The 133,871-nt window shown below is 36.8% G+C and overlaps 7 protein-coding genes across 9 annotated transcripts; 5 read left to right on the forward strand and 2 right to left on the reverse strand.

Annotated features, from left to right (window-relative positions):
• Positions 1–1,993: 1,993 nt before the first annotated feature.
• Positions 1,994–30,264, forward strand: LOC122006877 (SAGA-associated factor 29 homolog A-like). Its single transcript, XM_042562554.1, has 9 exons — positions 1,994–2,269; positions 2,903–2,996; positions 5,659–5,735; positions 11,307–11,413; positions 21,587–21,672; positions 22,192–22,245; positions 28,511–28,664; positions 29,381–29,394; positions 30,035–30,264. Exons 1-9 carry the CDS (start codon positions 2,152–2,154, stop codon positions 30,135–30,137), a joined length of 807 nt encoding a protein of 268 aa, XP_042418488.1. The 5' UTR covers positions 1,994–2,151; the 3' UTR covers positions 30,138–30,264.
• Positions 30,265–35,772: 5,508 nt separating this feature from the next.
• LOC122006878 (leucine-rich repeat receptor-like serine/threonine/tyrosine-protein kinase SOBIR1) lies at positions 35,773–37,465 on the forward strand. Its single transcript, XM_042562555.1, has one exon. It carries the CDS (start codon positions 35,816–35,818, stop codon positions 37,244–37,246), a length of 1,431 nt encoding a protein of 476 aa, XP_042418489.1. The 5' UTR covers positions 35,773–35,815; the 3' UTR covers positions 37,247–37,465.
• A 1,541-nt stretch (positions 37,466–39,006) lies between these two features.
• LOC122006880 lies at positions 39,007–42,198 on the reverse strand. The gene is made up of 2 exons (XM_042562557.1): positions 41,963–42,198; positions 39,007–39,339 (listed from the first exon to the last, which is right to left on the reverse strand). Exons 1-2 carry the CDS (start codon positions 42,065–42,067, stop codon positions 39,253–39,255), a joined length of 192 nt encoding a protein of 63 aa, XP_042418491.1. The 5' UTR covers positions 42,068–42,198; the 3' UTR covers positions 39,007–39,252.
• Positions 42,199–42,331: 133 nt separating this feature from the next.
• On the forward strand, positions 42,332–70,886 carry LOC122006879 (actin-related protein 3-like). Its single transcript, XM_042562556.1, has 10 exons — positions 42,332–42,685; positions 44,026–44,260; positions 44,344–44,568; positions 46,229–46,375; positions 65,866–65,958; positions 66,997–67,116; positions 68,944–69,054; positions 69,148–69,273; positions 69,353–69,451; positions 70,512–70,886. Exons 1-10 carry the CDS (start codon positions 42,639–42,641, stop codon positions 70,590–70,592), a joined length of 1,284 nt encoding a protein of 427 aa, XP_042418490.1. The 5' UTR covers positions 42,332–42,638; the 3' UTR covers positions 70,593–70,886.
• Positions 70,887–75,951: 5,065 nt separating this feature from the next.
• Positions 75,952–86,411, reverse strand: LOC122006881 (centromere-associated protein E-like). Its single transcript, XM_042562558.1, has 8 exons — positions 86,052–86,411; positions 85,652–85,927; positions 82,603–85,566; positions 78,286–79,096; positions 77,549–78,201; positions 76,917–77,061; positions 76,752–76,833; positions 75,952–76,270 (listed from the first exon to the last, which is right to left on the reverse strand). The coding sequence occupies exons 1-8, from the start codon at positions 86,220–86,222 to the stop codon at positions 76,168–76,170; spliced, it is 5,205 nt and encodes a 1,734-aa protein (XP_042418492.1). The 5' UTR covers positions 86,223–86,411; the 3' UTR covers positions 75,952–76,167.
• Positions 86,412–98,456: 12,045 nt separating this feature from the next.
• Positions 98,457–111,232, forward strand: LOC122006882 (plant UBX domain-containing protein 1-like). The gene is made up of 7 exons (XM_042562559.1): positions 98,457–98,772; positions 99,110–99,212; positions 99,408–99,476; positions 99,773–99,846; positions 100,440–100,569; positions 101,771–101,875; positions 110,773–111,232. The coding sequence occupies exons 1-7, from the start codon at positions 98,752–98,754 to the stop codon at positions 110,964–110,966; spliced, it is 696 nt and encodes a 231-aa protein (XP_042418493.1). The 5' UTR covers positions 98,457–98,751; the 3' UTR covers positions 110,967–111,232.
• A 7,713-nt stretch (positions 111,233–118,945) lies between these two features.
• Positions 118,946–122,010, forward strand: LOC122006884 (ankyrin repeat, PH and SEC7 domain containing protein secG-like). 3 transcript variants are annotated; one of them, XM_042562560.1, is made up of 3 exons: positions 118,946–119,178; positions 119,263–120,119; positions 120,400–122,010. In XM_042562560.1, exons 2-3 carry the CDS (start codon positions 119,412–119,414, stop codon positions 121,729–121,731), a joined length of 2,040 nt encoding a protein of 679 aa, XP_042418494.1. In that variant the 5' UTR covers positions 118,946–119,178; positions 119,263–119,411; the 3' UTR covers positions 121,732–122,010. The 3 variants fall into 3 exon arrangements, with proteins under 3 accessions (XP_042418494.1, XP_042418496.1, XP_042418495.1); XM_042562562.1 differs by having other exon boundaries at positions 119,271–120,119; XM_042562561.1 differs by having other exon boundaries at positions 118,947–119,178; positions 119,408–120,119.
• The last annotated feature ends 11,861 nt before the right edge of the window (positions 122,011–133,871 follow it).

Below are 133,871 nucleotides of genomic sequence, written 5' to 3' on the forward strand. Positions count from 1 at the left end.
TTGAAACATTGTCAACCGCCTATGAGGTTAATCTTCTCGCCTTGGTCTATGTTAGGCTCATGTAGAGTCGGAACTCTTGTTGCTTCTACACCGGGCTTGACCCTCGCTAAGAGTTGGCATCAAGCTTAATTGTCGAAAGGTTAAAACTTATAATCTACCAATTAAATTATAAAGTAGGAAATTATCTATTGTTGCTCGAATTAATAATTAAACAAAACTAAAAATCTCTAATAAATTTAGATTTTATTATTTAAAAATAAATCAAACTAAAATGTGACAAGTTGATTTTAAATTTTAAAACTAAATGATTATAAATATACACATTTATTATATAACTTATCATTTAAGTTTTATTCAGTTTAATAATAAAATATGGCATACATGAATTAACTATCCAATGTATCAATATATTGTATGAATTAAAAGCTCAATTACCTAAAAATATGAGAGTGCTTATCTTCTATAGAAATATAAAGAATCAAAAATTAAATATCTTAGTTGATTTTATTTATGATTAATAAATGGATAGAGAAAATAATTATAAATGTGAAATAATTAAGACTTCCCTTATAGAAAGATGACAATATATATTAAATGAAATGGAAAAAGGAGATAATACTTTGATTGAATTCATTGGTTAAATGCCACCTAGATTAAAAACAAACTGGGCACAAAAATGAGGTAATGTACATTGCCTATATATATGTATTATAAATACTTTAGCCCAAATTTCTACATGTTTATTTTTTGAATTATTTGATCATTCTGAAAGCTCGAGTGGACTTTTATGATACCCTAAATTGCATTTATTTTTAAAAAAAAATTAAAAGAAATGATCAAAATTGATACATAATTTGTTTTTGAGCCTTTGGTTACTACAAAAGTAGAATTCACTATAAAAAGTATAAATAAACTCTAATGATATCTTAGAGCTGTTCAAATTTAATACTTAGAAGAAAATAATAATTTTAATTAAAACTAGCAATTGCTTAGATACTTTTAATCAAAATTATCATATGTTTAATTTTTATTTTATAAAAAATTATTTTATTTGGAAACTTATAAAATTCATATCACTTTTCTATCTATTATTTTTAATTTAAAATATAGATTAAAACAACTAAATAAACCTATTTTGATAAGTCCATAGCATTTAAGATTTTTTTTCACAATTTGGCTGCTAATTATGAATTAAAAAATTACCCCTTTCATGTTTTTTTTAAATTTATTTTTGAATAAGAATGTAATTATTAAGTAGCCTTTTAAAGAAATTGCATTTTATATGCCTAACAATTTGGATCCTCTTGCCGTTCAATTTGGATCCTTCTCCACGTTAACAAAAGTTCAAGCCTTTCCTTTTTAGTTTCCAAGCTTATTCGTTTATAAACACTTTCTAATTTATTTTATGATCAATAATAAATTTTTATAAGACTGAATTAATTATTTTAAAATTAATCAATATATGTTGAGATTAACTAAAAAAATAAATAAAATACTCATAGATGGAAAAAATCCACGAGTTTATTTTCACGAGCAAATTACTAATTCGGCATTAAATAATCCTATAGAGATGGTGAAGATCACGGGAACCACTATCGATGATTTACTATAGTATTTCTATGATTTATAGAAGGAACTGATGAAAAATTTACGTGAAATCCGAGTGATTGTCTCCAGGGTTAGTCGGATCAACTGGAAAAAAAAACCGCAAGACTTAACTAGCGATCTAAATGCCCTCGTGCAAAAGAAAAAAGTAACTAAGAATAGAAATCAGAGATCGACTGACTTTTGAAAACAGGATACACGTAGATCTACCAATAAGAGCTCGTTAAACTGAATGATGTCGAATGAGCGCTGAGAATTCAGATGGGATCCAGATGAAATCGGTGGAACGTGCGCCTCCACAAGACAGCTCTCGGGCTGTGCGGACAGCTGCATCTCTCTCTCTCTCTCTGGTTGAGTTGCGATCGCTATATAATTCTTTCCTGCGAGCGGTTTGTCACTCTGTGGAACGGGCCCAAATCGATCCCGAGCGTTTTGTCTTTTTGCGCTTTGGCGAATTCTGATTTCTCAGTCGCTCCCCCCTGGCGGTCGTCGCCTTTCCGAGACCTCGTCGCGGTGCCGACCCGGCCGGCCGGGGAGCGGAGGGCGATGTCGGGCGGTGACGTTAACGCGATGCTGGAGAAGTGCAAGGAGCTCGATCAGTTGCGCGATGAGCAGGAAAAGGTGTTCCAGGAGATAAATAAGATCCACAAGAAGCTGCAAACCAGTAAGTGCCCCTTCCTCGCCTCACTCTATTTCCCAAATGCAACAACGGAATAATTTTCTTCTTCCTAAACTGCTCGCTATGCTTCGTCTTTTTATCGTGTGCTATTGTGAAGGGGTTTCTGAATGGGAGAGAGTCTTCGATCTTGTGCGAGGGCGTTTCACAGATTGTTATTCACTTTCTTTTACCTTTCTTTTTGTTCCTGTGGGAAAAGAGTGCAAAGTGTTTAGGAATTGACGGAATAAACAAATCATTTTTTTTAGCAACTGCAAAAGATAGTAATCTTCATACGGATGCTTTTTAAAATTTCATTTTGGGGATATATCTCGCCAATTGCAACTGACAAGAATTAAGAAGTCATGACATTCACAATTATTCACTCTTTGCCTTTTAGTTTATTTTATTCGGAAGGATTTTTTTCTATTGAAAAATGTCAAAAGATGTCCCAATTTTATTGTTGAGATTGAAATGATGTTAAAAGGAGGAAAGATGATGGGATTTACGTAGAACCCACAAAATACCAACATTTTTTGTTTGGCTAAGAGCTCGATAAGTTGTTAGTTCCTTTATAATCATTCCCCCCATTATCTCAGATTATTACTAACGCTTTTCATGTTTCTTCTTTAATATATTTAGATCCTGAAATAGTTGAAAAATCTGGAGACGTCATTCTGGGCAGGCTTAAAAACTTGTACTGTCACGCTAAAGATTTATGTGAGAGTGAAGTCAGGTAATACAAAACATAATGAATTCTATTTCTGCGCGCATCTTGAATAGATGTTTTTTAACATTGTCAATATTAATGGTTGCCTCACGTAGTAACTTGTAAGCATAGTTCTTCAAATTTGCATAATTGGTGACAATTTTTGAATGATGAAAAGAAATAATGCTTCTGAAATGAACAATTTCATTTCCATGTAATCATTATGTCTTTTAGTGTTCAGTCCAATTGATTGGTCAAATGACATATGTGCTTTGCTGCCCACAATTTTGATTATGACTTCTTTCAAATGTATTTTAGGCGAATCTTTTCCTTGCAAGAAATGACCTTCATCCACTTTATGGATAAAGAACCATAAGAATTGACTTTCCAAATTTTCCTTATGCCCAATTTATCTTTATTAGACAATTTTTTTTAAAAGGATTTTCACATGTCTTGTAATGCGTTAGTCTAATGCAACCAGTGATAGAATAGTTGGGAGCATATACGATACATATAGAGAAAAGGAAGTTTATTTTTTTCCATTTTAATAACTACTACTCACTACAATTTATTTGTTTTTGGTCCCTTTAATGGAATTTGTGTCCTCAAATCATCCATCAAGTATCCCGATCAGAAGTTCAGAATTCTTGATGCAGAGAAAATCAGACATTTGAGTTTAAATCCAAATGATCTACTTTTTAATTGCTGAAGAACTCATGATACTGAATTGCTGATTGCAAAATTTTCTTTTCACTTTTTGATTGACGATACAAATGAAACAGCTGAATTATCAAACATTTACAAATTTGAAAAGATATTTTATGTGATACTAAGTAAAAGTTAGTTGTGTTGCCTGGTGTTTGAGGATTCTCCCTTTTGTGTGTCTCTGGTCGGTTGACTATCATTTGCTGATTGGTTGTTATTCTTCTTCTTCACTATTTGTGCACATATTTGGCTATTGTTGGAAAGTGATGGTCAAGATATCTAGGCTCTAGGCATGTTTCCTTTGTTTCTTTTATTTTTTATTATTTTGATATTTGTGACTGATCATCTAATTTCTAGATGCATATAGATTTGGAAAAAAATTGCTATTTCTTTTCTCAATAATAAATTACTTCTCAATCATACACATTCTTTTCTTGCTATGACTTTTCTCCTCTTTATTTCTTTATAAATTCTTCTTTTTCTACTGTTTAGACAACACTCCTTGATTTGTTTGGTTTCCTAAAATAATTGACATTAACTAAATAATTGACTTTTTTCTTGTTCGAGTCGTGGAAACATCCTCTTGCAATGTAGGGTAAGGCTTCAATGTGATTCTTCCCCGGGCCCCTGTATGGCAGGAGCTTCATGCTCCGAGCTGCCCTTTTTTATTGCAAGTCAGCTAACTTGTTGCAAATAGCGGAGGTCCATGCCATAACTTTGATTGTAGCAAACTATCTATTTGATCTTTAGTATTTTCTTGCTTTTGGCCTTTTTTTATAATTTTTTTTATTCCAAATCTAACTGTAGCATCTTAGCTATTAATTATTTTTGGAATTTTGCACAACAATGGTACAATAACAGCTTTTAGAAAGTAAATTTCACTGGGGTGTACATAATCTACATTTCAAAGTTTTGATTCAGAATATCTATCAAAATCTCAACGTACTTCAACATCCAAACCCTGAGTAGGAAAGCGATTATTTACTGAAATTCAGATATTAGTGAACTTGAATTTTCTGTTAAATAGAATGTTATGTAGATTATCAAGTCACTAGAACGTGCATGGCTATATCAATTAATTCTTTTATAAGGTAAGATAGAATAATTAATGGCTATTCATTGAATTACGTCTAGCATATTTATCTTTTCATAAAGACAGGAGGTATGAGTATGAATGCGCCATCAAAATTAGATGAACTAATTTCTGTATACCAAACAATTTTCTTTCCTTAAATTATAGATTGCTGACCTTTATTTGATATTATAATAATTGATACCTGTTCAAATTTCCAAAACAAAAATGTTGAATTTGGATCACAAATTATCTTTTATTTGTCTGTAACTGTTTTTTCATGGTCGCAGTTGTATTTCATCCCCTTATGAAAGTTGACATTTGTAATTTGTTTAGTAAATGGTAACAAATAGATCCTGCATGAAAGAAATTGTTTTGTGTGATGTTTCTTGGGTCCAAGATGCTTATTTGGTGGCTTTACCAGCTCTGTGTGCAAATGTTACTTTGAAGGTAGCCACTGCTTGTGCATATTCTATATTGGCCAACTTTTCTATTTGCATTGCTTTCTTATCCTTATGCTTGAATTTGAACAAAAATCTGCAACTTAACTCTGTTAAAATAAGGATGTTGTGACTTGTGACTAATTCCCGTCGACCAACTTGCCCTTTCCTACCAGTTTTAGTAATTTTATATTTGCTGTTAGTACTTTGTACGTCTTCTACATTGATTGACCAATAAATAAATGTGTGATTGCCCTTGTGAGTTGCTTTTCGGCCAATGGAGACATGAGTTCCTAGTTATAAGTGCTGATGAACTCTTCTACTTTCTATCCATTTCTAGCCGGTATATAGCAAGTTATAAATTTATGTAGCTTCACTGCTTTAGCGACTGATTTGAATATGTCAAGTTGAAACTAACTCATAATTGGTTTTATCATTTTTACATCTTTTGACTTGTGATTTCTGGTTTTAGTGCTTCAACTACGTTGATGAATCAGATCGATTGTTTAATACAATCTGGAGTTTCAGCCGCACAAAGGAAAAAGATTGGTAAGGGGTCATTCTTTGACTTTCTTGTTTAGTTATTTTTTCTTTTGATGCAGAACCATGCTGTGTGATATGCCACCTTCTTCTTTTGTTGTCTGCATTGCTAAGGGTGCAGGTATGAATGATGAAAATGTTAAATGTCACTGGTCATTTTTCTTGAAGCCTTGTTTGTACAACAAGAATATCCTAGGGTTTCTAGTTGGCCTTACTCCTTAGGATAACCAAGCTGTTGTATGACTGTTCAGTGCCTCACCAATCTACCAAAACGAGAATCTATTCCAAGTCCATGTGAATACAAGTCCTTGCAACCATTTTTGTTTATAGCAAGATAGAGACCTGCATAGCGCAATGCACAGAATTGGTGACTTTTGACCAATTCACTATGGCATGGCCAAAGCCTACTGATTGGTGTAGTTAGTGCACACTTCATGTCAGTACAAAATAATAAAAGTGGGTAATTGTTCTTATTTCTTGGTACTTTAAGTTCTTGGTGCAATCAAATCAATAACCATAATTATCCAAATTGGGCACTGATAGTTGGGATTTTCTTTAGTCCATCAAGTTGGCAAGCAAATGTGACTGTCCTTTCAAGATTTTTGACAGCTCATGTTAAATTGATGAAGACAGTTCATCTGCAGCTGAGCCTGAGGTAGTCTTTCCTAGTCTTGATTTTCTCATTTTGTGTGCCACATTTGCTGATCACTGTGGGATATAACTGAGTGATGCTTCAGGTTTATATGATCTATGCAGGTTAGATTAAGTCACAGGGTTGAGTCATATAGATGGCAGAGTTTAACGTGATAATTGCTACCTACTGAACTTCAGACTCTAGTTCTTCAATATCTTGTATTAGTAGTGCTTGCCTCTAGAGCCTGAGCCTATCAGAACAAATCCTTTGAGTGCAGTCCCTATCTTTTCTCATGCTAGGTTGTTGACTATACCCTAAGAATCTTTTACTTATAATGTTCTTTTTAGCTAGATTTGCATTTCCTTCTACAATATAGCGGGTGGATTCTTCACTAGTCATAGGGGCACTCAAAGGAGATGTTCTCAGTGTGTTATGATTATGGTATTTCTTGGAATACTCATACATGTTGGACCTTCATACACATGAGAGTTAACAGTCCTTTTCAGATTGATTCTATCATTCTCATATTATCAACCATTGGCCTTAGTGTATTCTACTCCACCAGTTTGGCTGACCATCTCAGCAGACATAAATCTAGGTTACTTCAGTTATAGGTGAATGAATAGGTCACACCACCAACAATACATAGTCCTACACAAACTTTTTCTTACTCCACTTCCTTGATTGGTCCTTGGCAGTAATAATCAGTGTTTATCATATCACGTGTTATCATCTCCTTATCTTTGTTAAATTAGCGAATGGATCCAATGCATCTACGAATGACATAGGAATTGCTTATCTGTTGCCTTCCCTCTTCCTTTTGTTACTTTGTTGTTTCCTAGTATTTTTTTCTCTGTCTTCTGACAGGTTGCCTTAACAAACATGTCATTTTTTTTTTGGCTTGTAATTCCATTCTTATTCAGGACCTGATGACGGAGAAGATTGACTTTGGGCATGTGCTGGGTTGTCTTCACCATCTTCTATTTCACTGACTTACTGCCTTTGAAAGTTTTGTCTCCAGTATAGAATTACATTTTCTGGTACATCCTTAGCAAGTGCAAAGAAAAAGATAGGCTGTTCGAGTAGTCACAGTAACCTCAAACAAGAAGTATGTCAATTGGTAGTATTTTTTATGGACGTTCCAGTGATAGGTAGATTACCTATTTCAGCTGATTAACTCTGATTAGAGTTTTGGCTAAGCCAAATTTTGGATATTTGTTTCTACTTTGGTGAACAGAAATTAAAACTCAGTTTGAAATTTTTGTTTTGCGTAGTGGCAATACTTTTGTATTTTTCTTTTGAGTTTTGAATGTGAATGAGTACTCATCATGTATATTCAATTTCTTGGTCCTATACTGATCCCTGGACTAATATAAACAGTACCAGTAAAGTACCATTATGACAGTTGGTCGATATCTTGTGTGTTGTTTCCATCTTCTTTGACCAAAATGCTAGTTTTACCTATAAATGTTGAAATAGTTGTCTAAATTTAGCAAATACTCTAAATTGAGGCACACATGTTTTGTTACTTGCACAGACCTGTTTCAACTAGTTTAGTGTCAGTCATTCTTGAGCTTGTTCCACTCTGTTCATTCTTTAAAGCTTGTCCTGTCCTATAAACAATAAAAGGGCTACAAAGTCCAAACAAATGTAAATTGAATACTAGATGAAATTAGATAGGATATGCTGGTAATTGGAGTTTTCTATCAATAACCTATTAATCTATATTACTTATATTATAGGAGTTCCTGTTAATAGAAAAATTGTCACTCATCATTAATCGAAGGATTAATTAGTCAGACTGAGGTCAATGTTGTAGGTTTGGAATGCCTATATTTGGTTGCTTCACAGCCATGTATGAAACAAATTATCTTGACTAGTGACTTTGTTTGCCATGATTGGCCAACGAGGAGAACCTTGTATAGGGAATGTGATGACCATGAAATAGTGGTAGACAACAACTGATGTAAATGGGCTTGTAGCTACACTGATGGCTCTGATCGTTATGTCTAATAAAGTGCTTGAATCCGACTTAACCTCTAATAACATAGTTTAAAATCTCGTATTGTGCTGGGCGACATGGTTGAAACGTATCTATTTTGATAAATTATCGGAAGTCGATACTATTGGATATAGACAATGTCTTCTACGTTGTGTCAATCATGTCGATGAAGATCGTGTCATATCAAACACTTAACAGTCTTTAATATACTGCAATACAAGTCAAGATGAACTAAGGTAATGCTATTTTTTTTTTTTTTGTAGCTTGTGTTTGTATAAAGATAATATCAAAATTGTACCATTCCAGATGGAACACAAAATCATTATCTTTAGTTTTTTTCTTCATCTCCTTCCACAATCAATCTCCAATTTTCCACCAACACTATACAGTGGAATGTTGACATGATATGAAACTATTCTTTCAATCAAACATCCGACTCTGACACACCTCAAGATTTTGAATCTTGCTAATGTCTCGTCATAGTTTTATGCTTTTATCATCCTTTCTTCTGCCCTTTTGAATGTGCATAGGATTGAAGCATTGCATTGTCATACTTAATGGGGAATGCTACATGAGTATATCACCTCACATGTTAGATCTTCACCACCACCACCACCACCACCATTGGCTTTGTATGACTTTGCTGGAATCATCCACATGTTAATCCACATGTTTTATTCATTAGCTGCTGCACTGTTGGAGGCCTATTGTTATATACGTCTCTTTTCCAAATCTTGCCTTCTCATTGGTTATGGTCCTCTACCAACAAACTCAAATCCAATGCCCCCATAGGAGAACCAATATTTGACGATGTGTGTGACTATCTTCTCTAGAGACAAGCTAGTGAGGTTCGTGTTAGTCATTATAGAAAGTATCATCATTTAGTCTCTCCACTTCAAGATGAGAAGGATGTAACCATCTAATGTGCATGGTGAAATTCTCTAACTCACAACACTATATCTAACTTCATGATAATGCAAAACTAATATCAAGATGCTTCTCCATTTCTTCTCCATCGCATCTACAATAGTTTGATGGATCCATACATAATATTTGCCTATATTTTAATGTTGGCTAAGAACCAAACGCAACCCTTCTCTTTTATTGGGCCTGAGACAGGATCATGACAGCTTATTTGCCATGGGTGGATTTCTTCTCCACTGTATCTGGTTCTTCTAATCATCTTTAACACCATCAATTGTCATAATTAGGGCAATTGTACATGAGCAACTTCAAGCTTCTCTTCAAAAAAAAGAGTTCTTCCTTCTAGCATGACTTCTATGGCAAATTCTAGAGCTTTCTTGACTTGATTTTGGTGAATTCTTCTATATGATAAGTAATCACTAGTTATTTTTGACTCTTATACTCTATCCTTATCATGTGTTTTTGATTGTTCACATATCTCTATCAACGGCCATTTAGTTCCTCACCCACATTCTATTATTCTTAGACTGTTCTTTATGTCTCACAATTATGTAAGAGCCTTTTATCTTCTAGTGCAATAACTACAATAAGAAGTTATGAGTCCCAAACATTTGGATCTATTTGTGCTTTAATTAAATCATTATTTTGTCATTTCTTATCCCACTTATTCTGTTTCTTAAAAAGCCTACGGATGAAGACAATGATTGGTATTGCTCTTGAGTCTTATAGAGTTTATATTCTGACTGATCAACCTACTCCATTCATATCTGTTCCCCTAAAACAGTTGCTCCTTGTCTAAGCATTTCCATCTTGTCCCATCCATGACTGACAATAGAAAAGCATATAAGCATTTCCTCTCAGTTATCAGGTTTCAGTGTGAGTAGTGGGAATTTGGCAAATCTTACTGCAATCATCATGCACGAGGTTGATTCCATTAGTTTTCAATGCATCCCACACCTATGTGATATTCTCTTTGGCAATGTGATAATGCTTGAAATGCACATGCTGGTCATTTACATACTACAAGAAACATTTTGTTTTTTTCCTGAAAAATGGATTTTGAAGGTTAATTCAAAAAACTAATAATTGCCAATCCCATATATGTTGCATGCCATTCCATTGATAAGGAAGACTGAATATTGGGAACAAAACCATATGTAAATAATTTTACACACCTCAAAATTGAAATAAAATAATAAAATGCAAATAATGAAGACCAAGTACATCCATACATATAGGAAGGAGAAATAACAATATAAAGTAAGTACAAATAGTCAAACTCAAAATATTGGATGTGTCCTCAGAACAGGCCTAGCACACCATAGAAAAATTTGGATTCAACATAGACTCCAAGCATGCTCCTCTCGTAGTTTGGACTTTCGATGTAAGAGAAAGAAAAAAAAAGGAACACAGCTGTGAATTTTATTCAAAATAATCAGATCAGATGAATGCTCCTTTGCCTAACATACAATTTAGTCACTAACCCAAAGTATCTAAATATAAATTGGTAACCATGTGATTATTAACATTCATATATGTAGTGCATTACAAAACAATATATGATTGTTTGACCTCATTCAATGATTGTGTGGTCTTCTAGTTAATCTTATGTTCTCAAAACATTGCTGAATGGTAGCATGTGTCTGTTACAATATGGGTGTGACTATTGAACACATGGCCTCCCTAAGCTGGGATTGTTGAAGAAAATCCTATAAAGAAAAATCCGACTCTTATACAAAGTAAGCAATAAGCAGAGATTTGTATTATTTGGATTGATTGAAATAGAAAGTAGATGGTGTTTATACATAATAAATTTGTTAGGTTAGCACAGAAAAATTAGGATGTTTGATCTGCTTAATACATGAAGATAAATTAGGAATCTTGATTTTTTTTCCTTTGAATGGACCCGGCTTGAAGTCTTCTACTGTTTACACTTATATTGGTTGCTCAGATGGTGCATCTGTTTAAGCTACTTCATTTTGTGTACTTTATTAGTCAAATTAATCTTGATTTATTGCAGACATAACTAAGAAACGGATGAAGCCAGATTCAGATAATTCAAGGTTCCCTCCTGCTCCTTCTATGAGAAGTCAACTTGAACTTGCTGCTAACCTGAAGGGTGAACAGGTAACACTGTAGATATCTCTGTATAATGCACATAGTTTATCATTGTTGCTGCATTCGTAAGGCATTATTTCACACATCTTGTTACTTGAGAAATTTAAACTAGTTGGCTGTGGAAGATGATATTTTGTTCAGTAAGGCAAAGTTTGCTTCAGTCCCACTGATGAAATTTCTATACTTGTCATCATTCATTCCATTTCAATATGCTTATGACACACATCTCATAGTAATTACAAATAGTTTCATTTTAATGGATGCCAATTTTATAGCAGGAAGGTCATAAATGTTATTTTCCTTCTATTTTACCCATCAGCCATAGATAGTACATTAATGACAGTTGTTTCAAATAAAGAAAACAATATTAGAACTGATGATCACCACTATCGAATTAAACATAACATCAATGGCAAAAGATTGATGGATTGGAATAAAATTTTGATTACAATAAAAATGAGGTAATATGGTCTGAGATGTTGTAAATGCCTTATAAGTTAATGTGTCAAATAAATTTCTACCATCTCACCTAATGCCAACAGAAAGCAATCCTTTGATCACAATTTAAATAACAAGTGATTATTCTCTCACTACCTACTCCACTTAAGGTGAATCTACAAATTGGAAAACATCAATTAGACATGCATAATCTTAACAAACAACTGCGATCTAGTGTCTAAAAGAACATAATATGATGATTAGTGTGCCTCTATATGGTAACCACAATAACCTAGAAAAATTAGTGAAACCAACTTGACATTCAGTATCGTAACTGAGACAAAACAAAATGTAAACATAAATATGCTAAGTAACGAATACAAGGAGATATGAGCAGTGTGAATAAGGCCCAACAACATGTGTGTATCAACAATTATTACAATTACACATCATTGTGAATTGACAACCAGACTAACAATAAATTTGTCAACACAACTAGTAACCTCAATTAACAACTGCGATGACAACACTAATAACTGTGAAACAACATCTGCATTTTTCATTAATAGCTTTACGGTCAATATACAATCGTACACATCTTAAAATAAAACCATGTCATTAGAATCATGAATTGTCATGATCAAAATTCAATCAGTTCTGTACAATTCATGGAATAGTGCCATGTGCTCGCCCAATCCTTCAATCATGTGATCGAAGTGGAGTATCACTTGTGATGATGATGTCATCGACATAAACAATAAAAAGGATACACCTTGATTGAGAAATGAAATGTCTATTGATATGTTATACTCCTGGTTATGCTAAACTCAACAAGGGAAGAACTAATTTTTCAAATCAAGCCCTTAGAGATTTGTTATGCTCTTTGTCATGTCAAACTGAAGAAGGGCTGATCCAGATTTTCAATCCAAATAATAACGATTACTTTATCCCTCACAATGATTTCTTCAACTTACACACTAAATCAGTTAAAACCCTGAGAAATAAACCCCAGAGGTTGCATTATATAGACCTCCTTAGTGAATTCATTGATATTTTGAGTTTTGACCAGATGAAGGGGCCAATGATAGACAACTGTTAAGGTGAGAAAGAGATGAATTGATATAATCTTTGCCATAGGAAAAAAATCGTAAGATAGTATAGACCATAAATTGAGTGTATTACTTAGCCATCATATGAGTAAAATCACTATAAAGGGAAGGAAGGCATTTTTAGTTGACCTATGAAGGATCAAAGATAGACAACTGCCAAGGTGAGAAAGTGAGAACTGAAGTAATCATTATTGCCGTAGGAGAACTGAAGATCTCATATTCAGTTTAATATTATTTTCTTCATCAGTTCTATTTTGGCGGCATGATTTGTTCATCCGTGTCATGTGGATCAGCCAGCCAGTAGCATTTGCAGTATGGCTGTCATAAGTTTGAGATTCTGGCTCCTTTGATATCTTGCTTGCATCCAAACTGATTTCAACATAGGTATCGTATCTAAATAGTGAAAACGGACTTCGCATTGGTTTCCCTTATGTACATTACAACCTTTATGACACAGTGACAAAACTGATTGCGACTTTTGAATAGAGGTTGTAGAGAAATCGTAGGAAGAAGGGGATTCGCCAATGAAGAGGAGCCGCCTCTAGGTTTAAATGAAAATAATTTTTTATTCAAATCAAAACCAAACTCAACATGCCTTTACAAGAATCCCAACCCTTGATTAAATAGTCTAAGAAATAAGAAAAAGTTGCTACAGAAAAAAGAAATAGTAAAAGAAAACCTATAAAAAAGGGATAAAATCTAAATTAATTTTTAGAAAAGAAAATTAATCCTAAAAATTTAAAAAAATAAAATAAAAAGTTAAAAGACCAAATCTAGAGTTTGTTAAAAGACAGAGCGTAACATGCCCATGCCAGGGGGCACCAGTTGGCTGTGTCGGCTATTAGAAAGACTATGCTGCCTCGTCCAGACTCCGAATAGAGTGCAACTGCGCCAAGAGGCCACGGGCTTGCCATCTTCCTTGTCGGTAGTCTCGATCGTCCTTCTTCAAGACTTAAAAGGGAGGCTAGTAGCCTCGTTTTCCTCTCGTCACAACTTGAAGGGGAATATGGCCATATCGAAGGACATAAATTGGTTGTGCCGTTGGATGCTCCTATATCAGACATCTCAGGTTGATTCTACATGGTATCAGAACATTAGCCTTCATTGCTAATCCTCTTTTCTACATTTCTTCATCATGGCCGATTCTCAAACAACTATTTGTAACAACCTTAGCCAATCTATTGTGGTTGATGACAGTAGTTTAGTCCAGAAAATTGATGATCTGCAGAATATTCGGGCTTCCAATCGACTCAATGAGAAGAACTACTTGAAATGGTCTCAGGTTGTTCGTACGTATCTCAAAGGCAAAGGGAAACTTAGCCATATCCTATCCTTGGGACATGACCTGCCACGACTGATCTAGTTTTTGAGGCATGGGATGAAGAAGATTCTATGATTAGTCTTGGTTATGGGATTCTATGAAACTGTCCATCAGTGATACATGTATGTTTCTCTCTACCGCTCATGAAATTGATTGCATTATTCGCACTTACTCAAAAGCTCGTAATGTTGCCCAAGTTTATGAACTTAGAGTCAAAGCAGGTGCTACTAAGCAGGGAGATAAATTAGTCTCTGAATATTCCACGGTTTTGCAAAATCTATGGCAAGAACTCGATTACTATCAAGTAATTGAGATGTAATGTGCTTCAGATGCTGCTGTTTTAAAGAATTTTATTGAAAAGGAGTGTGCATATGCTTAAATCTTGAATTTGATCAGGTTCGGATCTAAATCATTGGCAAAGACTGCATACCATTCCTAGCCGAGGTGATCTCTCTATTCCGGGATGAGGAAAGTCGACGAAATGTGATGCTTGAGCCCCAACCCATTACTGGATCAACTCTTTCTTGCAAAACTGACTCGCAGGAGAAAGATAAGTATGGTGTGACTTTGATTAAAGACAGTAAAGTCCATCTTTGGTGCAACAATGTAAGAAACCTCGCCACAGCAAGGAGACATGTTGGAAACTACATGGTAAACCACCAAGTCGAGAATAGGGAAGTCGTGGGGGGTAACACAAATCTCAAGCACACCTGATCGAGCAATCCCATATTGAAGACAACTCAATTCTTGGCAGATTCAACAGTGTAGAAATTGAGAAACTTCGAGGATTTTTGGGTTTTCTTAATAAACCGTCTGGCACATGCTCTTTGACTCTCTCTGGTATCCCCTCACTCTCTTCTTGTATGAATATCTTAAACATTTTATTTGATAACTTATGGATAATAGACTCGGGTGCCACAGACCACATGACTCTCAATTCTAAATTTTTTCACACATAACCCCAGCCCAAGTAACAAAAAAATTATAGTAGCCAATGGATCTTTAGCTACCGTTGCTGGTTTTGGAAATGTTCATCTTACTCCTAACCTTATCCTCAAAAACGTCCTCCATGTACCAAAATTGTCTGCTAACCTTGTTTCCGTTCAAAAATTAACTATTGAACTTCACTATTATGCCATTTTTTCCCGTTCTTATTGTGTTTTCCAGGATCAAGATTCAGGGAGGAGGATTGGACTTGCTAAGGAATATAGTGGTCTTTACTACCTTGAATCCACTAAGAAGAATAATTTGTCTTTGTCCTTTCATAGTTCTTCCAATAAGGACAATATTTGGTTGTATCACAAACGTCTTAGTCATCCCTCTTTTAGAGTTTTAAAGGTCATGTTTCCTCATCTTTTTCAAGGATTGGATGTTTCTGAATTCAGTGTGATGTTTGTGAATTGGCAAAATATTCTCGTGTACCCTTTTCTATTAGTAATAAAAGAAGTTCTACTCCCTTTCATTTAATTCATAGTGACATATGGGGCTCTTCTAATATTCCCAATATTTCTAGGGCTCGATGGTTTGTCTCCTTAATTGATGATTGCACTCGGGTTACATGGGTATTTCTCCTCAAACAGAAATATGATGTCAATATTATTATTCCTAATTTCCACTCAATGATTCAAAATCAATTTGGGGTGAAAATCAAAAGCGTTAGAACTGATAACACTAGAGATTACTTCAACCAAACTTTGTCCTCCTATTTCCAATCCCAGGGATTATTCATGATTCATCTTGTGTTTATACACCCCAATAAAATGGAATAGCAGAAAGGAAAAATGGACACTCACTCAACACTACTCGTGCTATTCTTTTCCACAACAATGCCCCTACATCCTATTGGGGAGAGGCTATCCTTAATGCCATATACATGATAAACATACTTCCTTCACATGTCCTAGATAACAAGAGTCGCATGAAACTCCTCAATGAGTTTTATCCTCTTTTCCGAACCACAAATGGACTTACTCCTAGGATTTTTGGGTGCACTGCTTTTGTTCAAATCCACAGTCCACTTCGACGTAAACTAGATCCTTGTGCCATCAAATGTGTCTTCTTTGGATATTCATCCACTTAAAAAGGGTATAAGTGTTACCACCCTTCATTTCAAAGGTTTTACATCTCGACTGATGTTACCTTCTTTGAACATTCCCCCTTCTTCTCCAAGTCCTATCCTTAGGGGGAGATTTCAATGACAAAAGATAACACTTATGAGTCATTTGAACCTATTAACGCTCTTGATCTTCCTCCTACTCAAGTTCGTATCGAATCACCGTCTATTCCATCTAGTGAGTCTCCTCCTAGTGATACTCTAAGTATCCGTCAAGTGTATTCAAGGAGAAAGACCGTTCCAGAAGCGATACAAATCCAAAAACCTCAACCACAAACCTCCGACCCTGTTGCTGGGATCATGGTAAGTTCAGACCTATTAACCTCTATCCACTGACCTAACAGATAGCCTTGACCTTCCCATTCTTGTTAAAAAAGGTACTAGAGAATGCACTAAGCACCCTCTCTATCCTCTATCTCACTCTCTTAAACACCTATCACTAGCTCACAAAAGATTCATTGTGTGTTTAAATACGATGACTATTCCCAATACTATTTTTGAGGCATTGTCCAAAAAGGGAATAGAGGGATGCCACGAGGGAGGAAATGGATGCATTTGAAAAGAATAAGACATGGGAGGTTGTTGAGAAGCTAAGGGGAAGAACGTTGTTGATTGTAAGTGGATTTTCACATCAAAATATAAAGCAGATGGATCTTTTAAGAGATATAAAGCTAGGTTACTGCAAAAGGTTATACTCAGACTTATGAGACCTTTGCTCGAGTTGCAAAAATGAATACTGTCAGAGTTCTACTATCTTTGGTTGCACACTTCAACTGGCAACTCCTACAGTATGATGTGAAGAATGCATTTCTTCATGGAGATTTAAATTATATGAACCTCCCATCAAGATTTGAAGGGGATACTAGTAATAGAGTATGTAAACTGAGGAAGACTCTTTATGGTCTAAAACAATCTCCTAGGGCATGGTTTGGAAGATTTACGAAAGTCATGAAGAAATCTGGGTATAACCAAAGCTAAGGGGACCATACTCTCTTTGTTAAACACTCAATAGCAAGGAAGGTGACCGCTCTTCTAGTCTATGTAGATGATATCATTGTGATTGGAAATGATGAAAAGGAAAAACATGATCTAAAGCAACAATTAATAAAGAAGTTTGAAATAAAGGAACTGGACAAACTGAAGTACTTCCTTGGTATTGAGGTAGCATACTCTACCAAAGGAATTTTTAGTTCTCGAAGTATGTGACTAATTTATTAGCTGAAATCGAGAAGCTTGGGTGTAAATCGATTTCTAATCCAATGGATCCAAATCACAAGATAGGAGAAGCTAAGGAAAAACCAACTGTTAACAAAAGAATGTATCAGAGGTTGGTTGGTAGGCTCATATACCTTGCTCACACTCGTCTAGACATTGCATATGCTGTGAGTGTAATCAACCAATTCATGCATGATCCAAAAGAATCTCACCTTCAAGCTACTTACGGAGTATTACATTACTTGAAAGACACTTCGAGAAAGGGAAGTTTGTTCAAATGAGACACTAGCTTTAGAAGCTTACACAAATGCAGACTATACAGGTTCTCTAGTAGATAGAAGATCAATTACAGGATATTATACTTTCCTTGGTGGTAATCTAGTGACATGGAGGAGCAAGAAACAAAATGTGGTGGCAAGATCATCTACAGAATCAGAATTTAGAGCCATTGCTCAAGGATTATGTGAATTACTCTGGTTAAAGATTATTTTGGATGATCTGAAAATCAAATTGGAATACCCTATGAAACTCTATTGTGACAATAAGTCAGCTATCAATATTGCTCATAATCCTATTCAATATGATAGGATTATGCATATTGAAATTGATAGATATTTCATTAAGGAAAAATTGGAAGAAGGATTAGTGTGTATGTCCTGTCAGAAGTACAATTGGCTGATGTGTTAACAAAGGGACTGAACACTTCTACATTTCACAATCTCACAGTCAAGCTGGGAATGAAAAACATCTATTCCTCAGCTTGAGGGGAGTGTCAAACAACTGTCACAGCTGTGAACATATTTGACAAGCTGTGAAAAGATTTCACAGCTTGTTTAGCTGTGTCTAACCGCTGTGAATAGATTTCACAACTTGTACAAAAATATAACAGCTCTGAGCACAAAGTAGGAAATCAAGGGATTTAGTTAGAAAGATATTAATTTTTTATATACAGAATAATTAGTTTCCTATTTTCTCTTCCATTGTAATGTTGTATATAATGGGTATTCCCATTCTGAATGTAAACAATTTTTTGAGTAATATCAATTCACATTTTTTCACATGAAGGACGTAAATTGGTCGTGTTGTTGGTTGCTCTTGCATCAGATGCCCCTAGTTTGAAAAGAGCTGGTCTTCGAATTTAGAGTACTGTTTTGGATTCCACAACTTAGGTGCTTCACAACTGATCTAAAAAGCGATACAATCTATATATCTCGCTAAGGAAAGACAACAGGACTACGCTGAGAAGGCCATGCTTTAAGAATGTCCATTGATAACATAATGAAGTGAGCCCTTTTCTGAACCAAGGACTGGCTTTCAGTTATGCAACTGTCATAAGAAACTCCATTGTCACTATAACCTGATCAAAAATATTCTGCACAGTTATAGTTATATCACTGTTGAAGACAAATTCGTTTTCAAGTTGATTCCCAACAACGATGGAAAATCGAACTGCACAAAGCACACTCTTTTCTCCTGCAACCATAGAAGTGTTGGGGGGCCTCATTGCTGTACCACGAGCATGACAAAGATCTGTAGAGAAATTTCTGAATCTGAAATACCAGCTCCTGAATTCTGTAATGATCTCTGAATAACTCAGTAGGCTTGCTAGTCACTCCAACTTTGTTTCAATACATGGATCAATACTCAAGTATAGAAAGGAACCTTGTTTAGAAGGATTGAAGCATAAGAGAGTTGTTCTCAATGAACTTAGAGCTTCCCTTCCAATCTGATCATCCATCCGTTTGCTCAAACTCAATCTGTCAAAAACGTTACTGACCTTGGTTGCATCCTCAGCAGTTTCAGCAGTAGTTTTATTTGGTCCTTGTCTTCCCAAGATTAATTCATCTACTCAATTATTTAAACTATTCTACATGGGCATACCATGCGGTAAAACATTGTGAGTGTTGAGCACCAACTCCAGCAAGACTTCCTAGTGGACAAAGAGGTGGCTGTTCTGAGGAACAAACGACAGCAGCTATGCATGCACTAAGAGAGTTCAAGTCCATCACATGCATGCATGCAGCAGTGGCTTTTGCTAGTTTGGTGGTGCTTTCCGCTGCACTTGTATCCAATGGCATGACACCAAACAGAAACCTCAGGTGGCGAAAAATGGCCATGCAGATGATACGGGCTACCTCACTTCCCTGGCTAGGAAGTTCAAGGTACCTGGAGAGTAGTTTACGGCCTTTTGGAAGAGAAAGTAGGCAAAAAAAACACTAGATCATCCTCTAGGTTTGCCCCAAATTGGCCGGAATGACTGAGAGGATCAACTAGATGAAAAGTTGTAGCAACTTCTTGCTGGAGCATCTCTCTTTTTCTCTTGAGTTGATAGCCACCCTCTTGTAGCTGACTGAATTGCAATATGCGATCAAGATCATCTACATCAAGTAAAAGGCAGAGACCATCCTCAATGGTGATCCTAGCAGCCAACATAGGCTCCTGGTCTAAGGGCTTTGCAGAAGATTTCTGGTCAGGAATATTATCTGCAGATGCTGATTTTGGTTCAACCTCAAGAACAAGATGAGGTCTACGGATTAGATCGATGAGGTTGGAAGCAGGGTAGACCCAAGAGCAAAGTAGGGGGCCGCGCCGTCACGGACAAGGTCGGAAGGGTCAACGAGAGAGTGCCTAGGCATGACGAGCATGTCGCGTGTAGGGGTGAGGTTGACGGCAAGAGGTCAGTGTGGGTAGGACTCAAGGAGCCAAATGACTACGAGAAGGTGGTACATGACACCCCGGAAGGAGATCGGCATGGAGGAGGTGTGCGGAGCGGCCGTTGTTGTGGGTGAATGAGGAGGCGCGTGGGCGGGAGGGAAGACAAACCCCATATGGCACCCAAATGCTGGCGGATGTGCCACTTCATGTCCTTGGCGTAGGACCACACCGACGGTCCCCATTGTGGCAGGGTATTTGTGAGGAACTACTGAACTTGCTGGATGCTAGGCTCCGAAGCCAATGGTGGAGGAGTTGCCTCTAGGTTTAAACGAAAATAATTTTTTATTCAAATCAAAACCAAACTCAACGTGCTTTTACAAGAGTCCTAACTCTTGATTAAATAGCCTAAGAAATAAGAAAAAGTCACAGTAAAAGAAAACTAACTTTTAGAAAAGAAACTAATCCTAAAAATTTAAAACAAATAAAAGAAAAAGTTAAAAAGACCAAATCTAGAGTTCGTTAAAAGATAGAGCGTAACATGCCCATGCCAGGGGGCACTAGCTGGCCGTGTCGGCCATTAAAAAGACGATTCTGCCTCCTCCGGACTCCAAATAGAGCGCAACCATGTCAAGAGGCCACTAGCTTGTCATCTTCCTTGTCAGTAGTCTCGATCATCCTTCAAGACCCAACAAGGAGGCTGGTAGTCTCGTTTTCTTCTCATCACAACTCGAATGGGAACATAGCCGTATCGGAGGACATAAATTGGTCGTGCTGCTGCATGCTCGTGCACCACTTTGCTAGATGTAGAAGTCTATGGTATCTATTTGCATGCCATAATTAGAAAATTTTATAGTTGTGAATTAGTAGAGAACTGTTTTGGCTTGTATACTTGATTGAGTGAATAGGAGGCGAGAAGGGAGCTGGTGCCACAAAGAATCAGATAGATTGATGATCTTTTTTGCTTTTATTTTTTATGGGCATTTTAATGCCTTTCCTCCCCCTCCCATTTTCGATACTATTCATCCTCTCAAATAAACAAGCCATTACTATAAAAGAAAATTATCTCTCTTACTCTCTCTCCCCTTCCTCCTCATGGTCTATGCTTCTTTTCGACGTTACCTGTTTCTATGCTTCTTTTCTTAAATTGTTCCTGTTCAATACTTATTTTGCATTAGCAAAAGTTGTTTTTGCAAGGTTTATCTTATGCTTTTAACAAATTACTTGATGCAGTTAGTGAAGAGTTTGAGTTTTTAGCCACACGATTTGTTCATACTGCAGCATTACTATTTATCTTTATTAACATTTCAATCGGAATATAATCTCTGTTTCAGGTTGCAGCTAGGGTCTCTGATGATAATGCCGAAAAAGATGAGTGGTTTGTTGTGAAAGTCACAAATTTTGACAAGGATACGAAGGAGTAAGCCTTTTGCACATTAACATTAATATTTTGACTTGATTTCATATGAACTTGCCAAATTAACTTTGTAGGTTTTGGATATTGTTTTTTTCCATAATTAATTATTCACTATTGTGTTTAAAAGATGGGAAAGAAAGAAGCTCAGTGTCAATGACTGTGAATTAAAAGTTAAGGTTGCACTAGCTTGAACTAGTACAATAACGAGAAATGAGATGGTGAGAAATGAGCTCGTACTATACATATAAAAGTATTTAGCTATTATTAGATGTTGGAAAGTCATGCAATCTCTTTATGTAATGAAGATTGAATTGTCATTTTGGGTTGCCCTAAAAGCATTTATATATAGGCATATATATGATAACTCTATATTACTACTCATAGATGGGCACATATGTCATTTTGCCTTTGAAAGGCTATCCATTATCCATTTTGGTTTACATTTGTGTATACTAATCCAAAATTGCAATTTTATGTGAAGAGTAGTATGAAGCCTTATTTACTATTTGTGAAAATATGCAGATTTGAAGTGCTTGATGAGGAACCTGGTGATGACGAAGAAAGTACACAACAAAGGTAACCTTGATTGTTCGAAAAGTTCTCATTTCATAATCACTAAAGTTAAAAATTAAAACTTAATTGGTTGCAAACTTTTTAAATTTTGAGGACTGAGGTGATCAAACTAATCAACAAATATAAACAAAAGAATAAACATATATTAGCAATGTAATTAATTATTAAGCAACAATTAATTTCAATAAAAAATTAATTACAAGATACAACTTATACTATGTAAAATTAATTATGTTATTAATAATAATTAATCAAATAAGTATCAAAACTGTACCAACACAAGACGATACAATACTGAAATTGTATTGATTCGATCAGAGAACGAAACTCTGGCACAACTCAAAATTTTAAGTTTGTTTAAAAGTATTTTTATAGTATGTAGTAAGCAAGCAAGATGGCGTTGATACTTTATGCCTTGGATTAGTTTACAAGATTGAGAACATATGTAATCACTTCTTTGAGGATATTATTCAGAAGAAGTTTGATGGAAACGTAAGTTCACTCATCAAGTTCCCATTCCCTCCATTTGCTCAGGGTGGGAATGAAAAAGATTAAAACATATGATTGGTGATAATATAAGTTCCTAAAAGAAAAGTTACTTTGTTTATTCTATTAGTCCAAGGTTGAATGATCATAATGACCAAATGGTTAATTTTTGTGATTACTGGTAGGGTGTTTATCAAAACTTGCTATGATTTAGCTTCTTTATTTAAAATGAAAACCTAGGTACTATGTTCCAAATTTAATTGAATAATCAAATGTTTGCTTTACATTCATAATCTATTTCCCCAATCAATTTTAAAAGGATTTTTTTTGTCTATTTTCTTTTTCACTTTTGTACTTACTACTTCTTAAAAGTGATGGGGTAGTCTCATTTGCTACTTATTTGAGTGTCAATAAGCTTGTGGGTTATGGAGGTATAGTCGCTAACTAATGGAATAAGATTTGAACTCTTTCTACTTAAGTGCCAATTAGTGATGGGCTATGCATACATGAGATATAATCACTAATTAATGGAACAACATAGGAACCCTTTCTACTTGTTATCAAAATCTTTCCTCCCCCTCTCTCTTCATTGTTGCCCCATTCTTCTGTATCACCCTTATTGACTATGCCACTATCACCCCTTCCCATCCATGCTTAAGATTCTCCTTTTTTTCCCTTTTGTTTGCTCATTGCAAACATCTCTCCTCCACAAGCCTCCCTATAAACCCCTTCTTTTGCCACTTTCGTCTTTCTAAGCATTCCCTCCCTTTGTTAAACCCTAGGATTCTAACCTCTGCGAGTTCCATGACCAAATTCTTCTTTGTTAAACTCTTTTTCTGTATGAATTCCATCACTAGATTCTCTAGTCACTTGGATCCCTTGGTGGCAAATAGACACTTGATTCCTAGCATTGCCAGCTCCCTCTTCTTCTTCTTCTTCTTCTTCCAATTGTCTTCTTCCTCCAACAATCCACAACATTGGATCCACCCTCAATCCCTCTGCTTCTGTTTACCAAAAACCATCTTCTACCCTCAGTAAATCTCCTCCTAGAACTTGTTTTCACCTCAGATTCACTTGATCACCTCCCTTAAGCCCCAAATATAATGGATAGATCTTATCTTTTCTCTCTTCCTAGGACAAGAAATAGTACATTATTCTGGTTGGTATGTAATTCTTTGACTGCATAAACTATTCTTTCTTTTCTCTTCCTAGGCTTACTGTTGATGAGGATGCCACTTAATCAGCATTTCAAAGTATAGATCTCAATTTTTTTTTTCCTTTTAAAAATGATTTCTCAAACATATGCAGTTGATTCTAACTGATTTAGTGATGCTCCTCTACACTTCTGAGATATTATAGGATATACTCCGGTGGTTGTAATCTCTCAAGCAAACTGTATTTTACATATAAGGATATTTTCAATTAGAAGGAATGATCCTCTTGTTAAAAGGCTAGTTTCTTATTACCTGAAGTTTCCCTCAAGATAGCTGATGTTCCAATGTGCGAGTTCTATTAGGTAAAGCTAATGATTAGAGGCATCAAGGGTGCAATGCCTTGGATCTATTCTCAAACTTTAAATAGGTAGGATAATGTAGTTGCTCCATTGAGCTGTGTTGAGTAATTGAGAGCTCCAATTGGGCTATGTTTTGGTAAGAATTGGCGAAGCAAGATGAACCAAAAGAGAGGAATATAGTGCCCAACTATGCACTAACGTATATATCATAAAGGATGTTGGTTGATTAAGACAACAAGATGGTAGCATAATTGTGGTCATGGAAGTTGAAATCCTCTAAGGAGCGTGTAAATAATTCACTTGCCAAATCAAATATCTCTGGAAATGGATGACACTTAAGTGTGTGACCCACATTCAATCATTGGGGTGAGCACAATGCCATGATGAGGAGGAGGAAATGGTGAGCATTGCAAAACTCAAGGTGTGAGCTTGGGTGGAGCGGTCTTGGTGTAGATCTTAGTGGTAGTAGCAAACCTTCATATGAGAACTTTGAAGACTTAAAGATGAGAACTTTGAAGACTGAAGATGGGAAGGGTTTCAGATGAACAACACTTGCACATGGCAAGTGGGATGAACTTGTCCTATATCATGTATTCATGTTATCTCCATGGATAAGTTCTAAAGCTCAACCATGAAGAGTTGCAGATGGCTAAATTTCAATCTGGTCTTGATGATTCTCATAGTGTCACATGGTCACATCCACTTATAGAAGCTAGTGTATCACATTCTGATGCTCTGCCATGCAGTCTTTGACTTTCACACTTGCCCTCCTTATACATCGACAATCTCATTCTTCATCTGAAGTTATTGCTCATATTGCGGTATGAATTGTAGGGGTTGTGTGGGTGTGGACATGTTCATGTATGAAGTGCATTTCCACCATATGTTCATTATGGTTGCACCAACCATTCAGCAAAGCTTTATCAGGAGAAACTTGTTGACCCTCTATTGCATGTGTCACTAGCACATTTTGCTCTAGCATCTTAAACTGTTACCATTAGTTCTGTGAAGCATAAGCAGTATAGTCTTTGTTCAGAATTGCATCTAATTTATCCAAATTTGTTACCTCCTCTAGTATTGCTTTTGTGGTAAATTCAAAGACTCCATTGTTGCTTCATTCTAGTGAATTTTCTTTTGTGACATGGAACCCTGAATTGTTCTCCACTCTTCACCTTGTCTTTGTGACATTTCTCTATTGCTAATTGATCAAACATTCCCTTTCACTGACAAGGTCTTTACACATTTCTCCATTATTCTTGTTTCACAATTTCCTTTAAATTTTTTATCCTTATCAAAATTTCAAATTGTTGTGTCTATTTTATTATACTAATGATAGGTGGTGGTTATGAGTCTGTTGGAGTTTACTACCTCATTGGTTATTTCTATATCTTGCTCTATCTACCACTAGCATCTGACATTGTTGTCTTGGCCCCTCATTCGTGTCCAAAATAAAAAGTTTGTTAGTCAATCTTCCAACCTTCCTAATCAAGTCGAATGCAAAGAAAGTGAACATGGTAGATACTATTGTCACTATAATCTCGGCAACTTGGACATTCTAGGTTCAAGCTCAATTTGAATAATGTTTTTTTTGTTATTTTATGATCTTTATTAATGATCATTCTTAATTAATCTATGTAGAACAACACCGTCTTAAGTCGTTGATGTACTTTAAGCATTAAATTTTAACTTTTAACTTTAATTAAAATTTTGTGCATTAATAATGTCCCTTGAATGTATGTAGTCCGCCTTTTACCTCATTGTTTAATTCTAAATCTTGCTCTATCTACCACTATCATCTGACATTGTTGTCTTGGCCCCTTGTTTGTGTCCAAAATAAAAAGTTTGTTAGTCAATCTTCCAACCTTCCTAATCAAGTCATATGCAAAGAAAGTGATCATGATAGACACTATTGCCACTATAATCTCGGCAACTTGGACATTCTAGGTTCAAGTTCAATTCGAATAATGTTTTGTTGTTGTTTTATTATCTTTATTAATGATCATTCTTAATTAATCTATGTAGAACAACACCCTCCTAAGTCCTTGATATACTTTAAGCATAAAATTTTAATTTTTAACTTTAATTAAACTTTTGTGCATTAATAATGTCCCTTGAATATATGTAGTCCGTCTTTGACCTCATTGATTATTTCTAAATCTTGCTCTATCTACCACTAGCATCTGACATTGTTGTCTTGGCCCCTTGTTTGTGCCCAAAATAAAAAGTTTGTTAGTCAATCTTCCAACCTTCCTAATCGAGTCCAATGCAAAGAAAGTGAACATGATAGACACTATTGTCACTGTAATCTCGACAACTTGGACATTAATTCAAATAATGTTTTTTTGTTATTTTGTTATCTTTATTGATGATCATTCTTAATTAATCTATGTAGAACACAACCCTTTTAAGTCCTTGATGTACTTTAAGCATAAAATTTTAATTTTTAACTTTAATTAAAATTTTGTGCATTAATAATGCCCCTTGAATATATGTAATCCACCTTTGCATATTGCTTTTCTTCATAAGGTGTCATTTACCAAATGACATGTACCATTGCTTCGTAGCAAATGGGTTGTTGAGCTCAAGAATCATCAGCTTCTCGAAAGTGCAGCAAAGCATATCATGCATGATTTATTTAGACATAGCACCAATGGGATGGTAGTTCTGGTAGTATATGTTGCTATTTTCTTTTGACAAGCAATGAAGAGCAAGGCATCACAAATGAGTTTGCTACAAAATTTTGGTAAATTCAAGATATCTTGGAGGGAATGTTACTTATAGTTCTAAAGGTGCATTCCTATCCTGAAAGAATTATGTTGATCTTATCATGTCTAACCTGGATGCAAACCTATAGATGCTCTGCTTGTCCTATATCATAATCTTTGGTCAAGGAATGATGATGATTTTTGAAGATTGTTTTTGTCATCTAATACTTAAAATAAAGCTCATTTATGTTGCATATCTTAATAGTCAGTGCTATTTGTTAGTAAACAGAGAAGCCTAAAAATTCTTGTCTAGTATTAAGAGTTTTACACTATATTAAAGAGGTTTAAAAGAAAGATTTACTCTATAAGAATGAACACCTGAAATTGAAGCATTCTACTAATGATAGAAGATCCAATTCAAGAATTGCAACTATGTTATAGCAACCTAGTAATGTAAAATATCAAGAGATAAGTGTTGTAGCTCCCTCTAGTGATGACCGAGTTTAACGTATGGGTCCAATCAAAGACCAAAACTTTGCCATAGCTCTTTGACACGGCTCAAGATTTTAAACTTCTATCGAACAAGTCTTAACCCTGAACATCTCATATTCAATGTATTGGATGGATGGGTATACATTATGATAAATGATTTTGTATTGCACGAAATTTAGTGATTTTTGAACACGCTAAATAATAAAGATGATTGCCACTACGCATAAGATGATGCTATGCCAAACAAGATCAATGCAACATGAAAAGGATAGACTTCTAAGCCACTTAGTGGGAATGAATTTATGTTCTTATGTGACGTGAGGCGTGATAGATGTTTATGCTCCAATTTGAGTGTTGTAAGTTATGAGTTTAGCCTTAATTGCTACTTTAGTGACATTAGCCTCAGGGATTATAACTTTTAAATACATGAGCTTTCTTCTCTAATATACTTTTGAAGATGATATTAATTTGATATTTTCTTTTTTCACACTCTGTAATAATTGCCAATAAACTGGTAATTGTTAGCAACTTTTCATCTTGTCAGGTAGTAAAAATCTCCTATATTGTCCTCAACATTCAGTTTGTTCCTTCACCTGTGCTCCTGAATGTTAGCTGTGGCTACTATCGTGTGTGTGCACTTTTCTTCATATGTTTTGAAATCCTTTTTGTTCCTTGAATTATTAGTGTCCTGTGCTCCTCATAAGTATGTGGATTTCTTATAGAATTACATTTTTTATTTTTCACGGAACTGAAATGTGACTGCAGATTGTTTATCCATGGGAAAATATTGGAATATTGATTTCACTTGTAAGGACCAAGTGGTAGTTCTTGAAGTTTTATATTTAAATATCAGTTCCATCTAGAAATCATGTATTTCACTTATGGCTTGGTCATCTGGTCTTGTTTAATTGTAGCCAGTCAGTGTTGTATTTGCATGGTTATCTGTTGATAAACACAGTATACACCTAATAGATATAGGATTGCCCTTTGTTAATTTTCATTTCTTATGTGAAATTAATGAACATTGACCCATGTGTCCCTGATGATAATTTTTTCTTAACAACAATTCCAGGAAGTACAAGTTACCTGCATCTCATATTATTCCTTTTCCAAAGAAAAATGACCCTTCTAGTGCACCAGAATTCCAGCCAGGCAGACATGTATTGGCTGTCTACCCTTGCACTACTGCTTTGTACAAGGCAACTGTGGTCAATTCTCATCGCAAGGTTATTTTTTTATATTTTAATTTGCCAAACTTTAGCATGGTTGGAAATATATGAAATGCTTACACAACATTCCCATGCATGTGGATCATTTTTGGCATATGTTGTTTGGCACTGGAGTGTGCTTGGTCGTGCAATTACGTAATGCCATATGACATGATACTATAATCAAGGTTTAAAATTTCGACCCATCTCGGAGTTTCAATATATGATCGGAATAATAGGGTTTTGGCATGTGTCGTGCTAATACAGATTCAGTATTTTTTGGAATATAAAATATAGTAATTAAAAATATTTTTATTAATATTTGATTGTTATAAATATATATTATTAAGTTATATTTGAGATGTTGAATATTGAGTTTAAGTTTTGATATTATCTTATGCCATGCTTGAATATTGAGTTTAAGTTTAAGTTATATTTTAACAATTTGTTACAGGTTAAAATAATTTATAAAAAATTTCAATTATAAAACAGGCATATCAGTCAGATTTTGTTTAGTAGTTTAACTTGCCCTTTTTGCATGGAATACATCTAGTACTTTGTAATAGCTCTGTAAGAAATGACAATTTTCTGTTATATGTGACATTACAGACTTGCCATATTTAATTTATGATGTTCTCTGAAAAATACATTTTCTTCTACATTCTTTTGAAGCACATAACAACATATTTATTTCTCTTTTCTCATGGTTCCCTGTTTTGGCTGGACACTTGCAGAGAAAAACCGACGAGTAAGCAATCTCTTTCCCTTCTCATTTAGACATTTATTGCTGCTATTTGCTCTAACCTTTTAGATTAGCTAGCTCTGTTATTTTTGCAAGATCCTATAGGGAAGGTACAGAATCATGGTTATGCACCTCATATGTAATACCACTTCACTGATACTTGCATTAAGAATCTTAAAATCAGTTTAGTTTTTTACTTGGAAAAAAAATCAGTTGAATAACACCATCTTGAATAGTCCTTTATCATCATTAGTTTGTAGATAAGAACCTCTTAGAGAAGAATTATGTTATTTCTTGAAAGAAACAAGGATCAAAAGTCCTGTGTCTTGCTAAATTAGAGGGATTATCATCGAAAATTCAACAGATTGTCCTAGTCAGACTCCAAATGTCATCAGAGGTCTTTTACATTTGGATCTTTGCATTGTCTTCCCAACGTGTTCGTACGTAGTTATTAGATCTTTCAGTCAGTGACTTCTTGTTTCGAATATAAACAACATCGTTCTAACAATAATCAAGGCAACTTGAAATTATTATATCACACGTTGCCTCAGCTCTACCATGATTTTTTGTTCTTAAGTTTTGCGTTTATTAACTTATCTGATATGGTCTGTTTTTTTTTTTTTTTGTTGTTGTTGTTGGTTTCAAGTTATCTTCTTGAGTTTGATGACGACGAAGAAGATGGATCGTTACCTCAAAGAAGTGTTCCATTCTACAAAGTTGTGCCACTTCCAGATGGACATCGGCAATGACCGTGCCATGTTGTATAATTGCAAAATCTGATACCAAGAATCAGAACTTCTCTAACAGGGCCTATCAATAGGGCATGTTGTACCCAAGATTTTAATTCTTATTGTAGTCTTTATGTTAATTCTCTAACAGGCCTTCTTGTAGTCTTTATGTTAATTCTTGAGAGCTTTCCCAAAACTTTAGAAGTTAGCTCTGTTTCCTATCCTCACTCGAGACTAAGCTAAACCAAGTGCTCCACCACCAGAACTAACATTGGCCAACCATAACTCATCTCCATTCAATAGATCAATGCATCGACTTAAGTGAGTAGAGCCCACCCCAGATGAAGCTCTATCTTATGTGATTTTTTACTTTACTCAGATGAACTCAACTAAGACTTGAGCCACTTTAGGTTGCTTCACAACTTTAGATCATCAGATTGCAAACTTGGCCCAAGCTGAATTAGATGACTGATGGTTAGAGAAGCCACCTTGGTTGCGTGTAGTCAAGGTGCACATGGCTAAACCCTAGAGTTGAACCACTAGAATCGACAAGAGAATTTGAGTTTGAGAAAGATTCAAATATGTCTAGGATATTCTTAACCTTTGCAATGAATTTAAGTAGATCTTTATTGCTAGAGCAATCATACTTTAAGCGACCTTGTTCATGCTTTTAGTGGTTCAGTGTAATTTTAAATTTTGATATTTGACTAAAGAGTTCAATTTAGAGTACAAGGACTTGCATGAATACACATGAAGACTATAGAAAAAAAAAATGATTAAAGAGGTCAGATAATAGTAAATATGAGTTGACTGGTTCAGTCTCACGGAAATTTTCTATTGGCTGATAGGGTTAATCTAGAAGCGTTTACGGCGGGTAGTCCAAAATCGTAACATCCTTTGGTTGTATATCCTATTTGAAGAAAAAAAAATCCTATAAATGCATCGTAGCTGAGAATCGAATTGTGGGTGTTGGAGTGATAACTAGGAGTCTTTCCATTGCATCATAGTCTTGGGACTACATGGAGTCTAAAGAAAAAAAATTGATAATCTCAATTATTTTCATTGACTATCTATAGGAGTGATCGGTTAGGTCCTATGAAAATTTTCTATCGGCTACTAGGGTAAATTAGGAAGTGCATGCGGTGGTCAGTTCAGAAGTCAATATCTTTTGGTTGTACCACTTATTTGGAGGAAAATTTTTATAATTATGTCATAGCTAGGGATCAAATCGTGGATATCTGGATGATAATTTAGATGTTTTACCATGATACCATAGTCACATGGAGCCTAAAGAGCTTGCGCTTAACCTAGTTGAGTAATGATATGGATAATAATTTGTGGCCAAGTGACACACTCAATGATTTAGAAGTTTATGGAGTCAGAAGAAAGATGGTATAAAATATCTAAGAGACTAGGATGTAAGCATTGAGGTGATGTCGGAGTAATTCCTTAGCAAAGACTTGGTGCACCTAAGTTGGAGGCTCGATGGTTGAAGGTGGGAAGAAATTAAAGAATGTTACACGAGGCAATTAAGGGACCACAGAAGAAGGATCATCTTGGAGCAATTAGGATGACAATCAGAGAATATGGACTATGTAAGCGAAACATGAAAGGTGATGCAAAGGAGCCGAGAGCTTAAATGCATCGGATGGTCGAAAAACTTAACATTAGAACCCAACTTAGACAGACTTGATCATTAGGACTATCAATATCATCCTAATGACTATTCAATGAGTAGACTAATGGTACATTAGTTGACTTAGAAATCTAAAACCTCAAAATCTATTCGGGTTTGTGGTTTTGATCAATCAACAAATGTGGTTTAGATTAGTCAACATTAGTTGACTAGGAGAGTTTGGATCCAAGGAAGAAACTATGGTTGCCCACTTAGAAAATGTTTGCCTTAATATTACATTTCAAGCACTTTAACATTGAATGAGAACAATGGAGCTTAATATTGATACAACCCGATTACATGACTTGACCCAATCAAAAATAAAATTAATAGTGATAAAATTTAAAAGTGACATGACTTGAATACATAAATTGGGCGACACATTTATCAAGATAATTTATTTTTACAAAATGATAACTTTTATTTTTATTAAATTTTACACCTTACAAAATTGTCTTTAAAAATAATTATTATTTTTTATATAGTTACATATACTTTATCAAATTACCTTTCAAAAAAAACTTTAAAGGTTGATTCACCTATTACTATACTCAGAAAGAAAGAGTAGTCATCATCCACCCTCATCTCTATTGTTGTTTCTCATAATAAGATGGATTTCATAACACAAGATGATAAGGAGGGCTATCTCAACTATTCTTGAGGCTATAGGCATAAATAACTTTATTTTATGTCAAACTTTACTTCTTTATTAGTAAAATTTTAAAAATAAAAAAATATTTTATGTTAACTAATTTGGTGATGATTAATAAATTATTGTAATACTATTAATATACATTTTAATTACTATTTTAAAAAAAATTATCAATCCATTTTAATTTTGATGAAGGAAAGTCTTGACGTAACGGTAAAAATTATTATTGTGTAACCTAGATGTAATAGTTCGAATAGTAGATATAGACACCGTGTACAATAGATCTTTCCCTAGGATCGCATATTGGCAAGACTTTGATAAATTAACCTATCTTTTTATCAATTTTAATTTCGATAAATTATAAATTTAATTTATAAATTATTTAAAAAAAGTGTGCATAATAACTTACACTAATAATGGTATAACAATGATAATAAAGGAGAAAAAGAATGAAAAATAAAATTTAGAGAAAAATAATAATAGTGAAATATTAAATATGCTTTTTGACTTTCTAAAGTATTTTTATAAATAAAATATCAACTAGGTAAAATCAATAAGTATTTTTAATTTATTAACTAAATTTAATTTTGATTATTAAATTAAATTTTTATCAGTAAAAAATAAAAAAATTATGATTTAAATGTTAATAAAAAATAAATAAATTATCAACCAAATCTAATACATGTAAACAAAATAAAAATGATCAAATTTAACTTTAATCTATAAAAAATCAAAAATTATTGGTTAAATCAAAAAAATTAAAAATTATTGACCAAATATAATTTGACTAGTAAAAAATTAAAATTATTGATGAAAATAAATCTTAATTAAAATTTATTTTAGCTATAATTTTAAATATTTAATATCTGAACTCATATATTTTAAAATTAATATTCGTGTATATATATATATATATATAATTTAATAGGCTCCAATATAATAGGGGTCCTAGGCATAAATTTTATGGTAAGCCAGTTAGAATCTGAATATAAAGTGTTTCATTATTACATATAATCTTAATTAATACTAGTGTGATCATGCACACGCGTTGCGTGTGTAATATAATAATATATAAATTATTTTGATCTTTAAAAATCCGAATTGTTTGGATTTCCTAGTGTCACCCTTATAAACCAAGAATTAATTATTTGGGTAAGATTCATCAAACTCATGCAATAGTGATGCTAGAGAATCCCAACAACAATCTACTATAAAAAATTATTTTAATTTAATATTATACTTGTCTTAGTAAAAAAAACTAAGAAAAGTATATTTTTTAATATCGTCGACCTAAAATATTTATAGAAGCTTCTTTGATCATAGTAAAATTCATAATAATACACTGTAGCTGAGTTTCGAACTCTAGAGCACTGATTGTTTCGCTTGTGAAATTACTAATAAACCTTGGAATTATTTTTAGTGCAAATATAAAAAAGGACATTAACGTAAATGTATCTTAGGCTTCACCAAAATTAGTTAGTAAAGGGGGGAGATTTTTAATAAAATAGTAAGATATGTCAATTAAAAAATAAATATAAAGAATTTCATTATGATTGATCATAGACTATTTAGCAATGTCCGAATGACCTATACTATAGTTCGACCCTCATGATAAGAACAAATAATTTCTAAGGTCTTGGTCATCCACGGTATCTATATCTAACGAGTTATGATCCTTAGCTAGCAATTATGTGGTTTGCCCCATGATAGATAAGTTTTTCCCCCCTCCCAAATTCCATCTTAATTAAGTTGCAAAAGTTTATGCCTTACTTTGACTTAGTAAGGCATAAAGTTTCTTTCACTTCATGCATACTAATCAAACTTGTTGCTTATGGAAGGGGTTTCAATTTATTGGCGGAGCTTTCAATGTCACGTCCAATTCCAATTCCAATTCCAAGTCCGAGTCATGATTTATCTCCAATTCCAATACCAAGTCCGAGTCATGATTTATCTCTTAAATAAATTATTAAATATTGCTAGAGACTTTTCACACCACTATGTTTTTTCCCACGACATAATAAGAATTTAAATGCAGATTAATGCTATGTTTACTCTAGAGTGTGGATGAGGAAAAGAAAAGAATCAATGATAGAAAGGGTGAAGAGATCTTTTCCTTTGCACACTTGTTTACCTTGATAGAGGAAGGTGAATATTTATGATGTAATTTTGTAAATAAAAAAGGGTGAATGTGTCATTTTTTTGGTACATAGTGTAATTTTGTGAGTTAAAAAGACTACATGCGTCATTTTTTTAGGTATATGGTGTAATTTTGTGAATGCAAAAGGGGTACATGTGTCATTTTTTTTCCATCCGCTGCTTTCCGTCCGATTTTGAGGTGATCGATTTTGGCTCCAAAATTATCCGCTGATGAATTGCGTAACTTTTCCTTCGGAAAATTTTAATGAAGTAAACGACGAAAACTTTTCCACCATGAAAATTTTTCTTTAATTTTATTTTCCACTCTCCCAAATAAACAGAGTCTAAGTCATACAAATATAATTAACTACTAATATAAACCACTAATAATATCTATAACTCGTAATATAATTATTAAATAGTATTAGTACAATTCTAATAATAAGACAAATAAGCAAACATCGCCCTCTTGAAAAAATAAGAGTGTTTAGTTTATACGTTTTCTATTTTTATTTTTTAAAAATACACATTTTTAAAAATTGATATTTGATTTGTATTTTTCATATTTTTTTTAAAAATAGAAAATATTAAAAAATTATTTTTTATTTTCTAGAAAATATGCGTTTCTCATAAAATGAAAATGAAAAATATGTAAACCAAACACACCCTAAATGATTCATGATTTTGACAAAGCAAAAAACAAAAAAAAAATATATCAAACTTGAGCTCGTGGCTAGTTTATGGTCACAAGTTGAGCTTGACCTGTCTTAGTTGTGAGATGCGGTCCCAAATTTGAGAGGTAGTCTCAGCCTCATGGCTTGCCCGCGACTACGAGCTTATTGATGGGCTCGTGAGATGAGATCGTAGACCATATTGATTCACGTACGTATTTGGAATCCTTTCTTTCCCTAATTTTAGATTATTTAAATTGAAGAGACTATGGTAATTAGGGTTTAAACAAGACATTAAAGTTGCCTGAGTGGAATTAACTTTAGTGCAAAACTTTTTAATTTTTAAAAATTATATATATTTAGTTTGACAGTCTTCTTCGTTGATTTCCTTGGCAACGGACCATCAAAGTCTTCCGTCCAATCAAATTTCCCATGTTTAATTACGTGGCCCACGTCGAACACGGTTCGTGGGCCCCAGTGGCCCCTATTTCCCGTCACTACCTCTGCATATATTTCCCCCAAATTTGAAGCTTTCCACCACCGCAACGACTCAGAGAGCGACCAAATGGCCACCGTCGCCGCAGCCCCTCTTCCATCGCTCCTCCTCCTCCTCCTCCCCTTGCTACTCTTCCTCGCTCCCATCTCTGCCCTGCACCTCCCCGCCCATTCCCTCTCCCACCGCCGCCTCGCCTCCTCTCGCCACTCCCTCCGCCCCTCTTTCCACTACGCCCACCGCCGGAGCTTCGTCCCCAAACGTTACATTCTGGCCGAAAACACCACCCGGGGCGTCCGTAACAACACAAACACCTCCATTGCGCTGCCGCCAGCTTCTTCTACTAACATCTCCACCCCCGAGGACCACCACCATCGGCACAGCCACAAGAACCGCAAGCGGAACTGGATCCTGGGTTTCTTCTCTGGCGCGATCGCCGGCGTCGTATCCGGGGTCGTGCTGTCGGTGCTGTTCCGGCTTTTAATGAACTGCATCCGCGGGCGGTACCGCAATCCCGGCGGCCCCTCCATCTACAGCCCGAAGCACATCAAGCGGGTAGAGGAGTTGGCGTTCCTGGAGAAGGATGACGGCCTGGCGGCGCTGGAGGTGATCGGGCGCGGCGGTTGCGGGGAGGTGTTTAAGGCGCATCTCCCGCCGGCGGATCCGGCCCACCCGGAGGCGCCGGGGATGGCGATCGCGATCAAGAAGATCATGAAGCGGACGACGGAGAGCGCGGAGCCGACGTCGGATGAAGAGAGCCGGATGCTGGACAGGTGGATGCGGCAGATTCGGTCGGAAATCCAGACGGTGGGCCACATCCGGCACCGGAATCTGCTGCCGCTTCTGGCCCACGTGGTGCGGCCGGATTCCCACCTGCTGATCTACGAGTTCATGAAGAACGGGAGCCTGGAGGCGGCGCTGCAGGGGGTGCGATCAGGGGAGCGGGAGATGGACTGGGCGGCGCGGTTCAAGGTGGCGCTGGGGGTGGCGGCGGGTCTGGAGTACCTGCACGTGAACCACCGGCCGGCGATCATCCACCGGGATCTGAAACCCGCCAACATCCTGCTGGACGACACCATGGAGGCGCGGATCTCCGACTTCGGGCTGGCGAAGGAGATGCCGGAGGCGAACACCCACGTGACGGAGTCGAAGGTGGCGGGGACCCTGGGCTACATAGCGCCGGAGTACGGGCAGACGTTGAGGTTCACGGCGAAGTGCGACGTGTACAGCTTCGGGGTTATACTGGCCGCGCTGGTGGTGGGCCGGATGCCGTCGGACAACTTCTTTCAGGAGACTGAGGAGATGAGCCTGGTGAAGTGGCTGAGGAACATGATCGGCGGGGAGAACCCGGCGGCGGCGATCGACCCAAAGCTGATCGGAAACGGGTACGAGGAGCAAATGCTGTTGGTGCTCAGGATCGCCGTCTTTTGCACGGCTGAAGACCCCAAGGAGCGGCCCAGCAGCAAGGACGTCCGGACCATGCTCGCCCAAATCAAAAACTAGCTTGGACCAGACCGGATCGAATTGCCGGTTCAGCCAGTTAAATAAGCTCGATTCGGTTTATAGATAAGATGCTTTCTTACTAGAAATAGGCAGTTGAAATCGGTTAAACAACCGGTCTAGTCGATAAATAAGAGAGTATGTATAACAGTCAGTATCGTCAATGGTGTGTTGTAACTAATATGAAATATATCATTGTATTGCGTCGAGTTTATCGTTTAACATCTCGTCATTGAGACTTGTTGGTAAAGAGAAATTTTTCCTCCAAATTATCATCTCGTCATATATTGTCATCCAAGTATCCACGATTCAAATTTTAATTATGACGAATTTACAAAAAATTTTCTTCTAAATAAAACATACAACTAAAGAATGTTAAATTTTTGGACTGTCCGTTCTCGATTTATTCTAATATTCTGATAATCAATGAAAAATTTCCGTGAGATCGAATCCATCATCCCAGGTTCAATGTTACTTAACCTGATTAATCATTTTTTTTGTTCTGATAAAGAGAAATTAAATTAGTGGTTCACAATAAAATAATTTATGTTTTAATTTCGAATTAAAAAGGAGCCTACGCGGATAGCAAGCAAATGCTTGACTTCCAAGTCGTCATTGACTCAAGTCGACAAAAGAGACAAGACAAATAAATAGATAAATAATCTGTTTTTAAAAGCACAAAAACAAAGACTCAGTCTAATTACAACCAATTCCTTCAATTTTTTTTGTAAAAAATAATTAAAATTGACTAAATTGTGCATTTAATCATTGAGATCGTGAATCATACCAGCATTATTTAAGTATTTTGACTTTTACGGTCCGTGGATCCACATCGAACCAATTTTCCATAACTGAACAGTACAGTTGGCCGGCAGATACTCCCATTTATATTTATTATTATTATTATTATTTTTATTATTATTATAATAGATATCCACTTATAACGATTAATCTTGCATCAAATGACTGACCCAACTTACAAAATTTTTTTAATGACCACCAAATAAATAGAAGACCGCTTATAGTAGATGGTCTATCAGTCTAATATTTTTGATCAATCATCCATTTAAAAAAAAATATTCAAAACTGAACTTAGTATAATCATGTATATTTTAGTCGAATATCATGAATTTTTTATTTTTCCTCTAAATTGTTGTTAGAAGCACTACTACCTAATGTTCAAGTCAACCATATAGTTTGATATTTGATTTGTGTAACTTAAGTATCAAAGTCAGATATGGCATCAAGCATGGAAAATTCAATGGCATGCCGTGAAGCAAGCTTCGCAAGAACACACGTTGAATCTACAAGCATTTGTTATAATAACAAAGGATTCCATGTCAGGCTACCTAATGTTTGATGTCAACCATGTAGCAAACATATTTGATTTGTGTATTATCATAAGTATCAAAGTCAGATATGGCATCAAGCATGGAAAATTCAATGGCATGTCGTGAAGAATGCTTCGCAAGAACACACATTGAATCTACAAGCATTTGTTATAATAACAAAGGATTCCGTAAGGATGATCCATGATGTTGCTTGAATTTATATTCCTTCCCGCTGTAGAATTGATTGATCCTTATATTTCATTGCGAATTACTCAAGCACTACTCTCATAATGCAATCTAATTGTAGTGTTCTTATCATTTTATCTATGCTTTGTAAGATGATTAATTGGTAAGTGAGGTAACTCAAGTGTATGCAAGAGATCATGATGTATCTAGAACCAGAAAAACTCACAAAAGATGCGAGCATGGTAATTAACAAGAGAAGTTGTCCGTATACTTCGAAACAATGTTTAACATGCTGCAATGTATTAACTTGCTTCAAACTAAACAGAAGGCACAATTATCCATGACAGTGTCTGTCTAAACACCGCCACTTAGTTCATTATTGGCAATTGGCATAAATAACATGATGTGTTTTTCAACAAATACCTCAGCCTTGAGGAATTGAAATTAGTAGATGATTGATACATCCAAATCCAATAATGTGGATAGCAAAGATTATGCATGTGAGTTTCTCTCTCTGACTTGAGCGAGGAACTCTTCTCTGAGTCGCTTGATCTCCATTTCCTTATCCAATCTTTCTTGCTGCCAAAATGAAGAAAGAATCATCTCAGCATCCACGCAGATATAAAACAGTCTAAGAAAAGAATACATGCAAATATATAAGAAAATTTCTTGATGTCCAAGAAAATTGCAAGACTTTCTAAACAATAGATTGTAGGCACTCATGGGTTGGATACACTAAGTCCAACTTTGATACATGAAGCCATAAGTTGACACTAGGGATGGCAGTAGGTCTCTAATAGACCCGTATCCACAGATACAAAATTTGTTTAAGCCATGTTCAAATATCAAATAATCAGGTTTGTATAGTAAAATATATATGCAAGATGGATTTGAATATGCTTATAGCGATGGATACCCTCGAGCTCACATTTTATCTTGAGTACTCATAGGTTTGGATACCCATTTACATACATAGGTAGGGGGTTCTAGTGAAGAATCTAATACTCAAGCAGGTATTTAACATGGTATTGATAATGGGCACTTGATCAGGTTTGGATAGTAACTAAAAATGCAGGGATCACCCTAATACCATCCCTAGCCATCACTCCATTCATCATTGGTAAGAACTTTTAGAAACAAGTGTGTCAAATACCTAGATCAATATTCGTGTTGGATACTCATGAGTCAAAAGTAATATGTTACATGGTCATGCAATTCTAATTTAGCATTTTCCATTTAACTATAGCTAGATCAACTTTCTAAGATTTCTCAACAGCAGCTTCACAGTTCTTATTTATGCAGAATTCACACTTGGAATAAATTAGTATGAATAAGATTGTCTACTAATGCCACAAGTAGGTTATGAATTTAACATATATACAAATTATTTCTAATTATACATATTAAAAACTCATAATATTTGCCTCCTGCCATCTAAGATTTATATTACAATTCAGGTAATAAAAAATAAATTTTTAATATGCCTTTACTTTCATAGACCTGTTTATGCATAATTAGTAGTAATCAGAATAATTGATCGAATAAATCAAAAAGAAATTGTTAATATGCCTTCAATTTCACAGACTTATCCATTGGTTACTATTAGTAATCAGAAAAAATTAATCCAGCAAGATTTGCATTAGTTCCCAGTCAAAATTAATGAAGGCATCTGAGAGACAAGATATGAACGTGTAACTCTTGACATAGGTCATGAACATTTCAATCACCTCTTCCACCCAACTTCAGTTCTTATCAGCAGTGAGAAACCACAAAGTGGGGCAATAGATGACCCCAGTAACAATAACCTCAGCAGACAGCACAATATCATGAAAAAAGTCTTATAGCAGATAGCATCACATATTAAGTTACTCTTGATTTTATTTTCTTCTTCATCAAAATATAATAAAGTCAAAACCCATCTTAGGACTAACAAATAACAACAAGAAAATTGACAATTTAACTGCACCCCATACAGAGGACCAAACCTGCAAACTGAGGCAGTATAGAAAATCAATGGGGTGAACCAATGATACTACAATTAAAACTTTAAAAGAGATACTATAATTGTCAGATACAATGAGTTTATTCCCACAATACTATCTATTATATATTGCTAGTCATGCGGATTATGAATACACGGATTGTGATTTCACTATTTATTAACACAATTAATCCAATGTCCTCTCCCTGTGCTATTTTTGCACCTCCCCACAACTATCTAAGAACTTGTTAAAATAGCCTGCTTGGCATTGGAGATATAATTTGATTTCCTAGTGCTCCTATGTGAAACCATAGCCTTGTGCTTCAAACTAGATAAATTTAACGAGAAAATATCCTCAGTTAAAGTTCTAAGCCTAACAAAAATATTTAATTAAATCAAGATCGCCAATGTCATCCAACCTACGATCAGCCATTCATCCAATTACCTACAATGTAAATGGATGAATCCAACACCCAATTATCAACACATGGTCGAAGATTAGACCCAAATATCTGCAGTAGCAACAAGAAAGCGAATATAGCTCATATCTGCGCTCATATCTGCCTATTGTTACGAACCATTGCACCGGTATATATCACTGTATATGAACTCAGACCTACAATAGACCAACATTAAGAGCCAAAGGACAAACGGATGTCTGTTTTAACCACAGGCAACAAATAGTTCTGCATAGACACGACCAATTCTTTCCAGTATATTGATGCGAGGACAATTGTTGGCGATTGTCTTTTCCCAACTCTGCTAGGACTACCATGTTCAAAGTTAACTTCTGGGTTAAAAAAAGATGTGAGAACACATTTCCTAGAACCAAACTGTTTTTCACCCTTAAAATAATCGGAAAAAAATTTAGAGATTCCAGAGATCCTAACAAACGAAAGATGCAACCCTAATTTTTTTTTATCCAAAGGCATGATAAAAAACAATCTTTTGACAATCTAAGAAACAAAAGATTGTAACCAAGAAGAAACGCGAGCATGAAGAAGCACGGCAAATGTTTTAGAGGATAATTGTGGAAAATGGAAGAATCTTCTTGTATATTCCCACTGGAGGCAGTCAAAACGATCTAGGGCAAACTCGTAAGCAGAAAAAAATCAAGACACCAAACAACGAAGGAAATGATGAATGGTCCAGATTGGCACAGAAACCACTACTGGACCTCAAATCAACTCAAAACGGGGAGAGGAAGGTGAAAGGAGAGACCTTCTCGTCTTGGCGGAGAGCGAACCAGACGTGAACTTTCTCCATGGATTGCCAGAAGACGAAAGCACCGAAGGACATAGCGAAGAAGGTCGCCACTCGAACCATCTTCTTCTTCTGCAGATCTCTTCGCCTTCGCTCCTGCCCGTCGCTTTAGGGCTCCCGGAGCCGGTGGTTTTATCGAACTCGAGATTCGCGAACCGGACTCGTTTGGTTCAGCGAGTTACGTGGGCACGATTCGGTCGGACTCGGAATGAGCCCTAGGCGGTATTTTGTACGCCCTTGGACGTAAATTAATAATATCGAAACCTTTAGGGGCAATGTAAAACAATCCCAAATATTAAATGTGTTTAAATGAAAAAAATCGAAAGCGAAGAGAGAGAGAGAAGCAGGTGAGCGCTTTTTGAAGCGGAAGACTTGAGCGAGCACAAATAAACCTGGCGAGCTCTGCTGCATGTCAAAGCCACGATGGATTCCCGCTGAGCCGCAGCTCTCGCTTCCCGTCCACGGCGCCACCTACTCCTCTCTACGCGTCTCGCCTCCAGATCTGCATTTGCCGTTTTCCACCCTTGTCCGCACTCTCAGCTCCGGATCTCCAGCGGCGACGCGGCTGACGGCGCCACTGCCATGAGCGGTTGACCCGGCGGCTTCCTGGCTCGGATCTAGACGGAAGATCAAAATGGACGCTGCCTCCCGTCCCGCTGTGGTCATCGACAATGGCACCGGGTACCATTGACTTCCGTGACTTCTTTCTTGGGTCTTAGAATGTTGTCGCTACCTGCGGTTGCGGGTTTGGCTGCTTTCTTTTTCAGCTGATTCTTGATTGAATAAAAGTAGAGAAATTGAGCCAAAAAGATGACGGATTAGTTAACTTCGCGAAACAAGCCTTAAATTTTGAGGTTTCTGATTGAAAATTTCAAATTTTTTTTATCGATTGGTGCGTGTTCTCTTGACTATTAATGCACTAGTTTGAAGTTAGGCGTACTTGAGAAAGGACAATAAAGGAAATGGTCAAATTATGTGACGTCGATGCTGTGAGATGTAGACTGAGTGAGGCATACGAGATGACTGTTAGAATTTCGTTGAATTAATAGGACGATCTATGGTTGTGTTCTGGATCAGGATGTACCAACTTGGTTTTTCGTCAATCTTTTGCTTGCTTTTTGCTCCTTCCGTTACCGACAATGCATATAGTAGCTCTTGGTTTTTGAAAGTTTAGCAAGTAATGTACCTTCCTGATACATTGATCCTACAAATTAAATTGATTATTATACACAAACACTGACTGCCTATAATTATAATTTCTGCACAACACTTTAAAAATAATATGAAGACCAAGTAAGAAGTGGATTGGAGTGAAGGCAAAAGCAAGAGATATCAGCATATGAACAGTGGAAAACCATGTGTTACTAAGTGTATAGTTTTGAAAGTGATATTTAGTTTGCAGTCAATTTATGTACTGTTGTCACCAGGATATAACATGAGTTTAAAAGAGATTTTGTGAATCCAAAGTAGTTATCAGCGGGGTATAATAACCAAAATTTTAAATCTCAACTAAATGATTGAATATTTAAGGTTAGTGTGCTTTTCTAGTCCCAAAGGTTACAGCACTTGGTGGAAAGATATCATGGTTATACTAATTGCATTTCTTCTAATCTTATTTCTTATTTTATTTTTCTATGCCAAGAGCTAGTTTGTTGGACTTAAAAAAATCCGTATATTTTGTTTCCAAAGGTTGAACAAGTGTTTAATATCTATTTTTTCTCTCTCTCTCGAAAATGTTAGTTCAAGAGTCAAGACCACTAACCAGAAAAGTTCATAACCAATGTCTTTGTTTTACCTTAGTTTGTTTGGGATCTCCATCCGTATCAAATGAATCCGTATACATGCTTCTTTTAGATTCTCACTAAGAATGTCTTCTGGAAACTAATGTATTTACTCTGTCATTTTGCTGAGATTAGCAGATAAGCTTTATCTCTAATCATCCCTCCATTTGATAGCAGTAAAGCTATCAAACTTCCATTTTTTTCTGCTTACATGATAAATTTGACTTCTTATATTCTTAGGTACTCAAAAATGGGATTTTCAGGCAATGTCGAACCTAGTTTCATCATCCCTACAGTTGTTGCTGTTAATGAGTCCTTTTCCAATCAACCTAAGAGTTCCACTAAGGGAAATTGGCTTGCACATCATAATGCAGGCGTAATGGCCGACCTTGATTTTTATATTGGGGAAGAAGCTTTATCATGCTCTCAATCTAGTAGTACATACAGTCTTAGTTACCCTATTCGTCATGGCCAGGTATGAAACTTGAAATATACTTCAACCTTTTTTTAAAAAAATGTTCCATGTGGACCCTTGAGCTTATTGTTTCTTATCTCCAGGTTGAAAATTGGGATACAATGGAAAGGTTTTGGCAGCAATGTATCTTCAATTATCTACGTTGTGACCCTGAAGAGCACTACTTTCTTCTTACTGAGAGCCCACTTACAGCTCCTGAAAACCGCGAATATACAGGAGAAATCATGTTTGAGACATTTAACATTCCTGGACTGTATATAGCAGTTCAGCCTGTCTTAGCCCTTGCAGCTGGTTACACTACTTCAAAGGTAATCAGCTGATTATTGGATCTTTAGAGAAACTTCAGTGAGTACTAGGATGACCACTTTAGCTTGGATCTGGTAGATACTAGTATTATGAATGATAACTAGGCATTTTGAATCACACAACTGTCAATCAGTTATTCCAAATTTGAGGAAACAATGATACTAGTGGGCATATGGATTTCGGTTGCTTTCCATACTAGAAAAAGGAATTTAGAAGGACAACAAAATTGAACATGTGCATAAGCTTGCATTGTAATCAAATTTTTGAAACTTTGCATTTGATAAAAAACTACATAGTGTGCTGGCATATTACTTGGTTTTTCTTATTTGCATAGCAATTAATATTATGCTCCTTGTCTGATGAGCTTACATTGTGGGTGGCATTTGATCTCTGTGCTTGGCCCGGTACAGACTGAAATAACATAGACATGAATTAGCATCTAGTGGTAGAATTCATATTTATAGCTTGTAGGTAAATTGAACAACCTGAGAATTGGTTCTGGACCATAATCCTTAGACATGGTATTATTACAAGATAAAATATGGACCAGAGAATAATGATCCTACGGCATGTTTCACAATATCTTAATAGTGAATGTTTAGTTACTGCATCACGAGGCATGTATGAGTAGCTTATACCAAGTGAGTGCTGACAAGCTAGTTGATTCGACAGGTCATACAATGCTATGCTTAGTATTCAGGCTCAGTTTCCCATGAGGGAAGGAAATAGACAGGGAAAGAAACAGCATTGGAGAAAAAATTATAGGGAAATATTTTGCTAGTTTTGGTTTCCTTGAAGGCAAGGGAAAAAAAGGAGAGTTTACTTCCAACCCTTTTCTTAGAGGGAAGGAAATGGGGAGGGAACTTAAATTTCAAAATTTTAATAAAAAAAATATATTTGAAAAAAATGGTTTTTAATTCTGTGTTGGATTTGAGTCCATGCATGAAAACAGTAGCTTTTCTGCTCAAATTAGGTCAAAGTAGATTTGTGCCAAATTGGGCAAAGATTTCTCCAAGTTGTTTTCTTCAGTTTCTCCATTTTCCAAAGGAACCTGAGGAAAAGGGTGGCTGGAAATCTTTCTGCCACTTTATTTCCATCTGCATTTTTTTGTTAGTGAGTCTTTGCACCAGTTAGCCGAAGTTCTGAAAATCATTCTGCCATAAAATTCCAGCAATTTTATTATTTTCACTCAGTGAAATTCTGAAGGAACACATTTTTGCCCCTTCTATTGTATCTGTTGAGTGGGAAAAGTTTATTACTATTACATATTTAGTTATTTAATGTTCTTATTATGCTATAACTATGAGGTAATACAATTGTGGAAAGGACACACACACACACAGTGTTAGGACAAAATTACATATTCATTTGGCCTTCAATCAAGTAAAGAGAATTCCATCTTTAACATGGCTAAGTTTCTTTTTGTATTTAAATCTCTCATACATGTAAAGTAAAAAGCTGGAAAGAAAAATAAAAAATTTGGCTACTCATCCATTTGATTTCTATAACCAATGGCTAGCTTTGAAATGCTATGCAAACTGAGATTGCAAACTTCATTAGGTGTAAAGATTTTTGGGTCATATAGTTTCCTTAATCTGTTGTCCTGTACTATCATTTCTCATAAAATTTCATGTTGGCTAATATTCAATTTCAATTTTCTAGTGTGAAATGACAGGTGTCGTTGTTGATGTTGGTGATGGTGCTACACATGTTGTGCCAGTTGCAGATGGTTATGTGATTGGCAGTAGTATTAGATCAATACCTATCGCAGGCAAGGATGTTACCCATTTCATCCAGCAACTTATGAAGGTAGAGAATCATGAATCAACAACTTTATGCCCATTAATCTAAGCTCAGTATACTCTCTCAATCATGCATTTACTTTAGCTGTTATTAAATTTCTGATATCTTCATGTTGTAGGTTGAAATAGATTGACCCTCAAAATTATATAATGTACAGTTTGTTTGAGGCTTGACTTATCATGACCTCATGGGCATGCATAGCATGGTTGTTCCACTTATGATTTGCTTGAATGGCAAAGAGAGGCACCACTTTATTAGTTGTAATCACAAATATGAAATCCTTGCTAGGTTATCTGACAAATAATGAATTCGTGGAATGGTTACAAGGATAGTATATGTTTAAAAGACTTCCAATTTTTTGCCAATTCTTCCTTTACTCCATCTTCTCACACTTAAACTTTTCTGATTATAGACATGAATCATTTGGTACTTCATGTTGGTGGTAGATGAATCTTAGTTTTTGCCTTCAGTTAGGCAGTAGTTCTGTAAGCATTCTATGCTTGATTGTTAGTAGTTTTTTATTATTCTTTCTAGAAGAAATTTATGCTAGAGAATAGGTGTATTTTTTCTTCAGAAAATGGTTTTCTAGCATAAACTATAGTTACAGAATTCAACAATGATTGACTAATTTCTCTTGCCTTTATTTCTCCCAATCACTCTCTTTGATATTTGATGACTTACTCATCTCTCTGCCAAGTAGACCCTACTAGGCTGCTCCATCAACATATTTTATGGCACCATAAAGGAAAAAAAAACCTCTCATCAAGGAACTGGATTGAGAATGCTATGTCCTTGTCATGCTCAGATATATGTGCCATATGCCAACTTTTCCACCTACCAAGATTTGAAATTTCATTCTAAGTCATTGTTAGTGTCCGCAGTTGGAATGAGATGTGTTAGTCCTGTGCCAACAGTGTTGACACATGGTACAATGATTGACTAACAAGGACAGAGGATTGAGGAGGAGAGAAGGAAGAATCTTGAAGGAGAAAGAAAAAAATTTGCCGAACCCTAGCCTTAGTTGTGTTGCTCTGCGAAAGCCCTACATGGTGTTACTTTCGACATGGAAGTTCCGTGTGCCTAAATGAAAATCTCTATCTGCATTGCACCATTGTGGAATTCCTCGCACTGGGGTTGTCATCTTAGAGAGTTCCGCATGCCATTCTATGGGTGGAACAAAATGTTTTGCCCATGCCAACCAATGTAGAATGAAACTTTGAACTATGTCATCCACTACGAAGTCCTAATGCACCATTCGACAATTTTGTAACCTCAGTTTTGATACCACTTATTGGGATCATCAATGTCTTCAATATCATTAGATGAGGTTGGAGACCACTTTAACAACAGCGTGAGAATCTGCACTTCAAACCATGCACTTATAGATCCAAATCTGATACAAATGCAAAATAGTCTCTAGATAATTCACATGGTACTTGGTTGAACAATACAAACACATAAAGAAGATGAGTAATTTAACATGGTTATGTATAAAACTACATCCATGTAGAAAATCAAGTTTATTTAATATCAGAGCAAAAAGTAGACAAATCAACATCTACGTCATATAAGAGACCTTTTAATTCTCCCTATACTACTCTCTCAACATTGATAGAGAAGAGTGGAAAATCTCACTTCTAAAACTCCCTATATATGTATAAAAAACTCACAACGAGAAGAAAGCTTTCTTCTTTACAAGTTTTTTTGGTTTCGTATAGCCTCCAAAATCACTCCGTTATGTTTCCCAAGCTCCTCTTTTCTCAGTGTTCATAATACTAAAACCATCAAATAGGGATTTATTTGGCATTTGATTTATAGCTGAGCCTACTAGGCTTAATATGGTGTCCAACCCAACAATTGAGACTCACTGACCATAATGTAAAATTGTGCAGAATAAGCATATGTCATTAACTATTTAACTTCTAATAAGATGGCTCTGTCAGTTGGCCGTGTTGGTATGTGCTATCAATGTTGAGTGCTAACATGAGTTATGATGCTGGTAGAAGAGATAAAGGGCAACATGCAAGAATCTCATCTTCCCTCTCACACAAAGTGGTGGCATACTTTTTGGGCCGCCACGTCAGTGAAGGGAGTCACATGTTAAAATCCCTTTATATAATTTCTTCTGTACATCTCCAAAAGGATCAGAAAAGTAAATGCAGAATATTTCAAAAGTTTAATTGGCACATTACTATGCCTGTCTGCATGGATTTGGTTCCAGATTCATATTAGTGGGCATTGTTGCACACAGGAAAGAGTTAAACAATAAAATAGAGTGGGTATTATTGTAGATAGTTCGTTTAAGAATGAAGTTGTAGGAGTAGTTAGAAAGGGGATAGAATTATAGCTCTTAAGATAGTAGTGACGAAAGAAACTAAGAGCGTAATTAGCATCTATGCACCTCAAGTAGGATTTGATGAAGATTTCAAATTAAGGTTTTGAGACGACCTATATGAAGTATTACAAAATATTTCACCAAATGAAATAATTTTAATAGGAGACAATCTAAATGAGCATGTTAGAGTGAAAAATGAGGAATATGAGAGGGTACATGAGGGTTATGAGTTTGGAACAAGAAATGAAGAAAGAAAAACTATATTAGATTTTATGATAACATATGACCTTATACTAGCTAATACGTTTTTTAAAAATGAAAAGAACACTTTGTCAAGTTCGAAAGTGGGATTAATAAATCACAAATTGACTTTCTTATGATTAGGAAGAGCGATAGAAAGATTTATAAAGATTGCAAGGTTATCCCTGAAGAAAGCTTAACTACCCAACATAAGTTAGTAGTGTTAAATATATGTTTCAATCATAATAACAATAGAAGGAAAATATACACGACTCCTATAATTAAGTGGTGGAAGTTAAAGGATCGGAAACAAAACATATTTAAAGAGAAGGTAGCAGTATAAGCATTAGGTGAAATATACAGTGACTCTAATACAACACGGGATAAGATGATATCAAAGTTGGAAATAATAGCTAAGAGTATACTCGGTGAGTCAAAGGGACATGCAACACCAAGTAAGGAATCTTGATGGTAGAATGAGAAAGTACAAGAGAAAGTGAAGAAAAAACGAATAGCCTATAAAGAATTATATATTTGTAAGAACGGGGAAAATTTTAAAAAATATACAATAGTCAAGCAAAAAATGAAACTTTTGAATGGTTATATCAAAAATTGAATACAAAAGAAGGGGAAAGAGATATTTATATAATAGCTAAAGTGAGAGAGGGGGGAAGACGAGATCTTATTCAAATAAGATGTATTAAAGATGAATGCAGTAGGGTAGCCGTGGAAGATGTATTTTCTTCAACTTTTTAATGAAGGTTTATGTGACCAACTTAACTTAGATAATTTAAGTAGGTCAAATGAGTATAGAAATTTAAATTTTTATCGTAGAATTCAAACTGTAGAAGTAGAACGAAAATGAAAAAATGCATGATTAATGGAGGGTAAATATTCTAGTTCCCTTATATAAGAACAAGGAAGACGTACAAAGTTGTGCAAACTATAGGGATATTAAATTAATGAGTCATATCATGAAACTTTGGAAAAGAGTACTCGAAAGAAGATTAAGGAGATCATGGTAATCGAAAATCAATTTGAGTTTATGCTTGGAAGTTTGACAATAGAAGTTATACATCTTCTCAAACAATTAATTCGGGATAAAAGCAAGATCTATGTATTATATTCATTGACTTAGAAAAAACTTATAATAGAGTCCCAAGAGAAATTATATGGAGAATTATAGAAAAGAGAGGTATTAGCGTAATATATATTGAACTAATTAAGGATAAGTATGAGGATGTAACGACTAGAGTGAAGACTTTAGGCAATTGACTGAAGTATTTCCAATAAAGATAGGGTTATATTAAGAACCAATTCTAAGTCCTTATCATTTTATACTAATCATGGACGAACTCACAGGACACATTCAAAACATAGTACCATAGTGCATGTTGTTTATAGATGATATTGTTTTGGTAGATGAGACATGTGAAGGAGTATATGCTAAACTAGAAACTTAGCGGGAAACACTAGAAGTGAAAAATTTTAGGCTTAGTAGAGTAAAGACATAATATATGAAATTTAAGTTTAGCAATATTAGATATAATGAGACAGTTGTTGAGATAAGAGATAACGAGTTGTTTGAACAGAGAGTTTTAAGTATTTAGGATTATTTTTGCAAAACGATGGAGGGATTGAGAGAGATGTTTTACCTAGAATACAAGCAGGATGGTTGAAATGGAGAAGAGCGTTGGGCGTTTTATGTGATCGTAAAATACCTCTAAAACTTAAAAGGAAGTTCTATTAAACGATGTTAGAACTACTATGTTATATGGCGCTAAATGGTAGGCTATGACTTGAGCATATGAGCAGAAGATAAGAATTACAGAGATGAGGATGTTAAGGTGGATGTATGGACATACGAGGATGGACAGAATAAGAAATGAGAGCACTAGTGATAAAGTCAGAGTTGCATCTATTGAGGAAAAACATCGAGAGACATTTAAGATGGTATAAACATGTACTTAGACGGTTGATAAATGTTCTAGTTAGACAATATGAAATTATAAAAAATATGCACATCAAACGAGGAAGAAGAAGATCAAAAAAGACTTGATTAATAACAAGATAAAATTTATTTAAGTATAAAAGATATTATAGCAGAGGGGACAGAGCCCAATGACATAGAAGGATCCATATATCTCTGATCCCACCTAGTGAGATAAGGCTTGGTTATTGTTGTATTCATAGTGTAGTGTCCATTAAAACAGATGAAATTGTAACTTGTATATTTTGTGGATGGTGGACTAGAACCTGAAATCATTAATGAGTGGTAATGTTTTTTTTAGTATACTTTGAGATAAATTGACAAGGAATAGTTTATATTGATTTAAAGTGATTATAATTCAAGGAAGAAAAAGTGAACTTTCTATAATTTCTGGAACTTATCATATGCTATCCTACGATTCAAACCAGACTCCTTTTAACTATGAATCTAACTGGTATCCTATGTTGCATTCTCAGTCAAGAATACTTGTGTATTTTATGTGCACTTGCCTCTATGTTACTTGACTCAGTTATTAGTATCCAATATGGGTGAGGATCTAAACATATAAATTTCTATTTCTAGAAATTTGTACATGCAATTCATAGGAATGTTAATTGTCTACTTAGAATATTGGTGTTGGAGTGTCGATGTCAAGCATGGGTATGGAGGAGAGATAAAGAGTTCAATATCAGAATCTGCAAGTTTATCATCATTAAGCTGTGTTTGTCCAAATTATTTAGGATCTACTACATGAACCTTATCCTCCATCAATCTTTGTGCCAATGGATATCACGAGCAATAGTCAAATTAGTTCTATTCATTGATTAACAATTTTTTGTTTTCTCTACCCTTTCGATTTCAACTCCAACTGATTAGCTCTTCTAAATATAAAATTGTTGGTCATCTATGAACATGAGCATGGCTATGTCAATTCAACCTATTTTCTCTCATTGTGTCCTCAATTAGAGTTACAGCTAATTTCTCTTGGATGCATATTTTAAGATAAGAATAAAAACAGAACATATGAAATTTAAATTTAGTAGCTATAGACGTAGTAAGACAATTGTTAAGATAGAAGATGACGAGTTACCTTTAACTTAGAGCTTTGAGTATCTAGGTTTGTTTTTGCAAAAGATTGAAGAGGTTGATAGAGATGTTTTACATAAGATACAAACAAGATGGTTGAAATGAAGGAGGACTTCTTTTTTATTGTAAGGTATCTCTAAAGCTTAAAGGAAGTTTTATAAAACCTGTTATGTTATGTTATACGTGTAGGACCGGTGGGAATCGATAGGGGAGGGGGAAGGGGAGGGAGTGGGGTGAATATCTATCTTCTCACCTTCTCGATTTCGTCGTTCGCTCTTTCTTTCTACAGAGTTAGTCACAGTGGAATACAAAATAATAATTAAGAGACAAAAGAGAAGAGACACACCGATTTACTTGGTTCCTACCCCCCTAGGGTTAGTACATCCAAGGTCTATATACGGGAGGCACCCGTCCATTAGTGTTCTCCTTTCTGGATGTTTTTCGGAGGCGGAGAAACCTTTCTTACAAGTTTATCAAGCACAATATAAATAGAATAATAATAAAGGTGCTATTAAATAAATACACAAACGTGTTGACCCGATCTAGAAGTCCTGCCACGCACCCCTCCTGAAGCTTCCTCGATCGCAGAGCTTCGAGCGTTGATTCGAGCATGGAGATGAAGAGTAGTAGAATAGATGTTCTGAACGTTGTGCTCAGGGTTTCTTTTATAGCACTTTTCGGTCTATTGATCACCCTTGATCGATATGTCGAACCGGCTCAAATCTGATCCCCATAACCAAGTTTATCGTGATCTGTGATTTGGTCCTTATCAGATTTATCGGTTGACCAAACCTACTTTTTGGTCTACCGAACCAGGCCACATCACCAACCCAAGTCCGGACTCGAACTCAGTCAACTAAACCCAATTGGTCTACCAATCCTTGGGATTGGTCTACTGAACCGGTCTGGTTCAACCCGAGTCAAGTCCGGTTCACCCTGGACTTGTTCCAGCTGTGTCCGATTGCGTTCGTTGGCTCTCTGTTTTGATTCCAGCTCTAGGTTCCTACAAAACCACCATACAAAACACAAGTAAACACTTAAGCCTAATTTGTAGTCTGACCTACTAGGCTTACCTCTTGCTTGAAGTTCACTTCTCCAAGACTTTACCACCTAAGGCTCATTCTCTTTGGATCAAGTCTAACCCTGTAAGTCTACCTGACCTACTAAACTTCTTGCTTGGAATTTCTCTAAGACTTTACCACCTAAGGGTTACTCCCTTAGGATCAAGCCTAACCCTGTGAGTCTACCTGACCTACTAGGCTTCTTGCTTGGAGTTCGCTTCTTAAGATTTCACCACCTAAGGTTCACTCCCTTAGGATCAAGCCAGCCAAGCATCCTGCTTGGACTTACCACTTGCCAGATATCCGGTTATCCTTGACCAGCTTGGACTTTCTCTTGCCTAACATCCGGCTCTCTTAACCTGCTAGAGCTTTCCCTCGCTAAGCATCCAGTCATCCTCGACCTACTTGGACTTTTCCTTGTTAGTTATCCAGTCAATCATTGACTTGACTAGACTTTACTTTTGCTAGTCATCCGGTCATCCTTTGACCTGACTAGACTTAGCTCACTTTTAAATATCTGGTCCTGTTTAGATCAATCCTCAGTTAAATTTGACCAGACAGTATATTGTCAAATATCAAAATTCTGGAGGTTGATTGCACCGACAATATGAAGCTGACTCTTGGGTTATAAATCGAGTACACGAATGAAAGATGAGAGTTGTAAAGATGAGGATGTTAAAGTGGATGTATGAACATATGAGAATTGACACAATAAGAAATAAACATATTAGAGAGAAAGTCAGGTTGCGTCAATTGAGGAAAAACTCCGAAAGACAAATTTAAAATGAATCCATTTCATGGACTGCATTTCTGGTACCTCAGGGCCTTTATGAATGGCTTGTGATGCCTTTTGGGCTCAAGAATGCACCTGCCATTTTTCAAAGGAAAATGGATAACTGTTTTCGAAACTGTGAAGAATTTCTAGCTATTTATATTGATGATATATTGGTATTCTCAGATTCAGAAAAAGATCATGTATTACATCTTACAAGAATGCTTGAAATCTGTGAAAAAGAAGGCTTAGTTTTATCTCCCTCAAAAATGAAGATTGCCCAACCTGAGATAGAATTTTTAGGGGCTACAGTTGGCAATAGGAAGATAAAATTACAGCAGCATATTATTAAAAAAATTCTTGACTTTGATGAGCAAAAATTACAGACACTTAAAGGGCTCAGGTCTTGGCTTGGCATTATTAATTATGCAAGACCATATATTAAAAATTTGAGTACATTACTTGGTCCTCTATACTCAAAGACAGCCCCAACAGGAGATAGAAAATTCAAAAATTCGGATTGGGAAATTGTTAAAAAAATTCGACAAGTTATCCAGGAACTTCCAGATTTAGAATTACCCCCCAATAATGCATACATAATCATTGAAACAGACGGGTGTATGGAAGGATGGGGAGGTATTTGTAAATGGAAAACAGGAAAATATAATGCAAAGAACTCAGAACGTATTTGTGCATATGCCAGTGGAAAATTTCCTACAGTTAAGTCTGCCATTGATGCAGAAATTCATGCGTGTATGGAATCTTTATCTGCTTTAAAGATTCATTATCTTGACAAAGAGGAAATTACACTCAGAACAGACTGTCATGCAATTATTAAATTTTTCAATAAAACTGTTCAAAACAAGCCATCAAGGGTGAGGTGGATTTCCTTCATCGACTACATAATTGGTACGGGAGTCAATATTAAATTTGAACATATTGAAGGCTCTAACAATCAACTTGCAGATGCTTTGTCAAGGTTAGTACATTATGTGGTCTTAAATCCTAATGATGATCAGAATGAGGTATTTCATATACTAGAGGCAGCCCTTGAAGAAATAAAAGATGCGCCAGCAATAATACAAGACAAAATGGCGAGCATGATAGACTCAATTATTGCAGCACCAGCAGATGCGCCAGCAATGATACAAGACAAAATGGCGAGCATGATAGACTCAATTATTGCAGCACCAGCAGATAAGGCGAATAATGAAGGAATCTACTTTTGCAACAATTATGCAGAATTATTGACGTGGAAAAGCAAAAGCGGTGATAATGCGATACAGATGGATGAAAATTAGGAACTGAGCCCCGGGGAGCCGTTCCTTTTATTATCCTCTTGTAAATATGTGTGGTGTGTTTTCATTACTTGCATGTTAAGTATTGTAAAGGATTATAGGCAGCTCAAAAGCTAGATATGATAAGATGCGATGGGGCCCAACCGTGTACCCGATCTTATCACAATAGCTCAAAAACTTGTCTATAAAATCCAAGTAAGCTTGCACTTTGCAAGACAGACGAGAGTACCTCGGAGTCTTACTTAGTTAGCCATCTTGAGTTCAAGAGCTTTAAGCGCCTATACTCAAGTGTTCTCTGTAATCCCTTGTAATATTTCCACTTTTAAAGTGAGTTATTAGTTTCTAGCTTCCGCAAAATCTTGTGCACTGGGAATAATTTGGTATCAGAGCGATGTCCGGCTAATTCTCTTATACAGGTATTCTAGTGAAGCATCATGAATAATGATCTATTTCTTTATAGAAGGATTTCCGTCCATAGTTATATTTGATTTTTGATTATTAAATGTTATTGTGATATGCTTTAGTAAGGTGAAATTAGGCCAGAACAGATGGCAGGAAAACACCTGGAACAAGGTATCATCAGTAACATTTATAGTTTAAAATCTTATATTAATTATGGCTGAAAGACTAGAAAAAGCTATAAAGGATTGGTATCAAAATTCAAGAGTAGCGGATTTAGAATACCTGGACTTAGCAACAGAAGTAAGACTTAGGGACATCTCTCATAATATAGACGTAGTCTATGACCGTTTGATATTACACTCCAGAATTTCTCGAAGTGAATATAGAACCTTACTTAAGGTCATCAATGAAAACCAAGCTGAGTTACTAAATTCTCTGGAAACAACATCTAAGGTACAGCAAAAGTTGCAAAAGGCGGTATTTGAACTTCAAAAAGAAATCCTATTCTATAAGCCGTTGACAGTCAAAGATGTTAGAGAATTAATTTTAGAAAAGCAACCGAAATTAATTGAAGAACAGACGGTGATTGTGTTGCAAAATCTGCAAACTCAAGTTAGACAACTACAGGAGGTAGTAAAGGAAATTAAAAAACAGTTTGCATGAATCTACCTCAATCAACTTCTACAAAGACATATTTAGAAGCTTTAGAAAATACAGAAACAGTTAGTAATCCGGCTATTGGATTTATATTTGCTAAGGAAGCCTCAGTAAAAGATATTAATAGACAAAATAATACAATTATTGAACTGTTATTGTCTATTAATACAAAGCTTGATCAATTACTGATAAAGCCTGTTGATACCTCTAATCAAGTTGTTGATATAGCAAAGCAGTTAGAAGGACTAAGCCTGGGAAAAACAAAATCAAAGAAGGAGGAACCTTTCTTTGTGTACAAAGATCCATTGAAAATTCTAAAGGAAGAAAGGGAAAAAGCAAAAAGCCATGACGAGCAGAACCAGGCCTAATATTACTGAAGTCATCACAACAACAGAAACTTCGCAACCTGCTGTATCAACGCAAGAAGATCAAATCCGAAGTTATAGGAGGATGGCTAGGCTGAGGTATGAAGCACAAAGAAGATTATCTCGAAGACAAGGAAGTAGCAGAACATTAGAAAGCCAGCTTAATCCAGAAGCAGAACTAGAATTGTCTCAACAACGAAGAGCATCTTTAGTACCAGCAGAAACACTTTACACAACACATTGGTCTGAACCCAGACATCGAGTATATCAACATTACTCAGAAACAAGAGTTTTGGTAACTGAAGGACAGCAGAATTTATCCCTTATAAATACAAAAAGCTATGGTATTCTCAGAAGAGAAGGTATGCAATTAATACATTTGGGATTAGTTATGATACGCATACATGCTCTCCATAGAAGAAATGCAGGAACAAATGCGCTAATAGTCTTAAGGGATACCAGATGGAATGATGATAGATCCATAATCGGAACTATGGAAGTTGACTTATCTGAAGGTACCCAACTTGTTTACATAGCACCAAATCTTTTAATCAGTATAGAAGATTTTTATCATCATATTGAAATTGCTATACAAACACATGGGTACGAGCAATGGAATTCTGCAGAAAGTAATCTTTTAATTACCAGGGGACTGATTGGTAGATTAACAAACACCAGTCATGCAGGATTCAGATATAATATACAAAATGTTGCAGATTATTTGGCAAGTACAGGTATTAATGCAGTACCAGCAACACCAAGAACAACTGCGGAACTTCAAGGAATGCGATGGATACTACAGCCACCAAATACACCCCAAATACGAAACCCGCAAGCGGTGAGAACAGCAACATTACTGGACGGATCAATTTCATTGGCATTTTGCGGAAGCTAGAAACTAATAACTCACTTTAAAAGTGGAAATATTCCAAGGGATTACAGAGAACACTTGAGTATAGGCGCTTAAAGCTCTTGAACTCAAGATGGCTAACTAAGTAAGACTCCGAGGTACTCTCGTCTGTCTTGCAAAGTGCAAGCTTACTTGGATTTTATAGACAAGTTTTTGAGCTATTGTGATAAAATCGGGTACACGGTTGGGCCCCATCGCATCTTATCATATCTAGCTTTTGAGCTGCCTATAATCCTTTACAATACTTAACATGCAAGTAATGAAAACACACCACACATATTTACAAGAGGATAATAAAAGGAACGGCTCCCCGGGGCTCAGTTCCTAATTTTCATCCATCTGTATCGCATTATCACCGCTTTTGCTTTTCCACGTCAATAATTCTGCATAATTGTTGCAAAAGTAGATTCCTTCATTATTCGCCTTTTCTGCTGGTGCTGCAATAATTGAGTCTATCATGCTCGCCATTTTGTCTTGTATCATTGCTGGCGCATCTGCTGGTGCTGCAATAATTGAGTCTATCATGCTCGCCATTTTGTCTTGTATTATTGCTGGCGCATCTTTTATTTCTTCAAGGGCTGCCTCTAGTATATGAAATACCTCATTCTGATCATCATTAGGATTTAAGACCACATAATGTACTAACCTTGACAAAGCATCTGCAAGTTGATTGTTAGAGCCTTCAATATGTTCAAATTTAATATTGACTCCCGTACCAATTATGTAGTCGATGAAGGAAATCCACCTCACCCTTGATGGCTTGTTTTGAACAGTTTTATTGAAAAATTTAATAATTGCATGACAGTCTGTTCTGAGTGTAATTTCCTCTTTGTCAAGATAATGAATCTTTAAAGCAGATAAAGATTCCATACACGCATGAATTTCTGCATCAATGGCAGACTTAACTTAGGAAATTTTCCACTGGCATATGCACAAATACGTTCTGAGTTCTTTGCATTATATTTTCCTGTTTTCCATTTACAAATACCTCCCCATCCTTCCATATACTCGTCTGTTTCAATGATTATGTATGCATTATTGGGGGGTAATTCTAAATCTGGAAGTTCCTGGATAACTTGTCGAATTTTTTTAACAATTTCCCAATCCGAATTTTTGAATTTTCTATCTCCTGTTGGGGCTGTCTTTGAGTATAGAGGACCAAGTAATGTACTCAAATTTTTAATATATGGTCTTGCATAATTAATAATGCCAAGCCAAGACCTGAGCCCTTTAAGTGTCTGTAATTTTTGCTCATCAAAGTCAAGAATTTTTTTAATAATATGCTGCTGTAATTTTATCTTCCTATTGCCAACTGTAGCCCCTAAAAATTCTATCTCAGGTTGGGCAATCTTCATTTTTGAGGGAGATAAAACTAAGCCTTCTTTTTCACAGATTTCAAGCATTCTTGTAAGATGTAATACATGATCTTTTTCTGAATCTGAGAATACCAATATATCATCAATATAAATAGCTAGAAATTCTTCACAGTTTCGAAAACAGTTATCCATTTTCCTTTGAAAAATGGTAGGTGCATTCTTGAGCCCAAAAGGCATCACAAGCCATTCATAAAGGCCCTGAGGTACCAGAAATGCAGTCCATGAAATAGATTCCGGATCCATCATTACTTGATGGAATCCTGACTTCAGATCAAATTTAGAAAAGATTCTGCTATTTCCGATTTTCTTCAATATTAGATTAATTCCTGGCAAAGAGTATTGATCCTTATAAGTGTTGTCATTCAGAGTTTTATAGTTGAAGACCAATCTTTCCTTTCCTTTCTTTTCCTGCCCCGTTATTGGATCTATAGTTGTACCAGATTGAACAACAAAGGTCATAGTTCAATGTCTAGAAGTACTGGGCCTAATAACCTTTAAAGCCAGAAGAGAGTCTATATGGACTTTAAAAGTTGCTTCCATTGCTGGTGTTATATGTTTCAGGGGTTTATCCTGTATAGTTAAATCAGGATATATGATGTCCAATTTACAGACTATTCTATTTTTTGACCAAAACAAAGTTGGATTTTCACCAATATATCCCATAGATTTTAGTCGCTGAATAGTTGGTGCAAATTGTAAATGAAAATTGGTTACTGTCCCCAGAAATTCCTTTCTTCCAACCTCAAGTTCATTATGCAGGGTAATAAACTCTTCTGCTTCCATTTCTAATTCAGGAATTGCATAAGCTGAAGTATTTACCTCTGGTGTTGTGTTGATAGTAGTAATACTTCTATAGAAAGTAATTTCTGAGCCTTCTATACGCAATCCTCCAGCAACGGTTCTGATAAAATTACATCCCAGCAACATTTGTATTCCATCTTTGAGGTTCATCTGCAACTGATAGGTAAATGGAATTCTGAATTTATGATTTGAAATTGTCATCATACCTTCCTTTACCTTCTTCTTTGTTTCCTGTTGAGAATTTATTCCAGAAAATACCACCTTATAGTTTATCTCTTCAAAGGCTTCCCTTGGTAATGCATCCTGGCAGATACAACATTTAGTAGCACCAGTATCAAGTATAGCTTGTACCTTAGCATCAGGAATTCCTGGAATATGAAAAGTAATGTCCATGTTGTATAATCTGTTTAGAAGAGATTTTGTTGGTGCCGAGAATGCCAATTCTTCTTCTGTGGAACCAAAGGCTCCTTCTCCTCTTTCAGTGTGGGTTAATGATTCCACTGCTTCTATTGGAGGGGTAATAATTTTCTCCAATATGAATTGAGCGATGCTATCTCCTGTTTGAAGTGAGATTATTTCATTAGAATTGTTAAGAACCAATAATTTAATCTCACCTCAATGACCCCAGCTCCAATATCAATTCTTCGTTTTGCCGCTGCTCCAGATCTAGATGTTATTCTTGCATAACAAGAATCAGGAAATTCCATACTTATGTCAGTTGAGACAATCATCCTGTCATGCGCAGGTATTGTAATATTTTGATCAAGAAATAGATCATATCCCGCTGCTCCCGTTGATCGCCTTTCAGGGATTCTTGCTGTTGGAGTTAGCCGCTTAATTTTTAAGAATTCAAAAGTAACGGTATTACTCTGCCTCTGCCTTTCACCCTTAGAAAAAGGTAAAATATCATTCTCAGAATCATCTGTATCTTCCAGTAAGATTGACTTACCCTTTTGTTTGTCAAGAATAGCTTGTAAGTGCTGCGTATAGTCTAGTAACTCTTGAATTATTTCATCCTGTTTCTGATATGGAGGTATGAATGATTTTTCCTTCATGTAAATTGTTTTGTGTAGATAATACTTGGAACATGATGGGCAAGTTGTCATTTTACAAATTAAGCAGTGTAACCTCATAGAATCTGTTGTAATCATTTTGCAAAATGTATAGTAAAGATACTTAGCTTCTGGTATAATGGAATTTTCCTCCCAATTGTGTGGACAGTTCTTCATAGTGTCGCCTACGAATACTTATGATCGCCATCCACATTGCTCATCTCCCATCATAAATGCTGTCTCCCATTGTAAGTCTTCCAAGGCATATTTTGCATAATTTATTGGTCCTACTTCTCCCTCAGATAAACTGCAAATTGCATCAAAGTCAGGTTCATTTAAATCGACTGAAAGAATATCATAATCAGATGGTAAATCTAATTGATCCATGATTGCGGCTCTTGCAATATTGCTAGTCTTTCTTTTACAATCTCAAGCAAAGTGACCAGGTTCTCCACAAATGAAACATTTGCACTTATGCTGTTGCTCAGCCTTTTTCTTCTTAAAAACCCGAACATGTGTGTCATGGAGTTTTCCTTTATAGGTTTTTGATTTTCTAAGACCAAACTTCTTTTGCTTGCCTTCATAATACCCTGGAATTGGTATTTTGTTGTAGAATGCCAAATCCTTGACACTACGTTGTATTGCTGCCTTTTTGCATAATTCAGCCAGATATTGATAAATAAAATGAATACGTGGCATAACACCAATTTGATTTCCTACATGTCTTAATTTATAGGCTGCTTCAATATCATTAGAAATCAATGGTGGTAATTTTCTGAATAACTTATCTGATAATTCTGAATTGATAAACATTCTACCAGATTTAGCAGCTAATACTTTGTAATCATTTAAAAAGCTTAAGACATCTTTCATACTGGAGCATGTTAATCGCTCTAGATCTATGTATGCTTGATCTTGTTCTACAGTCGTACCTTGGTATGGATCTTCCAGTAAAATAAATCGTCTGATGGCTGATAACACATTCTGGGTTTCTCCTGCCATCTGAATGAGTTCCTCATATTCCTGTGCATACATCATACGCCATTGTATCCACATTTTTTTTTCATTTTCTCCCAACAGATTTTCAATAAATTGTACTTTTTGTTTATTGTCTAACCATGTTCGGTCATTTACTAAGTTATTAGTAATAGACTCCCAACGTGAAATAACATCATGGTACTGACCTATATCCTCTGGCAATACTAGCATAGCACCAGTATTTTGTTGAGCAGATGGTAATACCCAAGTATTATGTTCCAATGCTTTGCCTTTAAATCTTCCTCTGAATTGCCCATTATCATTAAACTGAGGAGTCGTTCCTTGTGCTGGTGGATAATTGATTTGTCCCATAAGAGGCTCATTAGGTTGTTTGTAATTGGAAATTGCAGATTCAGAAGTTAAAGCCAGAGCTTTTTCCAATTGTCTAAGCATTGGATATTCCAAATGTTCCGTGTTGACATGTGCCACTTCATGCTCCTGATGCAAATTAAGAGATGAGACATTATTAGTTAATTGATCCACACTTATTACCTCATTATGAATTTCTTCAGGCACATTGTAAACTTCATATTCCGCTTGTTCTGGATTTTCATATATTTCATGCCAAACTCCTGGAGGTATTCCTTCAGGAATTCGATCAATAAAGTCTTCAAAAGAATAATCCAGTGGTATTGGGTTATGCCATCCGTTTTGCATAGGTAGTTGACCTTCAATTTGTTCCATATGTTGGACTACTTGCTGCCAATATTGCTCTGATTCTTCTCCTTGTGATACTTGGTCTTGTGAAAATATTGTTGTTTCTTCTTGAATAGTTGATAATACTGGATAGTCCAACTCCTGATTTTGGAGTCCTAAATAATAAGATTCTGGATCATCTTCTTCTTCTTGAGTTACTGCTAACTCATTTGGATCAAATTCTGGATCATCTTCCCAGGGAGTATCTTCCCAAATACTTGGACAGACTACTTCTTCTTTTATTTTCTCCTCATCATTATCATCATAATCATCCCAACAAGGTTTAGTAGGAGGAACAAAAGAAACAGGAGGAGGTGCAGCATAGTTTACATAGAAATTATACCTTCCTGTAGGTTCTCCCAGAGTATCCCATCGGTCATTTGTGTCAGGCATATCAAATTCTTGTAGAAATACTCCAGCAAATTCTTCTTCATGTATATCTTCCGTATCCCTTTCGTTATAGTTACTAGGCCTTGGATTTCCTGTTGATCGATATCCAGAGAAGGCCAATGAAATTGATCCGTCCAGTAATGTTGCTGTTCTCACCGCTTGCGGGTTTCGTATTTGGGGTGTATTTGGTGGCTGTAGTATCCATCGCATTTCTTGAAGTTCCGCAGTTGTTCTTGGTGTTGCTGGGACTGCATTAATACCTGTACTTGCCAAATAATCTGCAACATTTTGTATATTATATCTGAATCCTGCATGACTGGTGTTTGTTAATCTACCAATCAGTCCCCTGGTAATTAAAAGATTACTTTCTGCAGAATTCCATTGCTCGTACCCATGTGTTTGTATAGCAATTTCAATATGATGATAAAAATCTTCTATACTGATTAAAAGATTTGGTGCTATGTAAACAAGTTGGGTACCTTCAGATAAGTCAACTTCCATAGTTCCGATTATGGATCTATCATCATTCCATCTGGTATCCCTTAAGACTATTAGCGCATTTGTTCCTGCATTTCTTCTATGGAGAGCATGTATGCGTATCATAACTAATCCCAAATGTATTAATTGCATACCTTCTCTTCTGAGAATACCATAGCTTTCTGTATTTATAAGGGATAAATTCTGCTGTCCTTCAGTTACCAAAACTCTTGTTTCTGAGTAATGTTGATATACTCGATGTCTGGGTTCAGACCAATGTGTTGTGTAAAGTGTTTCTGCTGGTACTAAAGATGCTCTTCGTTGTTGAGACAATTCTAGTTCTGCTTCTGGATTAAGCTGGCTTTCTAATGTTCTGCTACTTCCTTGTCTTCGAGATAATCTTCTTTGTGCTTCATACCTCAGCCTAGCCATCCTCCTATAACTTCGGATTTGATCTTCTTGCATTGATACAGCAGGTTGCGAAGTTTCTGTTGTTGTAATGACTTCAGTAATATTAGGCCTGGTTCTGCTCGTCATGGCTTTTTGCTTTTTCCCTTTCTTCCTTTAGAATTTTCAATGGATCTTTGTACACAAAGAAAGGTTCCTCCTTCTTTGATTTTGTTTTTCCCAGGCTTAGTCCTTCTAACTGCTTTGCTATATCAACAACTTGATTAGAGGTATCAACAGGCTTTATCAGTAATTGATCAAGCTTTGTATTAATAGACAATAACAGTTCAATAATTGTATTATTTTGTCTATTAATATCTTTTACTGAGGCTTCCTTAGCAAATATAAATCCAATAGCCGGATTACTAACTGTTTCTGTATTTTCTAAAGCTTCTAAATATGTCTTTGTAGAAGTTGATTGAGGTAGATTCATGCAAACTGTTTTTTAATTTCCTTTACTACCTCCTGTAGTTGTCTAACTTGAGTTTGCAGATTTTGCAACACAATCACCGTCTGTTCTTCAATTAATTTCGGTTGCTTTTCTAAAATTAATTCTCTAACATCTTTGACTGTCAACGGCTTATAGAATAGGATTTCTTTTTGAAGTTCAAATACCGCCTTTTGCAACTTTTGCTGTACCTTAGATGTTGTTTCCAGAGAATTTAGTAACTCAGCTTGGTTTTCATTGATGACCTTAAGTAAGGTTCTATATTCACTTCGAGAAATTCTGGAGTGTAATATCAAACGGTCATAGACTACGTCTATATTATGAGAGATGTCCCTAAGTCTTACTTCTGTTGCTAAGTCCAGGTATTCTAAATCCGCTACTCTTGAATTTTGATACCAATCCTTTATAGCTTTTTCTAGTCTTTCAGCCATAATTAATATAAGATTTTAAACTATAAATGTTACTGATGATACCTTGTTCTAGGTGTTTTCCAGCCATCTGTTCTGGCCTAATTTCACCTTACTAAAGCATATCACAATAACATTTAATAATCAAAAATCAAATATAACTATGGACGGAAATCCTTCTATAAAGAAATAGATCATTATTTATGATGCTTCACTAGAATACCTGTATAAGAGAATTAGCCGGACATCGCTCTGATACCAAATTATTCCAAATTCTTCTATAAAGAAATAGATCATTATTCATGATGCTTCACTAGAATACCTGTATAAGAGATTAGGTGATCAATAAATGTCCCAGTCAAGCGATCTGAGACCATTACAAATAAACATATTAATTGAGGAAGAGGTAGACTAAAGAATATTTGATTATCAACTATAAAACATGATAAAATTCATTTAAATATAGATGACCCCACTTAGTAGGATAAACCCTTTTTGTTGTATATGCATAGTATTTTTTTTATCCTTTAGCATTTTTTTCGCCATTGTAGACTGTTTGCACGTTGCTTCCTAAGAGTTGAGTACTTTAATCCATAAAGTATAGCAAACCGCACTATAGTCCTATAAAAATTTTCTTTTACACTAAGGGGCAGACTGCAGTCATTCAGGACTTTGGATGTTCCTTTCCATTTCAACCACCCATCTCCTGTTCTACTGATCATTTCTTCACCAATATCTTCTTTTTATTTACAAAAAAAAACCTAAGATATCTAAATTTTTTGGTTAAATGATGTTCATATTTACTTAACTATTCTATCACTTCTTTTCTTCTTATTCAAATTGCATTTCATATATTCAAATTTTCTTTTAACTTGAACCTTTTAGTTTTGAATTTCTCTACAATTTAAATGCCAAATTTAATCTAATTACACTTGCATCAACTTGCACTGTATCGTCCACAAACAATATACACCGAGGCTTACCTTGAATATGATCAATTGATTCTCTAGTACTAATATAAAAAGGCAGGAACTTGGATCTAATTTTTTATGCAAACATGCAATCTCTTAGTTCCTTAAAAATTGAATATCAGTTCATATTGTCATGAAATTATTGCTTTTCACGATAACCACCAAGATTCCCAATTTTGATTTGTAAAAGAGTTTGACAAGAACATGGACGCTAATTTCATAGAAGCATTACCCATTGACATAAATTACTGATGAGTAAGTATATCTGCTCCTGTAGGAAAGGGGTGAACATATACCTCCAGAAGATTCTTTTGATGTAGCAAGGAAGATCAAAGAAAATTATTGCTACACTTGTTCAGACATTGTCAAGGTAATTTACATTTTCATTTGCTAGCTAAACTATGGCCAGGCCAATTAGGAAGGTCTTGACTCTGGACTTCAGTTATTCATGTATGGTCCGTTTGTTAATTCTGTGGATCAATTTTCTGCTTTCTCATGTAGCTTTTGCAACAAGAAGACTTGTTCTGAAAAGTAGTACTCATAAAATGTATGCAAGAATGTGGAACATTAAAAATGTAAATATCAAAGTGTTTATCTTTCATTCACACAAAAAAGACTTTTCAACTATATGCAATGGTTATGATGTATAGGGATTTCATAGTGTTCCCGTTGCCACAAGCAATTGACAAGACAGACCTAGTATTATTAAACCATGCTACTGACTACCGAATACTGATACCTACCTTTTAGTCTAGGGATCAAAAACTTAAATGAGCTCAAAATTTCAGGATCTTGACAATTATAGTCAATGAAAAGCTTAACATTTTTTTTTACTCAATGAACAAATAAGAAAGAGGAAGACCAAATAAGTTTTGGTTAACAACGATAAAATAAGATAAAATTCATTTATATATAGATGAGGATATAATAGGGGATTGAGGTCAATGGCATAGGAGAATCCATATAACAAAGCTCACTTGGTTGGATAAAGGCTTAGTTGTTGTTGTTATTGTAGTATTGAGTCAATTCTACAATAACAACAACCAAGTCTTTATCCCACTATGTGAGGTTGGCTACTAAATAAATGAACATCATAAAAAATAAAATGAAAATATTCTCTTTACTTCAACCTAATACTTGAAGGTCCAAATATATCTCAACATCCTTTACTTGTTAGGTTAGAAGGATTTACTGTTGCCAAGATGTTGGACTTTCTCTGTAACATAGTTATATTAATTTTGGTCAGTGCTAAAGTTTTAGAAGCAACACAAACATATCATATAGGAGTATTTTGTGATATGTGAAGTGTGACAAAAGATTATCCAACTATTGCAAGATCCTATTGAATCTTGAGTGTTAGTTCTCTCTTTGGCAACAACTGACAGTAATATTTATCATATGATATCAGGAGTTCAATAAACATGATAAAGATCCTGGTAAATATACCAAGCAATGGGTTGGCGCTAAACCAAAGACTGGAAACCGGTACTCATGTGATATTGGATATGAGCGCTTTCTTGGTCCAGAGGTGAACATTTCCATCTTGTCTTGTTTACTTGAATACATTTTGTTTCTCCAACTAGTTTTATCATGTATCATTATTTGTTCAGACTTGTTAAAATTAGATAATTATTGCCTTGAGATTTTTACCTTATCCATTGGTGTTGCATAGCCACCTGGAAAGCTTAACATTTATCTTCCATTTGGCTTATACCTTCATGCTGCTTCTACTGTCCACTATGATTGGAAAGATCAAATGTCAACTGATACTATAGAAAAGGTTGGCTTTATTATAACTTAGAGGAGAAAGTACTTAATGAGTTTCTACCTATTAGAGCCATTGCTCATCATACTTTTATAGTCTCATGATTACAGGAGACATAACAAAAGAAATACCATCGAATTTCACGTATAGTTAGTAGACTGCAATAACCAAATGGGGCTTCTTTTCTCTAGATTTGTAGACTGCTGTTTTTAAGGCCTAAAGTGCAAATGTGCCAACTGATATTTGGGTTTTTCATCTAACCCCTCTCCAATTTGTTTCAGACTTGACAGTCCAACACTGACTCTGTGTCCATCATGAGCATCCATATTAATCACAAGTAAAAAGATTACTGTAAACAACCATGTCAAACATCTAGATGCTACCCGTGTTGGGTATTCGAATGGGAGTCTGAGACAATTATGGAAAAGAATATTGTTATTCTTTCAATTAGATATCACATATACCTGGAAAAACTGTTTGAAAGTGAAAAATTGGATAAAAATAATAAAGTTGATATGAGTCATAATAAAGAAGAAATCAAGAAATCTCAAATTGAGGCATGGTTGGACTGGTTTTATTGTTAAGCTCAAGAGCCCTAGCCTCAGATTGCAGCCAGGAGCATAATCACTCTTGCTGATAGGTGAAGTACAAACACTTGACTTTGCAAGTAAGCAAGTAGCTGACTTACCTGGGCCCTCTTTTAAATTTTTTAATAGATTTGTAGTTTGTGTATGCTACTATATTTTAGATAGTTTCTTTTCCATTTATCCTTGTTGAACATTCTTTTGATATGTATGCTATATTTTATTTATTTACATACAATTTTATTCATTGTTTCTAAAAGCCAACCAATATACTCTTTTACATAAAACCCTTAAATTAGACCTCATTTTGAAAAGCTTTCTATTAAGACCACAATAAAATTTCTTTCACATTAGGAAGCCCTGTCAAACTGGGCAATGAAGGGGTTGCTGGCTTATTTATATGTATTATAGATGCAATCATGAAGTTTCATCAGTTGAAAATTTGAAATTCTGGTCACCAAAATGGAATTAGATTTTGTGTACTTTATTTGTTTGATTTCCTGATCATCTGAATTCCACGGACAGCTAAATCTGAAAGAGGGAATTGGATTATGGAGTTGAAAGTGAAAAGGATGGTGTGCTGGTTTTCCATTGCAGATTGACAGTAGGACCTAGAATCAAATAACTTGGCACCTAACTGCCTTATATACCATGTGATGGAAATATATAACGGGAGTGCTTTTTATTATTCTGTTAATGATGTCTCTAATTCTGATTTTCTATTTGTTGATTGTATCTTCAAGACATATTTGATATATTAGTTTCTTTTGCCTAATTGAATAGAACATGCATTTCTTGTTAAGTTTCAAGCTGTGGAATGTTACAATAGCAAATAACCTAATCAAACTCGCACATGTACTGCATCATCTCTATACTTCAAGTTAGGTAATTTTGCTCCATCATCATTGTCTCATCCAAGTAATAATATACTCTTTATATGATCACACTATTTCAAACTTTTCTGTTATTTGAGCATGTTTGTCTTTTTGGAATATAATGTGTGCAGATTTTCTTCCATCCTGAAATTTATAATAGTGATTTTACCGCTCCTCTACCTGCTGTTATTGATAAGTGCATTCAATTATCTCCTATTGATACAAGAAGGGCTCTATATAAGGTAAGCAATCAGAATACTTTGGCTACATAAATTCTATCCATCTTGGGTAGCTATTAATGTTTCTTTTTTGAAAAAAAAAAAAAACTTCTGCAGAATATAGTATTATCCGGGGGTTCAACTATGTTCAAGGACTTTAATAGGAGATTACAACGAGACCTAAAACGGATAGTGGATGCAAGAATTGTAGCATCTGACGGCCAACTCAAGGAAGATCTAAAAGTGATAAGTGAACTAATACTCTCCCTTCATCTAATACAAAGTTTTCATAATGATAATCTTTTGATTGTTTTGGCTGCAGTCTCAACCTATTGAAGTTAATGTTGTCAGCCACCCTGTTCAGAGATATGCAGTTTGGTTTGGTGGTTCCGTCCTTGCATCAACACCAGAGTTTTATGGGGTAATTCAAACTCTGCTGAAAGGATATACATGTTAATTAGTTAGAGTAGGAGAATCGATGCCTTCATTCCCTAAACCCTAGACTCTTTTGTCTTATCCAATGAATTAACCTTAGTGATGTCTACCTTACTTGACTTTCGTTGCAATAGATATTTAGCTATAAATGCACTATATTCACTAGTGGCCATTAGGACTAAATATTGTGTTTTATTATAAGTTTGTTTTTGAGATTTCATTTTCAAAGTTTAGATTAATCCCAAGGATCTTTTTTGACTGAAAGGGAATCTGTGAATTAATATCTTGGACTACTTTTATTAGGCCATAAATTCACCGTTTACAGATCCATGATAAAAGATCACTATTCGTGTTTGCACATACCTTCATACTGAAAGGAGTCTCGATGTCTGGAAGGTAGATGAGAACATGAGGGAGGAGAAAGGATGATGGGGTTAGACAATAATATATATAGTTGGAGTATGCTTAGTGAACAAATGGGCAGTGCTTGAGTTCCTACATACATAGAATTGAATTCAATAATTGCTAGAAAAAAAAAAAAGAACTCAACTGAAGGGAACACAGATCCAAGTTGCTGACCACCCAAAAAAAGTGCCAAAGTTATGCAGGGCAAAATAAAAATAAAAAAAGAAGGTGGTATTTTGCAAGTTTCTTTCATTTTGATTGCCCATGCTACAAACGTTTGCAGGCTTTGTTTGACTTACCATGTTCATTATAATGAAAAAAAAAACTCCAATAAAATCAACTTTTGAGCTTCTCTTATAGTCATCAGGATCTGCAACTAGAAAACACATTACCCTTTTTTATACAAAGCATCCACTTTCTCTGAGTCAATGTATGAAAATATAAAAATTGCAACCAACCTAACTTAAACATTTCTACCGAAACACAAAAGGAACAGCCTAACAGGTACAATCAAGGAACCGTATTACAGATATGTCACCAAGTTAATTATGACATTTGTGATTGGGAAATTTTGGAAACTTTTTTCCTCACTGAATGCTCCTTTTTATAATGTGGATGTTCTTTACATCCCAATTTTGCAGGCATGCCACACGAAAGCAGAATATGAGGAATATGGAGCCAGCATTTGCAGAACAAATCCTGTCTTCAAAGGCATGTATTGAAATGTTAAAAGATTCCCAATTCATGGGAGTTCTCAGATGCAGTGTCAAGCTTCAAGCAACCAGAAAGTTTCCTTTTTGCATCTGAGAGGTAATGGAAAGATTTTAAATTTGTATCTTAGATTCATGCTTCAGAAATGAACTATGTACATCACTTTTCGATGAGGTGGATGATTTGTTTGTGTTTTTCCATTACATATTACTGTAATATGGTTGGATTTGATTTATTTGCTAAAATTGTGCCTTGTAAAAGAAAATTGGGCTACATCAATGATTGTTGGGGCATGATTTTAGTGATGATTATGTAAAATGAAGTGAATAAGTAACAAAATATCAAAACTATAGAAGAGAATAAGAGATTAGAAATGGGAAAAAAATCAAAAGGGCATCATAAATTATACAGATCATAAAAGGGTGTGTTTTTTTTCGAAAAAAAAACAAAAGATTAGATATTTTATCCCCAAAATATGTTGTTGTAGCCGCTACCATAGCTATTACACACAATGTGTAGCAACTATCGAATAACAATTATAATATTGTTTCTTACTTCCAATATGAATATAGTAATTATGATTAGTTGCTGCAATGTATAAGAGGTACTAAGTAACTATTATAATTGTTTTAAAGTGATTTAGATGAAATTTAAATAATTTTGATTAAATTAGTTAAGAGTATTTTAATAAAATAGTTTTAGAATTTAAGATTTAGGATTTAAGGTCTTAAGATTTAGGTACAATTGTGTAGCAGCTATTGGTAGCTGCTATAACGTGTAAAAATTACTCAATAGCTGTTACAATGTGAAAAATTAATTATTTCACTTTAATAAAAAAGTTTATATACAAATCACTATTATATTAAAATATTCTTTATCTCTTTTGTGTTTAAATTTTATCAAAATTATTTTAAAACAATTGTAATTAAATTTTAAATCATAAATCTTAAACCCTTAAAATCTTAATCACTAAGTTATAAATTCTAACACTATTATATCAAAATGCTCTTTATCAACTTAGGCAAAATTATTTTAACTTCATCAAAATTATTTTAAATTGATTAAAATTATTTGAAAATAATTGTAGCAGCTATAAGTAGCTATTACAATACTACAATAGTATTATATTAAGTGTTACACTTTACAACAACTACCAAATAATTTCTTCACGTTATAGCAAATACGACTAGCCGCTATAATAGCATTGGAAGTAAAGATATTTTCAAAATAAAATATTTGATGGGACGCCCATTTAATTGTTTTATTCTTTATTTTTAAAAATAGCATCATTTTAATAATTTATATCATTTGAAATGCTATTTTGATTTTTGTCCATTAAAAATTGAGATTAATACAATGAGAACAAGAGTAAATATGTTTGAATTTGGTAGGATAAGTTGTTCCTATTAAGATTATGATTTTTTTAAACTAGATTTCTCACACACTCGCGTATGCGCACACACACATGCAACGAACTAGTACAAAGCACTGATATGCACACGCTCACACATATGTGTGCACACATGTACGCATACACATACATATATAACACTGTGGCTCACACCTACACATGTATACAACTAACAAAAACAAATAAGATCTCATCATCAATTTCCAAATGCTTGCAAACTATAACACGTTCCATCGAAGCATTTGAGCTCATAGCACAAAATGTAGATAAAGGAGGAGAAAACCACAAGCACCAACAGTATAGGAGTAGCATAGCAGTCTTTGTTAATGGCCATTGATTGTTCAATGTTCTTTAAAATGGCAAACCACAACAAAAGACTTTGTTCTTCCTATACACAAGTGTGGCCAACCTTGATACTTTTCTTATCTAATATATCTATCAACTAAGCACGTGATTTTATTCTTGAGCAACATCTCTATAAATAGTGGTGGAGCCAGGAATTCAAACATAGAAGGATTTTTACACAAAATAAGGGGAGGTATCCTCTATCTCCACCGGTGGAATAAAAATTTTTTGTTTAGAATATATCGAAGAATTTTCACATGGTATCCTTGGACTTCTAACAGATGAGAACTTGAGGGAGCTTCAAGAGGAGGCTCATCGGAAATCAAGACCTTTTCATGATCGGTATCATAGTTTCGACAAAGGAGAATATGTGGGTGAATGAGAAACTAATATATAAGATCTAGACACATCGTAAATTAACTTTTACTTTCGACAAAGGTCTAAATGCATCCTATCAAATATGGAATAGGTTGATGAACTCTTATTCCTCAAAACCGCATAGTGATTCGACCACCTCCTACATCCACCCAGCCACGTGAGAGTGTAGCCAGTGTCTAATTGTACTTTTCTAATCTAATTGGCTGTTATCCTCAACAATATTTACAAGTTTAGATATATATACCAAAACTTGTTGAACAAAATACAGTTAAATATGTACAGTGTATAAAAATGACAAAAATCTAAAAACACATTTCAGCATCATTGACGATGGTTAGAGTCGTCAATTTGGGTTAGGCCCGTTGAGTTGATCCATCCTGTCAAACAATTTAAACAGGTTGTGTTGGAATTTTATCAACCCATGTCAGCCGTGGGCCGACCCGCCTAGCCCCACGACCCGCGCGGGTCGGCCCGCGACAGGCTTAGGTTGGCCCGCGGGTTGAGAAACACATGCAAACTAAGTTTTATGTCATTTTATTATCTTTCTTTATTATAATTTTGAAATAAAAATAGTACTTGTCATCCAACATAAGTATTTGTTTGTGTCCATTTATATTTAAAATACATATTTGTGAATACATTTAATTGATGAAACCTTTCCGAAGTAAACATTGAAGATATAAAATATTTTAAATTTTTTTTTTTAAATTTGATGGGCCCGCGGGTTGACCTGTCAAACCTACAACCCGCCTTAGATTGGGTTGGGTTGGAAATTTCCCAACCCACCATGTTGACGGGTCGACCTGCCCCGCTCCGTCAAATGATTGACCCGTCATAGACTGACCCGTCCCGTCATGGATTAACTCGTCTGACAGCTCTAACGATGGTGTCCTCTACACGCTTGGCCCCTCCTCTCCCTTCCGGTCTTCCAATCCTCGAGCTATGGCTGTGTATGTTGTCCGATCGGTCGAACCCCGAAGTCTTGCGAGTCAACACGCGTAAGCACTGAGCTGGAGAGAAAGAGGTTTGTGGGTGGGTGCACACGAGCGAGAAGAAGAGTAAAAGATGTAGAGAGAAGAGTGATCTATGCGAGAGAAGAAAATCATACTTCCACGTACCTTCACCCACCCTTATATAGCTAGAAGGGAAGGAGATCCATGTGGGCTGCCACGTGAGCCAGGAATTGGCTGAGTCAACCGAAAGGGTTGATCACCAGAGGGAACAACGATAGAGTCGTATCCTTGGTTAGATGTCATATATATCAGTGCAAATTGCCTCGTCAAGGGCAGTTATGGATTGCAGGGTATGACAGTTACAGTTGTCAGGAGTGGTTGGAGGTTATTAAGGTTGAAGAGTAGGGTTGTAAATGAATTGAACGTTCGTGAATAAATTTGATGTGTTCAGTTTGATAGGAGTTTATTTATATTCGTTCAATCCACGTAAACATTAATTAAATGAACAAATTTGAATAACTCGTTAAACTAAACAAGCAATCTTAAACACATGTATTCAACTAATTAATGTTTGTGGACCATATTCATCAATAAAACTTTTATCAATATACTGAATAAATAAAGAACATTTTAAAATAAAATTAATTTTATGAATCATATTCTTAGTGCATTCAGCTTGGTAAGAATTTATTTATGTTCGTTTAATCTACATAAAAATTAATTAAATGAACAAACTTGAATAACTCGTTAAACTAAACAAATAAATTTAAACATATGTATTCAACTAGTTAATTTTATGAATCATATTCATCAATAAAACTCTTATCAATATACTAAATAAATAAAGAACATTTTAAAATGAATAAATAAATTTATATTATCAAACTCAATAACCAACAAAATAAACTTAACATGTAAAAATTTTAAATAATCAAACAAATTTAAATTGAAAACTTGATAACATCTAAAGTTTGAACCAAGCTCAAGTTCATAAAAATAAAATTAAATTAAACTTGAACAATCACTTCAACATCTTAATTTATTTTAGGCTCGACTTGGTTAACTTATTAAACAAGTTTGAATACTACAAAACTTGACTTATTTATATTGAAGAGCACAGCTCAGCAAGAATACTACTGCCAGGGTGGACACCTTTGTGTAAGGTGTTGGGTCGAGAGAGCTCATCCGAATGGGGTCCGGGAGCAGGCTAACTGACCGAGTAGATTCCCTTGAGTACATCAGCTACTATGCAACAATTGCAACTATGATTCTAAATATTTAGGTGTTCAATTGACCACTTCCATTGAATCTAGGAAAATGCTATCGTATATCGCTGGCTATTGAATCTAGGAAAATGCTATATGCTGGCTAAAGTCTCATTGGATCTATGTAGATAGTTGTGCCTTCAAAGGTCTTTTTTAACTTTGTTGTGTATTCATTTTTTTTTACTATTTATATTTACTAAATATGATTTAAAAAATAATACAAATTTAGAGATTATTTAAAATAAATAAAAATAAGTATTATAAATGTATATAAGACGATGTCAATTTTTGTTTAAAAAAAATCTATTCGTAGTTAATGCATAATACATATATATAATTGATCACGACATGTTTTGTCAATATTTGATATGATATTGCTCATCCAAACAGTTCAGTATTTTTGATTTAGAAACATTTTATCATAGCTCAGCAACCTTTTACATGAAAAAAAAATCAAAAATCCAATGAGACATTTTACATCAGTTGAGAATAAACTTCAAGATCTATTGGAACAAATATGATCTATTGGAACAAATATCCAGATACCAACTACACCAATCCATGGGATAATATTTGATCAATAAAGAACATTGCATATGAAAATTTTGAGACAAAACTATAACGAAATGTGCATGATCAAATGTTATAATAAAACAATTAGACAATGAAGTTGGAAATAACTAAAACTAAGTCATTTAAAAAAAAAAATAGCTTATTGAATGAGCAAGAACAGAGTTATGAGGAATTTGAATAAAGTATAAACTTTATAGGGGAATTATCCTATATTAAACAATTGCAAAATGCAAAACAATATACTCTAGGAAGGCAGGCAGTATAGCAATAAGATAAAAGGAAACAGGAAAAACTCTATCAAACTATATAGAAAATTTTGAATCCCCCAAATGAGAAAAATATGACCTTTTTGTTAGAAAACAAAATACATTTTATTCCCTAATGCCGAAGGAAGCTAATGCAGATCTCTCCATATAATGAAATTACCTACTACTCATGGATACTATAATTCATGCGATCCAACATTCAAACCATTACTCCGTGAAGCATTGGTGTTTAAGGAATTTTTATCACTTTACATCTTTGGATCTGTTTATGAATTGTTGAATTCATGTTCCAGTTTATTGAAGGGAAAAAGAATATAAACTAGATGTAAAAAGAATAATGAAAAGATATATTACATTCTAATCTTATAATTTGTAACCTAAATTTATTGGCCGTATCATAATATGACTCCTAGCAACCATAGATGCATGAAGAACATATACGCCATGAGGCCTAGCCTTGCTCCAGGCCGGCGCATGAGAAGCTGCCCTCCGGAAACCCTGCAAAAATCATGTGTCAAATTGAATGGTATTTCCGTAATAACAAAAATAGTTTGCTAGTATGAAATGAGAATCTCGCAGGCAGAGTTGCATATTATTTAGTTATTTCTTGATAAGTTTGCTGGTGCTAGGTACCATATCATGAGAAGAAAAATGTCTTGAAAACGAATTTGTTTGCTTTCTCAGGGAAACTAAAATCTCTTCAAATTTGAAGATCAATTTCTAAGCACTGCTTAGATCATTAGTTTGCAAACTTTATTTGAACCGCCATTAAAGAAAAGTTCAAATAAATAAGATAATTTGAAGTTTTAATGATGCTCTACTTAAAATGTATACTACTAGAGGATTTGATGACCATGGTTTTATTTCAAATAGATATATGACTTTGCATCTAAAAGATTTACAAGATCGTTGGAGGAAAATATCAAGAAAGCAAATACCAAAACAGCATCAAACTTTAAGATACTGATTTAGAACTCACCAAATACTATCAAGTCTATCTGCAATCAGTTTCCCTTGTCTTGGGATCAGACCAGAAGTATTCAAAGATTTGAAAACATGACCTGTTTGAGACAGTGGTATTTAGTAATATATTTGTACCACTAATGATGAATTCCTTTACTGATCAGAAGGTTGATGTACAAACCTTTAGCATCAGACTCTGCAGCAACAACTGAATCATCAGACCCAGAATCGATGTTTAGAACAAGATGGTCGTCAGACCCCTTTCGCATTGTTCTCAATTGAGCTGCAGTTGAAATGGGTAATTTGGTGTTTTTTCCTAGTGGTCCCTACAAAAATGCAGCAACAATTAAAATAATATCTTGAAATAATCCTCAAAAGGTAAAGCGCCATTTATGTTACTAACATGTAATTTTCAGAAAATACAAGTCATCTGTTATCAAGTTGCCAACAGACCCTTTTTCGATATTGATTTGCTTGTAATGTCATATTGTCTAAACAAGAAATTCAAGATGACACAGCAGATAAATCTAATAATATCTTATGGCAAAATGTCTTAACATGGTTTCCAGGTTATTTGAATTGTAACAATGTCAGGCTATGCTTAGCCTGCCACCATATGGTTCTTTGACTTACTATCTCCACCTTGTATGCAAGTATTCATTAACTACAGATGGGATACCTCGTAAATACCAGGACCAGTAAGTTCCAGCATCATAAATTGTATTTGTATTTTGAAGAACTAGAAGGAAATATATAGAATGTTTTTTGATAAGTAAATAATCGGAAATGAGTGAAAAGATAGGAATGTCTCACTGCATCTTCAATTTCAGATATCTCTGGACCCATTTTTGAGGGAGTTGCTTCAAAAACAGTCCTTTCTTTTGTGATTTCGAGCTGCAAACTTCGAGCATGAATTGAATCTTCAAGTGTTTTTACCTTATTTGACAATTCATGAATGAGATCATCTTTCGCTTGCAATTTAGCCTCAAATTCTTGTGCTCTAGATCTTAATTTTTCAGACTCCAACAGTGAGGCAGTTATCAATCTATCCAACATTGTTATGAGAAGTTTGCCGCTTAAAGATTTCTGATCCTGTAGTGCATCATATCCCCCTAACTTCTTTATAATTCTCTCCAAATCCACACTTATCTCCAATAAATCATTCTTCTTTAATTCCAATTCCTGAAAGCGGGAATTATTTTCTTCAATTGCCTTCTTTAGAAGTTGGATTTCACGGACATGGGAAGCAAGTATTAAATGCATATCTTCCTTCTCATTACTCAAGACTTCTGTCTTTTGCTGCATCTCATTGACTTTATCAACTATAAAAAAGAGTTTCTCAACAAAATCTGAGAAATGGACCCCAACATCAAGTGTTCCTGACTCAACATAAGGAATTTTTAATTTATTTACTTTATCCATCAGCGCACTTATTTGACTCTCTGATAATACTTGGGCATTGATTCCTGATAATGACACAAAAAGAATGAGGGTCGATAGGAAGTTAATAGTAGGATTCAACAGAAAAGTCCACACAAATGAATAATTACCTCTGTCTAAAGCATGCTGCTGTTTTGTCAAAAGTTCTTCTTTGTCCCTCAACAAATCCTCTTTGGCCTGATCATTCTCAATTTTAGTCTTCAAATCATTGCATAACCCATTCAATGCTTCAACATCTCTCTCTAATATGGAAACTCTTTCTTGGCTGATCATCCTCTCTTCAACTGAAGTTTTAGCAATAAGTTCAGCTTCTTTAAATTTGTTTTTTGCATCATCTACCGATGTTAACCAGACTTTCTCTGCATTCAGTAATTGCTGAACCTTACTCTTAATTTTATTAACTGAAAATAATAAACTATCAACCACTTTTGGATAACAATCAACATCCTCTTCAGTCCCACCTGAAAAGGATTCTTTATGTGAGGCAGAGACAGTGCCACTTGAAGAGTCCCCTGAATCACTCAATTCAGCAAGTTCTCGTGTAGCATCATTGCAAGCAGAGAATAGCATTGTCAACCCTTTCTGTAAAGAAACAAGTTTTTCTGCCTGAGCGTTATTATGAGCTTCTAGTTTATATGTATCCAACTTCAAGGAGTCACTAAGCTCAAGAACATGAACAAATTCATCTCTGGTAACTTGCAAACCTTGCAATATACTTGCAATGTGTTTTTCCAGTTCTTTGAAGAAAGTGCGAAAATAATTTCCAAGAAGCTCAACTTGAGCATGCAGCCCTGCTACAAGCCTAGTCAAATCAGGAACATCTTCTCTGTCAATTGCACACATTTCCTCAAACACTGCATTGCAGTTATTTGTGAAGCTATCAGTTTCTGGTAAAGGAATCTCTTCAAATGCAGCTGCATCCTGGTGAGAATTATATCATGCAGAAAGATCAAGGTTGTCACAATTTCCATAAAGAAGAAACAAGAAAATGACTGATATAAAGTCAAGCTAGAGAAGGTTATATGATAAATCAAGAGTAAAAATAGTATTCAACAGATCTGCATATTCAACTTGAAAATATAAAGAAGAGAGAATTAACAATATCAGTTCTCATTTGTGGAATATGAAGGTGGAAGGAACTGCACCCATGGCTTACTTTCTCCTTTTGTGCAAAAGTTCCTATCTACTACAACATAGTGGATTTGTGCAACTTTGCATGTAACACTATATCTGAACTGAAATGCATTCTCATTCATATCTCACTGCAGTAAATTTCACTTCATGGCTTCAGAAAAAAAAAATTGAGGGATTAATTTCTGATAGTCACATAGTATTAGTCAACAAGTCAGTTGTGTCAAAAGAAAAAAAAAGTGTTTTAGTCCACAGTTTACTATGAGTGTTTCACTAGATCCGATGGAAGAATTATATCACTTGTGACAAGGTGGGTAACTGGATATATAATATGACATTGTAGTACAATTACATCTAGCAGACGCAATTTAATCTATTTCTGCAATTCTTCTTTATATCATATTCATAATAAATTCACAATTTGACAGTAAATGAAAATATAACTACTTGCAATAAAACTATCAGTATGCAATAATTACTTTATGAAGTATAAAGATGGTTACAAGTGGAAGCTATAAGCCAAAGATATCATGATCCATAAATTTTTAATATATTCTAGAGATACCTAACAAGTTCAGGCAAAGAGAAAACCTGACAGAAGAAATCAAGGAGGTCAGGCCCATGTGTGTTTCATATCAAAAAGAAACACAAGCACAAAAATCATGCAATTAATATCTGTTTATAGTACAAGCATAACTGACAAAAATCATTTCTATGGTTTTCTTATTAATAATCAATAATAGCATGCTAGGAGTTGGCATGAGATCCCCCTTGGACCAATAATTCAGGTTTTAGATATCTAATGATAAGGTGTTTTAACTACAATTGCTTTAGTATGACAGGAATACGCAAAAACAACAATTTGGTCTTAAATTTGGGCTATTGTGTAGTCTATGAATATTCAGTTTAGGGTTTAATTAAGGATGACACTCAAATCAGAATGGCTATGTTAAACAAAAGCTTGAAATAATACCTTGAATTCCAAAATATCTACGCAACTCAAATAATTGGCCTAAAATTGCTTACGTAATAAAATAGTAGTTGACTAAAGTCACAATGAATCAATTGAAGTAGCCATTAGTTGGCCAAGACAAGTAGTTCACTAATGTCTAGTGAAGTCAACTCAAAGATATGTTGGCACGGTAAAGGTTGGGGCAATCGCAAAAATAGTCGACTGGAAAGGTAGTCAATTGACTAATCTGAGACATAACAAGAAAACTGTTGAAGATAACTTGGAGGCCATAAAAGAGAACTGATGCGGATATTGATTAAGGGTAGAGGAGTAATTAGGGGAAGGGGGAGGGGCATTTTGGCCATTTTACTATAGCAGTCCTTCTTAGGGCATTGTAGACAGCGAAAAGAGGGGGGCTTCGTTTTTGAAGGGGCGCCGCCGGTTCCTCACAGGAGCTCTCCTCTTCCTTCTTCTCTCCGCAACCATGACGAACCGAGGGGGAGAGAGTTTCTCCTTCGTATCTCGCCACCACCGTCGCCCACCTGCGCCTGCACGCCCATGCAGGCGAACGCCCCCGACGCCACCTTCGTTGCCTTCCTTCCTCTTCTCCTCTCACGTTCCTTGCCGACGTCGTCGCCACCAGGAAGAGAGGAGGGGGGGAGCTCCTTCTTCATCCCTTGACACCACCAGTAAGGGACGACCGCCTCTGAGACCACGTTTCCTTCTCCGCCGCCACTGCCACCTCTTCCGGACAACCCACAACAGCGACCAAGGAGCGAGGTCGTCGGACTCTCCTTCCTCTTCTCCCTCCACGCCATTAGCCCCCTCTTCCCTCACTTGAGACGCGTAGCAGCCCAGGTGTCGCGCCTTTACTGCCTCAGCTGCCATTGCAACCTCACCGACCAGTAGCTTAGCCGGTCGTCAACCCTTTCCCACCACGCGCACTGCCTTTCCCTATACCAGATAGTGTCGGTGCCAGCCAAGGAGGCATCGCCTCCCCTTACACCGACAGCCTGGACCTACACCCTCACCGCCGGCTTCGCTGGCATCCCTTCTCTTGTCGCAACCCCCCTCGCTAGCAGCCGCTACATGTCGGCAATCCACGTGCTGATTCCAACCCTGATTTAGCTTTGTATGGTTGTTGTATTTCGTCCTGTGTGTCGTTGTCACTATCCGGCTCAGTACCGTTGTGTTTCGGCCATTGAACCGTCGTGGTGTTCCAGCGTCGTGCCAATGCGGTGTTCTAGCCTTCACGCTGTCATTCATATCTCGGCTTGTGTGCTGATCTCATATCACGGCCTGCGTGCCGATCTCTTATCCCGGCCTGCGTGCCGATGTCTTATCTCGACCTGCGTGCTGATGTCTTATCTCGACTTGCGTGCTGAGGTCGCATCCGGTTTCGTGCCATCGCGCCTAGCTCCGCGTCGTCAGATCCAGCTCCTCGTCCGGTGCATTCATTTACTCTTCCGGGTCACAACAACTCGAGCAGCGTCTCATCCTAGGGCGCCCCTGGGCCAGGGTACATTTTCCGTACTCGCCCCTCATTTATCTCATTATTATATTATTAGCCTGTTACTCATATATTCGTTGGATCTGTCTCGAGCCTCGGGGTACCAGGGACCGGGGCAACCCAGTCGCTGGCTGCAGGTAGCGTTGATTAGAGAACTTTTGACGACTTGATCAACACAGAAGTCATCTCAGCACACCCCCTTCGGGACATCGCGACTCGGTCAACATTCCATCCACCTCATCCGGCGGTCCATCTGACTCAGATTCCAGATAGAATCAAGAACCAAGAAGAGCTTGCAAGTGTTGGCATTTTACTTTTATTTTTTTGTCTCTTGAGATCTTTCTTGTCATATTCATAAGCTTAGCCAACTTTCACTTGTTTTCATTCTTGTAAAAAGACTCCGGTAAGAGGTTTCTCCCCCTACCGAAAGATTCAAGAAGAAGAAAGCTAATTGGGGGGGGTGACTCATCGAAGAGTCATAGAACATGGAGCAAGACTCAAGGTATCTGCACCACGTAAATTGGTTTATTAGATTAACATTGTTTGATTTACCTTGCTTAGTTTTAGCAAGAGTAAAAATCGTAATTTGCCAATCAAGTATTATTCATCCACTCTAGCTAATACAGCCATCATCCTACCGGTCCTAACATACAAGAGGAATGATACAAGTTGACTTGAATTCATATTCATTTTAGGTTTGTTTTCTTCACTACCACTATTGACAAAACAGAAATTTGATTAGCAGTGATTAAAAGAAAGTAGGAAGAGTGAAATCCGTAATTGCTCATAAGAGTTAAAAGTGTTATTTTTGAACAAAAAACAAATAAAGCATACCTCCAAGTCTGTCAGAGTTTGCATTCCCTTTGACGCAAAGTAGGTATGCATATCCTTAATAACACTTTTCATTTTTCTGAAACCATCAATGCTTTTGCTAGATTCTTCAGCTATTATAGATAACAGAGTCTTGTCCTTTATAAACATTATCAGATGTCCAACTATACTATTCGTCTCTGCCAAATATTTCTCCATGTTTCCATGACTCTCAAGCAACTTTTCCCTGCATTCAGTTAACTTGACATTTAACTCAAAAATCTCTCGTTCACTTTTAGCTTCCAAATTACTTCTGTCTGTTTGGAATTGAGAAATATGCTTTTCTGCTTTTGCCAAGTCATCTTCAAGTAATTTGATGGTAGCATAAGCCTCAGATAATTTGCTAGAACTAAAATCAACCTCCTCTTTAAGCTTCTTCAATTCCTGCTCGACTGAAACTTTGCTAAGTTGAATTGCATTCTTTTCTTCAAAAATCAAAGAAATGTTATTGTCTGTTTTAGACTTTTCTTCTTCTAATTCCTTAATAGTTTCAATGGCATCAGATAGCCTCCTAGCCTGCAGACTAGCTTCCTCGTTTAGTTTGTCAAGCTCCTCCAATGCATGACTTTTTGACACTTCTGATTGTTGAATGTACTCAGAAATCCAGTTCACCTTTTCCAAAGGCCCTTCAAAACCAGTTTCTGTAGGAACAATAATTTTCTCTATACAAGTAGCTAAGGTATCTAATTTGGTGCTACTCTCATGCAAGCTCTGTTGGCTCTGGTCTCTTTCACTCTTCAGTGAAGCAATACTTGCCTCAAGTTTCTGAATATGCATAATATTAGTTGACAACTTATTGATCTGCTCTTGACACTCATTAATAGTCCCATCTTTCAGCTGCAGGTCAAGCTTTAGCTTCTCAATTTCAAATGTTTTTTCCTCTAAAGCTGTTTTGAGCCCTTCACGTTCTTGCACTAGACCCTTCCCTTTCTTCACAGCCATGGATAGTTTTTCTCTTAGCAGAGAATTCTTTTCCTCAACTCGCTCTATTTCTTTCTTCATCGACTCTTTCTCATGTTTCAATATAGCTGCCTCATTTGACAACCTTGTCAACTCATTTGATAGCCTTGTAGAGGCAGATCTTTCAAGCATTTCATCGTCCAGAATCTGCTCATATAATTTTGATTCCTGATCTATTAAATACAAAATGCATTGCATCCTTTCAATTTGTTCTATTCCTGTGAGAGATGATGCCATCTTTTCACTGATCTTAATCACACATCTATCTACTGTTGAACTTATATCAACAGGAAGTTGGCAATCTAATGTATTTTCAGCTAATTCTAATAATGCTTTGAGCAATAGATCTCTATCAGAAGAAAGCACAGATAATCTCTGAACCATGTCATCATATTCGCACTGTAGTTCTTTGAGTTCATTATGAATAATCTCTTTTTCTAGCTTTTCTTCTATAAGATACAACTCAAGGCTGTCGATTCCCTTGTGTGCCACTAACATTTCTGATTGTTGTGATGCAGTGACTATCCGGGCAGAACTAATTTCATCTTGCAACTGACCATTATCATCTTGTGCACGGGTGAATTCTCTCACGAGCCAATTAATTTGGTAATCTAATTCACTAGATGAAACGTCTTCTGGTAGTTCAATTGACAACAAAGCATCCCTAACTTTCCTATTTTCCAAAACAATGATATCTGTAGTAGCCTTTTGGTTGATGAACCACCTTACTCTATCAATAATTTCCATGGATAGAACCTCCTGTGGAAGATCTGTAAGTGACATAGTATCTTCAATGTCCAGAAGACACTTGTTCCTTTGTGAAAGGGACTCCTGAAGAGAACTTACTGTGATATACTTTGCGTTCAAATCCTCAATGCTTACCTTTGCAGTTTCTAGTTTAATAGTTTTATTTTGTAACTCTTCCAAACATTTCTCAAGGTCATTTGTCCTTTGGTACAATAATTGCTTCAGCTCGTCAAGACTAGCTTCAGTAGCATGCAGGACTTCAGACTTCTGTTGCAATTCCTCTATGCATTTTTCTAGCTCACTTGTTTTTTCTGCCAAGGATTGCTTCAATGCATCACGATGTTGGACCAGTGATTTCCCCTTTGTGACAGCCATACTTAGCTTTTCTTTGGTTATCATGTACTTGTTTTCTGCCTGTTCAAGTTCTGCCTTTGTTTTGTTTGTCTCCAAGTGAGCTGTCTCCAAATTCTCTTTTATTTTTTCGACCTGTTCAAAAAGTCTCTCTTTCTCTTCCTCATGTTTTTTAATGCTATCCAGTAGATTTGCTTCATTTCTCTTGCTTTCTAACAATTCCTCACGAGCCAAACTGAAAGCATTACCCAAATTTTCATCTTGTATAGCTGCAAATGCAGGCTTGCATTCTGCTAAGCACTGCTTCAATTGATGGATCTCTGACAAGAACTTAGAATGCTTTTCTATAAGAAGAAGTGTGTTCTTCTCAACAAGAGAGAGACTATCAATTGAAGAATCTTCAGCAGATACATCTTGGCCAACTACTGGTCCCAGAGAATCAAGCAACCTTTTGGTGACAAGGTTGGTTGACTCTTCGACAGTCTTTAACCGCGTTTCCTCGAATGAATTCAAATAAGAAATAATGATATCACGAGAAACAGAAGATTCTGAAATTTGGACATTGAGATCCTCAATTTCTTGGTCTTTTGCATTCAGAGCAGCATGGAGCTCCCTTATTTTACTCTCAGAGTCTATCCTCTCGCCTAGAATGGTTTTCAAATCAGCCAACAACTTGGAACAACCATCCAACATAAAGTGTAAAGGTGTGGGCGATGCCAATGCTCTATCATCGCTTTCAATTGCTTCGATATGAGGGAGACCGACTGAGTCATTATTCTTGCCAGCGGCAAGCAAAGCATGTTGGTCAACGATATCCTGAAGATTTTGCAGAACGGTACTAATCTCCTTGCCAAAAGTTTCCCTTTCCTCCTGAGTAAAAAAAAAAAATAGCTTTTTAGTTTCCTCTTCTTGAGAGCTCAACAAAATTACGCAGGCACAAAGGCAAACTCCCTACCTTATATTTTCGGCACTCAGCAATGGTTTCCTCCAGCCGAGCCTGAACCCTAGCAAGCTCCTCATCCACCAATCTATTACCAGAGCGCTCCCCAATCTCGATCACAGCCATGGATTCCTCCAGCCCAACACTCCGGGAAGACGCCGTGCTGCTAAGGTTATCCGACGCATCCTCGAACGCCTCCTCCCTCCCGGATTCATCGGTGGACTCCTGCATCGATCCATCTATATTTACCAGGATGCCAGTGTCGGGATCCCTTCGCACACTCCTGGAATCCTGCGTCGCAACCCCGTCAGCATCCACAACCAATCCTAATCGTTCAAAGGCACCACATCTAACCGCAAAAAGGAAAGGGGAGAGAAGGAACAAAAGAAAAAACAGAAAGATCCAAAGCGGGCACCTGATCTGTTTGCCCCGGGAGATCCACAAGCACTCCGTCGCTGCTGCCGCTCTCGTCGGAGGACTGCTGGGCGTTGCTGGGCGACCCTGGATCGGGGAGCGGCCTCACCTCCTCGCCACTGGAGCTCGACTGCGACTTGGGGGAGGAGTCGTAATCCGAGCGGTCCGGCATTACCACCAAGAGATCTCGCCGAGCTCAAACAGGAGTGGACCTTCGTCGATGGATTGAGGCGGGGAGGAATCACCGACGAGATCTAGGAGCAAGAATCGGAGGAGATCGGACATCAAATCGGAGAGGAGACGAAGGGAGATCGAGTTTCGCAGTGGAAACCAGGTTCATTGCTTTCTGTTTAGCACGAAATCACGAAACGACAGGTGGCGACCTGATGATCACTTGCAGTGAAGACAAAATGGATGATAACGGATCCATAAAAACCCGAATCGAATTCTTTTGAATCCGAACTTAAAATTTAAAATCATAAAAAAAATTTAAAAAAAAATACACTCTTTATACATCTGAATGGTAAATTTGATGCCAAAATTAATATATTATCATAATTTTTTTTAAAAAAATGATGGTCTGGATTTTTCTTTTAAAAGTTATATGGTATTAATCAATTAAAATATTCAATTTGTTTGCCTTGATGATAAAAATATAATGGCAGTATTCTTGAATCGATAAGCGGATGAATTAGCCAGCTAGACCAATAATTTAAAAAATAAAATAGAATAAAATAAATAAATCTCTGTCTTCTTTTTATCATCTTTTATATAAATAAATATAAATCAAATTCTATGTTATATTTTGCTATTTCTATTTTTCTACGTTTAAATTCTATACAACTCATACACAACGTTTAAATTGTTTAAATCTCCAAAGATGGTAACGATGTTTAATTAAGAATCCAGCGGGTCATATGTGTAATTTTATTATGATACATTACAAAATCAAGCCTACGAGCTCAACTTTATTGTCATTATTCATTATCAAAATATGTCTACAAGTAATTATGCTTCAAAGTAGTCTAGATCTAGAGATCATATCCTCTGTCTCCAGATTTTTATATCCTCATATCTCTTTATTAATCGGATGAATTAAATCATATTTCAACGATACAGTGCAAATGACGAGGATGTCATGACTATCCGATCAACAAAGGAATATGAGAATACAAGAATTTAGAAATAGAGGATCTGATCTCCTAGATCCACAGGCAAAGCTAACGCCTGTGATTTATCAAGTTTTCGACGGACACATATTCTATTTAGAAAACTTCTTTCATCCCTTAGTTAATTTTTGACCATAAATTATAAGTTGATCCTGTGAATTTAGACAACTATGAGAAATGTTTAAGATGCTACAACAGCCGGAGCTAACGCAGCCAACGTGAAAAGTTACCCTCACTCCTCACTTAGTCACAAAATTTTATATATAATGTGTAAACTATTCATCTTCTTTCGCTCACCGTAACAAGCAATCCAACTTCATCTCCTTCCGACCTTTCCCTCTCCATAGATATGAGATACGACAAATTAAATAAAAAGTATTATGGAGGGGATAATCTTATTGAAACTTTTAAAAATATTTAGATATTTTTCCGGAATTAATCGAAAACCGTATGATACAATTTAAGGGGATAGATTGATTAGGGTAAAATCTATTTGGAAATAACTATTAAGATCTAGGGAGTTGATTGAGAGATTAAGTTAATTAAATCCTAGCTTTAAAAAGGTTTGCTACAGTATCCTACTCTTAAAAACACCGTCTCTCTTTGCCACACTCTCGATTTTGCCAATCGCCTGCCTCGACGCATGCCTCAACACCAGTTCGCGTCGACGCTGCTCGTCCCGGCGTCGGTCGAGCATTCCACCTCCTCTACCTCTCATATGAAGCACCATTAGTGTTCTTCTTTCTGAATTGCCACACCGAGCTGGCTCATCTTCGGCTAATAGGGGGGATTCGAGCTCTGGTTTCGTTGGAGGAGAATCGCGGGTTCCAACGCTGGATTTTTGGTTATAGAAGACGTTCCATATGGTTATCTCTTCCTTCCATGCCCTAATTCCGAGTTTCTCCTGTCGATTCCTTCTTCGCTAGTCTCTACAGCCGGTTGTTGAGGTTTCTGTCAGAGAGGAAAACTGCCAGCACTAAGATATGGTAAGTGTAGGAGATCGGTGGTCGGCTTGAAGGGGGGTTGAATAGACGACACCCCCAAATCGATAGCTTCCTACAATGTTAGTTTGCGTAGCGGAATACATATTGGTTAGTCCTAGGAAAACGTACCGATTCCACTGTACAAAAATTTTGTACAAGTGTCGAACCTTTCCTTAAATAACCTATTGTGTTCTTTAGAAGTTAAATTAGGAATCGCAGACGGAACTTAACATCATTGATTCCAAATTTAACTTATTTGTTCTTAATGGTTTAGATTTGAATCGTAAGCGGAACTTAACACTATTGATTCAAATCCACCTATGTTATTAATTCCATTAAATATTAATTTCCAAAATTGACTTCTAGGACTGCATGGCGAGGCACATGACTTTCTTGGATATGGGAGCAACCACCACCGCCTAAACAAAGCATTTTAAGGAAAGCTAATATTTAATTTCCTTAAATAACTCTAGGTTAATCAAAAAGAACAATCGAATCACAAATTCGAAAACAAATAAAACACAAACTCAAAAAATTAATTCGAAAAACTAGATCTAATGCCTCTTGTGTTTGGAATTCTTATAAAAAGAAATAACTAGCATGATGCGGAAAACAATTGTTAATTATACTTTCTTTTTGTATGCTAATGACCTCGAGATCTTCTGTCGTATTCCTCGCCTCGCCTTGGACGTCGTGTGGGCGACGATCCTCCAAGATGAACACCACCCAAAAACTTTCTTCCTCTTCCTCTTCCTCTTCCTCTAAAATCAGGCCACCACCACCACCAAGGAGCAGAGAGCAAAGGGAAAGGGAGAAGAGAGAAGGTCGGCCACCAAAAGATCCTCCAAGCAAGAGAATAAGAGTTGTGTCTCATGAAGCCTCCTCACCCCTTCTTTTAAATTAGTTGCCCAAGGTAAATAAGGGAAGAAGTTTTACAAAAATTAAAATCTTCCTCTAATTTTCCTTTTCCCTTTTAATTTTTCCTTTTCTTTCCTCTTGATTGAATCAATCACCAAAAATTAATTGATGATTTTATTTTTTTCAATATGGCCAGCCACCTTGCTTGGGCACCAAGCAAGGGTGGCCGGCCCCCATAAGAGGAAAGGAATATTATTTTTTATAAAATTTTACAAGAAAAAAAACTCTTATAAAATTTTACAAGCTCTCTTTCCTAAAGTAGGAGTTAAAAAAGGAAAGTTCTAAAAATTAAAACCATGTTTTAAAATTTAAAACTTCTCTTATAAAATTTCCTTTTTTAACAAGGTGATAGAAAATTTAAATTTTAAAACTTATCTTCCTTTTTTTCTTAAACCATGAGGATGGTTAAAAAAGCAAAGTTTTAAAACTTTTAAAACTCTCTATTAAAACATGTGGCCTAATTCAAATAAGGAAAGTTTTAAAAAATTAAAAACTCTCTTTTAAAACTTATAGTTTCTACAAAGAGAAGATTTTAAAAATTTAAAACAACCCTCCTTGTTTGAATTATTGTGGTCGGCCCCTACTAGCTTGATCACCAAGCAATAGGGCCAGCCCCTATAGAAGAGGATGTGGCCGGCTCTTGCTTGGTCACTAAGCATTGGGCCGGCCCCCTTCTTGGACACACCAAGATGGACTTATATTTGGATGAACTTGAGACTATAATGAGGCTACGACATGGACCTAGAGGAGAAATTGGTTTTGGTCTTCCGATGAGCTTGAGTATCCCGTGTTCGCCCCAAACACACAACTCAAGTTCATCGATAATAACTCATTCCACTAGAGAGTTATTATCGCACTACCGCACCAATCCCAAATTACATTATGGGCTCCTTCTTATCATGAGTATGTCAGTCTCCCTGTGTTTAAGATAACAAATGTCTACTAATTAAGTAAGTTACTGACAACTCATTTAATTAATATCTAGCTCCAAGAATAGTACCACTCAACTTCATTGTCATGTCGGACTAAGTCCACCTGCAGGGTTTAACATGACAATCCTTATGAGCTCCTCTTGGGAACATTCTCAACCTAGATAACTAGGACACAGATTCCTTCTATAATCAACAACACACACTATAAGTAATATCATTTCCCAACTTATCGGGCGTATTGATTTATCGAGCTAAACCTCACCCTTTGATAAATCAAAGAAATAAATATTAAATATATGTGCTTGTTATTATATTAGGATTAAGAACGCACACTTCCATAATAACTAAAGTCTAGTTCTTTTACTAAGTCAGTACAAAAAGAACTTACCTAAAATGGTCCTACTCAATACACTTAGAGTGGACCAGTGTAATTTATTAATCAAGATAAACTAACACTTAATTACACTACGACTATTCCGATAGTTTGTTCCTTTCCATCTTAGTCGTGAGCAACTGTTTATAATTTATAAAGAACTGACAACATGATCTTCTGTGTGTGACACCACACACCATGTTGTCTACTATATAGATTAATTGAACAATTATATTTAACAAATAAATGTAGATATTGACCAATGTGATTCTTTTATTTAAAAAAAAAATGTTTACAAAAGCTAGGCTTTTAGTATACACTCTAACAATACAAACAAAACAAACAAGCTAAAGACTAAAACTAAGAAAGGAAATGTAAACCGCCAACATGTTCGTTTAACGTGGTTCGGAGATTAGGGCTCCTATTCCACGGCTGCCCGTAAAGTGGGTGATCCCTATCCGTCAATGGATTAGCCCCCGACAAACTCTGGCTATCTCAAGTCACTCCTTGTGGGTGGAGAAATCTCACCACAACACCAACCAAGACTTTTGAGACTAGTAGACTACTAATTAGGATTTACCACCACTAATTCCGTCAATTATAACCAAGTTCCCAAGCCTTGGTTATATAAGCCACGGGTTGGAAAACCCCGCCCACCAGTTGATTGCTAAAACCATCAATCGACCGCCCTCTATGGAAATTCGACCGTTACATCCCAACGACTCGATACCGGTCGGCTGCTAAAACTAGCAGTCGACTGCTCCACACTGGTCGGGCGAACAGAAGTATTCTGTTCACTCCAGTCGACTGCCCAGTCGACTACATCAATCGACTATTGTTTTCACCAGTCGACTGCTACAGTGCTGCTATAGTAATTGTTGCAGTACTGCTACAGTAAACCCCTAAACCTAGGATTTTACCCTGAGTACAATCTCTCATGCACTCGTACCCCTCACGACTCACTTGACCCTTCATTGCAGCTTTGACCTTTAGCCTTCAAGCATATTTCCTTTAGCTCTCGTCCCTCGGATGCATCCAAGCCCGCGGCTCGTCCCCAATGTCATCATTCGCATATGCCTCGAAGTCGCTTCCTTCGACTCTTGTCCTTGCTACCTTGTCCACGGTCCCTCTGATGCTCCATCCTTCACCGGACCCAAAGCCATCAAGCTGAGTCATATGTGTATTCTGTAAACCTGCACACTCATATACACATATCAAATACAAGGGTGAACTTAACTTAAACCCTTTGCCCAAACACCAAAACACATGGTCGCACGGACCATTGGGATTGCTCCAACAGTAAGTCCATTGGATTTGGGTTTCAGGTTTGGTATGAGATGTTGTACTAACTGGGGGTGGATGTCTCTGTTGTAGTTTCATTGTAACTTCTGTTAGGACCTTCGGATGCGGCTAGAGAGGGAGGTGTGAATAGCCGACCCCAAATTCGCGTTTCTTTCTACAAATCAAGTTAGCGCAACGGAAAAATAACAACAGAAACGTAAATGGAGAAATCAAACCTCAAGCACAGCGATGTAACGAGGTTCGGAGATGATACTCCTACTCCTCGGCGTGTTCGTAAGGTGGACGAAGCCTATCAATCCGTCGGTGGATGAAACCCCGGATAACCGCTTAATATGAACTCCTTCTGGGTGGAGAAACCTCACCACAAAGTCTTTGCAACAGCAAAACAGAGGAGTACAACAATAGAGGAAACAAACAAGAACAATAGAAATTGTAAACACACTTGCTTGCCTTCTCGTCGGAGTCCGTTGATGAAGCAGCAGCTTCACGGCTCCAACAGCTAGAAAACCAGCACGAAGCTCACGCGAAGCTTCAGCAAAACCGAGAGCTCAGCAAATCTCAAGAGGAAGAAGAAGAATTAGCAGAAGTAGTTCTTTCAGTATTGTCTTTCGTTCTTCACTGTAGAGGCCTTATATCATCTGGTATCTCCCTGCAACCTGCGAAGAAGAATAGACGAAAACAGACGAAACAGAGATAGCCGTTGTGTCGCAACGGCTAGGCTTGGACCGATCAGGCTCCATCCTGATCGGTCTGTGGACCGATCAGGCTATAGGTGGATCGGTCCACAGACCGATCCCCCTACCTTCTCTGCCTCCTGATCGTTTCCTGATCGGTCTGGTGACCGATCAGATTACTTACAGTGAGCTACTGTTTGGTTACTGATCGGTCACCAGACCGATCAGAAAACCCATAGTATCACTGGATCGGTTTGCTGACCGATCCAATGCCCATGTGGATTTAGAGCTTCCCATCCCTAAATCCTAAGGCCTTCCTGGTCTTGAGAACGAGCTACCGAGCCCTCTCTGACCTAGTCTGGAGAGCGAGCTACCGAGCCCTCTCCGACTTCCATGTCCGATCCAGAGAACGAGCTCCCGAGCTCTCTCTGACCTAGTCCGGAGAACGAGCTCCCGAGCCCTCTCCGACTTCGTCCAGTCTAGAGAACGAGCTCCCGAGCCCTCTCCGACTTCGTCCGGTCCAGAGAACGAGCTCCCGAGCCCTCTCTGACCTGGTCCGGAGAACGAGCTACCGAGTCCTCTCCGACTTTGTCTGGTCCAGAGAACGAGCTCCCGAGCCCTCTCTGACCTAGTCCGGAGAACGAGCTGTCGAGCCCTCTCAAACTTCCCATGCCAAGTCTCCATACTTGGACTTTTCCCGTGCCAAGTCTCCATACTTGGACTTTTCCGTGCCAAGTCTCCATACTTGGACTTTTCCCGTGCCAAGTCTCCATACTTGGACTTTTCCACACCAAGTCTCCATACTTGGACTTTTCCCGTGCCAAGCTCCCTGCTTGGACTTTTCCACGCCAAGTTCCCTGCTTGGACTTTTCCCGAATCAGGTCAATTCAAGTCGGGTCAACCAGGTCAACCTTGACCAAAGATTGCACCCATAATCTCCCAAGTTTGTATCCTTGTCAAACATCAAGATACAACTTCAACTTTTCTATTCTCGTCAAACATCAGAATAGAACTTTTCTATTCTCGTCAAAATCAGAATAGAACTTTTCTATTCTCGTCAAACCTCAAAATACAACTCGAGTCAGGTCAACTCGAGTCAGGTCAACCAGGTCAACCTTGACCTAAGGTTGCACCAACAGCTTCGACCAAGAATCTGCGACAACGAGTACTTTCCACTAGCATTTTCTGGCAGTTGCACTTCCTGGCCGTGGGTCAACAGGGGTGACTTTGTATTAGGGTAAGGTCTTGGGAATTTGATTCTTGCTGTAGCTTAAACCTGAAATTGAAGCTTGAAAGATTAGGGATAATTGGTCTAAGTGGTTATTCGAAACGATGGAGATTAAATGTTGAATTTAATCTAGGTTTCAAGTTAGATCCGATTTATCGAGCTAACCGAGATTAATAAATGAATTAGGGTTTCCTAGTTTAATAGGAATTTTGATTAAGCTATTGGATACTTGTGAGAGTGGCTTAATTATATGCATGTTGTTAAAGGACCTTGATTTACGACGAGCCACTTGACGTGGGGATAACATTGGACAAACATATATTTGAGGCGAGTACTTTTGCTTTGTTTATCTTTAGTACTTTGACTTTCGTGCATGAATAATATTCAGATAGTTGCTGTATTTATCTTGACTCCACTCATGTTTTTTTCTATGCTTGATACTTAACCACTCGATCTTTTGGATAATCAAATTCGTATTTATACAGTCTCTCGTTGTTATCCATATATATATATATCAGATACTAGATACCATGTTTACCTGTTGTGATTGTTGTTTACTCATGTATCTTATTGAGCATGCCAACTTTATGTAGCATACCTAATTTTTGTTTATATATGTTATGACTGTTGCATCTTGTACATCATGTCATTGCATGCATATAGGCGACCACGTCTCTCTTGTGGGTGAGTGAGTTGTTGGGCCGCGCCACACACTCAGTTATTCATGGGTAGTAGTAGCTGGAGGAGATGTCGCTTTTCCTGTCGTGTCGCACTAGACCACTCATGAGTAGTGGTAGCTGGAGTTGCAAGCAGCAGGGACCTCCTTCGCTTTGTAGCTAGATAACTACTCAGTACCTGTCTACTCGGTCACTTGAGAGGAGTGGCGACCTTTGAGTGGTACAGTTATCTTCGATCTGACCTCTCGATCATACAGGGGTCATGGTGCAGAGAGGTGGACGGGGTGACCATCTGTGCATACCCTGTTGTTATTATACTTATGTTGTTGTTGCTTACTTATGATGTGGTTTTAGTATATCCATATGATAGATATGCAACATATGCTTACATATGTCAAGTTATATACATGTGGTATGTGTTTAGACACTAGTTTACTTATTGGTAATATGTATATACCTTATATATTATCCTTGTAGTTATGAGCAGTACTGTAGCAGATCCTTACTACTCTTGACCTTCTATTATTAGCCTAGGATATGTTTTCAGGTATGGACATTTATTATGATAACATGGTAGTATCTGTTATTTTTTGTACGAGACTGTATACCTTTGCATCTCTATTTATTGATTATGTTCATGCACTATCTGTCTATTACCCGTTAAGTCCCAGTACTCACCGCCCATAAATTGGTTTTTTATTCGTTAGGTAGCAGGTAGATGATACAAGGACACTTGGAGGATCCTGACGGTCGGTCCCATGTCACATTCGAGGACAGATTTTCTGGTTTTGTTGATGCTTTGTTTGTGTTGGAATTTGTGAACTTGGTTTAATAATAATTTGATGTTGACTTGGAGTTTAGTCTTGTGGTTGTGTGTATTTTGATTTGTTGTTGTTGGGTCAAGCCGGGTTGACTCGTATTTAGTTGTTTTGTTGGTTTATGTTCGGTATTTTGTGACTTCCGTTGTGTTTTGTTTCAGCCGTGTGGGTTGCTTATAAACTACGTGGTTGTGTTTATATTCAGCCGTGTGGGCTGTTGTTTGCTTGTGAGTAGCTATGTGGCAATGTATATATGCTTTATATTGTCACAGTTACATGGGAGATGTTGTCTGTTTACCGGGCAGGGACTCCTCTGTGGTGTGACAATAATAAGCCAGCAAGCAAAGCCCTTGATCCTGTCTAGAAAACATGAAAATGGCAAGCTGGGGATGTGGCTACTACATTGACTGGATGTAGACTCCACTCCGCTTTGCAACACAAGAAACGTCAGTGCCGAGCCAAGGAAGGAGTCCTCGGCATTGACCCTTCAACGCTTAAGTCAACCACCGGAAAGAGGAAAAAGACGGAGCAACAATAGACACATGTGTGAATAGTGAATAACACGTACCTCGACTGGTGTATAAACCCCTCCTTTATATAGTGTCCTGGTAGGTGACGTGCATGCTATTGGGGTTGCAAGGTTGTAAACATAGTCCCACATTAAAAACACATAGGAAAGATCATGAGTTTATAAAGAGAAAGATATCTCCATTAGTATGAAGCCTTTTGGGGAGAGCCCAAGAGCAAAGTCATAAGGGTCTAGGCCCAAAGTAGACGATATCATGTTATTGTAGAGATATCTAAATTATTTTCAATCCTACAATTGGTATCAGAGTCCGGACTGCCAGAAGGTTTAACCGCTAACTGTGCACAAAAGCTATGGTATGATTAGGTCATGTGGGTATAATATTGATCTCGAACAAAGAAAGTGGAGCTCCTATGTTCGGATCAAGATGACTAGACACTAGGTAGAAAGTCCTAGTTGCGGCTAGGTAAGGAAGTTCTAGTAGGTCGGGTGGACCGAGGGGCAGGAAGACTTGGTGGGTCGAGGATCGAACGTGGGAAACCTGTGATTTTTTGTTTAAAAGGGGAATTATTGGGGTTGCAAGGTTGCAAACATAGTCCCACATTGAAAACACATGAGAAAGATCATGAGTTTATAAAGAGAAAGATATCTCCATTGGTATGAGGCCTTTTGGAGAGAGCCCAAGAGCAAAGCCATGAGAGCCTAAACCCAAAGTGGATAATATCATGTCATTGTGGAGATATCTAAATTCTTTTCAATCCTACACACTCTTCTCGAGACGTAGGCATGTTCTCCAATTGGCCATGGGCACATTCTCCAATTTGTCTTATGAAAGGATATGTCAGGAAAGTGCCTCTAACACTATACCTTAACAAGACATACATATCCCTTACAAAAACGGCTATTGTTCATGCCTTGTGTCAGTAGCACTATCTCCTAAAAAGATATCCCGAGATATGTCAGTGATCTTGCTGATCGGCCGAGCGAGGCAGTCGCTCGACTAGGGACACGAGAGAAGATCTCCTGATCCCTTTTTTTGTGGGCCAGGGGATGGACCACTCATAATTGCGACCGGATCGTGGCTGCTATTAGGCCGCAATTGGTTGCGATCCCTTCTTGGGTTTACTATTCCCTCCGGATTATAGTTTGGTTTAGAGCAGGCGGCCGGAGGCCGCCCAGAGACCACCAGTGGTGGACAAGTGGCCAAGTTGCTTGACGCCGAGCGGGGGGTAGTCTCCGGGTGGCTTCCGACTACCCGCTTCGAATCAAACTATAACCTGGAGGGGACGGTGAACCCAAATAGGGATTGCAACCAATTGCGGCCACGATCTGACCGCAATTATGAGTGATCCATCCCTTAGTCCACAAAAAAAGGGACCAAGAGATCTGCTCTCCTAGGGACACCTCCGCTAGGTCAGACTTGGATGCTCTTCCCGCGACGATTCGACTTGATAGCTTGTTTCTGCTCGACTGGACTAACACTCCGGTCGTCCCATCGCTCCTTTGCTCTATGATGAGTGCCTGATGATCTTGGCTGCACGGGCATTCTGCTTGGACCACCCTTTGTCAATCGGGCGGTTCATGCCTGATCGACCACTGCAAGAGAGCTCCGCTCGGGCTCCTTCGATGAGCCCGTTGGTTCTCTGGTGTTGACCTCCTTGACTTTGACCTCTACGTCGGATGCTCTCTCCATCCTTTGACCCACACTTAGTGGGCCACGTTTATCATGACATCAAACACCTTCCACATCCTTTCTTCTCCTAAACAAGCAACATCCTCTACACAACAAATAAGGAATTCTACTCAAAATTAATCGTAATTGGTTTCCTATTCAGCAAAAACGATGCGAGACGGTGACGCACCTGCTTGCATTGCCTGGTGAGGTAGCGACATGGCAACCTCTCAAGCTGTCGCTGCCCCACCAAGCAATAACATGACTTCTGCCTTGCCAAATAGTGATGCGACCGCTCGTGACGTTGTCGCTTACGAACTATTGTTTATAATTTAAATTTTATTTTTATTCAATTTTATTGAGATTCTTGTTTTTTAAGTCTTAAAAATAATTAAGACAATCCTATGTAATGATTACAATACGGATTTATCATGTTAAATAATATTTATAATAGTTATGATTTTTATAACTACTACACTATAGATTTATTTTATTCGTAACTATTATAATATATTTTTATAAGACCAAATTCTATGTTAAATAATATTTATAATAGTTATGATTTTTATAACTACTACACTATAGATTTATTTTATTCGTAACTATTATAATATATTTTTATAAGACCAAATTCTTTGATCCGTAATATGTAGTCCCTTTCGTAATTTGTATATCATATCATGATCAGAATTTTGTTAAAATTGACTGTAATTTTTCTTGGATTCATTTTCTCATTTAAATTATAATTTCATATTGAGTAAGATTAGAGAGGGTAGATCCTCTGGACCATTTTTTGTGATATAGGGGATGATTCCTAAGTATTTATTGGTGAAATATATAATCCCTACTTATAAAATAGATGAAGATCATTTATCTTCATCAACACATATCTAAAGATCATTCTTTGAATTGTAAAAAGTGATCCAGAGGATCTAGGTGACAACCGGTGGCTGACAGACTATATGATGCCGAACGGATCTATTACCAGGGACCTCTGGTCGCCTAGCTCAGAAGATTATAGAAAGGACTAGAAAAAGATCAATGGCGGATAAGAGAATCTGAATATTCAGTTGATTTCGCAGGTGATAAATTCACAAATACAGGGGCTATTTATAACAAAGGAAAAAGGAGCTGCACTTCGTCCGTCGTAAATAGAGGGGCTTTTTTATTTTTGCCCAAAATAATGACTTAGCCCTCCGTCGTAAATCAGGAGCTGCACTTCGTCCTCGACCGTGAGTTCCCCTCAGCTCCCAGTTGTTAATCGGAAGACCACTCCTCCGCCCTCTGCTGTCACTCGCAAAGCCCCCTTTATCCTTCGCCGTACGACCGCGGGCTTCAACTACACCGTTCGCCCTTGATCGCGAGGTTCCTGACCCACCCACCCTTTGCCGTCAACTGGGTCGCATCTCAGTTAGGAGCACCGATCTCGATGGATGCAGAGCAGGCCAAGGTCGTCTTCTCCTCCTCTCTCTGGATCTCTTATCGCCGCTCTTTCCTTGTGTGATTTCAAGTCTCATTTCTAGGGTTGATTTCTTTCTTTCTTTTTGCTTTTCCTTCGTTTTGCTGGATGGTGTTTATTTAGGCAAATTGACGCCGTAAACGGATAAATCCTCTAATAGCTTTGTCTGGGAGGAGGAAACTGCCTTTCAGTGTTCTTTGTAATGAAAACATCTTGATGCTTATTGGACGAGTCTCCTTGATGTGTCTGTGTGGCTAATTGCTACTGCATTTGATGTCGATTAACTTTACTTTGAATCTATTGCATAATTTATATAAAATATTTTCAGGCTAAGCTTTTAGCTGTGGAGAAGGAGCTTGGTCATGCAATTCGTGTTTTTACAAACGCTGCCAGTTCAGCAAAACCTGACGAAGTTTCCCCTTCATCTACAGGTCTATCGTGCATTAGTTTGTTACCATGGGTTTCTTTACGTACATGAATGCAACAAGAGCCCATTAAAGATTCTTCCTTAACAATCTGAAAATCTCTGTTAATGTTTTATAGTCTCTTTCATTAATTATAATCTTTGACCAAGCGGATTGCAATTTTTCACATCGCATTTTAACTGGTAATCAATCTATGTGCAGAGGAACCTGATGAATTTTATGAATTTACACCCGATGATTATTACCGGATCATGTCCGATAGAATTGGAGGTAGTGTTCATTGTTGTTCATGTAATATGCATTTGGAACTTAACATAGTTTAAATTCTTAGTTTTCATGGAACCATTATATGCTATCCATTTTTCCTCTGTAGAAAATTCTTAGTTTGACCCATTTGGAACTTAACACAGTTTAAATTCTTAGTTTAAATCATAGGACAGAATAGTGGGACAGGATCAAGTTAACAAGCTGTAGAAAATTCTTTTGTTTCCAACCTCGTATTTTTACTCAGTTGATAGTTTTTGTGTTATCTTCTTTTAATAAATATTCCTCTGCTAATTTAACAGCACAATCACAAATTCTTAAGACCCGCAAAATGAGAGAGGCAGATGCAGCAGCCCTTAAAGCAAAAATAACCAAGGTACGAGGGCTAACTGTATTTACTCTTCTTTTAAGGTTCTTTAATTTTGTTTTTTTATTGATATTTCCTATTACCTAGTAATTATGGCTATCATGTACCATACTATTTCACTTATCTTCTTAGAGAGAAATCAACCTTTTTTTCTGCTGTCCTTGGTCTTTTATATAATATCTTGCTGAAATTCACTTCTAAATAACTTGTCTCAACCAAGATGAACTTAAATATATCAGAAAGAAAGTTGTTGAAGAAGGAAGTTAAAAGTAGTTTTTAGCAATGCCTAAATATACTTATTCGTCAAGTAAATAAAAGTGTGCTTGCTGATCTTCTTGTAAATGTCAATGGATAAACAATAACAAATATTGTATTATTTATATGTTTATATTATTCAAAAAATGCCTTCAGGTTGTTGATGTGTATTTGTTAATAAGTAATTGAAAATTATCTCATTAATTATATTATGTATATAAATCATAGGCTCAAGGCGGATTGCCTACTATCTAGTGCCTAACATAATACTAAAATATGGAAGAGATGCAAATTAAATTTAAGAATGACTATATATAATTAAGAATATCTTTGAATTTTTCTCCTAGGCTGTTATCAGGGTTCATTTCCCAGATAACTATATTCTTGAGGCAAAGTTCCAACCAACGGAGACTCTCCAGAGCTTGATGGATCTCTTGAAGAAAGCAGTTGCTCATCCTGATCTACCATTCTATATATGTAAGTGATCTTTTTGAAGCATAAATAAGGTGTTGTATAAAATATGAGTGATAGATGTCTTAGCAATTCCTTTGTGTCATGTTATTCACTGTGATCCATCCAAATTTAGTTATTCCATATGATTGATTTTGAGAGAGATTTTTTCTGATAAAAAACAGAGTATTTTCCACTTGACCAGCTAGGCATGCACACATTGTAGATGATTGTACATAGGCTACAAATAATATCTTGTAGACCCTGATTCATTGGCCATTCCTATTATGGTTGGAGAGTTAAAATTAGCTAGCTAACCACTTATAACAAAAGCTTGAGATGCTTAGGGAAGAGATTAATTGGTATATTTGTACTTTTAACACCTCATGTTTGAGAGTGCAGATCGGATTTGATCCTAGCCTAACATGTTGGCTAACTCAAATTGACTAGGAAAGTATATGCTATATTGCAACTGACAGGATTTGAACATTCAAAACCTCATGTTCTGATATGCATTTGAAAATTTTAAAAGTAAAGATTATTCTAATTAGCTATATAACTGAACAATTGCAGTGCTACATGAAAAGATTAAGTGTTTCCTCATGCACATCATGTTATTATTGTTAGATCAAATTGCTTAATATTCTGACACAACAAAGTTTCATCATATTTATTTTTAGATGAGATATCGACTGGACATATGTACAAAACTGAACATGCCTGTTTTCTGAAGGTTGTTGAACACACAGACCTAAAAGGTTTTGGCTTTTGCAAGCCAGAACATGCCATTTGGCTTTTCTTGAGTCATGAACATCACTCATCCTCAAATTTCTCCCTAGGTTTGTTAGTAGGGCAATTGTTCATTCCCCCCTAGCCTTCATTCCATTTAGAATTTAGTCCTTTTTACATAAAACAATTATTAGGCTTTGTCGATTGGATGAGAATGAGATTTTAGTCTCACTAAGATCACTTTAACACAATTGAGGGAATCTTGTCCAAACATCTCTTTTGCTTCCTCTTTGGACAAGCATGTGATTCTCCTGCATGCCATTATTGTTTCATAGTTGTCTGTACTTTGTAATTTGATTTCTAATTTAATTTATTAAATTGAAATGTTCAACGAAAACAGTTTTTGAGTGAATGCCATCTTGGATTATGATTTTTTGCACAAATGATTTAATATTTGTCCATAGAAGAGGAAAGAATCTTAATGATTATTTTGCTTCAGATACCACTCCTCCAAAGGAACATGTTAAAGATACATCAAAGGATTTCTACACGGCTGGCTTCGCTCCAGGAGCTATTGTCTATTTTTCTTATGATCTTCCAAAAGGTTTGTCTTTGTTACTTAAGCGAATTAGCTAATTGATAGATACTTATGATGAACAACAAAAGACAAGAAAATATATGGCTCTTATATAAGCTGCCTTTTTTGCATAGAAGCTAAAGTTTACTGACCAATATTTTGTTCACTAGAAGGCTAATAAGTGGTAGTTGTTTCAGTATGTACAATTCAAGGTGCTAAGTACGGATAGGCGTAGGTTTCTTTGTAAGTGTTGTCTGTTGTTTAAGGATGTATAAGCAAAATTGAAAAAATAAGAATAATATTCTTCTCTTCATACTTCTGACTCTCTCTTCTCTATGCTCTGACTATGCAATATAAGTCTTCACAACTATCGTTTTCTTATAAAAAGGTTCAAATGTCAAATTAGGCATGGATGACATCAATACCAACAAGGTTTAAAATCTCAAACTGTGGTTTTAGTCAAGGTTTCAGACTATACAGCCAACTTGAGATGTGCTACTCGTGCCAAGTGTTAGCACTAGAAGCTTCCTAAATGTTTACACCAGAAGAGGAGATGAGGAAAGGAGTAGAGGGAAACCCACGAATATATCACAAAGAGGGCCCAGAGGGTTGCCTTGGGTGACAATAACGTCAAAGAGGGTGGTGACCTTTGCATTGGAGAAGGGTGATGCCAAGAAGGTTAGAGGTATTGGATCGCATGCATGTTGCGAGCTCCCAGAAGTTCCACTGAAGGCCATGAGAAAGTTGTGTGGAGGAGAAATCTTAATCCTTGGTATGTGGCGAGACTTCAAAGCTTGTCCAAGAAGCTTTCATGGACCACAAGAAGTTGTAGCTATTGCTGGTTGTTGTGTGAAAGTCTCAAGAGCTTGTGATATCTTTGCCGATCTCAAACAAAAATGCCCTTCATCTCAAGCTAAGCTGTCACTGATTTTGGAAGTTATGTGGAAAGCCCTTGTCGTGATGCAGAACCTTGGCCAACCATGAGCAAAATTGCTTCTGTCTCAGGACTCTTGGAAAGTTGCTGCCATCATCACAAGGTGTTGTTGGGTGTTTTGCTATCTTGAGGTTGTTCCGTGTATCGATCGGTGCCGGAATGAGAAATTTTGCCTATGCTAACTGGCACAAAACAAACTTCAATATAATAATCCATTCATACAACATAGCATGAACATCATAACTCAAGTTGAGAAAAAAGCAACAAGTCAGCAATATCCTTTAGAAAATATTTTAGAAACATGATCAACAAATCAATAACAGTGTTGTTGACCTCTGCTTCCCGCATTCCTATAACCACTCGCACTCATCATCTTTCTGGCATAGAACAAGAAAATGACATTTTTATTATATAGATTTGGAAGAATCAAGAATGTGCCTTAAGAATAAGCCACTAAGGTGACACCAAAAATTGAAAGAACCATATGATCCTGTCCGAATCAGAAGTCAACGGACGCTGGGGACGTGGCGCTCCCTGCTGGACCCTCGAGTGCTCCGGCGAACCTGCAACAAACCGAGCCGGGAGGGGTGTCCCGGCGACGGCCCTCCGACGCTCAAGTCAGGCGAGGAATAACAAAGAGGTGGCTTCAGAGATTAAGACCCGCGTACCTCCGATGAAGAAATGGAGGCCTTATATAGACCTCTCGAAGGAGCCTGGGCGCGCCAATCAAAGCAATCACCTGCTTTCGACCATGCTCAGGTATGGGTTTGTCAGAAGAGCATCCATAAGGCCATACCGCTACTGTATCAACCTCTCCATGATGTGACGGCGAGATCCTCCATCGTGCACTCTTGTGTACGGCATAATCATCAGACATGCCTTTGCTGACATCCCATATCCTGAGCCGAACGAATAGGCCGCTCGGCTAATCTTTGTATCCTCGCCCTTATCCTGGCCGAGCGAACCACCCGCTTGGCCCTTCGGTCCCAGCCGGGCGGACACCCGCTCGGCCATTCAGTCTTCCCGCCTTGGCGTCGGAAACCCAAGCCCATGGCTGGGCTATCTTTGGCTCCGCTCGGACCTACTCAACTGCTCGGCGCGGCCATTAACCGCTTAGTCAGCCCTCCATCTGTCCTCAAGCTGGGACCCTTCAGGAAGTGGGTCCCCCATTCTTACCGCCGGATCACTTGCCTTCCCTTTAAGTCTAGTCGAAGGAGGCAGTGAGTCCGACTGACTGGACTATGTGTCCGAGCGGGCGGTCGTCGCCTTACCGTCGCTTATAATATCCCTTGAGCCGTTCGGCCCTTATGCCAAATTCAGCCGCTCGGCTCTTCGTTTTGGTTGTCTTGTCGCTCAACGTGGATGTTTGCTTGTCTAAATCTTTTCGAAAATCACGCAAATCCTCTTCATTAAGTCGAAGCATGCGAGGTATGGGCGCATTAATTGCGCCTGGTGACAGAGCGCCACGTGGCTCTTCTTGCGTGGCGGTGATGATCCGTACGATGGGACGCCGATTACTTTGAAATGGACGGTTAGATGATGACCTCGCCTCTCGTGACCTGCATCCGACGGACGAGGCCGACCAGCCTCGTTCGCATAAAGCCTTCGTCTTCGCCTTTACGCTGCATTCTCTATTTCATTCCGCGTCTTCCGTCGAAGGTGCCCGAGGCTGCCTCATTCCGGCTGTCCTAGTTCTTGCCTCTTGGTGGTTTTCTGCTTTCTGGTGATCTTCTCCGCTCATCTTCCCTCAGTAAGCTTCTCCCTTCCTTTCGTTCGGCCTTTCCCTTTCGCGTGGGACTTCTTTCGTTCCCTTGCTTGCGAACCTTTATCTGCCCTCCGTTTCCGAGTTTCTTTCGGCTTCCTTCTTTCTTTTTCTTGGTACTTTAGTCATGGCAAGCACTTCCGTACCCACTGTTGATGTTCATGGCCCTTGGTATCTGACCATAGAGAGTCGATTTGATGAAGAGGGCGCTCGGCGCCTTGTTCGGACGTACGGGATCCCTGATGATCATGAAATAGTTATAGCCGACCCGACCGACCGGCCGTTTGTTTTTTCTAGACCAATTCCAGGGCGGCCTTAGATTTCCTACCCATCCCTTTATTTTGGAGGTTTGTAATTATTTCCGCATCCCGCTCGGCCAACTTGTGCCGAATTCCTTTAGGCTGCTGAGCGGGGTGGTCGTCCTCTTTAGGCTGCACAGTATCCCACTCGACCCCAAGATATTCCACCCCAAACAATCCGAGTTGGGCACTTTTATTTTCCAAAGTAGAATAGGCTTGAAATTTTTTGATAATATGCCGACCTCCAACAAGCACTGGAAGGAGTTCTTCTTCTATATCGACTTCCCGAGCGGCCGATTCCGAACCAAATGGCAGACCCAGCAAGTTCAGAAGCAATCCAGCCTACCTTCATGCGGCAAATTGGTTGTCCGGTCAGTGATAAAAGATCGGTTGCTTCTCGAGGGGTGTTGTACATTTTGGATTATCTCCGTTCGGGCGAATCTCCCTACCGCGTGAGTAAGGACTCTTTACTCCTTCGCCTTTTTATCTAAGCGATTTTAATTTTTCCACTGCGGTGAAGTCGTGCGCTCAAGGCTACGATCATTCAAGGCCGTGGAAATTGGGCTACTAAAAGAACTCGCCGAGCGGGGTCTCATCCCCAGCCGCCCGGCAGATGCAGGAGAGGGGGGGGCGCAGTCCGCCCCTGAAACAGAGGTTGCCCCGTCCGCTTCAACGGAGGTTGAGGCGGATCCTGTTTCCTCCGCTCCAGCCGAGATGGGAGTCCCCCGGGCCGGGGATTCACCACTGGAAGTTCGGCGGAAACGTCAAAGAGGCTCCAGCCTTCCGCCGACCCAAGAGGGCGATCCACAGGCGCCGATCGGGGTCGCTTCGTCAGATCGCACGCCATCGCAGATCGGGACCCAGTGGCCTCGCCCACCGAATCTGGGCGTCCTCGAAAAGCTTGGCGAGCGGACCCGTCAAGGTTATTTCATGAACGGGGCTTGATGGCCGATCGGCGGACAATAAATATTCCTTCGAGGGGAATCGAAGGGTAGTCTTGATGGTAGGGTCCCTCTGGCTCTCCTCCACGGACTCGTCGTCGCTTACGACGGTTGGGCGAAACTTCAACCATAGGGGAGTCCTCGGGCCCGGCGACTGCGTCTGAGGAAGTGCCGGCCGGCCACCCTACCATCAAGACTACCCTTCGATTCCCCTCGGAGGAATATTTATTGTCCGCCGATCGGCCATCAAGCCCCGTTCATGAAATAACCTTGACGGGTCTGCTCGCCAAGCTTTGTGGCCCTCATGACGCCTAAGCAGCTAGGCGATAACAACATGCAGCAGGCCACTCAGGTAGGTTCATTTTTCTTCTTGTGCCCTGCTACTGTTCAGTTCCTGATTTTATTATTTTCCTTACAGCATTGGGCCGAGCAAATCGCCACTAGCCATCGGCTAGCTGAGCTGGAGGATCTCATTGAAAAACTCCAAGTCTCGGGGGGTCCATCAGCCGAGCGGGAGAAACAAGCCCTCGAGGCCGAACAGAAGAAGTCCGCCGACCTGGCTACAGAGGTGGCTCGACTCGAAGACTTGGTGAAGAAGCGCGACGGAGACGTGAAGCGCGCCAGTAGCCGGAAGAGGCGGGCGATTGCTGATCTGGACAAGATGAAAGTTGAAGTCCGAGCCCTAGATCAGCAATCTAAGAAACTGGAAGCCCAACTAACTGCTGAACGGGAGGGGCGCTCGGCTGAACGTACTAAAGCGGAGGTCGACCAGAAAGTTCTCCAAGATTCACTTATTGCCTCCCGGGCGGCTCTCAGAAAATATAAGGAGGGAGAGCCGAGTCGCCTAGCAGCAGCGCGCCAAGAATACCTCTGCTCGGAGCGGTTCGGCACAAAATTCGGTGGCAACGTCTCCTCGACTTTCGCCGAGGCGGTCAAGGTCACCATGGCGTACTTGAAGAAGGGTGGCCACCTTCCTGCGGGAATGCACATTCCTGCCTCCGACCTGGCGGCCATGATAGATGATATCCCGGACGCCTTTTTTAATTTTGAGGACCCGGAGTGAGGCGAGTTCTTCTAAGTACTTCTTGTATTTCATCCGCTCTGCTGATGTAAATTTTTGCATGTGCCGATCGGCCAAATTGTGTTCCTTTGCCTGTATTTTTGTTTGCCCTTCATTGCCATTTTTTAGTCTGTTTGGTGCTTATTCGTAGAATCAGTTAAGCTCCACGTGTTTCCCACTGGACGACCGATCAGGTTAATCAATTGGCTTGTTTTCCTCGAAATCGTTTAGCGATTAGCTGCACTATTTGTATTCAGTGAATGCGAAGTATTGGCAAACCGATGGCCGATCGGACTTAATCAATTTAGTACTTGCGAACGCTCGTTATTTGGCGTCCTTAGTTCCGTCCAGTAAGTTCACAGTCGGGGGCCTTCGCTCTCGAGCTCGTCGGCGCGGATATTTATAGCCGATCGGCGTGACTCTCGATCTTTAACGACGGAGCTCGTCGGCGCGGATATTTATAGCCGATCGGCGCGGCTCTCGATCTTTAACGACGGAGCTCGTCGGCGCGGATATTTATAGCCGATCGGCGCGACTCTCGATCTTTAACGACGGAGCTCGTCGGCGCGGATATTTATAGCCGATCGGCGCGGCTCTCGATCTTTAACGACGGAGCTCGTCGGCGCGGATATTTATAGTCGATCTATAGCCGATCGGCGCGGCTCTCGATCTTTAACGACGGAGCTCGTCGGCGCGGATATTTATAGCCGATCGGCGCGGCTCTCGATCTTTAACGACGGAGCTCGTCGGCGCGGATATTTATAGCCGATCGGCGCGGCTCTCGATCTTTAACGACGGAGCTCGTCGGCGCGGATATTTATAGCCGGTCGGCGCGGCTCTCGATCTTTAACGACGGAGCTCGTCGGCGCGGCTCTCGATCTTTAACGACGGAGCTCGTCGGCGCGGATATTTATAGCCGATCGGCGCGGCTCTCGATCTTTAACGACGGAGCTCGTCGGCGCGGATATTTATAGCCGGTCGGCGCGGCTCTCGATCTTTAACGACGGAGCTCGTCGGCGCGGATATTTATAGCCGATCGGCGCGGCTCTCGATCTTTAACGACGGAGCTCGTCGGCGCGGATGTTTATAGCCGATCGGCGCGGCTCTCGATCTTTAACGACGGAGCCCGTCGGCGCGGATATTTATAGCCGATCGGCGCGGCTCTACGGTTTAACGTCTGGGCTAGACGACCTTTCAGGCTAATTTTGATTCTTCCGTTCGGCGAAGCTTTTTGCCCTCTTTTTTATCACTTTTGCTTCCGACGTTATGAGGCTATAGGCTAACCGAAAATATACAAAGAATTAGCGCCATATTACACCACTTTGCTTCCCGCACGTGGCCTTCGATTTTTGTGTCAATGCTTGGGTATCGTACGCCCGGCCGAACGGCACGGGGTCTTCAGCATTGAGCATTTTGGCTCGGATAATTTACCTCCGTCCGAGCGGCACGGGGCCTTCAGATACTATACCTCCGGCTGAGCAGCTCGGGCTTCCCATCGAGCCTTTGGCTCGGCTAATACACTCCCGGCCGAGCGGCACGGGGTCTTCCCATCGAGCTCGGGGCTCGGTTTATTTACTCCCGGCCGAGCGGCGCGGGAGTTTTTACTCAAGAAACTACAAATTTATGAGCAACAGAAATAATTGAAGAACTGACCTGCCGACCAGCAGGGGATCTGACCCAATTTCTTGACTCCCGAATACCCGTGGAGTGAGAAGAATATATATACATGTCGAAACTCATCAAGGCTTCCTCGTCGGACCGATATCGGGGTAGGCGTTGCTCCCACTTGAATTCCGGTCGGACCCCCACTTTGCCCCCATTTCGCCTGTTGCTCCGGTCGGTCCGCTCAGCTGTGCTATCCGCTCAGCTTGAGCCTTCTGTTTCTGCTGCTCTTGCCTCAATTAGAGCGTCGGGCCTCTCCTGGGAGAGCATCACGGTGTGTAGTCTTCCAACCTCGTCCATTGCCTCTGCTCGGATGCAGGTGCGTTCCCACAGACGGCGCCAAATTGATCCTGTCCGAATCAGAAGTCAACGGACGCTGGGGACGTGGCGCTCCCTGCTGGACCCTCGAGTGCTCCGGCGAACCTGCAACAAACCGAGCCAGGAGGGGTGTCCCGGCGACGCTCAAGTCAGGCGAGGAATAACAAAGAGGTGGCTTCAGAGATTAAGACCCGCGTACCTCCGATGAAGAAATGGAGGCCTTATATAGACCTCTCGAAGGAGCCTGGGCGCGCCAATCAAAGCAATCACCTGCTTTCGACCATGCTTAGGTATGGGTTTGTCAGAAGGGCATCCATAAGGCCATACCGCTACTGTATCAACCTCTCCATGATGTGACGACGAGATCCTCCATCGTGCACTCTTGTGTACGGCATAATCATCAGACATGCCTTTGCTGACATCCCATATCCTGAGCCGAACGAATAGGCCGCTCGGCTAATCTTTGTATCCTCGCCCTTATCCTGGCCGAGCGAACCACCCGCTCGGCCCTTCGGTCCCAGCCGGGCGGACACCCGCTCGGCCATTCAGTCTTCCCGCCTTGGCGTCGGAAACCCAAGCCCATGGCTGGGTTATCTTTGGCTCCGCTCGGACCTACTCAACTGCTCGGCGCGGCCATTAACCGCTTAGTCAGCCCTCCATCTGTCCTCAAGCTGGGACCCTTCAGGAAGTGGGTCCCCCATTCTTACCGCCGGATCACCATATAATTTAGACAAGAGGATAATAATAGCACAGTATACCCTATTAATAGTTTTTTTTAATAAGAAAACAACAGCAGAAAATTGTGGAAGAATTGGACCATTAGAGAGAGGATAGAAATTTGATAAGAGGGAAGAGATCCTATACGAGGCAAAAACTCTAGCTTTCTGCATAGGAAATATAATGTTGGGAGTTTTCTGAGGAAAGAAGTGTAGCTGTGCTGGATATGTGAAAAAGCTCATGAGAAATGAGAGGGTTACGAGATAAAATAAGCTGTGCTGGATATGTGAAAGATCATGAGAAGTAACAGGGTTATGAGATAAAATAAAAAGGTCACAAGAAGTTATTATTCATCTGTTGTTTCCTCAGTCAGCCTGATTTTGGTAGACCAAATACAAGAATTAGATCAAAATCTTTTTTCTTGGTTTATCCTTACTAAGTTATCCATCCTTCCAACCAATCCACCAAAAGGATGAACACATGGGTCTATTTATCTAATCATTTCATACTCGAAATATGATATGGTCTTGTTGCTTGCTTTTTATTGGTCAATTAAGTCTCATTGTTCATATGGTTGTATTGTATGCAGTGGTGGTACTTGTGCTAAGGCTGCATTCTGTTTAGACAATATGTTTGATTCATGTGGTGCCTAATAAAATTTGTATTTAATCCAGTTAGGAATGGTGGAAATTATCTTTACCTGCCTTTCTTTTTGATTGTGTAGCATTTTGCCAGGTTTAGCTAGGGAAACTCACCAAATTTCCATTGATTGAGAAACTGAAATCTTGCTGCAATCCAAAATATAGTGTAGTCGTTTTTGATAACTCTAGAATATTGTGTACATTGCCGATATTCAAATCTGTTGTTCTTGAGATATAATGGATGTTTTATTTTTTCTTAGTAGTTCCATTACCTCGTTTCCAATCCAAACCTCACATTTTCCTAATTTGAAGAAGAATATGATAATGAAGTTAGCCATTGGAAATGTTTTAAAAAAAATCCACTTCTTTACTAAAATATTCATGCATGCATAAAAAGGACATTATTTTGATTCAATTTTTTTGAATAACATTATTTTAGTTATATCAAAGATCAATATATCTAGTAGTCATTTTTGTTGTCTTCTAAATTTATTTGCTTAAATAATATAGAACTTGTGGGCACTAATGCACCAATTATGCACCCAGACAATTGTATTTTTAGAAAATGATACCTTGCATTTTGTTTACAGATTTGGACTCTGATAATTCAAAAGGACCATATCTTCGTGATGACATCATTTCATTGAATGGTTTGGATCTGACTACTGAACAAGCAGATCCTGTCCATCCTGAAGAGCCAAAAGTAGTGCAGATTCCATCTCCTGTTCTTGATTCTAGGCCACCTGCAAAGAAACCAACCAAGCCTAAATGGCTTAAGCTGTGAATGTGGTCCTCAGATAATTCTGTACTTATCCGTCCAGTTCGTTACATGAATGAAGAATCAAACTTACATGTGATTTATTTGCCTCTAATCATATTAGACAATGACCAATCAACCATGTTCTGTTTCCAACCAAACCTGAAGGCGGTTGTGCACTGTCAACACCCTGAGAAATTAGGGGAATGCCTAAAGAATCATTATAACTTGTACATATGATATCATATGAGAATCATTGTTGTTTCTGGTAATAATTGTTGATTACCGGTTTACCCTTTTTGTGCTTAGTTAAAGCCTTTCTAGTTTGCTTTGCCATCTCCATATAGTGCGAACAATGGCCATTAGCTAAGTAATTGTTGAATGATAAAGCTATCTAAAATTTTTCATGTTTAGGTTGTGACAGGAGAAGATACTAGTCTGTATCGGCTGTAATCCAGTTGCCATGTTCGATTTAGATTCGTTAACATTGAGACTCTACAGGCCCAAAACACTATTGCTATGCAGAGTCTGTTAAACAATCTGATGCAACTCTATGCTAAACCTTTAGTTAGTAAAATGGGTCAGTTAGTGTCGGACCTCAACACGCTTTAAGCCTAATCAAATCGACCCAATCAAGCCGACAACAAATAATTATAATCGAGATAAGCTACAATGCGACATCTGACTGGTTCAATCGTCACTCGTGGCATCTGGTGAAACATCATGCTCTCTGGTGAGTGATATCTCCTCTTTCCATTTTGTGGTTTGATAGATACTCCAAACATCTCCTTTCCTCTTTATCTCTTTCTCTTGTCCCCCATTTTTGTCGTTTCGATCTTTTGTCTATTCTCCCGGACGATAGGTAGGAGTTTATTAGTGATCTACTATTCAGTTTTTGCATCTCAGCCATCTATCAGAGCTAAAAAGTTGGGAGACAAAGATAAGAAGAAGATGATAAAGGGGTCTTGGCATCCAAAAGAAAAAGATTACTCATTGAGTTGTGGCAGGCCATGCCATGTGCTCCCAATTTAAAGTTTGGATCAGGACCATGAATTAGCTCACCTTCTATTCTTGCAAAGTGCACCTCATACCGACATCATTTTCTCTAGAGCTAAATGGAAAGCTATGTTCATTCTCTAAAAGAAAATTGACTATTGAGCCAAACTGGGACAGACCTTGTTGCTCGAGCAGCCCAAATGTAGCAGTACTCATCTGACTCGGTGGGGATGTGGTTGGGGGCATGACCCAGACGACTGGTGAAAAAGGTGGAAGTGCATTTAGCACATATCCTACCCGAAACGACCTAGTTTCAATACGACAATGTGTTAAGGGTTAACTATAGGGGTGTGTTTAGTTCAAGTTATCATATATAACTTTGGTTATGTGATTATCAGGTAATCACATAACCAAGGTTATGGGGAATAAAAATTCCGGGGTTTTCTTGATTCCGGGGTTAACAAATTTTTTATACCAAAAATACCCTCCGATAAGAAAAAACATGGAAAAAAGAGAAAAAATGTAAAAAAATATAAAAAAATGTAAAAAAAATATTTAAAAATTTTTAAAAATAAATAATTTTAAAAAATAATTTTTTAAAAAATATATATAAATTTTAAAAATAAAAAATTTTAAAAAATTTTAAAAATAAAAAAATTATAAAAATTTAAAAATTTTAACAATAAAAAATTAAAAATTAAAATAAATAAATTAAAATTTAAATTTAAAATATGTAAAAAAAATATAAATATGAATAATATAAAAATATATAAAAACATTAAAAAAATATATAAAAAAGTAAAAAAATATATACAAGAAAAAGAAAAGTAAAAAAAACATAAATAATAATAATAATAATATGTATAGTTGATTTTGTAACTGAGGGTAATACGGTAAAATATTAAACTAAGGTATTCATTAAAACCTTCAAACAAACAAGTTTTTGTTGCATTACCTAAGTTGAACCAAACAACATTTAAGGTGCGTTTGGAAGCCATTGTTGTAATAGAAATTATACTTTTACTCTCAAATTTATAAATTGTATATAAGACAATAGATTCAAGCGAAAATCTTATTAATAGTGATCTTATAGGTGATTTTTCTCTATTCCGACTAACTTTACTAGAGCAACTTCAATTTGAACAACAAATACAAATGTAGATTTCTCTTACTTTGATGGCGTAAGTTGGAGTACTAAACTAATTTCATAAGGAACTTAGTTATTGCTCCAAATATCATGGCACGTGAAAGTCACTTTTTGGTGTTCACTTTAGGAGCATGTGCATTTGATTCCTCCTTTTGTATGCTCTTAACCATGATTCAAATCTCAATTACTACATGTTTATTCTCAAATCGAACTAAACCTTTCCTCTAAATACTTTATTCGAATAAATGGATTCTTTTGATAGTAGGACTAGTCAATTTGTTCTTCGCATACCGTCTATATTTAGAAAAATGACAAAGACATGAATTATATCAGTTGTCATTCTCTTGAATTGGTGTTGCACCATCTCGATGCCCTAAAACGAGCATATCCACCTATTGAGAATCCAAGCGCATTGATGGATACATGTAGAGGAATGAATTGAAATGGAAAATTCCTTCAAAGACATATTGTTTTTTTCAAAAAAATAATTATAATTTTAGTCAGTCTTATTGACTATCGCTGGATGACCGATTTAGTTTCACGAAAGTTTTCCACCGACTATCAGGATAAATCAGGAAGCGCACACGACGGTCAACCCATATGTTCAGCAACCTTTGACATATTTTTTTACTAACACCCTGTTTAGAAACAACTTAAGTGAAGGAATTGAATTGAATTCTATTAGGAATTGAATTCAATTCCTATGTTTGGAATGGATTAGTGAATAATAGAATTGAATTGAATTCCTTAATTTGGAATATATGTGAATTGAATTTCATTCTTATACATTTACCATTTTATCCTCATAATTAACCATTTAATAATCAAGTTAAGTATTAGAGAATAGGAAGAAGGGATCGTACAGTTAAGACAACACTGAAAAAACTCAAAACTTGAAATTCTTAACAAACACAAAGATTTGACAAGTTATCTACGAAGTCTTACTTCGCTCACTAAATTGTCATTAAAATGTTTACGAGGCAACTTCCATTCTGGAACATCTCACTACACTTGGAAGCTTGGATATCTATAATTGTCAAGACTTAATTTCACCTGGAAGCTTATATATTATAAAATCTCTTAAACATCTAGATATTGATGATTGTCCGAAATTCCTTTCTGCTAAGGTTGAGCCACAAGATTTTTTAAAAGACAAGGAAGCCTGCGACATCATCTTCCTCAGTTTTTGATCATAGTAATAAAGCTGTTAGCATCCTTCCATCCTCACTTGAATCCCTAGAATTTTCAATGTCAGAGATTTGCAGGCATTTGATCAGCAACAGCAGGACTTGGTTGATGTTGCATCAAAAACTATTTCTAATGGACAAGAAATTATAGAGGAAAATATCCGTTTGATATAATAGGTTTGCAACTCATGATAATCAAATAGTCAAATAATCCGAGAAAACATATAGTCAAATAATCACATATTGCAGCTCATAATCAAGAAGCAAATACAAAAGAAAGTAGCAACCTGAGTATTTTCCTACACAAACATACCGTAGCAAACCTAACCATTGCAAGCGTAGCTCTTCTGAGAAACTAAAAAAAACTCCAATAAGATTAGGATGCTCATTTAGTAATTCAACAGCTTCAAAAAGTTTGTCAACCTCCAAACCCAATTTAACTACTGCTTCATATATTTCTGCAGGCTTCCAAACTTGAGTGTTTGTATTTAAAATAGCTTGTGCAATATCTTTCATTGCCGAAGACACCTCATTTAATTGGGATGAGTACTCATTTGTCATTCGTGCTTTTCTTTTTTTACCTTTCGCAACTGTAGCATTAGGTACAAAAGGATTTGATGTTCCAAATTGTGATCCCGGTGTTGATGGCATACTTTCAAAATCAAAGGTAGAAAAATTATCCAAATAAACCTGATTGTTTGCTTGCTTCTCATCAATTTTATCAATACTAATATCAGCCTCCTCCCTTTCCCATCTTTGTACTTTTTCTCTAGCACTCTCAACTTGAGCTCCAGTTGCTACATCTTTCTCATATATCTCTCTGAGAATCTCCAAGTGGTGAAGGGATTTTCCTTTGATATTTTTGTACTTTGGATTGGCCTAGTAACAAAAGGAAATCACAATAAGAAAGTTCGTAAACAAACATGTGCGAGGAAGATGCTACCAACTATATTATAGGAAATGAAATATAATACTCATACCTTTATCAGAGATTTCCACACCTCTAGAGGAGCCTCAAATGTTTTAGAAGAATCATTTCATCCTATTCCACTTTTAAACTCAATTTCTTTTGCTAGCACCATTTGTTCTTTAAGAGTTTTGAGATGATTCATCACTTTGGTTTTGTTGATGTTCAAAGAAAATTTATCATTAATTTCCTCTACCACCTTCCTATATGCTTTAGCAGAAAAAGCTCTATCTTCCTTTTGACCCTTACTCTTTTGCTTCCTAAGAACTTCAAGCATCACACCATCTATTTCTGTGGTCCACTTAAAGTATGCATTACAATCATTTCCTCCTTCCACTTCAAAAACTTTTTCAGCATCCATATCACCACCTATAATGTACTAAAATTAAAATAACACAATAATAAATTATAAAACATGAAAGTTAATCATCCATTATAATGTCACATCCAATAAAAACTAATAAATCAAACCATACATCAACTCTAGTTCATGAGAGCAACAATAATACACAAAAAAAAAAAATCAATGTCTAGTTATATAATCATTCCACATTTGTGCGGCAATAGAGTCTCTTAAGATTTCCCCCCTTCGTCCATCTTCTCCTCTAGCAATTGCTCCATTAGCAAGTCCATGATCAGGCTCATTATTCATGAGATCCCTATCAACTTGTGCAATAATTTCTTCATCTAGATCAAAATCTACTAAGAAGTTGTGCAAGATGCAACATGCTAAAACAATTTCACTCACTGTCTCTACATCATATCTAGACATTTCTGCTAATATTGGAAACCTATTCTTCAAAACACCAAAAGCTCTTTCAATTGCATTGCGTAATGAGGAATGTCTTAAGTTGAATAATTCTTTTGGGTTTTCAGGCGGATGTTGAGAATATTCTTTCAAATGATATCGAATGCTTCGATATGGAGTGAGAAATGTTGACCTCAACATATATCTAGCATCAACCAAGTAGAACTTACCTAAAAAATAGAATTTAAAATATTTATATAAAAAAATTCAGAAAAGTTTTAAATAGACATGAAACAAATTTATGGAAAAACCTAATACCTTGAGGGGCATTTAGATTATCTTCTCTACTTAACGCATTATCTAAAATTCTTGAATATGAAGCGGAGCCCTCCCACCCAGGTAATACATACGTGAATTTCAAGTCAAAAGTACAAGCTGCCAAGACATTCATTGTAGGATAGCTTTTCCTTTCTCTATACCTTGACACATCTTCTTTTGAAACCTTCACTCGGATATGTGTTCCATCTATTGCATCGATACAATTCTAAAAGTTTCAACATAAATCAGTAATCATTATCATGTGACTTTACAAAAATAAATTCAAAACAATATTTATATTTTAAAATACCTTAAAGTATGGATAGAATCTTCCTCTACTGTTGAGTATTTGTGGTGAGACAGTAGAACCATTTGGTTGGACTAAAAATTGATCTTGAAGTTTTATTAAAGCTCTAAGAACTTTGTGGAAATGACGCCTAATGGTCTCAGTAGATCGACGAAAGGAAAAATTTCTGATCGAACACGTCCTTGACCACTTAAAATATGTAGAAACTTAGCAACTTGTTCCTCAACAAAATTGTATTGATTATCCCTCAGAAGTCCTCTTCCATGAAGTATTGCAACTAATCGAGTGAAAGCATCATAACTCATGCGTATTACAGAGCGTGAGTTATAATGGGCTTCTAATTGAGCCATCAATTCTTGGCGCACTTGATTTCCATTACATCATTGTGATTGGGTAGTTGGTCTTTCAATACGAGACACATGTCGAGTCATATATTGCATGCAAACTAAATAACCAGCATAAGCAACTATGGCTAAGATTGCATTTCTATCAAATTGCCTCATATTATGTACAATGTAAGTGTTTTTCAATTTTCCAATCTTGGCTCACTTATAGCCATATTGAATGCTAACTCTAGATTTACCCATCTTTGCTTGAACAAGTACCAACTTCCATGTAGTAGACAATAGTTTGTAAAGAAACAAATAACAAGATAAGTTGTACCACACAAACAAGCAGTATAGTTTGTACCTTCTATATTTTGTACCACACAAACAAATAACAAGATAAGTACCATCTTCAATACAGAATAGTTTAGGCACAAAACCAAAACCAAACAAAGCCACAAAGACACGGAACAAAATCAAACAAAGGCAAAACCAATAAAGCACAAAACAAAACAAGGGCCAAAACCAACGAAGCACAAAATCAACAACATCCATACCTCCGATTGATGATGTAGCGGTGGCAACGGGAAGAAGGTGGCGCACGGAAAGAAGGTGGCCGACATCAGTATGAAGAAGGTGGCGCACGGGAGAAACGGTGCAAGGAGAAGTTTTCGGCGCAAGGAGAAACGACGCACGGGAGAAAGGCAGGAGAAAACAAGAGAGTCGGCAGATGGAAAAAAGGGTTTTAAGTTAAAAGAGCAATTAAGTAATTTTAGTTGTTCATTGTAAATTCCCTATCCAAATCTGACCATTTGAGATCTGATTTACTGTTTACGTTTTGAATGGAATTGGAATTGAATTCTATATCAAATCCATCTAAAAAATTCATTCCAAACTATGGAATTGAATTCCAATTACCATAGGAATTTAATTCCGTAGGATTCCAAACAGGGTGTAAAAAATGATTAACCAGGCTGGGTAACGTCGAGTCTAGGGTGGCTGGCCCGACCCCACAGAAGTTTCCCATTGGCCACCAGAGTAATCAAGAAATGCTCGCAGCGGGCAACCTAGGAGTCCAACATCCTTTAGTTGGGTGCCCCATTTGAAGGAAAAATTCATTGCGTGCCCCATTTGAAGGAAAAATTCCTACAAATTCATCATAGCTATGGCTCGAACCGCGAGTGTCTGGGTGACAACTTGGATGCCCTGCCACTGCACCATAGCCCCGAGGGTGACATATTTTTTTTATAAAAAAATGATTAACCAGGCCGGGTAATGTCGAGCTTGGGGTGACTAGTCCAGTTCCACGGAAGTTTCCTACCGGCCACCAAGGTAAATCGAGAAGCGCTCGTAGCGGACAACCCAAGAGCCCAACATCCTTTAAAGCATCCACAATGGTTAGGGATATTTCTTCCAAATATTTGTGGTCTCCACTTCCACATCATTTTTAAAATATTCTATTATTCAAATATCTCAAATCTCACAATGAAATATTCCATCAATCAAATATTTATGGATTCCCATCAATTTATTTGAATTAAAAAAATAATAAAAAAAATAATGGTAGCCCACCATTTTGGTGGGCCTCACAAGAAGAAAATCACCGGTCACTAATTAGTACCCCATGATTTTCAATCACCCCTTAAATATCCCCACAATAGAGGATATTTGAGATAGAAAGATATTTGGAGAAATATCCACTCCAAATATCCTGTATTAAAGATACTCTTAATTACGTATCCTATTTGAAATTTTTTTTTTTACAAATTCATCCTAACTAAGATTCCAATAATAAATATTGGGTGGCAATTTAAATATCCTAACGCATATTTTTTTTACTAATTACTAGTACAGTGGGCAGATAGTCAATACGATTTACATTCGTTAAAAATTAAACCTAACACTCGTCGGAACAACCACTCGTATACCAACTGTGCCAACTCGAGTCTGATCATTACATCAAAAGATGATCGTCCAGTCACCGTCGCATAAATCACGGGTTCTGATCAATACGTACATGGAGAGAGGAGAAGAAGGTTGCCATCATTATCTGCATTCTTCCCACTCAAAAGCTCTTCCCCACTTTTTACCTTTCCATGGCGGAGAGCAGCCTCTGCTTTCTTCGCCACAATGACCTATCACCTATATAATCATATCCCGGACAGTTCTTGAGTTCTTAATCTGAAAGATGAAGGATTTCCGGTGGCATCTCTTGTAATCTCGAGACTTTTTTCTCTTCACCGGTAAGACATTGACTAAGTTTCCATTTTTGTTGTTGTTGTTCTTGGCGTAAATCTCCAAATTTAGAGCTTTACTGTTTTTTGGAGATTGCTAGGGTTCTCTCAGATTGGAAATGCGTAGTGTCCTGTTGCTTTCTCTTTTGAGTGCGAGTGCCACTCTGTGAAGTCTAGGGTTTTTTTATGCATCTGAGGCTCTTCGTGGTAGAGAAGATTCACCTTTCCTTCGCTTCAGGTAAATGCCGGAACCCTACTTCCCGCTTCGGTGGGAGAGCACCGGGGACCAGTGGTGGTATGCCTCTCCGATCGACTGGGCGGCGGCCAACGGCCACTACGACCTCGTCCGGCAGCTGCTGCATCTCGATGCCAATCTCCTGATCAAGCTCACGTCGCTTCGCCGCATCCGGCGGCTGGAGACAGTGTGGGACGACGATTTCCGGTTTGTCAATGTCGCCAAAAACCGATCTTTTGTAGCTCGAAACCTCTTCCATGAGTGCGACGGGAAGAACAGAAAGAACTCGCTGATCCGGGCCGGGTACGGAGGGTGGCTCCTCTACACGGCGGCCTCCGCCGGGGACATGAGCTTTGTGCGGGAGCTGCTTGAGAGGGACCCCTTGGTGGTGTTTGGTGAAGGGGAGTACGGTGTAACTGATATCTTTTATGCCGCAGCGAGGAGCAAGAATTCAGAGGTTTGTAGGCTGTTGTTTGATTTTGCAGTGTCACCTAGATCTTCCAGTGGTGGTGCTGGAGGTGCCGGCAGTGGTGGTGGAGGATTTGATTCCGGCTTTAGGTGGGAGATGGTGAACAGGGCTCTGCATGCTGCCGCCAGAGGAGGAAACTTGGAATTCTTCAAGGAACTGCTTGCAGATTGCTCGGATGTATTAGCTTACAGAGATACTCAGGGATCAACCATCTTGCACACTGCTGCCGGAAGAGGTCAGGTTGAGGTCAGATTGCTTCTACCTTGAACAATACCACATACATTCTGACAAATAGGCTTTGATCTTGTTCCAGTGTAGTTTGCTTGAATGAAACTTGCCAATTTCACCATATTCACTTGTGATAGATCTCCATCTCAAGACCATAACAATTTAAACATGGACTATCGCAATTAAGCATTCATTACTCATCTCTGTTCCACATTTGTTGGATCTCAAGAAATTCTTACTTAAACTACTACTGTGTAGTAGAGATGTCACTTATCTTTACACAAATCCAATAATGCAGGTAGTCAAGGATCTGCTCGTATGTTTTGATATTATCGACTCTAGAGATACCCGAGGAAACACAGCATTGCATGTGGCAGCATTTCGAGGATACTTATCGGTTGTGGAGGCCTTAGTTGTGGCTTCTCCTTCGTCCACCCTTCTTACAAATAATGCTGGTGATACTTTCCTTCATATGGCAGTTGCGGGTTTCTGTACTCCCGGTTTCAAACGACTTGATAGGCAGATGGATCTCGTGAGGCAGTTGGTTACCGGGACCATTGTTAATCTTGACAATATCATTAATGAGAGAAACAATGATGGAAGGACTGTTCTTCATATGGCTGTCATTAGCAATGTGCACACTGATCTCGTTGAACTTCTGATGAAGGTTCGATCTATCAACCTTAACATTCGAGATAATGATGGCATTATGCCCTTGGACATACTCAGACAGCACCCGCAATCATCATCTTCGGAGATACTTATCAGACAATTAATTTCTGCTGGTGGAATTGTGAACTCGAAGGACTACAGGGTAAGGTCAGCCATTGCGTTCCACCTAAAAATGCAAGGTACTGGAAGAAGTCCAGGTACTTCCTTCAGGATTTCAGATGCGGAGATATTCTTGTATACAGGGGTTGAGGTTTCTGAGGCTAGTGGAAGGCCTAGCTCATGCTCGACTGCCAGTAAGAGCGAAGTCACTCACATTAGTGCCTCGGATGAAAACCATGGGTTTTCCGATAAGAAGAAACAAAATCCCATTAGCAACGCTGCGAGGCATCTCAAAATTTTATTCAGGTGGCCTCATCGAAAAGGGAAGACACCTGAGGTACACAATAAGTTTGGGGATGATGAGTCATGGGAATCTGTCAAGAAATTGGTTGACAAAGAATATACTCCAACTCCCCTCCGACAACGCTTCTCCACAGCCGCACCAGTTATCAACAAGCAGCGAACTCTTTCTGTACGAAGTTCTGCTCCAACCCTGAGTTCCACAACTAAGAAGAAACATTCAGCAACTCTAATGCGAGGAGTGTTTCAAACCATGCCGCATCTGGCTCCCTCCACGCATACTGCCCCAGGCTTATTTTCTCGGACATCAATATCATCGTCTACGATGAAGAAAGAGAAACGAGTATGTTTGGATAGTGAAAATGACGCAGCTTGTTCAAGTTCTGTGATAGATTGGAGTACACCGGTGGATACTGTGACTCCGAGAAGTAGTCTTGTAAATATTCGACTGATGAACCAGTACTTCTGCTTCGGGGCACAGGATTTAGCGACAGATGAATCAGGCAGCGGACAGCAATCTAATCAAGAAGTCAAGCCGTCACTTATACCAGTGGCTTGATTTACTTTAACAGGAAGCTTGAATAATAAGATCTTTTGATCACAGCAGATGGATAGATTGATGCAGCGGTGTGCAGCTAAATTAATATGCATCTGCAGTGTGTTTTAAGTTTGCAAAGTGCGTTTGTTTGAGTTGGTCTGTTCTTAGCTTCGTTTGGTCACCCGTATTGCTGATTATAGTTGGGGTTCATGTAGCCCACCTTGCTGTCTCTAGAGTCTTTTTAACAAAAGCTAAAAGAAACCTTAAAATACATAGTATTTCAGCTGATTGTTTTTCTCATGTTTATAGTGAATTTGGATACAGATTGCAAAACTGAAGAGGAAGTACCTGGACTTAAGCGCCCTCTGCAGTTTTAGTGTTATTGGATTGCTTTTGTAAGTGTTGTTAATGAAAATATCCAATCCCTACCTATGAAAGCAAGTAAAACAACTCACATACCTATTGCTGCTTGTGGCATTAGTGTTCTGTTTATCTTCAAGGACTCAAATTTTGTGGCCGCCATAAATTTCACCTGCGTCATGGTTTTTGCAAGTAATAATTGTACGTCCTAATAAAACCCAAAACAGTATGCATGTGATTCAACCCAACCAACCTCACTTGCTATTGTTGAAGTCGGCATCATCAGACGACGATCCTCCTGCTGACCCAAAATCTTAAATCTTGATTGGAATAAACAAACATCATAGCTACTAATATAATATATTCAACTATTTTCATTAGCAAAATACATATAAGCACAGAGATGGCACAAGATTCTAAAGCAAGAAAACGAGTAGTACCATAACATTTGAGTAGAGTTATTCAAGAAAAAAAGGCATTTCAAGATCAGCCTTGTCTAAGTCATCACCACCTAGATGTGTCTCCAACCTCAAGAACTGCGATGTATGTGTCAAAAAATTATGTGAGTGTCAAGAAGTGCATAAATCAATGAACAAGGAAAATAGAAACTGTGATGATCAAAGAATTTCACAATGCACAAGAACAACAATGCATGTTGAGTGATAGAAGGCTGAATATTGATCCAATGATGTATGTCTAGATAGGTATGATAGAAATTTCTAGCCTCTGCAGTTAATATTTATATGAATGTTTACTTCAATTAATCTTGGGATTAATTTCTAAAGGGTGTAAAATATTTTGTCGGTGTCGGACGTCCCTAGTGTAGAGAACCATTGTACTAGGAAAAAATACCCTCTTAATTTACCTGTTTGTATCTTGTCAGAGGATCGACAATAGTAAACCGCTTGAGATGAACGATATTATCGTCTTTTACTCCAATATGACATAAGTTTCTATCGGAAAACATAGTCAAATATGTATGATGGAAATTTAATATGTTCTACATCAATATCTAAAACACCATTACTATATGTCAAACTTCATTCAAGTTCCCTGAGGTTCCATTCCATATTCATGGAAAAGTACTAAGGTTATATTATTTAATTTTATTTGATTCAAATAATAAGTGATTCTTAGATAATGGACCATGTTTGACATGTCATTTGATATTGTTGAGAATACAATCAAAATCTTATTTTAATCTAATTAGATCTTATTGGATTAATAAATTAATATAATTGGATCTTATACTTATTAGATTAATAGTTAATCTAATATTTATTTAGATTTTTCAAATAAATCCAAACCAAATAAAATTCACGTTATTAGATAATGTTTTAGTAGATAAGATTTAGTAACGTTATTAGATAAAGTCTTATCAAATAAGAGTTGACTATATTTTATAAAATCTTATTAGATAAGATTTGCCCATGTTTCAAAAAGTCTTATTAGATGAGACTTAGTGGTGGCAAATATATCTTATCCCACTAAGTCTTATTTGATAAGATAACCCTAAAAGTTAAAATTTTATCTTAATTTATATATATTCATGGTAACTTGTACTATGGGCATATGATTTTGGGAGACTCTAATTGTACTTCTGAGATGGGTAGTAATTGTGCTCGTATGAATATCGCTAGAGGCGCGAACATATTAATTGTGCTCAGATTGGCCTTACTCTCCATATTCGTAACAATTTTACTTATCAAGGGATAAAATCCTGTACCAACGATATAATTAGAACTCACATGGATCTTTGATGGGTTCCCTATTCCACTACATTTATTGTTTAATTTTTACACAAAACCAAACAAATATAACCTTGAATGTGAGTATTTTGAAAGTGTGAGATTTATGTGATTCCAAAAAAAATTATTTTCTTTTCCCAAAATGAATATTTTAAAGATTGAAATAAATAATATTAGATTATGTTTTATTTTCTATAACCGTAGTTATGCATAAACCACATTTTTTTTTTCAATTTTCTCACTAGAGATTAGAATGGATATACCACTCCTGCCCAAATAGTTTGTCAGGCCCCAACTTCATGTATCTCAATATAGGAGCAAATTATGTTTTTAGTCCTGTAACTTACACTTTTTTCAATTTTAGTCCTGTTATGAGTCAATTTACATTTTTAGTCCTGTAACTTGTAATATTTTTCAATTTCAATCCTTTTTCCTCTAAAATTGAAATTTTTCAACGGAAAATGATGAGTTGTAAATTGAATTTGGGGATTTTGATTTTTTTATGACTCATGTATTTTTTATATTCCAACCATCAACTAGACATTTTCTGTTGAAAAATTTCAATTTTAGAGGAAAAATGACTGAAATTGAAAAATATTACAAATTACAGGACTAAAAACGTAAATTAACTCATAACAGGACTAAAATTGAAAAGATGCAAGTTACAGGACTGAAAATGTACTTTTCTCCTCAATATAGTTTAGGCTTTCTTCTCAAATATGCATTGGAAAGTCTCCCTCACCACCCGCATAGGCTTGTGCAGTGAAAAACTAATCTCTGACTGCCTAAATGAAAAACTCATCTCCGTACACGACTACATGAGTATTGTGAAAGTTAAATCCATCTCTATCTTGTTAAATTCTAAGTGATGTTCAGATTATATTGATCTAATTAGACCAATTTTGGTAAATAGAAAAACAAGAAATATATTTCATTTATTGCTTAGGTCTGTTGGTGCTGGGATTCCGTTTTGTTTAAACTTTCCCGTACAAAAATTGTACAAGTACAAAACTTCTCCTAGCAACCCGCATATTCGATAAAAGATGTGTTCGATCAATCAAGCAAGTTTTTGAATGATCAAAGCACACCTTGATCGAAATATAAGATCGTTGGCCTCTTGTGTTAGTATTCAAAATCGATACGCAAAATCGATACGAAGAAAACAAAACTAGATACGCAGCGGAATTAAAGAACTAATTGTATCTTTCTTCGTAGCTAAAGACCTCTTGATCTTATGTCGTATTCCTCTCCTCTTCTTGGACGTCGTGTGAGTGACGATCTACCAAGACAAAACACCCGAACCTTTTCTTCTTGTTTCCAATCCTTCGGCCACCAAGAGATGCTAGAATAAGATGCCTCCTTCTCTACTTCTCCTCCAAGCCGTCGGCCACCTAAGTGGTTCTTCTCTTCTTCTTCTCCTTCAAGCTTCGGTCACCAAGGGAAGATAGGCGCCGACCCTAGAGGGAAGAAAGGGAGGAAGAAGGGGATTTGGGCGCCGGCCCTAGAGGAAAGAAACAAGGGAAAAAATAGAGAGAAGGGGTGCCAACCACAAGAGAATAGAAGAGAGAGCTTAGGTTAGTTTTTGGGCACCACCTTCTTTTCTTTTATAATCTTTGCTGGCGGCTAGGAAAAAGAAAAATTCTAACAGAATTCTATTTTAAATAAAATTTCCTTTTTATTCCTATTGTAGATGGTTACAAAAAGGAAAGATTTTTAACAAAATTAAAATATCTCTTTTAAATCATTGTAAATAGTTATAAAAGGAAAAAATTTAACAAAATTTTGTTTTAAATAAAATCTCCCTTTTTATTCCTATTATGGCCGGCCCCTTGCTTGGGCACCAAGCAAGGGTTGGCCGACCCTCATCTTGGGCACCAAGCAAGGCTTGGTCGGCCCCTTGCTTGGGCTCCAAGCAAGGATGTGGCCGACCCCTTTCTTGGGTAGAAAGCAAAACCAAAACGGGTGAATGCGAGACTTTATAGAGGCTACAACAGGGACCGAGAGGAGGAATTGGTTTTGACCTCTTGATGGACTTGAGCTTCCTGTGTTCGACCCGAACATTCAACTCAAGTTCATCAATAATAACTCATACCACTAAAGGGTCATTATTGAACTACCACACCAATCTCATATTACAATATGGGCTCCTGCTTATCATGAGTGCGTTAATCTCTCTGTGTTTAAGATATCGTATGTCCGTTAATTAAATAAGTTACTGACAACTCATTTAATTAACATCTGACTCCAAGAGTAGTACCACTCAACTTTATTATCATGTCTGACTAAGTTCACCTGCAGAGTTTACATGATAATCCTTATGAGTTCCTCAAGGGGACATCATCAACCTAAATAAATAGGACACAGTTTCCCTTTATAATCAACAACACACCATATAAATGGTACTATCTCCCAACTTATTGGGCCTATTGATTTAACGAATAAATCTCACCCACTGATAAGTTACAGAAATAAATACTAAGTATATGTGTTTGTTATTATATTGGGATTAAGAGTACGCACATCCATAATAATAGAGGTTCTGTTCTTTTATATAGTCAGTATAAATCGAACAACCTCAAATGGTCCTGCTCAATACACACATAGTGTACTAGTGTAATTATATAGTCAAGACAAACTAATACCAAATTACACTACAACCGTTCTAATGGTTTGTCTCTATCCATCTTGGTTATGAACTACTATTTATAATTTATAAGGAACCGATAACATGATCTTCTGTGTGGCACCACACACCATGTTATCTACAATATAAATTAAATGGACAACTGCATCGACATATATATAAATATAAAATGCCGACATTTGACTAAAGTGATTCTCATTTCAAAATATCTCAAAAACAGATGTTCATACAAAAGCTAGGCTTATAGTATACATCCAACAAGGTCAACATGTAAATTTCCTTTTATAGAGATTGCTTAAATTGGATGGCACGCATCGTTATATATATTTTTTATTATTTGGGTTCCTTAGATTCATATGCAAATTTTATGTGGTATAGATTTCTTAGGATGATTGATTTAAATACTACCAGAGGTAAGTTTGTCACTCTCCATTTCATAGGTTGTTTAACTTATATAGTTCATACAAACTCATGTTTTGGGCACGTTGTAACAAATTATGTTCATCTCAGATGCTCCTCACAGTTTGTCCTCAGATTATATAAAAAGAGATAAATCATGAGGTTAATCTATAGCCGACTGCCAAATTGATTAGGGGGTGTTAGGATTTTTTTTCCCCAAAAACATGCGTTCGCCAGAAATATTGTCAATATAACTAATGTCAATTAAAGATATACCACATATGTGCACCTATGATGCGTTTCACCACTTATGATGTGTTTGCATCACATTATATAGCATCTTGACTACATCCCACATTGTCCTCAGGGTGTAGCACAGACGGTGGGCACATGACATCTCTGGCATAATGACCAGAGGTCGATTCTCAAGAACTAATGACTTGGGGTTTACCCCACATATGCCTAGCGCCTGTGTACTTGCATGTACCTCCCTCCATATCTGTGGGGCTAGCACTAGAGGTCGTTAATGTAGCGGATCTACATTTGACTACATCCCACATTATATACAACAATAACTAAACTTTATCCCACTATGTAAATCCTTTATATCATTAGATTCTATCCTCTACTATATCATTATCTATACTTAAATAAATTTTAATAAATTATTTTATTGTTGGTAACCAAGTTTTTTTTTATTTTCATATTCCTCCTTTGATGTATGTATTTATCATAGTTTCACATCGCCTAACTAGAGTATTTATTGGCCGTCTAAGTACATATTCGTACCATCTTAAATGTGTCTTTAAGAGTTTTCCTCAATAGATGCAACTTTGACTTTCTCTCTAATGAACTCATTTCTTATTCTGTCTATCTTTGTATATCCACATATCCATCTTAACATTCTCATATCCGTAACTTTCATTTTTTGCTCATGTGCTCGAGTTATAGTCCAATAACATTCAATGTCATATAACATAGCAGGTCTAACCGTCATTTTGTATAACTTCCCTTTAAATTTAAGAGGTATTTTATAATCACATAAAATATCTGACATTTTCCTCCATGGTATTGTCTTGAATGTGTTCAGTGAGTTCATCCATGATTAGAGTAAAAAGATAAAGGCTTAAAGTTGATCCTTAATGTAACCCTATCTTTATTAGAAATACTTCAGTACTTAACCTTATACATATCCTTAATCAATTCAATATATGATACGCTAACTGTAAGGATCTTGAGCTCAAAACAACACAAGCGCAACCCAATATCATCAAGATTCTTTCCAGAAGATCCATGCGAAAGAAACCGTATACTAGTTGAATTGAGAGTTCTACCTTTGTTGCGTAAACACGAACTCCTGACAACAACTTTATCCTCGGTGGATCTCAGCATGATCAAGTGTTTGCACCTCTTCCGGTATCCACACGAACACTTTCCATCCGTCTCATGAACTCACAAACTTGGAGAAGAAACAACCTCGGTTGTGCTATTAACCCCTCAAGGAAGTTTCAACCAAGAAGAAGAGGAGGAGGAGGCAGAAGATAATTTTTCTCTTTTCAAAATACAATGCGAAAAATCCTTTATATTCATCCAATGAATACCAAGGGTTTTTACTCTTTGGCTTTCCTCTTATTAATGCATGATTAATTCAAATTAATCATCATTGTCTTTTGATCTTCTCTCTTTAATGAGTGGATTCAATTGAGTCTAACTCAATGAGTCTAACTCAGATTAGACTCAATCCAACCCAATGGGTCTAACTCGGATTAGATTCAATCCAATGATTTTAAGGTCTATCACATTTTGTCAAACTAAAATAAACCCATCATCTCCAAATTAATATATTCTTTATGTGTGACCTAATAGGTTTTCATAACATTGGCAATGTATCTAAAACTACTTTGGATACATAAGCAATGAGAGGTATCTAGCAAGACATCATTGCTACCCAAGTGATGAGAATGTCTAGATCTGACCTAAGCTTTCTGTGTTTATTATCTTGTATGACTCAATCCTTTTATTCTTGATATCTAGATTGATCAATAAGGTATGAACCATGTTATCCTCTTATCAATCTTTGTATTTCTTAATCTCTAAGTAGACACATTCAATCAAATAAGCTCAATATCTCATATTGACTAATTTGAGCATAACCATGTATTCTTATGTCCTACTTAATCAAGGGACCCACAAATATCACTTCTTTCATATGGAAGGGATAGATCTCATATATATCATTCATATCCCTTCACATAACTTATTGCGTACCTAGTGATCGACTTTATAGTCCATCTTGTCATAGATGACGTTTGCTGATAGCAAAGCACATAACTCTTTATGTAGGGAACCATAGTGACTTCAGGTCCAAGGATTATTCATACCAATAGTCACATGAGAATGTTTATGACATTCATATAATGATCCATGAAACATTCTCATAGCGGGTCATTCAGTACATATTCTTTAATATATATACTCACGTGTCAACCTGATATTTCATATCCGTGACCTATGAGATTAGGTCATCCGTTGATCTACATACTGTCTCAACGTATTAATATTATTTTTGTATATTAATGCTTGACTAGGAATGGTTAAGAGTATTATTCTAATATATCTACAATATTCCACTATCAATTCAACCAATTGACATGTTGTAGGCTAGAATTTACTATCCTAGAACATTATTATACTTATTCATTCGGCACAGATATGAAGTAAATATAATAACCAAAATTTTACCTTTTATTAATAGAATATGATATAATATGTCTTAAGTTAATTAACTCTTGATTGGCGCTTAGGGCTTATACTAACACTAATACCTCTCTCTTTTAGTATAATTTCTTTTAAGACTCTATCATAAACTTTTTCTAAGTAATGAATACTATGTATAGATCTTATTTTTGCTCCTGAAACTTTTTAATTCATTGTTTGAGAAAATACATAGTTTCTATTGTCAATTTTCTAGGTATGAATCTAAATTAATTTTTGGTTACTGTAATCTCCTTCCAGACATCCCACATGCATATGCTTTCAAAAAACTTGCTTAGGATCATCATGATGTCATGAAGTGTAACCTAGAAGAAATATAAATAGTTTCTCTATCGGCTAATTCATGTGGCAAAAGGTGATTCGCTTACTCCCAATGTTCCTGTCAATATGTTCCTAGGCCAACACGGAGGAGATAAATCACGGATGACTACTAGCCATTAGTGCAGGTGGTCAAGATATAGGAGAAGACATGCTTGAATGCGCTGAGTTTTGATTCCAAAATCTTATGTGACAATACCCTATATCTTAACCATTGTATCGCCCTGAGAGACATCTGCTAAATCATTTCAGAAGTATGAACATACTGCTCAATGCCAAATTAATCCTTGAAATCAATTTTTGACCTATTCTCATCCATCAATTCAATTAATCTTAGGCAACACAACTAAAGCCATATGTTTGTCAACACGAAAAGTATTCCATAGGGATACAATAGTGAGGCATATAGTATTATAAGTTCTGTAATCTGAATTTTCATTTATAGGTTAACAACTAAATTTTCAGATATCAAATTCTTGTAACATACAATAGGTGCACTAAAACCAATTTCACGACCCTGGCTATGCTGCAATGGAAAGGTATCAAATCATCACTCAAGAATCTACGATTTAATCCCAATAATAGTGCATTGGTACACATAATTATAGGATGCTTAATTGCTCGGGCATTCATCTTGAGCGCTTTCTGATTTATCCTAACAGCCGATGAAAATTATCTATGGGACTAAACCTGTCATTCCAGTTCAGTGTTACTAGTTCAATATTTTTTTTTTTTGCTAAAAAAATTTCAAATTATTCAAATAATATGTATGTGTTTGATTTGAACAGTAGGTTGAAGTCAATGACATGAAGCTCACAAGATGCCAGGACACAATGCCCTTTCAATACATGATGCAATCAGCAGCCAAAGATTAATTACCGAATACTAAGAATGGGTAAATGCAATCAACGAAATGTTCATTACAAGATTAAAATGCCTAAAAGTTTTAGTAATCAGAAAAAGTACAAATGACATCTAAAAATGGAACAAGATAAATAAGAAAAAATAGAAAACAAATAAACTTCAATAAGCCTGTTTACCTTAAACATCAAAAGTTCCACCTCCCAAATCAAATACTAGAATAGTTTCATTCTTCTAAAAACCCATAGGCCAATGATGCAGCTGTTGGCTCATTAATGATACGAAGAACTTCTAAACCAGCAATATGGCCAGCATCCGTTGAAGTAACTAGTAAGCACCAACTGTAACCACGGCATTTGTAACCTTATCATTCTGAAACTTGGAAGCATCATCCACAAACTTTCTCAAACCTGAATTATGGAAAGAGAGTTGACAATCAATGCTAAAATAATGCAACTTAACCTAGTCAAAGCTTTAGCAATCCAAACCGTAATATCATAAGTTACAACAAATATTTGCAACAGGTTCAACGATCCAACAAGTTATAGACTTTGCATCAAGGTCGGCCCTAGAGGAGGGCGACACTGGGTGATGGCCCTGGGCCCAGAATTTGAGAGGGCCCAATTTTTTATTTTTTTTAGTATTATGTATTATAGGCATGTAATTGGGGTCTTGGGTAGTTAGCCCAAATTCATATTTCAAAATCTTTTGATATTGTCTTTTACTTTTATCTTTTTAGGTATGTAATTGGGGCCTTGGGTAGTTGGGCCCAAATTAATATTTCAGAACCTTTTGATATTGTCTTTTACTTTTATCCTTTTAGGTTGCAATTTGTAAAATGGTAAACAAATGAAAAATGTATTGATAAAAATATTTTAAAAAAATCTTAAAACTAATAATATTATAGACGATTTTACAAATAAAAATATCAGAAGAAATCGTTTAAATGAATTGTATATTATTAAAAATTTATTTTGGACTTTTTTTTCCCCTAGACCTCCTGAGTCGAAGGACTGGAGCTGCTTTGCATACAACCCAACGTTACAAATCAAGAAAACCTTAAGATTCTTCTAATTGATCTAAAATTGATGTCAACCATACAATTTTAATATCAAGTAAATCAATATTATTGGATATACGTGAATGAAAATGAGGTGGAGAAAAAAAAAGAATTTTATTGTAAATATTTTAGTTCCACGTTGGAAATTTTAAAGTATATTAGTTGATTTATATTGATTCATAAGTATTCTTGTGAACAAATGTATGAGGATACTCTCTCTCTCTCGTGGGCTCGTATAGGTGCAAATTAAGAGTCTGAATTATACTAAACCAAATTGACTCGTGTGTGAGCACAACCTGTGCATGTCGAATGTTGGATCGGTAGGGACAAAATTTATCCAATTGGACAATCAATATATTATCACATGATTAATTCTTTTGCTTGTGTTGATGTGTAACAGATAAATTAATCGCCGATTAATTGAGATATCTAACGGATAAGAAATTTTCATAAGGTTGGATTGATCTTCCCCATGATTAATCAATTTGAAGAGCTAGATATCTAATATCAACTAAAATAAAAAAATGAAAGGAGTGTCCCACTTTAATTTTTTTTTATCAAAAGGTGGTTCCACCCCCATAAAATGACATAAATACCCTCTTGTATATTATTCGCTTCTGACACATACACCTTCTGCCTATATTAATTCCTGCCTTAATCCTAAATCGAGATCATGTTGTAGCAGTTATGAAAGAATAGTTATTACACGATTGTAGTAGTTATGGTTTCGTAGCTGCTACAACTGAACTGTTGCATAGTTGTAGCAGTTATAGTTTCGTATCTACTAAAATAGTAATGTTAGGTAAAGTATGTTTTGAAAAGTCATAACTTTTGACTTAGATTGAACCATGAGACATACAACATATCAAATTGAAGCTCGATCAAAATCTATAATTGATTATTGGGTGAAACCCATAACAATTTGATTTCAGGCCAAAAAAATATCGTTTAATCTTAGTAATGATGACTAAATATTTTTAAGCCTCCAAAAAAAGATTTTAAATGATGTTTTTCCCTTAGTAATGATATTTTAAATGATTTTAAATTACACTTGTTAATCAATGTATATCTTTGAACGAACTTCGATTTAATATATTGTGTGTCCCATGATTTAATTCAAGTTAAAAATTATGATCTCTCAAAACTTAGCTAATATTTTAGTTAAAGAAATTACAATTTAGTAGCTATTAAAATTATATAGTAATTATGAAATTGTAACTGCTTCAATGTACGCTTGGTTCAGAATTTAGATAGAAAAATATTGGAGAGAGTAATAAAAATAGTATAGTGGAGGATATTTGGATAAATGTACGGATGGAATGCCCTTTAAATAAAAAATCAAAATAAAGAGTTATCTTAATGATTATAAAAATAAAGCAGCCTTATAATTTTGGCCCAATAACTAATACACAAGGTTTACAATAAGTAAATATTTATAACAAGACTTCTCTTAAATATTTTATTATTTTTTATTTGATATAAAAAATGATAGTTAAATATTAATTTATATATAATAATTGTATTAATTAATTATTAATTTACTTAATTATTTATTTATATAATATATATTTATATAGTTACGGTTTATATTAAATACTATAATTTATATGTATATATATAATTATATTCTCATTTTAAAATTTGCTTAAATGATGTTTTTCCTTTAGTAATGATATTTTAAATGATTTTAAATTACACTTGTTAATCAATGTATATCTTTGAATGAACTTCGATTTAATATATTGTGTGTCTCATGATTTAATCTAAGTTAAAAATGATGATCTCTCAAAACTTAGTTAATATTTTAGTTATAGAAATTATAATTTCGTAGTTATTAAAATTATATAGTACGTAACTGCTTCAATGTACGCTTGGTTCAGAATTTAGATAAAAAAAATATTGGAGAGAGTAATAAAAATAGTATAGTGGAGGATATTTGGATAAATGTACGGATGGAATGCCCTTTAAATAAAAAAAATCAAAATAAAGAGTTATC

Source organism: Zingiber officinale, chromosome 7B (assembly GCF_018446385.1).
Source record: "Zingiber officinale cultivar Zhangliang chromosome 7B, Zo_v1.1, whole genome shotgun sequence".
In the NCBI taxonomy this organism is placed as follows: domain Eukaryota; kingdom Viridiplantae; phylum Streptophyta; class Magnoliopsida; order Zingiberales; family Zingiberaceae; genus Zingiber; species Zingiber officinale.

What these genes read in the sequence shown, in the direction of transcription:
- LOC122006877 (XM_042562554.1), top strand. Translation starts at nt 2,152, where the DNA reads ATGTCGGGCGGTGACGTTAACGCGATGCTGGAGAAGTGCAAGGAGCTC. An exon ending in CCACAAGAAGCTGCAAACCA is followed by an intron (nt 2,270 to 2,902) that starts GTAAGTGCCCCT and finishes TAATATATTTAG; the next exon opens with ATCCTGAAATAGTTGAAAAA. An exon ending in CTAACCTGAAGGGTGAACAG is followed by an intron (nt 11,414 to 21,586) that starts GTAACACTGTAG and finishes TCTCTGTTTCAG; the next exon opens with GTTGCAGCTAGGGTCTCTGA.
- LOC122006878 (XM_042562555.1), top strand. Translation starts at nt 35,816, where the DNA reads ATGGCCACCGTCGCCGCAGCCCCTCTTCCATCGCTCCTCCTCCTCCTC.
- LOC122006880 (XM_042562557.1), bottom strand. Translation starts at nt 42,067, where the DNA reads ATGGTTCGAGTGGCGACCTTCTTCGCTATGTCCTTCGGTGCTTTCGTC. An exon ending in CTCTCCGCCAAGACGAGAAG is followed by an intron (nt 39,340 to 41,962) that starts GTCTCTCCTTTC and finishes TCATTTTGGCAG; the next exon opens with CAAGAAAGATTGGATAAGGA.
- LOC122006879 (XM_042562556.1), top strand. Translation starts at nt 42,639, where the DNA reads ATGGACGCTGCCTCCCGTCCCGCTGTGGTCATCGACAATGGCACCGG. An exon ending in TCATCCAGCAACTTATGAAG is followed by an intron (nt 46,376 to 65,865) that starts GTAGAGAATCAT and finishes CTGCTCCTGTAG; the next exon opens with GAAAGGGGTGAACATATACC. An exon ending in CAACACCAGAGTTTTATGGG is followed by an intron (nt 69,452 to 70,511) that starts GTAATTCAAACT and finishes CCAATTTTGCAG; the next exon opens with GCATGCCACACGAAAGCAGA.
- LOC122006881 (XM_042562558.1), bottom strand. Translation starts at nt 86,222, where the DNA reads ATGCCGGACCGCTCGGATTACGACTCCTCCCCCAAGTCGCAGTCGAGC. An exon ending in AAACTCTGACAGACTTGGAG is followed by an intron (nt 79,097 to 82,602) that starts GTATGCTTTATT and finishes AATTCTCACCAG; the next exon opens with GATGCAGCTGCATTTGAAGA. An exon ending in TATCTGAAATTGAAGATGCA is followed by an intron (nt 77,062 to 77,548) that starts GTGAGACATTCC and finishes GCATTTTTGTAG; the next exon opens with GGACCACTAGGAAAAAACAC.
- LOC122006882 (XM_042562559.1), top strand. Translation starts at nt 98,752, where the DNA reads ATGGATGCAGAGCAGGCCAAG. An exon ending in CATGTCCGATAGAATTGGAG is followed by an intron (nt 99,477 to 99,772) that starts GTAGTGTTCATT and finishes CTAATTTAACAG; the next exon opens with CACAATCACAAATTCTTAAG. An exon ending in TTAAAGCAAAAATAACCAAG is followed by an intron (nt 99,847 to 100,439) that starts GTACGAGGGCTA and finishes TTTTTCTCCTAG; the next exon opens with GCTGTTATCAGGGTTCATTT.
- LOC122006884 (XM_042562560.1), top strand. Translation starts at nt 119,412, where the DNA reads ATGCCGGAACCCTACTTCCCGCTTCGGTGGGAGAGCACCGGGGACCAG. An exon ending in CCGGAAGAGGTCAGGTTGAG is followed by an intron (nt 120,120 to 120,399) that starts GTCAGATTGCTT and finishes CCAATAATGCAG; the next exon opens with GTAGTCAAGGATCTGCTCGT.